This window comes from Amborella trichopoda, chromosome 3 (assembly GCF_054954075.1).
Source record: "Amborella trichopoda isolate Santa Cruz 75 chromosome 3, AtrichopodaSantaCruz75HAP2 v2.0, whole genome shotgun sequence".
Taxonomy (NCBI): domain Eukaryota; kingdom Viridiplantae; phylum Streptophyta; class Magnoliopsida; order Amborellales; family Amborellaceae; genus Amborella; species Amborella trichopoda.
In genome coordinates this window covers 61381316-61507314 of record NC_142338.1, presented here as the reverse complement: position 1 = coordinate 61507314, position 125999 = coordinate 61381316, and the positions used below count along the sequence as shown (strand labels likewise).

The 125999-nt window shown below is 34.8% G+C and overlaps 8 protein-coding genes and 1 non-coding gene across 32 annotated transcripts; 3 read left to right on the top strand and 6 right to left on the bottom strand.

Annotated features, from left to right (window-relative positions):
- Positions 1-23203: 23203 nt before the first annotated feature.
- TRNAE-CUC (transfer RNA glutamic acid (anticodon CUC)) lies at positions 23204-23276 on the bottom strand. Its single transcript has one exon. It is a non-coding gene; the product is annotated as a tRNA-Glu (tRNA).
- Positions 23277-42539: 19263 nt separating this feature from the next.
- GB1 (GTP-binding protein 1) lies at positions 42540-54964 on the top strand. 7 transcript variants are annotated; one of them, XM_088862063.1, is made up of 9 exons: positions 42540-42709; positions 42822-42943; positions 50808-50911; positions 52058-52224; positions 53010-53150; positions 53718-53826; positions 53954-54015; positions 54243-54346; positions 54575-54964. In XM_088862063.1, the coding sequence occupies exons 4-9, from the start codon at positions 52201-52203 to the stop codon at positions 54681-54683; spliced, it is 549 nt and encodes a 182-aa protein (XP_088718189.1). In that variant the 5' UTR covers positions 42540-42709; positions 42822-42943; positions 50808-50911; positions 52058-52200; the 3' UTR covers positions 54684-54964. The 7 variants fall into 7 exon arrangements, with proteins under 7 accessions (XP_088718189.1, XP_020529413.1, XP_088718190.1 ...); XM_020673754.2 differs by having other exon boundaries at positions 52058-52277; XM_088862064.1 differs by having other exon boundaries at positions 50808-50992.
- Positions 54965-56497: 1533 nt separating this feature from the next.
- On the bottom strand, positions 56498-72865 carry NRPB7 (DNA-directed RNA polymerase II). 6 transcript variants are annotated; one of them, XM_088862066.1, is made up of 8 exons: positions 72705-72865; positions 72180-72305; positions 71779-71944; positions 71278-71328; positions 68706-68771; positions 67981-68049; positions 57193-57288; positions 56498-57009 (listed from the first exon to the last, which is right to left on the bottom strand). In XM_088862066.1, the coding sequence occupies exons 2-7, from the start codon at positions 72293-72295 to the stop codon at positions 57223-57225; spliced, it is 534 nt and encodes a 177-aa protein (XP_088718192.1). In that variant the 5' UTR covers positions 72296-72305; positions 72705-72865; the 3' UTR covers positions 56498-57009; positions 57193-57222. The 6 variants fall into 6 exon arrangements, with proteins under 6 accessions (XP_088718192.1, XP_088718194.1, XP_088718193.1 ...); XM_088862068.1 differs by having other exon boundaries at positions 56498-56977; XM_088862067.1 differs by having other exon boundaries at positions 56498-56960.
- Positions 72866-75847: 2982 nt separating this feature from the next.
- LOC18421595 (Ribosomal protein S5/Elongation factor G/III/V family protein) lies at positions 75848-79953 on the top strand. The gene has a single exon (XM_006826338.4). It carries the CDS (start codon positions 76674-76676, stop codon positions 79797-79799), a length of 3126 nt encoding a protein of 1041 aa, XP_006826401.3. The 5' UTR covers positions 75848-76673; the 3' UTR covers positions 79800-79953.
- Positions 79954-84431: 4478 nt separating this feature from the next.
- Positions 84432-90478, bottom strand: LOC18421594 (transferring glycosyl group transferase). Of its 2 annotated transcripts, XR_002279355.2 has the most exons (3): positions 89141-90478; positions 85453-86373; positions 84432-84807 (listed from the first exon to the last, which is right to left on the bottom strand). XR_002279355.2 is itself a non-coding variant. In XM_006826337.4 (2 exons), exons 1-2 carry the CDS (start codon positions 90418-90420, stop codon positions 84573-84575), a joined length of 1515 nt encoding a protein of 504 aa, XP_006826400.2. In that variant the 5' UTR covers positions 90421-90478; the 3' UTR covers positions 84432-84572. The 2 variants fall into 2 exon arrangements, 1 of the variants encoding a protein (XP_006826400.2); XM_006826337.4 differs by lacking the exon at positions 85453-86373.
- A 4077-nt stretch (positions 90479-94555) lies between these two features.
- Positions 94556-106964, top strand: LOC105421348 (uncharacterized). Of its 12 annotated transcripts, none has more exons than XM_088862061.1 (5): positions 94556-97247; positions 100283-100370; positions 100500-100609; positions 106422-106520; positions 106646-106964. In XM_088862061.1, the coding sequence occupies exons 1-2, from the start codon at positions 95184-95186 to the stop codon at positions 100286-100288; spliced, it is 2070 nt and encodes a 689-aa protein (XP_088718187.1). In that variant the 5' UTR covers positions 94556-95183; the 3' UTR covers positions 100289-100370; positions 100500-100609; positions 106422-106520; positions 106646-106964. The 12 variants fall into 12 exon arrangements, 9 of the variants coding, with proteins under 9 accessions (XP_088718187.1, XP_088718184.1, XP_020524087.2 ...); XM_088862058.1 differs by having other exon boundaries at positions 106422-106535; XM_020668428.2 differs by having other exon boundaries at positions 100500-100649.
- Positions 98252-100500, bottom strand: LOC18421591 (uncharacterized). Its single transcript, XM_011628376.3, has 2 exons — positions 100264-100500; positions 98252-98930 (listed from the first exon to the last, which is right to left on the bottom strand). Exons 1-2 carry the CDS (start codon positions 100465-100467, stop codon positions 98466-98468), a joined length of 669 nt encoding a protein of 222 aa, XP_011626678.1. The 5' UTR covers positions 100468-100500; the 3' UTR covers positions 98252-98465.
- LOC18421589 (uncharacterized) lies at positions 103887-106791 on the bottom strand. Its single transcript, XM_006826332.4, has 2 exons — positions 106403-106791; positions 103887-104634 (listed from the first exon to the last, which is right to left on the bottom strand). The coding sequence occupies exons 1-2, from the start codon at positions 106724-106726 to the stop codon at positions 104164-104166; spliced, it is 795 nt and encodes a 264-aa protein (XP_006826395.3). The 5' UTR covers positions 106727-106791; the 3' UTR covers positions 103887-104163.
- Positions 106965-117487: 10523 nt separating the features above from the next.
- On the bottom strand, positions 117488-124060 carry LOC18421588 (myosin-binding protein (Protein of unknown function, DUF593)). The gene is made up of 4 exons (XM_088862057.1): positions 123894-124060; positions 120623-122700; positions 118130-118176; positions 117488-118034 (listed from the first exon to the last, which is right to left on the bottom strand). Exons 2-4 carry the CDS (start codon positions 122159-122161, stop codon positions 117935-117937), a joined length of 1686 nt encoding a protein of 561 aa, XP_088718183.1. The 5' UTR covers positions 122162-122700; positions 123894-124060; the 3' UTR covers positions 117488-117934.
- Positions 124061-125999: the final 1939 nt, after the last annotated feature.

The window sequence follows — 125999 nt, the reverse complement described above, 5'->3', positions numbered from 1 at the left end:
ACTGTAGTTTATTTAAACTTTACATGCATTTTTAAATGGGATCATTAACTATAAGACTATCTACATTTGATATGAAGAAATTATTGTTACCCATAGCCCTCAGACATGAAATTGGGCAGCTAAAAGCATGTCATAAAGTTTGAGAAAAAATTAGTCTACGAAGTTTTCCCTCGAAAAATTTCTCTGAAAAATACGATCAGTGGCACATTCCAAACCATTTAGATTTCGCATATAACAGTTATTTCATTTCATGAAGTTACAGTAATATGTGTATAAACTCAAACTTGTAAAGAGTTTTTTTGACAATAATCACACAAATAGACAATTGTGCAAAATCTTAGGTAAATTTTAGTGGTCACCAAATGACTATAAGAAGTGTGTGATGATTCCATTTTGAGCCCATATTCCTTAAATTTTATAATAATTTTTTTAAAATTTCGTCTTCTTTTACATTTATCGTCAAATCCTTTTCTCAATCAATTGGGGTCGGTTAGATGAACACCAGTCCATTATTTTACTCTATTAAGGGTCATATCGTCAGTGAGACCATAAGTCCTCGTATATTTTTTCAGGATTTCCAATTATATCATTTTGAGCTTGTCTTTTGTCAGTTTTTAGCCTTCCACTTGAACTGACTCGTACCTTCTAACATATATTATATATAGATTATGATACGAGCCCATCTACCGCATCCAAATTTATTTGAATATATTAATTTTAAATTATATCCCTTCTTATCTTACCATTCTTCCATAATTCAGCTTTTGCTTTAATTTCCAACCATTTTCGTCAACAGTGTCAATCAAGTGAATGGCCCCAAAAGTTTAGCAACCAAACAAAACCTTATTCCCCGTTTTCTCCTTTTAGTTGAGTTAATACCGTTCTCATTAAGCCATTAATTTTCCCAACTGTGGTCATATTTCGAGGGCGCCATAGTGAATAGCAATATAACAAAGGGGTATTTTCGTAATTGAATGTGAAAAGGATTAGAGATCTAGTACCAAAAAGAGGTTTTTTGGTGGTTTCTTTCTTCAAATCAAAACGCAGCTGTATTGTACACGTGTATGGATCCTTTCTAAGAGGGCCCCACCAGTTCTTGGAAGGTCACCATGTGTTCACCACGTGTGACTGTAATATCCGCCTATTTTTTTCCGATAATTGGGTTACTTTCTTAAAAGATCTCCTTGAGGTCCAAAGGAATCGGGACAATACGGCATTTGAATTTCATCTAATCTATTCGGAAGTAAACCATCAAAACTGGAAAACTAAAAAATACTATCAATATAAAATACCGTCGTTGTTTCATGCGGGCTGAACCGCATTCATCCACCTTGATGCAAATAGATGTTTAAATATGTTTTTAATATAATTATTATTTTTTATTTTAATTTTTTTTTTTGTTTTTCATATTCATGTTATCCATATTAAAGATTATATATTATCTAAAAATGATGATCAAATTATATTTAAAAATATATTTGTTGTAAAGCTAATATTTTTACAATATCCAGGCTGGCCACATAGAAACCTTGTCCATAAAAAAATGCTAAACATGTGAAAACATAAAAAAGACACATGAGATGTCGTGTTAAAACATTTATTGGCTAACAAAATGCCAAAAATATTTGTTGTATGAGAAAGAACTTCTCCTAGTCTAAAGGTATTTTGGGTAATTTCGAATGTTAATGTGATGAGAACGTATGCTTAAAATTGGGAAGAAAAAATTAACCGATTAGAGCATATTGATTGATAAGTTCTAATTTGGATCATCGTTTAGGATGGGTATCGCTCGGGACCGAATCCGTTGCAAAATGGTATGGGTTCTGGAATGATTCCCCCCCCCCCACCCCCCCCGTAAAACACCCTTTTATATATTATTTCCTTATTTAAAAGTCTAATTGCCCACCCATAAACTCTTATTTTAATTTTAATTTTAATTTTATTTCATTTATTTTTGCTTTTTTTCCTAGATCACACATTCAGACTGATCTAGACCTAATTTGCATCAATGATCTAATAATCAGACACAAAAAGTGGTTGAACAATCTGTCGCACCGATGTGCGTTTTAAAACACTGATTACAATTTATTTATTTATTTTTATTTTTTCACATTCATCATCTTTGTGTTTAGGTAATGTGCTTTGTTTTAAACCTCTACCAATTATTTTAATTTTAAGCCTTATACCTTACCGGTAGACATATAAAAGAATCAAAAGTCACATGTACTCTTAGCTGTCAAATGTGAAATTGGATGGCTAAGGTGTATCCCAAACAACTCTTTGAAGTCTGATAAAAATATTTTCAAGAAAAATGGCACATTTCAACCATCTGATTTTGAATCGAACAGTTTGGGTTGTTGTGACCTATGTTTAAAAAGTAATAGTATACTCTCTTTTCACTCATGGTCCAAGGAAAACCATGGCTCACCTACCTCGTATTTTTTAAGCTAAATCAATAGAAGAATAGATGTATTGCATGCTATATGTGTCATGTGTGTTAAGCTATGGGCATGGTTTTTATGAGTCCATGTAGGAGTGACTCACCTCTTAAAAATTCAATTGTTTAGATAGAATTTTTTATTTAATTTTTAAGGACATGTAATCTCTAATAATGTGATCATAATTACGAATAAAATAAATAAATTTTAAAAATTAAAATAATAATTATATTAAGCAAACATTTAGACTGCCAGTTTCAATTGTTTTAAATGGATCGCTTATTTATATCTATCTTTAAGATAGATACTTTATACAAATGTAAAAATGCACTCCCTACGGCATAAAACAATTTAGGAGCAATTATATACATATCTGTTATACTTTGTATTATTACGGATGTACCAAATAGTTTTCGTTATTACATGTATATCTGTTTTTTGCCATTTATAACGTAATTTTTTTTAAAAGACGACTTTACCATTTTTCGAATGTTGAACATTCGAAAATAGGTCGAAAGTGTAACGTTCACATTCCCATTTTCGGGTGTTGAACATCCGAATTGAAGGGTTTCTCGGATGTTCAACATCCGAAAATAACTCGAAAATTAAACGTTCACATTCCCATTTTTCACATTTCGCAGTCACATTTTCGGATGTTTAACCTCCGAAAATGTGATATTTTTTGATGTCCGAAAATGTCATATTTTCGGATTTTCAACACCCGAAAATGGGAATATGAACTTTTGGCTTATTTTCGGATGTTCAATATTCGAAAAAGTAAAAAAAAAAAAAAGTATGTATGTAATTTTCGGATGTTCAACATCCAAAAAAGGGTATTGTATATAATTTTCGGACGTTCAACCTCCAAAAAAAGATAAAATTATTTTTTAAAAAAAATTACGTTATAAAAGATAAAAAACGAACCATATGTAATTATAAAAACTGTTTGATACATCCATAATAATGTAAAATATAACATATATATATATATATATATATATATATATATATATATATATATATATATATATATATATATATATATATATATATATATATATATATAATTTTCCTAACAATTTAACATAGTTCCGTACTAACTAATAATTAAAGCACTAGGCGCAACCTCTACGGTTAAGGACAGAGAGGTCAAGGTTCGGTACTTCTTTGTACTCGCCCGAGCTGCAACTTATTATAGCATATCCAAAAATTACATGATAAAATGAAAAGTTTAGAAAAGTTCTACTTGAAGTTTTCATTCAACAATAAAAAAAAGACGTTTTTATAAAGTTGCAACCTTAAAATATAGCATTAAAGTGCAACTTAAAAATCCATCATAGAAAGTCGTTTTGTTGGTGAAAAACTTTCTAACCGATTATCTCGACGTAGTATGGATATATAAAAAAAAACAGATTTTGAGTCTTAAAAATAATGTATCTTGCAATCTATTATATAAACCATTCACTTTTAAGATTTTCTAAGTATTTATAGATCTAATTGATTTGAACCATTTTACACTTTAAGATTTTTATAATTAAAGATGAAAATAGATTATTAAGTTATCTTATTAAATTTTTACACAAAATTTATATTTATGATAAAATTTTGATATGTGTTTTATTTTATTATTTAAAATTACAACCTTATACAAATCACACCCACAAAAAAACAAAGAGGACAATTAAATATCAACCAAAGGGATCATCAAAAGTGGTAGAAGCCTATTGTCAAATCAAGGCCGTCCATATTGATCACAAAAAGCTAAAAAGGAAAAGTGTAAACGTCGTAGTTTTATTTCTTCTCTTTGACAAGTGAGCAAAAAGAATTTCTCTCCCTGCCATTGATATCTACAAACGCCAGCAAACTTTATCTCTTCTCTTTACAAACTTCGATATTTTACATGGATAAGCCCCCAATGCACCATTTGTACAGTAGCCAAAGGGCCATCACCATCCATTTACAAATGGACAATGGTGGCGGTGATTCCCAACCAACCAATATCAGGCGCAGCATACATCAATGCTTATGTTTTCCTATTCTCCCCATTCCATAACTGGATTTTTTTTATGGTTAAAAATTTGTTGGACGGCCTATCCTGTGAAACAATATAGACCCAACGGCCAAGATTACTTGATAGAGGTGATCTAGACAGCTAGTGCTCACCGTACATTGTGGACACATATTGACCAATCTTTATTGGTGCATAGGTCAGATATGTCTATCCAATTTTAGAGTCCATTGGATATTAAAAAAAGAAAAAGGAAAATTTATAAATATACATCTAGACTATATAACATTTTACTAAACTCTTTTAATTTAATTTAAAAAATCCCGTCGGAAGTATTATTCATGAGCTATAATAGTTGAATAATAAGGGAAAATTGTTTTATGTGGCAAGGATTGCTTTTATCTTAAAGATAGATGCATATAGGTGGTCCATCTAAAAACAATTGAGACTAACAGTCCAAATATTTTTATAATAGAATTATCATTTTTAATTTTTGAATTTTATTTATTTATTCATATTCATGATATCCATGTTAGAGATTATATGTCATTAACAATTAAGTAAAAAAATCCATCGCAAAAATAGAGTTTAACAGGTTTAGTTAGGCTTCTCCTACATATGGAGTATATATTTAATGTATTCAACATGTTTTGACACAATTTTTCAAGCAAGTGTATTTTTTGTCATTAGGAGGGATAGAATGCATATTTTTATAAAAAACTAGTGGTATTTATAATTATTCAAAAATAATTAATGCTTTATATAATTTATATCTCCAAAAATTGATGTCCTAAAACTAATCCTAGGTGGGGTGTTATCCTTGGGAGTAAATAGACAGTATACTCCCAAAGGCGTAGAATATCTTTTAGCCCTTCAACATTGTGGGCTATCCGTTATTCCATAATACCAGTAACTTTCACCCTTTTTTCCATATTTGTTTGGTTCCAAAGAGTATAAGTATTGGGCGTAGATTGTATAAGGTTGCAACCTTAAACGATCAATTTAAGGCACACCTCTAAATTCTATAATAAATATTATTTTTGTGTAAAAATTATTTAGGATGGCTTGAGAATCTATTTCTATCTCTAATTATAAAATCTATATATAAGGAAAAAGTTTATATGAAATTGCAATCTTAGAATATATCTTACAAAACATTATCCGGACTATCCATTTTCAAGATTTCTAAGTATTTATAGATCTAATTGATTCGAGCTTAAAAAATGGTTCTAATCAATTGGATCTATATACACTTATAAATCTTGAAAATGGGTAGTCCGAATAATATTTTGTAAAGTATATTCTAAGATTGCAACTTCATATAAACTTTTTCCCTATATATTATACATAAATCTATTTTTTTTTCCTTTTGCAATAAGGGTGCGGTTTGTACAGAGTAGTCGTGGCTCTAAACAATCAAAATAAAGCGCACCTTTAAATAGTATCGAGAAATACGGTTTCAATACTGAAAATTGATTATATGAAAATACGTTATAAGATGCTCTGTTTTTAAAACTTAAAATTTATTTTTTTCTCATATCCATACGTCTTGATGTCGAGATGATCAATTTGAGGATCAAAACAACTTCTTCCTGTTGGAGTGAAAGTTTTGAGGTAGGCTCTAATGTGATTGTTTAGAGCTTGGGCTGTATATAAAATTGATCCTTGCAATGATTAGACAAAAGCGGTATCAATCAACGGCAGCCCTAAACTTTTTGGGCGGCGCCCTTCCTTAGAGGGCATCCCGATGAGAAGGACAAGAGTGGATAAAAGGTTCTCCAAATTCTGAGCCTTTAATCTTCCAACTTGTTCGGTGCTTCTTTGACACGTAGACATTAGCCGCTAGACCTTTTTGGACATTTCCTCATGTTCCCCATCTCCTTTCACACGTGGAAGACGGCAAGCCTTGTTTGTCTCCAAGTGTACTTGCCACGTGTCAATCATGTAAAGACAACCTTATCTCAAAACTTTCACATTCCCTCTCTCTAATTTCATAACCGTAAACCGGTGACTTTTTCAATTATTACATTTTCCACCTCTTTGGAAGCAGTAAAAATAAATGGAAGAAAGTCGAATCACAAGTTCTCTATTTTAAAAAAAGGTTTTGTTTTGGGTACCCAATACGCCTATTTTCAACTAAACATATGTCATTAGGGAACGTTAGAATTGGGACAGTAATATCATATTATATTATAATTTATTAAATATATTATATTAAATGGTGTGGTTTTTATAAGGTTCCAATCTTAAACAATCCAAATAAGGCGTACTTTCAAATTTAAACGTAATTTTTTTAAAGATTATTTGAAAATCTATTTTTATATTTAATTATAAAATTTTAAATTTAAAAAAAAGTTTAAAATCAATCAGATTTATAAGCATATGAAAATCTTGTAAACGAACGGTCTAAATAATGTGTTGCAAAATGCACTGTTTTTTAGGCTTATTTTTTTTTTTTTTTTTTTCATATTCATACATCTCGATGTCGAGATGATCAATTAGAAAGCTTTTAACATTAAAACAACCTTTTCTAGTAGATGTTTTAGGTGCATCTTTAACGTCGCAACCTTATACAAACTTTTTTCAATATTAAAATATAATAATAATATATTATTTAATACTATAATATTATATATACTTTGTACATATAATATAATAATAATAATATATAATATAATAAAAAACATGCTATATATAATGGAAAAAAATTTATATAGAGCTAAGGCTCTTGGCTCTATACAATCAAATTAGAGCCCATCTCAAAAATTTCAGTTTTGATGTCCAAATATCCTTAAATTGACCATCTCAACATCAAGATGCATGGACATGAGAAAGCATCAAGATGTCAAGTTTTGAAAATAGTGCATCTTATAACCTATTTTTTGACCGTCAATTTTCAAGATTTTCAAGTTTTCATAGAACTGCTCAATCCACACTATTTTTTAAAGTTTAAATTTATTATTGAATATAGAAATATATTTTAAGGCTATCACAAAGATTTCCAATATTGAAACCGCATTTCTCGACAATATTTGAAAGTGTGCTTTATTTTGATTATTTAGAGCCTTGACTCTATAAAAACCACACCCTATAGGGGCTTTACCAATGTCAAACATGTGAACAGGGTCCTAACTTTGAGGCTACCAATTTACATTTGCTTCTCAAAATCTAGAAAAGTAATTTCATTTGCTTATCAAAATCAAGTAAGGTTAGCAACAACGATTTTTCTAGAGAAATTGCAATGAAAATTATAAAACGCAACCTGAGTTTCACCCTTCCCCCGGTCTCTCTCTCTCACTCTCTCTCTCCTCCTGTTATGGCTCTTTTCTCATTGTTCCACCTTGTATCAAAGGTCGACATCTCTCTCTCCCCCCTTATTGTGTCTCTTCCCCCAGTTCTACATCTTTCTCACTCTCTTCAATCTCATAAAATGTCTCTTTTCTCATCTCTCTCCTGATTAATGAGAGTTTTTACGAGATTGGGATCGTTGTTTCGATTGGGATCGCTAAAAAGTTGCGAAATTATTTCCCAAAGAGAGAAAAGGGCGCCCCGCTCACTCTCTTCGGTTCAAAAGTCAAGAAACAACAACTAGTGCAAAACCTGTTGCTCTAACGTGCATCTGTTTTCTTGTTTGTCTTCGTGTCCACTTGTGCGTTAGTGCATTATGTTTTTTTCACAACTGGCGCGCACTATTTTTTTTCTTTTTTTTTAGCTAGTGCGCCCAACAAACTACAGCTCCAAGAAGCAATGCAATCACAATTCTTACTTGGAGCTCGCTAAAATTGCTATTTTTATATTTTCCAAAGTGACAGAGGGAGACTCTCTCTCTCTCTATACTTTTGTCTTCTTTGACTTAATACTTGAGGGAGTGTGGTCATATTTATTACGCAGTTGGCGTTACGTCTTTTAATTGGAATTTGATGGCTCTCCAAAGAACGTCGGGAAAAGAGAGGAGGAAAAAGAGGGCAAAAGAACATGGTGGTGGTTGGATAAAAAAGATGGTTTTTGTCCAGGCATCTTGTGGTGTCCCCCTTTCAATCAATTAACTAAAACTTTTCTCTCTGTTTGGTGCCACACTTTTGGAATTTGCCTCATTGCCAAAAACTTGAGGAAAACTCATGCATGTCTCAATCTTGGAGGTGGAGGATGTACGCTTGGGAAAGTCATGTGCTTCGCAAAGTGGGCCAAACAACCAAGTTTAATTGTTTTTTTTTTCTTTTTTATCAATAATTATCACAAACGGATCGGAACATTTGGATTGCTGACTGATGCCTTGGTCAGCATAGTCTGAGATAAAAACCTAATATGATAAAAAATTGGCAAAAATCAATTTTAGAGACCATTTACCATTCCAAAACTGTTGTATATGTCCGCGACGCATTCTTATATTTGCATCCCCGAGGCATAAAACATTCATCTTAAAGATAGATCACATATGTGGTCCCTCTAAAAAAGTTAAAACTAATGATGTATATATTTTCTTCATAAAATTTTCATGTTTATTTTAAAAATTTATTTATTTTTATATGTTTATGATATCCATGTCGGAGATTATATTTCTTAAAATTTAGGTCCAAAATCCACCTCAAAAATATATTTTTAAGAGAGGTCTCATTTCTACATATAAGTACTAGAACTCATCGAAACCTTATCCTTTACCATTTGTATCCACGAGTTTTAAAACCCAGTGATTTCTAATCTAGATTGATTCTAATCCAGACCACCAATTTGGATGGGAATTAGTAAGTTTTGAATTGGTTTTAGGATTGTATGGTCCCAGATCGATTCCCCACTAAAAAACCCCATATATATATATATATATATATATATATATATATATGGAAGATACTACAAAACGCCTATAGGTGAAAATGAACAGGAATTTCGCCTACCTATATTACCAGCCAAAGTTTATCGCACGGTCACGATTGTTCGGTAGTATTTTATTTTTCATTTTTTTTTTCAACAAATTCGAATGACCTAAAATTTGGAGAGTATGTATATCTAATAAAAATATATAAAAAATAATTCGTAAAAAATATATTGACCATAATACCCTCAAAACTTTTCAGGGGTATTTTGATCATTTTTTTCATGTAAATTATTTTTTTGTTTTTTTTGGAAGATTTTGATGAACACACATTCCAAATTTCAGGTCATTACAATTTATAGAAAAAAACTTAAAAATGAAACACTATCGGACAATCATGACCGTGCGATGAACTTTGGACGGTGATGAGGATAGGTGAAATCACTGTTCATTTTTCGCCTATAGACGTTTTGTAGTATCTTATATATATATATATATATATATATATATATATATATATATATATATATATATATATATATATATGTTTTTTTTTTTTTAAGGATGCAATTTCTATAGGGTGCAGTTTTTATAGAGCCTAGGCTCTAAACAATCAAAGCCCTCAAATAGTGTCAAGAAATGTGGTTTCCATACTAAAAATCTTTTTGAAAGCCTTAGAATATATTTTTATATTTATTTATAAATTTTAACGCTTCAAAAATAATGTAGATAGACAGATCTATGAAAACTTGAAAATCTTGAAAATTGACAGTCCAAAAATGCTTTACAAAATACACTTTTTCAAAACTTGAAATCCATTTTTTTCTCATGTCCATGCATCTTGATGACGAGATGATCAATTTGAAGATATTTAGGCATCAAAACAACTTGAAATTTTTGAGGGAGGCTCAAATTTAATTGTTTAGAACCTCGGCTCTATATAAACTTTTTCCATTTCTACGAGGCCTATGCTTTATGAAAACAGAGTAAAGCCTCACCTAGTCTCCTCGTTCAGAAAGCACTTTAAGCATAAAAAATCTCCATGACAGCTCTAAAATCAATTTCCAACACTATTCTAAATTTTGAAGCTAAAAAAATAATACAGATATTGTAGAGCCATGAATATTTATTTTTAAGGCAAAATAAATGGTCTAGATAGGATGTTATAATATACAATGTTTTAGGGCTTGAAATCCTAACCATTTTTCACAACCATAATGGCCAAAGACAAGATAATCAATATTATATTTTTTGACCCCAAAATTGCAGTTGTCATTGAGTTTTGAGGTGAGGATTTACTGATTTTGATAAGGTTGTTGTTATATCTAAATAATTTTTTTTTTTTTTTGAGTTTAGCTAATATTTTCTTAAGTCCCATATAAATTCCTATCCCATAACTCCTTATTTTTATATTTATTTTATTTAATTTTATTTATTTTGTTAATACTCTTTGAATACCAATTAAAAGTGATTCGGATTGTCGAATCTCTAGGTAAATGACCAGCCCCAACAATTTGGGCTTTGAACACTTGTACCCCACCGTTACCCTCAATACAATGGTAAATGGTGACCGTGCTCAATGTTTGATATGGGTGATATGATCGTAATATCTTTATACCGGATAAATCACTCCTACCCAAAATATAACCCTATTTGACGTTAGGACCATGCTGTCCAACCTTAAATGTAACTAAAAACTTAATGGTTGTGAGGAAGAGCTCCCTGCGATTGGGCAAAGACCATGAATCCAACCAAGAGAGAGAGAGAGAGAGAGAGAGCGCACAGAAAAAATATCATTTAAGGCATGTTGTGAAGATTGTGAGTTGTCCACCTTAATTGTGAGGAATGAAATGGTCTTAAATGGCATGTGATGAAACCACTTCTTTTGCTCCAAGACTTTACCAAGTCGAAAAATTATAATGTTGCGTAGAATTAAAACTTTTTTTTTTGGGTATATAAAACAATTAAAAGTTCGAGCAATTTACATACGGACCCTATAGCTGAAAATTACAAATAAGGTCAGTCAACCCGCAATATTTATTTTTTCAAAAATTTCTCTCAGTTCGAGGATGCCATCTACTGATTGAATTTGATTTTTTTATTTTTTTAGTAGGGCAGTGCCTGAAGTTTTTGGGGTAGTGCTCAGGTGGTCCAATGTTAGAATCTTCAGATCGATCTTTGTCTTTTTTAAAGAAAAACAACAGTCCAAAGACGAGGATCTCTAACCCACCTGCCCAACACTGATTTTTTTTGAAAAAATAGCGGTTCGAGAATAAGAACCTCATACCGTTCCTTTTCTCCCAAATAATGGTTATGTTGGTGTCTCTATTCAGCCCCCCAACCCCATTTTCACCTGGATTTCCCGTCAATTTATTTTATGTGGTGGTTTTCAGTGGTTAATATTTTTCTTTTTTGGCCTCTTAGACCAGCCATCTCTCCCAACTTCTTGATAAAAATTTGCCTTAGCTATTCCCTAACGCACTTCCATGATTAATAGTTGCTAAGCTGCAGTTCAAAAAATAATGAGTGGTCCGAGGTTTTCATTCTCGGATTGCTATTTTTTTCATAAAATAAGGAGAGGTTTGAGGATGGGGACCTCGGACCGCCTCCTGGACTGAGCTGAGCTCAATTTTAGGGCAGTCGGAGGTCCCCATCCTCGGACCGTTGTTTTTTCTAAAAAAAAAGAAAAGGATCGGTCCGAGGATTCTAACCTCAGACTGCCTGGGCACTGCCCCTAAAACTTGGGCCACTGCGAAACTAAAAACAATTTCAATTTTTTTTTTTCGGGGGTGGGGGGCGGGGGGGGAGGGGAGAGAAAAGAAAAGAAAAAATCGCACATTGACCAACCTTTTTTACAATTTCCAACCTTAAGATGAGCATTTCAAATTTTTCCTATTTCTTTAGGGTCCGTACGTAAATTGCTCTAAAAGTTAACTTGGAAATACACACATGCAATTTTGCAAATGCCTGGACATTGGACATGCATGAAAGAAAGACTAATATGATGTTGCCACTTAATATATATATGATCTTGCCGCTGAATATATATATATAAATTTTTTTTTTTCACCCCTTTTTATTTTGACAAAGATTACTTACAAGTAATCTTATTACAATAACTCTTTGCTACAAAGAAAATAAAACCAACAAATCTAAGATGTTAAAACCTTGTTGCTATTAAACCAAATTTTTTTAAACAAATAAAATAACTACTGCCTCTTATGCTTGGGAATCTAAAGACAATATAATTAAATAAGTAAGAAACAAAAAAACGAATATTGGAGATTATCTCAACTAGGCTTATTACGCCCAACACCGAGTCACCACTATCCGATGGCGTGGGATCAACGATTAACCTTCAATCCCAACCGAGAAAGCAAATGTAGGCCAAGCCCTCCAATGGAACTATGAACTCCTTTTTTATCACAAAAACAAGGTTAGGTCCAAACCTTCAAGACCTAATCTAAGTAAGATAACATCTTTTTACTACTACCCAACCCTTAGGTTCATCCAGACAAGATGAGAGAGATAGAGCATCATCTAGGTAGGGTGTGCCCTTTAGGTCAAACTAGAAAGCGAGAGATAACTAAAAAGGTGGGCCGTGCCCCTTAGTATGATATAGAGAGAGAGAGACTTCTAGGGTTGGGGTATGTCCCCTATTGCTATCAAGAGAGAGAGAGAGAAATATTTAGAGAGAGAAGAGATATTTTGGTGTAGAGATTTTATGAGCAATGGGTCCTATGTATATAATGCAAAAATAATATTAGGGTTTCTTGTGGTTTTCTATGGCTTGTCTCGTAAGATCGAACATGAACCATTGATCTTGGGTGACTTATGGGGTGAGAGATTTGTGAACCAGTGATCATGGGTGACTTATGGGATGAGAGATTTGAGCCCTCCATTCCATAAAAAGGCCGGCTACCAACATTATTGAAAGTGCTAAAACCTTTATCCCATTTTCTAAACTATTTTCCTATCAATAGAAATTAAATAAAATAATTTCAAATATAATATTGTGCATACCAAAATAATGCACAAGCCTTCTCATACTTTTCAAAATTCATACAAAGCTTTCTTAAACCAATACCTTTCCAAAACACATAGCAACTTAGCCTACAAGCCAAAGTCACTTATCACAAAAAATAGAAAGCTTCTAAATAGGTGGGGCATGCCACCTATGAGAGGATCTGATGAGCCCCACCATCTAGGCCATGGTGGGCCCATGTGCACAATAGCTCCCATGTAATTTTAATTATTTTTTAAAACTCAATAAAATAATTTTAGAATATATTTGAATATTTAAATCAATATTTCTGATTTTATAAATCTAAATTTAATAAATAAAATATTCATAGATCTAAAAAACTTCAAATAATAATTCTAAAACTATATCTCATAAAACAAACATAATTAAATTCACTAGATGATAAAATGATCTATATGGTCTAAGAATTAAATCAATAAACACTGAGGCACTCCACTTTCAACTGTGGACAACGGATCACACTTGCTTTATCAAACCGACCTAGTGTTTTCCTTTACCCACAATCTATGCAGGGGCTCATTAGTGAGTCACTAAAGTCTAACCAATGGGCCAAATGGTCGTAATCTCAGTTTGTGGATTTAGGTTCTTCCCTAGAGACGTATCAATGTCACCTAGACCTGACGCGACCACAGTTGCTATGGCGTATAGGGGTATGTTTCACACATGCATACGTTTCACATTGGATGAGGCTTTGGCCCCTGTCTTTAAAGGCCACCATCACACAAAAAGGTCATATGGTCATTCGATTCACTCTTCTGGGCATACTCCGACTCATCAAGGGTGACCTATTAGAACCTTTATGGGATAGTTTTTATGCCCATGTAACATAAGTTTTCCCCAATCGACTGGCCTAATTTGTAAAGCTCATTTCAATTTTAGTAAATGTAATTTGCTTAGTATAATCCACGAGGGACCACATTCCCACTAAATTCATGTTCCATTATATCAAAATGTTTTATTACAAGCACTCATAAGGTCTTTAATGACCACACTCGCCCAACAATACACACTCATACATCTTTTCTAGCCATTAATGAAAAGTAAAAATAAGTTTTATAAATAGATCCAATTTTGTAATAAAAATCCAGCATTTTAAATTATTGTAAAAAAAAAATCAAATATTTTGAATAGATCCTGCTTGTCGAGTCTAATGTAAATGAATCCAGCTCTATAGAGGACCCGTTGTACACACTTATACATCATTTCTGACGATCAATGAAAGTGAAAATTCTCATAGAAAAATATTACGATTTCATATATATTTTTATCTTTAGGTGATTAAGTTTGAATTAGGAAAAATCGAGTGGTTCAAATCTCACCTGCCCGGTAAGTGGTTGGTTCCGGTTTTGATCAATTTTGGTGAAGCAGTCGGGTATTTTAAAAATAATTAAAAAAAAGTATATAAAATCTCAAAAATAATGTATTTTGTTTGTAATGTATTTTTTAACATTTTTAATCATTTTGGCAAAGATTGGAATTTTTTTGGCCATTAATACTTATTTTTATATTTTTTTTAAAAAAATAAAAATACTCTTGGGCAGAAATGTATTTTTTAAAATCCATGTTGTTTTTATTAATTTTCAATTTCATTTGGACGTACTTTGCTTAATCATGCTTTAAATATATTTTTCATATTTTATTATTTTTTTGTATTTTTAATTTTTTTAAAAACATTTTTTGACCTCCTGAGACTTGCCCGGTTAAGCCAATTGAACTAGCCGATTTACCGGTTAGTACTGTGTAACCGCTTCCGGCCCTATGTTTATAAAACCGCTCCGATTCATTTTTTTTTCCTACACTAGTTTGGATTCAAACTCTAATTCTAGAGTCTTCATACCTAACCTCCTTTCTCCTACTCCCTTGCCCTAACCTCAAATCCAAGCCAAATAGGAACGGTTGGTATTGCATTCACATGCTGGAGACTTTTAAATTTGCACTTTTTAATGGTTCAGATTGAACCAACCGCATCCAAGGGCCAATAATGAACTTCATTTTTTTAGTTTTATTTTAAAATAATATTAATATAAAATTTGGGCTTTATCTTAATTTTTATACATAGAACTAAATAAAAATAATAAAATATATTTGAATAAAAATATTGATCAAAATAAATTTAAGGGTATTTTAATTAAAATATTTTTTAATCATTTTTTAATTATCTTTACAACAATAAACCTAAACCCCAAAATTCATATAAATATCTTATTTAAATAAAAATAAAAATAAAAAATAAAATATGATATTAAATTTTGGTTGGATGTAGCCTTGTAAAAGTGCTTGTGCACCCATCAGCCAGTCCAAAGGATACTTTTTCATACAGGAATGGTGAGTTAGTGGCTATGGCTTTGGCTGTGGCTGTCCAAGCATGATAATTGATTGATGCACTACTTAAGTCGGCTCAATTTTCTTTGTGAAATGTCATGATTTAAATTTTCAAAGGGCGTGGAAAACTTAGTACAATATCTTTGACCAGGAGGCCTCGTATTGTCTCTACCGAGTTTATAATGAAAGGGATATATATATTTTTTAATTTATACCAAAAAAAGAATTTCTTTTCGGTGAATTATTTGGTGCATCCAAGTCCGTACTTGTTACTATGCGCGTTGGGAGATCCACACCTTCCATCAAAAAAAGTGTAGATCCACACCTATAAAAGAAAAAGTAAAATCAACCTTTCAAATATTTTCTCCTAAAAGTATCATTTTTAGTTTTTGAATTTTATTTATTTTTACAGATTAATAAAATTATATATTTCTTAAAAATTAGGATTAAATTCTATTAAAAACTAAATTATTAAGAGGCCCGCATTTCTACATATAAGTCCGTAGACTCATAGAAACCATGTCCTCCTTTCTTTTTAAATTTTGGTAGGTGACTATGGTGCTTCCAATCATATTTGTTAGAATGATCCATACTTCAAGCGACTAGGTTACCATATGTCTGAATCAAGAGAAATATCAAACCTCAAATAAATAAATATTTAAATTTGTATGAAATTATAAACCAAGTACAAGGTCAAGAAGCGACACCTGTCCGTGTCAATGAAAGAGAAATATCTAACCCTAATATATATATATATATTTTGTAGGAAATCAGAAACAAATATAAATCTAAGATTTACTTGTGAAAACCCTTCGAAAAAAGAAAAAACCACGAGGCACCAATGAAGAAATCCACTATGTCACAAAAGAATTACACCGATCTTCATAAGTCGGTTAATTAGAGATGAAATTTTTTTTTCAGGCTATCACAAAAATTTCAAGTATTGAAATAATATCTCTTGACACTATTTGAAGGGGACGCCATCACAAAGATTTCAAGTACTGAAATAATATCTATCAACACTATTTGAAGATGCGCCTTATTTTGATTGTTTAGAGCCTCTACCTTATACAAACCCCATCCTTTAACACAAATGAAGATCCAAAGCTTTTGAGAATTATCTAATACAAGTCATATGCACTTTTTCTCAACCTAAAAAACCCTAAAGAGAAAAATAAACACCCCTCAACCTCTCTCTGGGTTCGACCCAATCCCACAAAAAAGAATAAAAAATAAAAACATTATTATTAATATTTTCTCTTTTCAAAATTATCGTTTTCCATTTTCCTTTAAAATAAGGTGTCCTACTCCTCATGGGACTAGAACTCACTTAACAATATTACATGATCCAACCATCCAAACTTTTGTATACAAACGTGATAAGAAAGCCCCATGCCTATAGATGAAAATGAATAGTATTTTTTCCTATACGCTCACCAGCATTTGAATTTTTTGGATAGTGAGAAAAAATTGTTTGCCACAGATATATTATATCCGTTACGATACCGCCACAAATATAATAAATCTGTTGCGGTCGATTTTTCACACATTTTTTGCTACTCTTTATTTTAACAAATAAACCTATGTTTTAATTTTTATTTTATTTTATTTATTTAGATATTAATTCACCTCAATATGGATCCAAACCCAATCATAGGTCAACAACTGAGCACAAATATGTGAGTGAATGATCAACACCATACCTCAGGTTTTAAAATAGTGATACAAAACCATTGAAATTTTATAAAGGGTACAGAGGGCCATCAAGGAGTAGTGGGACTACGCTGTCTTTTAATCATGAGCTCCAGAGGAACATGCCCGTGACTTGGCTGCAGAATCCTGGCCGTTGAAGTGGTCCACGTGTAAGAATGTGCTGGCTTGTAGGACCCACTTACCCAAATGATTAATGTGGTCCTTGTGCACGTCCACCGAACCTAGTCATAGTGACCAATAGACACCCAACCACTTAATGATGTAGATTGCCTTGTCTATCCAAGCCTAACTTGATAAGGATAGTGAAAAATTTTCCATGTTGGTGGATTGCATTTCCTTCTTGTTATTTTATTCTATTTTTATCTAAAATAAATTTTTTTTTTTGTTTTTCTAACTCATGTCTAGATTAATATATAATATTTAGAAAAATATAACTATATATTTTAATTATAATATTTAAATAATACATTATATATTTGACATAACATATAAATAAATTTAAATATATAGTTTTTTTGTGTTTGGGTCGGATCCTATCAGGTCAATTTGGGTTGTCCGGATTTGATAACTTCAGGTTCGGCCAAATCTAGGTCCCATACAATGTTTTTGGGGTCTGGCTGGACGTGACCCCTTGCAATCCCTACTCATCTCAATCTTAGTACTTAACTTTTTTCTTTTAAAGAAATGTCCAATTAAAACCGTTTTTCAAGGTAAATCCGTCCTATTTGTACTTAGTTCAAAGATGGGGTTGAGCGGACACACCTACTTAAGTGCGGTCTGCTTCAAAAAATGTATCTTAACCATGGATTTTGGACCTATAGTTTTACTGGTTGATGATGTTGAGCAACCCTATCGTTTTTTTTTGTTTTAACCTTATGTTGAGTGCCACTATCATGAATTAAATAAAGGAATATATCCAATAAAAATAATGACCAAAACATATTTAGGCGTATTTGTATATTTTTTATTTAAGATAAATTTATTAGAAAAATTGTCTCATGCGGGCTGGACCGTATGACTACATAAGAAGCGTCCATCTTAAAGATGGATGCAAGTAGGTGTTCCATCTAAGAACAATAGAAACTAACTGTCCAAATGTTTTTTTACTAGAATTATTATTTTTCGCTTTTAAAATTTATTTATTTTTTCATATTCATGATCTCTATGCTAGAGATTATTTGTCCTTAAAAATTAAGTCCAAAAATCCATCTAAAAAATAAACTTATTAATAGGCCCGCATTTCTACACATGCAGGCTTGGCCACATAGAAACCGGGTCCTATTATTATTATTATTATTTATTCCCCTTGCAAAAATTTATTAAAAAAAGCAAAATTTTAGATACATATCATAAAAATTAAATTAAATCTTAGCTATTGGATATCTCCTTATTTATTCTAAACCTTTGGAAGGGTGCTTATGTGCCCTTCCAACCATCTACACCATGTTGACAGGAGACATTCTAGCCATGCAGATCACCCCCATCACGCAATCTGGGCTGTCGGGTTCCAGATCGGTTACAAAATTTTACCCATAAAAAAAAAAAACCACATATGGAATAAGGAGACTAGGAAATAATAAGCATTGTTGTATGAAATATTAAGCATTGATGCATGGTGCTTTACATAGTATGTTCATGATGAGTCATAAATGGAATCCAAAGTTATGGGTAAACTATTAAATAGTTGATATCATGTGGGGAATTTGATAAATTTCCGAACTCCATAATTATTCGTGATATTGCTTATATTGAATTATACATCCATGTTATTTTACCATCTCTCTCTCTTTTTTTCTTTTTTTTTGAATTGGAACTTGAAGCACCACTTTTTAACTTTTCATTTTATCATATAATTTTTGGGCTTGGTCTAACAAGCACAGTTGCAGCTCAGGCGGGTTGAGCCTACTGCTTTAATTATTGGCTAGTACCAAACATAGCAAAATACACATGGCCCATATAGCATGCAATACATCAATTATTCTATTAAGGGTGCAGTTGGTATACAGATGCATCCGTAGTGTAGAGGTATGGTGCACCTTCAAATTTTATCATGCTATATAATTTTGTTGTAAAATATTTTTAAGGCTATCTTAAAATTTATTTTATATCTAATTATAAAATTTTAAAATTTAAAAATAGTTAAAATCAAGTATACCTATAAACATATGAAAATCTTGAAAATGAACGGTATAGACATCATGTTGTGAAATGCACTATTTCTGAGATTTAAAACCTTTTTATTTTTTGTGGTCATACATCTCGATGTCGAGATGATCAATCAAAAGGTTTTTCAACATTAAAACTACCTTTTCGATGGATTTTTTAGGTGCATCTTTAGTTCTACATTATAAGGTTTATATAAATTTTTTCCTTCTATTTAATTTAGCTCATAACATACAAGGTAGATGAGCCATGGTTATACTTGGACAGTACAAAGAGACTATTACCTTTTGTACATAGGTCACAACAACCCAAACTATTAGAAGAAAAATCGGACGGTTAAGATGTGTCGTTTTCCTGTTGTGCGAGCCTTGTCGTTGAATGAAAGGAGTCCGACAGCTCAATGTATGTGGAAGTTGCCTTGAGTGGTACAGTTGGGCTCCAGGTAGTTGGTGATGTAAGGACCTTTTGAGGTGAGGAATAAAACAATCATCTTTGGAAGTAGAGAATTGTATTTCTTTATTTTGTCGTCATGTAATTATAGAGCCTTGCTCTTCTATATTTAATAAAATTATTGTTAATTTTGTCCAAAAAAAATATCTCCTGATGAAACTTTTTCTCATACTCCCAAGGGTGATTTCAGATACACCTGACCCGTCCAATTTCACAACCGAGGCCTAGGAGGACATGTGACCTCTATTTTTTCATGTGTAGTCAGTAATGTATAAGGCTTAAACTTGAAAAAATGGGAAGTAAAGGTTCAAAACAAAGTACATTACCTGAACACAAAGATGATGAATATAGATAAATTAAATATTGTCAGTGTTTTAAAACTTAGATCAGTAGAGCATATCGGTCAATTGCATAGTTGTGTCAGATGCTTGGATTGCTGATCCAATCGAGTCTAGATCAGTTAGAATTGGTGATCCATAAAATATTTAAAAATAAAATAAAATTTTAAAATATAAGTTTATGGGGTGGGGATTTAGAAGGGACCTAACAAAACATTATATAAGCTTAAAAAAAAAAAAAAAAAAAATGTACAATGGAGGATTTTAAGAAGAAATCATTCTTGGAACATGCCATCTTGCAATCGATTCAGTCCCGATCAATTTCCATCTAGATCTACTATGAAGATCGAAAAACATTAGGCTTCAAATATTACTTCTGATTATCGATTAATATGCTTCTATGAGTTGATTGTTTCTTCACAATTTTAAGCATATGTTCCCATCAAATGAACATCCGAAATTACCTATATACCCCTAGGCAACAACAAGTTCATTGTCATACAATAGATGGTTTTGGTATTTTGTTTGCCCGTAAATTTTTTACACATACATGCTTCCCATGCATGTCTTATTTGATGTTTTCACATTTTTAATAGGGGTTTTTATCTTTTTAATTTTTATGCGACGTCGAAATCGGGGAGTGAAAGCGATCTACGGTGGATCCAACTTAGCCTATTTTCTCATAAAATAAAAGATAAAAAAATATAAAAGAAAATGAGTAGAAGAAACTGCATTTAAGTTGGTATATATCAATAAACTAATACATTTTGCGATGGTTTTATCATTTAATGTCTTGGAGCTTAAAGAATAAAGAAGAAGTGATAATGCAATAAAGGCAAGTATTAAAGAGAATAATAGCTAAGCAACATTTTCTTTCATTTAATTTATACTTTTTTTTTTTTTTTTTGACAAAAGTACTTAATTTCCTTAATTCAAGAAGCCCCTTGCAATCGTACCAAAACTAAAACAACAAATGAGAAACAATTAAAGAATCTAATGTAGCCCCCCTCCTGGCCAGATCATCAGCAATAGAATTAGCCTCTATAAACATAATTGAAGTTAAAAATGTATTCAGCTGTTATCAATTTATAAAGGAAAAATATATAATGAGACTATTTATCTTTGGTATAATGTGGTCACAATTGATCTTGATTATTGGATGTGAAATTAGATGGCTGCATGTATTTATTTTGATCAAATTCAATTTTTAAAAGAAATTTTTTTAAACTTTGAGATACACCCAAGCTATCAAATTTCACATCCAATACTTGTAAGTAATTATGACTTCTTTGTACCAAAGATAAATTGATCTTATCATATACCATCCCATTTATAAATTATTTCTTAGCAAAACAAAAATGGGCAGAGTTACTCTCTTCCATCTTTGATATGATGCCCCCACTTTTCTTGGACAAGGCTTCTCTTTCTTTTCCTTTATTTTTCATTTGTTCTTTTCCTTTTCTCCACTCTCCTTTTACTTCTCTCTCTCATCATTTTTTGCCTTCTCCCTGCAACCTTTTTCTTCTTTGTGGCATCATCTCTCTCTCTCTCTTTCTCTTGGGTTGGGGCTACGTGCCCAACTTCTCTTTCTCCTACGTTGGGGCAAGGTGCCCCAACCTCTCTTTCATGGGTTGGAGCAACCTCTCTCTCTTCCTACCACTCTTTCTCCCTCTCTCTTGGTCTCTTTCTCGCTTTTTCGATTTCTCTCTCCCCCTCTTTCTCTCGGATTTTTTCTCTCTATTTTCCTCTCAAATTAAAGGTATTAGACAAAAATAAATAAATGTCTTTTTATTCTCAAATCACTAAAGTGTGATGGGAATTTAATAATTTATAAAATTGTTTTTATTCTCAAATTACTAAAGTGTGATGGGAATTTAATAATTTATAAAACTGCTTTTATTCTCAAATTAGCTTTTAGTATAAAAAATTTCTAGTTCATTGAAAAAATATTGTTTCAGGGGTCTAAATTTTTTTTTCCAAAACCCGATATTTTGTTTTGTTTATTTTATGTGACAATATAACATGCAATACATGGAAACTTTAAACATTTTTAGCACCCTTTTTTCTAAATAAAAAACTCAATGCTATTCGGCTGACTAAGTCGGTGTCGGTCTGACTAATCGACTAGGGCCATGACTGACTAGTCGGCCCGACTAGTTATTTCGGACAATGATGCATACCTACTCTTTTAATGGGGTTACGGCCTCATATAAACTCTTTCTACCCAAAAACCAAGAAAATAGGGGCAAGCTTTCTATGCTTCTCTTATAGCATAAAACTTATATGCTTCTCCCTATCTAACCGTCCATTTTGAATGGACGGCTTGGATAGCTCCAATCACAATGTCACGCTTTTATATTATTTTATTTTTCATGTTTTTTTCTTCAAAAACATTTTGACACCAAATTTTAGACGTCCACTCCTCTTTTAAACTCATACTTATAAGAATATAAATTTTTAGGGGTATTTTGGTCATTGAATTTTATTGAGAATATTTTTTAATATTTTATTTAGATGCACTGCATTGTGGTGATGATACATACCAAATTGTATATTTATATAATTATTAAAAATAAAATACTCTAAAACGTCGGATCTAGATTAAACGATTAATGACTCCCATTGATCTTAAATTGGACGACTGTATGTAAGAGAAGCATAGAAACCTTTTCAAAAAAACGGACAGCAAAATGTAACTTAAATACCTTATTGTATTTAACAAACCGCTAGGTGAGAGAGCAAAAACAAACTCAAAAGATGATTTATTAGCTTTAGAGGCCAATATTTCAAAAAGTTAAATTTCGTTGTGAGAGGGCAAAAACAAACTCAAAAGATGATTTATTCGCTTGAGGGGCGAATATTTCAAAAAGTTAAATTTCGTTAAGGAGGCGAATATTACAAAAAAGTAGAAATATATTCCGTTGCCGGGACTTGAACCCGGGTCTCTCGGGTGAGAGCCGAGTATCCTAACCAACTAGACTACAACGGATGATGTCTATATCTTGTCAAATATTTTATGTTATCTACGTTTTTTTTTGATTAAAGTTATTCAGGTTCTAAACGTTAATATTTTCGGGAAATTTTTTTTTTTTTTTTTAATGGAGAAGTATTTGAGAAACCACATTAAAATATTTAAGAAAATGATAATGACAACTATTGTAAGTTGAAGGATGCAGTTTGTATAGAGCTGAGGCTCTAAACAATCAAAGTAAAGCCCACCTTCAAATAATGTTGAGAAAAATGGTTTTAAAACTGTAAATCTTTGTGATAGCCCTAAAATATATTGTCATATTTAATTATAAAATTTAAAGCTTCAAAAATAATGTAGATCAAAGAGATCTATGAAAATTTGAAAAACTTGAAAATTGACGGTAAAAAAATGTATTATAAATGCACTATTGCCTCGTCTCTATATAGACTTTTTCCTAAGTGTAATCATGCGGCACATTGTGTTGGGTGGAAATCAATTGCTTTTGGGAATATATTAAATAAGTTTGATTAATATTAATGTATGAATTAAAAATAAAAAGAAGATAATCTTGATAAATTATTGGTTTTAGAATTGTAGTAGACATCAACTCAATGAGGGATATGGACTAATCAAAATTGCTAGCTGAACCAACTGAGCTTGTTTTTTACAAATAAATAAACTATATGAACAATACTTTAAAATATCAATTGTATTAAAAATTAACCGGTATTGTTTAGTTTGTTTTAGTCAAAACCAACTAGTTCAACTAGTTAAAATAGTCATACGTTAATTTTAACTGATTTTCCATCAAATCAAACTTTTGTTTTTTACCAACTAGCCACGGTGGTGGTCTCTCTTAATAACTATGTTAACAAAGGTTACTCATTAATTTCCAAAATTCAGGAAAATATAATCCATTTTTGTAGGTGAAATTTCCATCTATGATTTCCACTTCCTAGGTGTCGACCTTAAGGACACGTTTTTGTGAAGAAACTTATTTATCCAGTTAAATAAATCCCTAACATTGTAGCAAACCCGTGTTTAACACATGAAGAACTGCTATAGTATTCGAAACTTATTGAAAAGTTTTTATTTTTCAACTTTCTCACTTCTCATTTTAAAATGAGAACTTTTTTGTTCCATGGCTAAGCTAAGAATTTATATTTTGGAACGTATTTGTGCTCAAGTACCAATATTTATTTTATTAATGTTATTTATATTAAATATAATATATTTAATATAATATATTTATATAAATATATTAATATAGAAAAAATTAGTATATATTAATTATTAGTATTAATATAATATATTCAAACACATAAACTCAAAACTTTTTTACCATTCCAGCAGGTTATCAAACACATTACCCAGAATTTATATAAACCTTCCAAAACAAGTAAATCTACTTCTCAGCAAAAACAGAAGGCACCTTACATGACCCACGCATCTAAATCTCCTCTAACACCGGTTGGGTGTCCCTTGTCTCCATTTAAAGGCAGAGCTTTTCTAAGGTATTAAAGTTAAATGATCCACGAATCTAAGTGTCCACTAACACCGAGTCAGTGTCCACTACTTGTCTCCATCCAAAATTTATTGAAAAAAGTTAATATAAGGTGTCAACTTTATATTGTGCAAGTAATGTGCACCTAAAAAACCTACTAGAGAAGGTTTTTTTTATGCAGGAAAGCCCTCAAATCAATCATCTTGACCTCAAGATTTATAGACGTGAAACAAAAGGGATTTGTAGTTCTAAAAATAGTTAATCTTCTATCACATTATCTGGACAATCTATTTTCAAGATTTTTAAGTGTTTAGATATGCTTGATCTTAACCATTTATGAAATTTAAAATTCATAATTGAGAGTAACAATAGATTTTCATATCATCGTAGGGTTTACGACATTAAAACGGCATCTTCAGCATAGTTTTCAGGTACACCTTACTTTTATAGTATAAGGTTGACACCTTATACAAGCCTCACCCTTTCATCAATGTCTCTAATGCTTACCGCTAAAAAAAATGTTTACCATTTCCCTTTTGAAGGGTTATTTGTTTTATGTTCGGGAAAAGATATGGGGAGGATAATTAATTATATTCGCTTCCAAAAAAAAAATTCACACTATAAGTTATCAACTAATAAATGAAAAAAAAGTATATTATAATATTAGTGACAATTGTCTTTAACAATTAGACGTGAAATTTAACAATAGAGTTGTATCATTTATCATGCTTAAAGTCCAAAACGAATTTTCTTGAATTTTGTAACTCACCCATGATTTTCACATTTGATGGCTTTAAACTTAACTTTATTGTTTTTTAAGAGCCCAGCCCGGCCTAGCACAAGCCCAACCCATTGTCATCCGTATCGTTGTATTTCCTATTATATATATATATATATATATATATATATATATAATTTTTTTATCTTTATGAGTTTTAAATTATGTAAAATACTTTTTTTTTTTGGTCTTTTGGTTTTTGTAAATCATGTTAATCTTAGTGGCCACTAGAAAATCTAGAGTAAAATAGGGTATCGTACTTGAATTTAAAAGCATGGGAAATAAAGTATTTATTCTTTTTTATTTGGTTTTTCTTTTAATTGTAAAATTTGGGCAAAGCACCTACCTTTTCTTTTTAGTTTTTAAAAATCTCCGATAGCCATTTTTATAGCAACTCTTTCTCTTTCAAATTTTTAATCACAGTGACCTAGATGATGGACCCACAAAATTTATGGTGGATTTTTGGAGGTCGACTCACTGTAACAGGTGTGTCTCAGACCACACCGAAACCCTATCCCTCTTTAATATATATGCAAAATAGATAAGAGAGAGTTAAGATGAGTTGTGAGTTTGATATTATATGTTAAGTCTCTTGTCCCATTCTCTATATAAATTCTTTTAGATATGTTTATTTGGATAGTTTATTTGGACAAGTATCGTATCCCTAAAAACCTCACATTCATTATCTAAAGGAAAAAGCTTATATAAGGTTGCAACATTATGCTATTTAAGTAAGGTGTACCTTAAAATCCTTCAAAAGAGAGTGTCCAGCATTGGAGAACCCTCCAATTGCTCATCTCAACCTCAAGATGTGAGATATCGAAAAAATAAAATAAAAAAATCAAGTATTAAAAATTAGTTAATATTGTAACAAGCTATCTGTAACTTTTAATTTGTATAATTTTTTAAATTTAAACTTTCAAAACTAGGCATGAAAATAAATTTTCAAGCCATCATAATATTTCGGACACTAGAATGGCATCTCCAAGCAAATTTTAGAGGTGAGCCTTACTTGTATAATATGAGGAGGGCGATGAACCTCACCCTTATCTAAATCTAATACCATAAGTTAAAAAAGAAGGTCCAATTAAAATAACTAGAAGCCTTTTTTTCTAGAAAAAATAAATATCTATCTTATAATAAGAAATAGAATCAAACATGAACAAAGAAAATAGATATTTTAAAAAATAGTTATAAAGATAATTAAAAATATTTTAAAAGTAAAATGTAAAAATTAGTTTAGATTGCTAAAGCATCTTGCAATGCACATGCCATCCATTAAGTCGTAGTTTATATAGAAATAAAAAAAACGCCTAATAAAATGATGGAGAAAACAAACTCATTCTATAAATGCCATGTTTGGAGAGAGATGATCCCAAAAAGGTTGATTTTTTATCAAACGTGCAAAGATATTTGCACTTGTTCTATCCGAACCGAGTGATGTGTTTTATGAAAGGGCAAGCTTCTATATAGGGCAGTGATTACTTCTCCCGTCCAACTGTCCATTCTGAATGGATGGTTGAGATCGCTCCAGTCACAACGTCACGTTTCTATACTATTTTATTTTTAATTTTATTTTAAAAATATTTTTGACACCAAATTTTGGGTGTCGACTCCTCTCTTCAACTTGCACGAGTAAAAATTATAAAGCCGATGTTCTTAGTAGAATAAAATAAACAAAATGCCCCTAAAAAATTTAGGGGTATTTTGATCATTTTATTTTATCAAAAATATTTTTTAATATTGCTTTTAGGTGCATCCCATTGAGAAGATAACACATACCAAATTTCATATTCATATAATATAGAAAAAAATTAAAAACAAAATACTCTAAAGCGTAGGATTTATATCAAACGGTCACTGGCTTACTTGATCAAAATTGAACGGCTGGATGAGGGGAAGTATATATCTTCCATACAGTAGGGGAAGTAAACCAGCCTTCCCCTTTATCAAAACATAAGTAAATATTATGTATTCTTCATTTTAGTCATGTGCCTTTTAGGAACTTTACTACTTGGGGACACATGAGCGGCCCATTAAAGCGTATTTAAGCATTAAATGATTTATTTTTTATTTAAGAATGCAAAAAAAGAAAAGGAAATTTATTAATGGGCCACAATAATTCTTTATAGAAGGTGGGAGTCCATTTATATCTCTTGAAACCATATTCATTCGTGAAATTTTAGAAATGTCCTCTCGTATAATATGTCCAAACATAGTTATTAAAACTGGACTGGATTGGCCAGTCTTGATAAAGTTCTCTACGGGTTAGATCTGGGCCGGGCCAACCTTGGTTCCTAATGGGCCGACCTGGTGCAGCCATGGCCAGGCCAGACCAAATACAAAAGAAATAAGACAAAACAAAGGGTTGGGCCTGGCTGAAGTGGGATGGCCCTGTCCTGAGGCCATGGTGGCCAAGCCCCTACCCGGCCCTAAGGCCACATTTTGTGGTGAGGTCAGGCCAACTGGACCATCTACTAGTCATCTTTGGCTTCTTTTATATATAAGTCATTTCTTAGAGCCTACCCTTAAATGGCTTAATGCTAGTTACTATGCTTTTATACCATGAGACCATTGCCTCTCATGCAGGAGGTCACAAGCACTCCAAACCGTCAAAACAAGAAAAGTTAAATATTATATACTTTTACCATCTGTATCTGTGCAATTTCACATCTAACTGTTAAAGGTCATTATGACTGTCTACTATAAAGAGTGAACACTATAAATTCATAAACAAAATATGGCATGAGCAGTGGCCCAAGTGTTGTTCACGAAACAATGCACATACAACATATCAAATTATAGGGAAAATCGTCAAATTATTCGTAAGAGATCAACCATTTAACACATTGCTTATACATTGAGTTAACTTCAAATAGCTATAAAAAAACGTGATCTTGAGTTGGAATAGTGGCAAATTGGTAAAATGTTGAATAGTCAATTTTTTACAGATATTTTGATAAATTTCCCCAAATTATAGGACTTCATGTGACGAAGGAACACTATATGATTCAGATTGGAGATCGATAATACGTGATGAGATGTCTCCAACATGGGATGGACGGTTGAGATTGGTCGAAAGGAGGACAATATCAAGGACCAAGATTTTAAAGTACTCTCAACGTTGATATATCAGCTGAGAGGAGACGCAATATGAGTATTAAGATTTCAAAGCAGGACACAAAGTTGATACATCACTTTCTCTAGGTGTATTCATGCTTGACGCTTTTATACATATCATAAAGACTTGTCACATTTATGGGGTTCAGTTTGTTCTTTTCTAAGATTGGCACGTGAGTGTTGTGCACAATTGATGGTCAAGATTGCACCGACTAAGACAAATGGATGGACAACATTTACTGGGGCAGTAATGCAAAGATTTGTATTTGGCTATTTATAAAGATTATTTTAGGAATGAGATTGTATGCCATAAGAACATTCACTTTTGGTACAAGAAGTTCAAAGTCACTCTTAGCCATTGAATGAAGTATGTTATAATATTCAAGAAATTTTATTTCGGTTTTGAGCCTAGTTAACATATCCCTAACTGCCTGATTTCACATTTAACGGTCAATAATGATTGTGACTCCCTAATATCAAAACTAAATAATCGTATTGTATACATTCTCTTTAAGAATTACAAAGAGGGGAATTATCAGGATTGGGGCTTTATGAAACTAGATCTCATTAGAGATGAAGACTTTGCTAGTATTTTTACTTTAAAAAATGCTTTACGTTATTTTAAAATAATATTCTTTCAAACTATAATATCAAAAAGGCATATCATTATATAGAGAAGTCATCGGTTTTTGGTTCCACTATGGAGAATGAAGAAAAGAAAGTCATGCATAAAATAAATTTGGGTATCCATTGTTCAATTGTATTCTTAGAACAAATGAGAGAGAAAGTTCCTCTTGCATAACATGTGAAGCATGTGATGTGGGTTGAACGCGTGCTTTACTGTCTTTTGTGATCCGTTAGTACTTGAAAATTTTGAAAATAATAACTTGTTACAAGATGCATTATTTTCAAGACTTGAAATTTTTTATTTTTATTTTCTCATATCTATACATCTTAATATCAAGATTATCTATTAAAATATTTTATGACATTGGAACACTATCATTTAAAGGATTTTCGAGTGGCACCTTTCTTCAATAGTATAAGATTGTCACCTTATATAAACTTGTTCCTATATTACATCATATTGGGCTCCCTAAATTAATTCCCTTTTATTTTATTTTATTGTCTTGCGCTTGGCTCCTTTATGACTTGAAATGGCTCGATGATGAGTATGATTTAAGGCTAAATTTTTAGCAATGATGATGAGCATTATTTAAGGCTAGATTTTTAACAATGACATTGCTTTTTTGTTTGACCCATTTAACAATGATAGACATCTTAAGTTCCTAGCTTGATACACTACTATTCATAGATAACTCTATTTTTAAGATTTATTTGTCCAAAAATATCACTGAAAATACTATTCAAACTACAAAAATAGAAGAAGCATGTTTGTCCTGTATCCCAAGGAAAAGGATTTAGTTTTACTGGATTGCCCATAAAAATAAACCGTGTTACCTTTCTTCCATGAGTAACAACATGCCCAAACAAGGCCTAATAAATATGTCATGCTAGGCCAAGCTCTAGCTTACCTTCCCTTAGTCTAGCAATGCCACTTATTTTGTGTTTTACACATTTAACACTAATAGACATCTCGAGCTCCTAGTTTGGTGTACTACTATTCATAGATAACTCTAGTTTTAAGATTTATTTGTCAAAATATCCCTAAAAGTGCTCTTAAAACTACAAAAATGGAAGAAGTGTGTTTATCCTCTATCCCAAGGAAAATAATCTAGTTTTTCTGGATTGCCCATAAATAAACTGTGTTACTTTTCTTCCATGACTAATAACATATCCAAACAGGGCCTAATAAATATGTCATGCTAGGCCAAGCTCAAGCTTGATTCGTGCATGAGCCAAGTTTAACTTAGTTCCCCGCCCATGCGTGCTTGAGCTTAAACTTGTCCTGGCTTGAGTTACCGACAACCCTGGGAAATATGAACCCCCTTTTCTTTTTTTTCCTTATTATTATATTTTTAAACTACTAAATATAACTTTTATTTAGGGCACGTTTGATTCGTGTGAAAGTGAAAAAATTTTCTTATATAGTTAGATGTGGAAATACTTGCACATGAATTGGTCCCAGTGCACATTTTCATACCAATTGACAGCAGTGTGAAAATATTTCCATACCTAATGACATAAAGAAAAATTTTCATGTAAATTGTTTCCTAATAAATATTTTTATGTGAACCAAACGTGCATTAAATGAAAGAGCAAAGGTCCAATTAGACATATAGAGGGAGCCGAGGAGTACAAATATGAAGAGAATGGGGGATAGAAGAAGCAGAGAAGTCGCCTTTGTCACATAGCAAACCCAGCAAAAAGCTGATTTGCCTTCTAGCACACCTTTTCAAAGGCCACAGACAAATGTGTACTCCCTACTTCTGAGGAAAGATGAACCAACTATACATATTTTGTATCCAAAAAAACTCAAACAGCATGACCTACTACTTTTTAACTCCTGCTGAAACATCCCAAAAGAAAAGAAAAAAATAAACAGAGTTAATAACTCCTCATTCTTGAGAATGCACAATTGAGGTGGATAAAAAGTCCATGGACAACATTAGACCACTTGAAACCAAAGAAATCGAGGAGTATGATGTCTGCGATATCAAACATCTTAACTACAGTGTAAGGTTTGAGTTATAGGGCAGTCCGATGTTCATACTGATAAATAGATTATAATTAAAAATAAATAAAAAAATTTGAGCCAACATCAAACTAAGGGACAGCACTGAATAAAAAAAAGAAAAGAAAAAAGATAGGCACTATAAGGTTGACTTTGGCATAATATTTGAAAAAAGAAGCCATTAGGCAAAGTTTATGGGTGAAAATGAACAGCGTTTTCGTCTATAAGCTCAGTGCTATCTGATTTTTTCAAATGGCATGGATAGATCGACCACACCACAACAGACATAGCATATCCGGTATGATCGATTTTTTACAAGAAAAACTATTGTTTAAAAAGTCACAATAATTATCGTGGAACTTCTATTCATTTTTGCCTTAATAGCGTTTTTAAGATTTTTGGACAGATATGCACGAGGCCGTAATATTGGGCCACCACAGCGTAATAAGAAAGCTATGAAAGCCACCATTAATACATGAAAGACCGTGTTGGCCGGGTCCATAAAGCCAGACATACCAGTCCATCCGAGTCTTTAGGAAAAAAATTGAATAAATAAAGTAATAAAAATATGGCAAACCACACTTGTTTGTCTATTACACACTTGCTCCCGTAGACCACGTGTAAAGCCAACTATCAGTCTAGCCGGCAAAATTTATACTACCACATGAGTATATTGTTGATTTACTCCCCCAGTTAAAGAGTAATTTTAGGATTCTAAATTTTGGGAACGTAACCTTTTTTAACTAATGGGTATAGCCTTAATAAGGCAAAATGAAGGATTAAAATTTATGTAGCCGATTTCAATTAATTAAAAAAAAGTTATAATGATGATGATGAACCTTTTTAATTCATAGACCTAAGTAAAAAAAAAAAAATCTAAATTGAACAATGAGTTCTAGTGAAATATGTGTATTTGGATACTCTTACTTTGTGGGTGCCTTGCATTCACATGAGCATCCAATAAACACATAGTTATCAAGCTTGGACCGAACTAGCAGTCTAAGAAGTCGAACCAAACCGTTGGCCGGTGCTTTGTTTGGTTTGGTCTAGAGTTAAACTCGGCTTCATAAAAATTCATGAAAACTAGTATTTGATTGGTTTTGGCCACTTTGACCAACTAGTTTTGATCGTTCAAATGGGCAAATTAAGTGGGCAACTTTTTTTGATATATTATGTATTTTTAAACTATTATTCAAATTTTTTTAGTATTTTTAAAACCTGACCAAACCGATTTTGTCTAGATCAGAACCCTCATCAATTAGTGGCCCGTCTAATCTTGATAAAACTAATTACTAATATCTTTATAATTTCAATTCACACTGGTTCTACTTAAAAAATTATATAAAAAATATCCAAATTACCCCTATTTAGGGTAAAAAGCCTGAACAAGTAAAAGTATTTTTCTAAATGTATTTCAATAATCCTGGCATTTTCTAACTGTATTTCGATAATCCTATCCTTGCGTTGAGCTTCTTATGCATTCCAAATTATTGAAATATCATAATTTGTTCATGTCTGGCCTGACGCAATTTGAGAATTTTTTTTAAAAATGATTTTATAATAGAAAATCAAAATACAAATAAAAATCTGAACTTTTAATACTAATTGAAATATTTTAGCGCGATGATTATTTTGTAAGGCGTGTTTACCCCATGTGGGGTGCAAGCACTAGATTCCAGGGACCACTAACCTATTAAATGAAGGAAAATTAGGACAGTAAGTCAATGGCATGAGCACGTGTTGAACCGGTCCGTACCAACTGCCAGACCCTATTGGGGTCTTTGGGGTAAAATTGAGTAAATAAGCATGGTCTTGTATACGTCATGTTGCAAGTTGCTAGGTATATTGTTTGCACAATTTGTAAATTCTTTAAAAATTATAAGATAAAACCATAATAAGGTCATGGTTATTGCATGGACTCAAAAAATAATTTGAGAATAAATGATAGGTGGACTTCAATTATACAATAAAGGAAAATTGTTCCATGAGTCGGGGGGATGCATTTCTACATTTGCATCCCCCGACGCTCATTTTTTAAGATAGATGCAAATTGGCTATCCATCTAAAAACAGTTGAAACTAACTGTCATAGTGTGTTCTTTATAAAAACTATTATATTTAATTTTAAAAATTTATTTATTTATCCGTATTCATTATCTCCATGTTAGAGACTATTTGTGCTTAAAAACTGGGTCCAAAAATCCATCTCAAAAAATAGATTTTTAAAAGGGGATTCATTTCTAAGTGGACTCATAAAAACGGTGAAAGCCTGTTAGGGGGGCAGATGCCTCAATATAACGTCCCACCCTATGTTCCGACTGTTAAATGCGAGAGAGAGATTCCCACCGTTAACATATAAAAAAAATATATGAGAGAGAAGGGGCCGTATACTGGGTTGAAGGAAAAGATGCAAGGAACACAACAGAAAAAGATCATGGAGTGAAAATGAAGGAGATAGGAACAATCATCTATGCAATTTCTAAACATTTACTATGGAAAAAATCCTTAATAATTTCTAGCAGATTTTGGTGGTCTGGCAGTTTAAAATCCTCGATAATTTCAAGCAGTTTTTTGTGGTCTGGCAGTTTTTTGTGTGTCCGCCATGCTCATGTGTCTGCTTTTGGTTTTCAAGCACCTAAAACGCTTCCTAAAGTATTGTAAATTAAGTTTTTACTCAAATCCTTATTTGGAGCTCCAAAACAGTACAAATATAATGATCTTGAAGGAGTTCAAATGAAAGGTCCAAACGAGTACAAAATCGACTGCTTTTGAAGATCAAAGTTTCTCTTCATCCTCTTTTCCTTTTTTTTTTTTTTTTGATATTCATATCATTTGGTCGAGAGATTGGAAAAGTATACAATGAGACCATTTATCTTTGGTACAAGGTAATCATTGGATGTGAAATTGGGTGGTTGCATTTATTCTATTGACCAAGCTCAAAGTTTAAAAGATTTTTTAAAAATTTTTATGATACACACAAGCTATCAAATTTCACATCGGATGATTATAAATAATTATGACCTTATTGTATAAAAAATAAATAGCCTCATTGCATATAATTCCGTAAAACTTTAGATCCAAAATTCTTCTTCAAAGTCTATCTCTAGTATGGATTTTAAATTCTTTAAAATATTAAACTAAACTCTAATGGCAATGTCGTACAACATATGAGAGTTTAGATAAGATTGGTGAGAATTTGAAGTTGCACGCATAGACATTGGACATCATTTTTAGATAACAAGGAAGTGTTAAATTAATTATTGTTGTGAAGAAAAGGTCCATGGTGCATTTTTCCATATTATTTGCTATTTTTTCAATGCTAAGTTTCTAACACGTAACATTAGTGTAAAAGGTAAACATTGTGTAACCTTAAAACATTGAAAAATCTTTTTATGTGTTTTCACAAATATATGTATCTGGAGAGCCATGGCAATTTGTCGTTTGATCTTGATTAGACAAACACGACTGAGTTACGAACAATATCACAAATTGGTGCCAACTGTGTTTGTTAAGCCATATTCAATGTATGATATTGTGGTCCGCACGGTCCCTATTGTCCAATCGAGATCGTACTGATGGATCTCTCCAAACGCACAAATTCTATGTGGAGACATTTAGAAGGCCAGCCCTAAGATATAACCAAAAAAATTATTTTTCTCTTGGATGTTCTTCCAACAATGTTATAAATTATATCCACACTTTTCATGCAAATAAATTTTCTACAATTTGGATGGGAGTATCAAACTCAAGGAACAATCAACAGGGTATTCGGAACTCTTGCGAGACTCAAATAGAGTAATCTAGTGATAGTATCAAGGTGGCATGCACTTTTGTGACATAAATGAGGTGGAGCTCTAGGCTTTGAAGGAATGAGTAATTGAGCTTCAATATAGCGATTCTTGCTTAATCCTTGAAAGGGACTCTGCCAATGTTATTACTTGGTGCAAAAACCCAGACCTTGTGCCTTGGGCCTGGACCTGGTGCAAAAACCCAGACCTTGTGCCTTAGGCCTGGACCTCAATCATGGACGTGATTGTTTTAGCTTGACAAGGGAGAAAAGTAGTTTTCACTCACATCCACAGAGAACAAAATGGAGATGCAGATTGCTTAGCCAAAGTAGGAGCTTCATTTTAATTCTTATTTTATTTCTCCCCTCGTCCTATCTCTACTATTATGTCTACTCCCCCCTCCAATTTCCTTTTCTTTTGTTTTTGGTCCTTGTACTTTTAACATTATCTCAAGAACAATTGTTTCATGCGGGCTGGACCACATTTCTACAATATACAGTCCAGAGGTATAAAGCATCCATCTTAAAAATGGATGCAAATAGGTGGTCCATCTAAAAACAATTGTAACTAATGCTCCAAATATTTTGTTAATATAATTATTATTTTTACTTTTTAAACTATTATTTTTTTCATATTCATGAGCTCCATGTTAAAGATTATATATTCTCTAAAAATTAGGAACAAATTATATTTAAAAAATATATTTATTGCCAAGCCCCTGTTTCTATAATATGCGGGTCTGCTGCATGCTAACAGTGTCCTTATCTAAATGAAATACATTTACTGTTCAAAAAAAAAAAAACTTTTGGGATGATTAATACCATATGGAAAACCACTGTGCTTCAAATATTTTACTAAATAAATGTTATTCATAATCCAATAAAAAAATTTTAATTCTATCATAATTATTTGCCAATATCCAAACTGATGAGCAGTGAAAACTTTTATCCAAAATTCTATTGAATAATTAGAGCAGTTGAAAAATAATTTTTACAATGACTTGTGGAGGAAATGGACAGTTTCTATGATTCAAATTACACATTTAGTTTAGGTGCTAAAACCGTGTACCATAGAAACTTCTAATTGATCTTTTCCTCTTTAGGCCCTTTCTATTAATGAGCATTTCTCTTGACTTGGCCCCTCTCATATTTATTATTCATTCTTATATCCAAGGGTGGAAAGACCTGTATTTTTCATGCTGTTTGTTAAATTGATTTTTTGCCAATTATTAAGCTGACTTTTCTTTTCATTTTTCCTTACACAAATCTAACCATTGGGTCTTCATAGTCCAGTCTTCTTCAAAATAACTCTATGACCCACTCAAAGACTTAGTCCAGCTCAAAGATGAGCAGCTCTTTCTATGCCTACATGGTCCTCTTTTGCCCTATATAATCTTGGACTTCATGGTCCCATTGTTGTATTCTTCCTGCAAAGAGTCAGTGCAAGAATATGGAGGGATCAATCATTTCGAAAACCTAAAACCTTTTGAATCCTTCCATGTTTGATTGAAAAACAAGAGATTAGTTTTGGCTGAGTTTAATTTACTGAACCAGTAGGCACCATGGCTTCCTCTCACCAACAATCAAGAAGGCTGGTGAGTGGGAGAGAGCTCCAAGGTCAGAGGCCTTCTCCTCTGATGGTGAACAAAGGCTCGAGAAAGATCAAGAAGGCGCACCATGTTGCACCGCTGCCTCCTTCCGTTCCTTACCGCCCTCCGGTGATAATTTACACACGATCGCCAAAGGTCATCCATGCGAAGGCGCATGACTTCATGACCCTGGTGCAACGCCTGACCGGTTCATCATCGTCGTCATCATCATTATCATCATCGTCATCTTCATCTTCATCTTCTTCTTATTCTTCTTCTTATTCTTCTTCTTCTTCGTCTTCTTTTTCTTCTAATTCTCTGCTGTTCTCTTCTTATAATAACCAGTATGGACCTAATGGCCACACTCCTCTCTCAAACTTTGACCTAGACCAAGTTCAAGACCCAGGAATTGAAGTGAGGGGCAATCCTTTTCCCCCAACTCAAGAAACCATTTGCCCAGTTTCTCCATCTCCCACTCCTATCTCCCCTTGCTTACTTCAACCTTCACCATCTGCAAACCCTAGTTTCCATGATTTCAACTCAACTCTCTACACTCCTTGTTTTGAAGATGGCTTTTTGATCTCTCCTCCTATGTTCAACTCAAATAAACCATTGGATTCAAACTCCATGACTCTTTATTCAGACTCTCCCTCTCCAAGCCTTGATTTCTTTGATCATTTATACCTGCCATAGACCCATTGTCTTTGGTATTAGGTTAGAGAAACCCATGTCTTATTTTTCCTTCAATTTCGCCATCCATGTTTTTGGTAATCCACCCTAGAGAATGGGGTTGGATCAACCCACAACATTGGGTGGATCACTAAATATGTGGGTGGCCAAACTGACGTACAAAATAAATTATAGCCTAGGAGAAGCAAGTGGAAATGGACTATACTTAACAGATGTTTATTTCTTGCGTTGTCATTGTGTAATCATTCTGGATGCATTTGTCCTTTTTATTTTCGTTATATTGGTGGCTTTTCTTAATCCATTCTATAATCCACAAGTCTCTATGTGTGTTTGTCCTTTGTGTGCCTTTCAACTTTGGGTAATGTGATCCTCACTGTAAAATTGTGATGAATGCTTCAAATTCAATGTTGTAAAATATTGGGTAGTTGCAAAAGTTTCCATCAAATGTTAAAATATTGATTGCTTTATTGAAAAGTCTTGGCTCCCAACATTTCAAGTTCTTCCACAATATTTAGTGAGAGTTTTTTTCATTTTCATAGAAACAAGAGAAAAAATTATTTCTCTAGTCATAACAGCTTAAACTTAACAGTGAATTATGTACGGATAAAAACAAAAAATACGAAATGATTTAATTTTGGGTTAAAATTACGTGGAAGGTGGATCAACATAGGATATCATCCTCGTACTGCATTTTAATATATATATTTTTTAAGTGTTTTCGACAGGAGGGTTATGCTCTAATGTTTGGGGTAGTGCCTAATCGGTCTGATATCGCATCATTGGACCGACTTCAGTGGTGCTCTTCAAAGCGATTTGAGGTCGGCATCCTCATACCGCAACGACTAACTTTGTTAAGCATTCAGAGGCAGTCCTGGCTACCCATTCTCAAACCGTCTTCTTTGCTGCTTTTCAAGGCAATCCAAGGTTGGCATCCTTGGACCACATTTGCTCATTTGTTTGCTAAGAAATAACTCATACCGTATTTTGGACTGGGCACTCCCCTCACATTAGGGCATTCCCCTACAAATAAAAAGCTGACCGAGTGGCAATTTTAGAAGAAAAAAAATATGGGTTGATGGACCTTCCGTATAATTTTCAACCAAAATTGGCCCATTTCTTATTTTCCTTCTCTTTTTTCTTTTTTATTTTTTCTTTTTTTTTATGTCCGTTCATGAATTACTCTAAATTTAATGACCATAACGGGTCCAAATGATCAATTTATCAATAGAGTGTCTACTTAAAAGGGTCATTTCGATTAAATACCGCTTCATCTATGTTACCAAGACATACATACCCAAAATGCTCACACTTTGTATTTGAAATTTTAAACAAGGGAATATTTTGCTAATTTTTCCCCACTTAAGTGGCCTAATCCAATTGTAAACATGCTTGCTCGTTTCAAGTCGGAAACAAAGAAAAATCTTTTAATTACAAATATTTGAAGGGATGGTATGTAAAGAGACAATTGATTATTTTTTGTACATTTAGATCACAATCATTTGTCTCTTAAATCTCAAAATGGGTGGCTGTAAGAGTGTCATTGAATTGACATATCTAAAAAAAAAAATTTCGAACTTCGCGACTCACCCAAGCCATCCAATTTGACATCTAATGAGTTAATGAATGAAAAAGATTGTGACCTTTGTGTACAAAAGATAAATAGTATCTTTGTAAACGATCCTATATTTTAATTATAAATCACATATTCCAATTTTAGAACGCAAACAAGGAGGACATTTACATCACATTTGTCTTAAGTCAAGTGGCTCGAGCCAAATGATGAAACTACCACCCCCTTTTTCTATGTTCTAAACTCGAAACATCTATTGTTGTTAAAATACCTGGTTATAGATTTAGAATCTAGAACCAGCAACCACATTTTAATGATTTGACCTAATTTGTATCATAGGTGAAATAATCAAAAGACACTTGTTGCTCAGGGTCCAAACCTAGAACATGGGTATTTGGGCTTTCTTTAAACACAATATTCAAGAGATGCTTGGGTAGAATAATTTCAATGGAGTAACCGATTTGTTGATAAATTGGTTGATTTGGCTCCCTTTAAGTGATTTGACTATTTTGATAAATTTTCTATAAAAATAATGGCAAATAGGTGATAATATCGAAAGTTTACTAATTTATAACACCAAGCACCATTGATTCACATGGCCCATGGAAAGAATTAGCCCATAATATATCTATTTCTATATAGTTATCCCAAATTATGGAACTGTATACATTGAGACCTTTTACTTTTGATACAATGAGGTTGTAATCATCGTTGATCGTTAGATCTAAAATCAGGTGGTTGAGGATGTGCCATTAATTAGGTTCAAAGTTCAAAACAAAATTTTTTGATTGTTGTGACACTCTTTCATCTATCAGATTTCACATCCAATGACCAAAAATAATTGTCACCTCTTTGTACCAAAATAAATGGTCTCATAATATACACCCCCCCAAATTATATAGTGGAATGTAAGCATTGGGCTCTCTAGTTAAAATCTTAATAGCTACAATCCTATGCCCATGGTTGGAACCCCATGATTGATTTAATACAAAAAGAAAAAGAAAAAAAAAAAGAAAAATGAAAAAAACCAAAAAAGAAAGTCAGACATATTTGAGTGAAGAAGCGAGATTTTTTGGGCTAGACTAAATTACCCTAAACCGCGCGCGCACACACACAATCTACATATTTGAAGTGTAGAAGTGAGGCTTTCGGGCTAGACCAAATTTGAAGGCCACTTTAATCGAGTTCGTCTCCTAAATAATCAGACAAATGATCTAGTGGGACGGGGTCCTACAGGTTTTACATAGGTCTCGATCACAAGCATTAGATGAGTATCATGAACACAGGAGATGGTCTGTATCTCTGCTCAAAGATCCACCGTTAGCATATGAACCATCTCTACCGTCCATTATAGGGCTTAAATGGTAGTGATCGCGATTTATCTATATAAAGCAAACTATGCAAGGTCATCTCTCCAAGGAGAAGTATTTTTAATAAGATCGTTTACTTTTGGTAGGAGGAGTTCACAATTACTTTTGACCCTTAGTTGTGAATATGGTGGTTGGAGGTGTACCTTAGGTTCAAGGTCAAAATCTATTTTTTCCTCATTATGCTCGGCATAGTCCAAAGGATCGGATTTTTTATCCGATATCTAAGAGTAATTGTGGCCATCATGTACCAAAAGCTAATAGTTTTACATTTCACATTCCCTTATTGTAAAACGTATGGGTCCTCAACCTACACAAATAAAATACTCTTGATTTTCTTACAAATGATGGTTGAGAAGCAAACTGTATTGGCAAAAGGGTGATTGATAAGCACATATTACTACGATTGTATGCTATTACTATCATTGTGTGATTTATATATTATGGGATTCTAAAAGGTTCATAATTCGGTGTTGGTCCTGCCTAAGCAGAGGTTTGAGAGGGGTGGGCTGGAAACATCCTAACATTTGGCTTATGTACAAAATGATCACTATCAAAACTCAAACCCGCATTCTTGTGCCGGCTACCCGAACTTTTTACTATTACACCAAATAATGGAACTACATGGGATTCTATGTTGCTAAAAGATTATATGCCCAAAAATCACTGAAACAAAAAGAGAAGAACACATGATCCAGGAAAAGGATATCTTGCATTCACTCCATCAGATAAGACGTTGACTTAAAGTTATTTAAAAGACCCAAGAATTGGGACGCATAACCTCAACGACTTAGTGACTTACCTTAAAAATAGAAAATTAGAAAATACACATTCTATGTGAGCCCCAAAAAATTAATATCCATGACCAAAAGTCCTAAGTTATCATCAAGTGTACAGTGTGCTCGAGCGAAAGTACACCGTAAGCATCATGTGTTATTAATCGTACCGTTTATTGCTGGTCTGCTGTACATACTGTCGTGGTAAACTTTCCTTTGTAACGAACGTACTTGAGGCTCCAACCCAAGTACTCTCAGTAAGGTTGCTTACCTTATGGTGCACGCAGGGCAAAGGATAAGATATCATCAATCTGGATAATGATAGCTTAATCCCACCCTATCAGGATAACAATGGCTTAATCCCCACCCTAGGACTGTAGGAACCTTAGAGTTTTAAGTAAGGTAGAGTTTTAAGTAAGGTAGACTTTCATCAATATTGGTGTAGATCAATTGGACTAGCTCAGTGTTGTGAAATTCGCTTTGTTTAACTGAAAAGGCCGAAGCTTTCGGAATTTAGGCTTAGACTGAAGTGAAGTGAAGCTTGGTGCTATCGTTTTGGTTAGATTCGACCAATTTGGGTCTACTGCTGGCCGATTTGGTCAAAAAGAATTTGCCCACTTTGGGCAAATCTGTCTGAAATCTCATCCAATTACTTTGATTTGACATTTTCATTCACCTTCTGAAACCTGACCTTAATGCATTGCACCTAAATTGTATCTATAGAAAGAATTTGGAGGCGCACCTTATTTTGATCGTTTAAAGTTGACGCTTATTCTGAACGACACCGTTAAAAAAATTTGTATTAACTACCGGAATTTATCAAAGTACTTGTGAGAGACACACTATTGAACATTTTGCATTTTTAACGATATGATATTGAGCCTTTTTATGGGTATTTTGAAATTAGATCAAACAATATAGGTACGATGTCAAATAATTCTCATATGAGTATTTTGATATTTTTTTCAAAATTAGTGGACTAAAAAATAGCTAGTTCGGGATCGACCTATACGGATCCGAACTAAAAGCCACGCAATTCTATATGGAAGATTCCCAACATCACTCAATTTTTCCCATTTCTATGAAGGTGAAAAAAATTTGGAGGTCCAGATCCTTAAATGGTGAACTTAATTTGTTTAGGAATATATAATCTCTAATTGGGGATCATTGATATGTAAAAATATAAAATTTTAAAATTAAAAATGATGATGTTTAAAAAAAATTTCTAAACCCTCAGTATTTGCTTTTTGATATGTGAAATAAATAATAAATAAATAACAAAAAAACTAAATTTTTGGAAAATATTTTTAGTATTAGTTTTTTTTATGGGACCACCAATTTACTTCTATGCTAAAAATGGGTGCGCTTTAGTCGTGAGGGACGCAAAATGTAGGGTTGCATACCCCGACGCACAAAGCAGTTCCCCTTCTACGTGACAATAGCTCAAAGCTCAAAACCCGAAGCTCAAACGAACCCCGCAATGCAGAATCTTTCTCTCTCTCTCTGCATCAAACCCTGACCGGAAACTTTCTCTCCCCTAACCCAAATCACTCTCTCTCTCTAAACCCCATTCGACCTTTTTTTCTCTTTCTCGCTCGTGAAATCAAACTGTTCACAAACCACAATCATCTATCAGGTACTGTTATGGTTGGTTAGAGATCAAATTCTCTCTCATCCTTATCTATATTATGCAGGAGATGGCTTTTCTTTTGCTTTTTTCTCTCTCACTAGAATGTTGATTTGTGCAGAAAGGAAATTCAAAGAATCAAGGCCAGCGATCCCGATATAATTCACAGGAAGCTCTCGAACTGATTTCAAGAATTGAGGCCTCTCTCTCTTCCTCTGTGCGCAGGAATTGGTAGATCATATTGTAAGTCTAGTTAGTTAACCGATTGTTATCGAATCTATTGTGTTTTTTTGCTATTTTTTGGGCTGGATCTCAATCCCTTTTTAGTTCCTGCTTGCCCATTTTGTTTGAGACTTATTTGCTGTAGAAGTGGCATATTTGATAAAATTAGGGTTGCTCCTTTTTTCTGGAAAAATATTGAGATATGATCAGTTTGTGTTGTGATTCTGAGATATGTTGGAAAACATAAAAGATGGCAGATTAGGGATTTAGATGTTTGGCCTTATATTGACTGTGCTTAAAAGTTGATACAGAGTCGTGTACGTTGAAAATTGTAGAATACCAAGTGATTCGTTGCGAGAGTTGAAATTTTGCTGCTCAATTACGAAAATATTCAGGGAAGTCGTAGGTTTGATGTTGAACTAAATTTTTATACATGAAAAATCCAGATTGCAGGATTTACAAGAAAAATATGAATGGGGTATGGTGTTTTGTTTATTATATTGGTTGGTGATACTGAAATTCTTCTCATTTTATGATTGTTATCAGCGTTCTAAGACTCAGCCGAGGTAACTCGGACTCTTGTAAAGAGGTCTATTTATAGCGGGAGCAATAACCAACACGCCAATGTGTTGCTTAATGTTAAAAAAATGGCGCTTGTACTGTTTATAACTTGCTTTTGTCTTCATTTTCTTAAAAAAAAAAAGCGCTGGACTTGGGCGAGTTGTGCGGACTTGCCCGAGTAAATCTCCTTGGCCAGTGTCCGAGTACCTTGACCGGGTCGATTTTCTGAACATTGATTGCTATGTTAATTGAAATCCAGAAAATATCTTTTGAATTGCTTTCAAGACTAGTGCACTGACATGTGTGCATGAAGGCATTGTTTGATGGAAAATAGTTTGATAGGGCTGCAGCCCTCTCAAAATAAGTAAAGCCTGCCTCATAACTCAGCGAAATTTACAATTCAAGCATTAGAAAATCTTTACATCGATCATCTTATCTTGAACATTATGGTTGTGAAAAAAAATAGGATTTCAAGCTCTAAAAATAGTGTATATTGTAGTAATAAATTATCTAGACCATCCATTTCACCCTAAAAATATGTATTTATAGATCCACAAGATCTATACAATTTTTTACATTTCGAATTTCATTGTTGGTCTTGGAAATTGATTTTAGAGCCATCATGGATATTTCCGTTGCCGAAAGTGCTTTCCGGACAAGGATTCGAGGTGAGGCATTATTTTATTTCATAAACCCTGGGCCTTATAGAAACATCATCCTTGTTTGATTGTCTGGACAAACACATGACTTTAAGATACACAGGAACATATCAATCTGGTGTTCCACTCACAAAATATAACATAAATAGTATAGCATTTGAAATAGGCCCTCCCTTTTCTTTTATGTATTTTCATGCCATACATTTTATTTGCATGTTTATTTGGTATTTTCTTTGAGATAAGAACATGTTTAATTTTTCTTAGTTTGTTCTTTTGGTTGCTTCATAGTATATGCAAGTGTTATACTTTATATGCAGAATTTTAGTAAAAACTTCAAGAAACCAAGTTAGGAAAAGCATTGTAATATCATAACCACAATATCATTTGAAAATAAAAGAAATGCATATATTGTACTTCTAACGTTTTGGAAGGATTTTACTAAGCTTGATTGATCAGATGGGGAAAATCCTAAAATGTATCATTGTAAGAGAAATATTGATAGGGTCAAGATGGAACTTGTCATTTGATTGTGACATTTGAAGAGTTGTGTGAAAATTGAATGTATGTGAAAAAATTTATGTAGACATAAGACGAACCATTGTGTGCAAAACCTTAATGAAGTTTCATCAAGTCTAAAAATTTTTAAGTTAAAACCCAGAATTTAGCCAGGATGAACTCGTGATAATGATAGCAATGTATGAATATCTGTTTAGCATGGTTCGTTGTATATTTTTTTAGAAACATTTCTAGGTACTCTGAACCCTCAATTTAAATTACTCACAATAAATATTCTGAAAGATGTTACATCATCAGTTTAAAGAGAAGAGAGCAAAAGCTATCTGAGACTGGCCAATTTCCCTTAGCAAAATTTGTTTATCATTTGATTTTTGGAGTTTGGGCGTATGAGCTTAACTACTCATTTTATTGATTTTAATCATGTCATTCAAAAGAGAATTCTGAAATTAACATATATGTTAGACTCCTCACTATGGCATGCTTATATTTTTTTTTTCCTTGAAACTGTTAATGCTTATATTTGATGCAATTTCATTGTTTTCTATTTAATGGTCATAGACAAATATGCCAATAATTTTGTAGCAAAATCCCTTAGGAGCCAAATTATTAACGAGAGAAATATCACCAATTGTTTCATGTTAGGTCTTGTGCTCATGTAATGAACCTCATTGTTGAAAATGTTTTGAAGGAGATTGATGGAAGTTTAATTAAGGTAGAAAAGGCCATAAAATATTTTAAGGGCTCATAATCTCATAAATAGTTTTTTTGAAACTGGTCAATAAATACAGATGTATCTCTTGATCATAGTTGTTGGAGCGTTTAAGATTTTGAATTGATTTAGGAACTGGAATTGCAGAATCACAAGTGGCTGTAAGGTTCATGTTGTCGAAATTGCTGTCCATGCAGAGTGAATTGCAGGAAACGAGATTCCTACTTTGTCGGAATCAAGTTCAACCCAATTGGAATCGAGATTCATACCTCTTTGGAATCAAGTTTAAAACCAATTGAAATCGATATTCATAGTTTGGATTTGAGTTTCAACTCAACTGGAATCGAGATTTATACCATTTTCGAATCGAGATTTCTACATCCATGTGATCGCGCTTCCAACAACTTAGAACCATAACAGAAGTCACGTGCATATGTGTTTCATAGGGCAAAATGTTCCAGGTTCTAGAGTAAAGATATTAACAAACCAAGTATTTCTTCTTTCTTTATTCAATAAAGAACCCCAAAAACCTCAAATTTAGTATTATAACCAATCGACTGTGATTCCAATTCTGTAATTAAGGTTCAATAAATTGATTTCAATGCAAGGATACCTCTTGTTTAAGTCCTAAAGCCTTTGAGGATCTCGATTCTAATAGCAGGGAACCATGGCTAAGCATACTTACATCGATTACAATACTGAGGTATTCTTATGATTTGACGGATGAAAAGATGAATGCACGTTCTACCTCGAGATCAAGGTGTCTAGCTCGAGTTGTTTGATGCTTTGATGCTTAAAATCCTGTCAACATTGAGGGGTATGGGCCTTATGATTTCTAATTATACAAGGAGGTTGAAGACGTGAAGTACCTAACTTTTAATGCTCCGGGGCCAAGTTTTACCAGGTCGGGCATCTATCTAGTCTCTCAGCCAAGGCCCCGGTTCGGGTTTCGGCCTGAGATCGCTCTCTTGGAAAACCGTGCACCCGCCTACGCACGTGTATTGTTCGGCACGTACACGTGTGTGCAGATAGGTATTAACAAGGAGAGAGATTTTGGTGGCGAGGGAGTTTGGTGCCTACCTCACGCGGTTGGGTTCGTGGACACACCTGGGCTTTGCTAGCCCTCTTAGATCAATTTGAAAGCCCCCCAGCCTTTTCGGCACGGTCTGAAACTCACTCCCTTTCTGCAACCACGCCACACTTGCTTCTTTGCGCTAAATAAAGATGCATAAATAGGCAAAAAGATGCATAAATGTGCAAAGAGCTGCATAAATGTGCCAAAAGATGCAAAAATGTGCATAGAGATGCTAAAATATGCACAAGATGGAAACAAATATATGTATGGGAAACATGGAACATGGAAACCATATAAGCATCAAAAAGGCATTTAACAATGCTAGCAAAGGAAAAGGAAGGAGGTGGACTTTTTACCTCGTGCACCAGGTTGAGACAAGCTCACCATGGGCACCACAAGCTTGAGAGGCCCCTTAAGCTTCTAATATACCACTTTCTCACTCTAAGAGGAGCTCTCTTCACTCTCACTCTCTAAAAGCGAAAAAATGATGAGGAATGGTTAAAATGAAGGAGCTCTCCCTTTTTTATACATTGTAAAAAAGTAAAAATATGGAGTTTCTCCCATAACTCCTCACAAAGCCCTTATCCCCATTTGGTTCATCTATGGAAATGGTCCTTTCAAGAAAGATGGAGGCATTGAAGTAAAACGATGCAGCCCAAATGATCATCCATGCCCTTAAAGATAGCCCGAAACCAAGATTTATCCCATGGGCAAAAGGTTAAAAACACCCAAACGGTGTCGGAATGCTATGGGACCGAGGTTGTTGCGGAGGGCATACCCGGACTTGTCCAAAATGGCCCACCCGGGATCCGAGTGGGTCCGCCAAGGTGGGGAGCAATCAATGTTTTAAAAAACGTCCGCCTGGAGCCTAGGCGCCCGCCTAGGCGGCCTGGACCAAAAATCCGCCCGCCTAGACTCAGGTGACCCTACACGGGCGGATGTACCTGGGAGGGAGCCCAGGCGGCCGCCTGGCTAGGCGGGTGCCCAGGCGGGCTAGGCGTTTTTAATTTTTTTAAAATAATGGGGTGCCCGCCTAGGCGCTGGGCACCAGGCAAGCCGCCTAGCGTTTTTTGAAACCTTGGGAGCCATGCCCACAAGGGGTGGGACGGACCCACCTCTCTTTCTTCTCTCTTGTTTCTCACACGCCGCCTGGCTCTCTAGCCTCCTTATTCTCCCACCTCTCATTCTCGCATATCTCACAAAGCCAGGCGGCATAACCGCCTAGCCCTCCCCCCCTTACCCTCACACATTGAACCGAGCGCCCTATCCGCCTGGTTCGCCTCTTCTCTTTACCTTTATCTCTCACCTCTCTCAAGCCCTCACGAGCCAGGCGGCTTGACCGCCTGGACCTCACATTTTCTCATGCTCTCTCATTCTCTTGCCCCTTTAAACTCTCAAACTCCTCTAAAACCTTTTAACTCTCAAACTCACCCTTCAAACTCTCACATGAGTCCACCAACTCACTAGTTGAGTCTCGCCCCTCATGACCACAATAACCATCACATCAGACTCACTACCCATGAGGATGCTGATCACCCCATCTTGCCATCACTCCTCAGATGAGTCGCAATTCTTACAAGTTGCCACTCCCTAGTGAGTTCCCATATCATCCAGCTCATCAAACAAACCTCCATTCCCCAATTGAGTCACACCTTCACCTCACCTCGGGCATCGTTCAAACTCTTGAATGGTCACCTCCACCTGACCAACCCATCCTAAATAACTTGAAACCTTTTGTCGCTTACTGAGCATCGCTGAAAACCATGAATGAGTGCTCACCTCAAACCAGGTCCATCCCCGGTGAGTACCTCGGCATGCATACCATTCAAACCCTTGAAGTGGCTATTACACCATGGGTTGACTCCACACCTTCACCTTGTTTCGAGTATCATTTAAGATTGTATATGAGCGCTCTCACCCAATCATGTCATACCCTCAAGGTCCCCATAAGCCCTGAATGCGCCTCGAACCTAACCTACATCCACTCTTCCATCCCTACCACCAATAAGGGGACCTTCCCATCATCCACCATGCATTGCATCATTTTTATGCCAGACATGGCCATGAAGCCATAGGTAAAAGAGCCAAAAAGAAGAAAACCGGGCATAGTGAAAACCCGAAAGGGCACCATGAGTAAAAATGGTCAGGCAGACGTGGCCACGAAGTCACGGGTAAAAGAGCCTAATAATAAGGGAATTGGTGAAAACTGTTATGCGGCGCCACTTCCACCCAGTTCAAGTGAAAACCCGAAAGCGCACTTGGACAAATAAGCATGTTGATGCAGCGCTCACCCTCACAGGCGGCTACGACTAGCCCTCATGCAAAAGCTTGGCAGTTCGGGAGACTGTGCCCCCTCAAAAGGGTACCTTACTGCCAAAACAAACAAAAAGGTGCAGGCAAAAACTCAGTAGCTTGGGAACCAATACCCCTCAAAGGGTACCCTACTACTGAGGCCAAAAAGAACTCAAGAAAAGCTTCAACAACACAGGTTAGCCTTCAAAAAGCTCCTGTCTATTAGAAATATCACAAAGATGGCAAATCGGATCGGCCATATGCCCAAAGGATTTCCTCTTCAAGAAGTCAAAGTACAATCACTTAGACAAATCGGGATCAGTGCTCCCAAAAGGCTGTTGACTGTCAAGCCAGACCAATACCCCCCCACCCCCCGACACTACGGGTAACCGTCTTATTAAGGTTCCCAAATTGCTTATGGTTTAGAATTTCAGGATGGCCAACAAAAAGCCCCTGACTAAGCCCAGTAGATTGGGGTTTCAAGGCCCAAAGAGACCGTCTTATTAAGGTTCCCAGTTGCCGATGGTTTAGAATTTCGGGATAGCCTTCCTAGTTAGTCTGCTCAAGCCTGGGTGATGCACGTGGCCTGCTTAGGCGCTAGGAGTGCTAGGCAGACCGCTTTTTGAATCAATGTTCTCTATTGAAATTCGTAAAATTGATTTAGTTTTTAATAGATCAACTACAATTGATTTGTAATTTGTCATTCATTTTGTATATATTTTTTATGAATTTATTTTTTTTTTCCAGATTTTGTATTTTTTAAGCCAATAACATCATTTTATTTTCTTAGTCCACGTTTTATATACATTTTTTGATTTAGTATGATCTTTTTTTTTTTTTTTTTTGTGTTATTGTGTTTTTTTTTTCACAATTTTTTTTTTTTTTCCAACTTTTTGGCCCCCTTTGGCTCGGTCAGGACTTAGGCTAGTGGACTCACTCGGACTCTCCCAAGTTAGTTCAAGTGAAAGGACTGAAAAAGGCAAGGGGTAGGCCCAAAATGACATGGTTGGAAGTTGTCCGAAAATATTCGAGGACTTATGGCCTTACTGAGGGTATGGCCTTTAATAGAGCAGAATGACGGATCAGGATTCGTGTAGCCACTTAATTGGAAAAAGGCTACGATAATGATGATGACTCACTCGGACTCTCCCAAGTTACTCGCCTCAGCAAGGGGCGGAGTCCCAGCCTGAATGTGAAATGAAACATTGATTCAGATAGTGCCTTTTGTGCTCTATGAATTTCCATGGATTGATGTGTTTTAAGTTGGATCTAGGCCAAAGTTGTTAATTAGATACATGCATTTTGATTTGGAGAAACATTTAAATCATTTTTCTCTAATGATGATGATACAAAATTTTTGTAGTACAAATTTATACTCGATGTAGTGAATTGTGTTTAATTTGATTTAGCAATGTGTTTTTTCCTTCACAACACGATTACTAAGCATTTAGATTACTCTGAATTCATCTTGTTAGAGTTTTATTTGACTACTTTTTCATGATACATGCCTGATCTGATATGAAGCTTTTCATGTGAGGTGCTGGAAAATGTTCATCCATTATCTTCTTCTTCTATCCCTTCCTCTGCTTTTTATTATTTTTCTTCTTATTCTTATTTTGTGTTGTTATACACTTGTTTGATTTGGTATAGAGATGAAACTCTTATGTTTTATCAATTATCATGTATATAAAATTTTTGAAGCTGATGAGTTTGCAGAATATGACTGCTTATTGCTCATTTTGGTTGTTAGTTTATGTATAGGTACTAATTTCCTGTGTATATAATATATGGTGTATTTGTCTTCTTTTCACAAATCAATGATGTGATCATATTGGATCCAAACTTTCACCTTCACATTTCTCTATGCTGTTTTTGGGGTAAATACTTAGTCATTTGCTCATTCATGGCTCAAGTCACTTTCCTAACCTGCACTCTCTTTCTTCATAGATATAGATAGAAAATTTACTTATAACCTAATTTGATTGAATATTCAGAATTTCCTTTAAAATTTGTGACATGCTTTCTGTTTCTCAAATAAAAAAATTTGGAGGTTTTATAGTGTTTCCTTGGCAGGTATAAATATCTCTTATGAAAAGATGCATTTGGTATGACCTGAAGATTTTTCTGTAAAGCAAGATGGTGCCTGAAATTCAAATGGACCAATATTATCTCTGGGGGTAAAACTGCATAAATTGAATAATTGCAGATAAAATTTTATGCAAACAGATGAATTTCAAACACAATCATTTGAGCTGGAGGTATATGTAAGGATGAACAAAGTTTACAGAGAATAATGTTATTTTTAGATAGATAATAATGATGAGAGATAAAAATATATCGAGAGGAGTATCCAATTTCATTGGAAATTTCACTTGGAGGTGGTTTTGACTTGTAGCCAACCCCAAATAGTTGGGATAAGGCTCGGATTATGATGATGTGATTTTGACTTGTCAATTTGAGGGTGAGGGATTCAAATAGTATTTGTATTCACATGGATCCAAAGTTATTCATGCAGGTTATGTTAGACTAATCAGTTCTTTCTTCAAGGGTTGAGCTAGTTTTTGAGTCTGCATGTTATTCCTTCCACAAAATGGAACACTATTTATTTAACGAATTTATGTAATTAAAATTCCAGAGTTACTTTCAAGAGATTGATGCCATCTTTTATAAACGAACAAAATATTCGTATTTTTAAAATGACGTGGATTGTGCATTCACATCATCCTCATTATCATTGTTAAAGCCTTTTCCCAACAAATTGGGGTCAGCTATGGATTGCACGTTCACGAGAGCATGAATTTAATAGAGAATTTAAACTGCCATTAAAAAAAGTTTAATCAAGGGCTTTGGTGTCCTAATTGAAACATCCATGAAAGATTTTGGAGTCCTGATTTTACCTACATTTACAAGTTGCAGTTCTAACCCTAAAGTACTAATCTATTACCACTTAGCATATTCTATTTAAAAGAAAAGGAATCGCCAATCTTAGATATGCTGGAGAGTAAATTAGGCAATGGTTGTGAATATTTTGCTATGATAGAAGGCGGTTTCCTCATATTCATTGTCTTGAAATATGAAAGGACTTTACTCTTGAAATATGAAGTCTTGAAATATGAAGGACTTCACAATCGATGTACATAGACATTGCCATAGTGTGTCTCTAGTTTCCTATGAATACCCTTCCAACTAGACCTGAGGTTCAGAAAACAGGGTCGGTCACCTTATCAAGCTTGTGAAGTCCTTTTCTATCGAATAACTTTCACTTATCATTTAGTTTCCTGCTGTTCTTCTCTAAGTAACATGAGTTGTTTCTCTTTGTCCAGGAAACATGATGGCAATGCAAGAGGTAATATTTTGGTGACAGTTATGACTGGCTCCTTTTGAGTCTTGAATATAGGAGGGGATTGGCTACAATCTAAGAAACCATACTGAAGCTTGGTTGACAAAGGGATGTTCTCGTTGCTATATGGACTTTGGAAGTACCTCTTCAGTAAGACAGAGTTCCATGTTCTTATTCTTGGAATCGACAAAGCTGGCAAAACTGTAATCAACTATTTATTTCCTGTTTCTTTTCCTTCCTCATTTACTAATGTCAGTTCTGCAAATTTTCCCCTTCAATTCCTGTGTGATTTTTTTAAAGTTCATGTCCAGATTGTTGTTTTGACTTCTTTTCTTATTTTTCCCTTAATGCTCATTTTGTTTTTTGTCTTTTTTTTTTTTGGGTTCGGTGGGCGCAGACTGTGCAGTCCCAGGCAAGGGGACCATGCAAGGTCCCCGCTGTTGTTAATTCTCATTTTAGGCTTCAAGTACTGCAAGATTTTATTTTACCTTTTAATTCTTTTGCTAATTGTATTTTTCTTTTTAATCTTTTAATGTATAATTTTCCCTTCACAATCTTTAACAATCAAAGATTGCATTTTTCTGCTCTCTGTGAGCCTTTCATGAATTGCGATATGTTCATGGTTTCTCAACTGTAGATAAACTTATTTTCCATGATTATTTTCTCGTATCAAGCTGTCTGAACTGTGTAATTTTCTCGTATCAAGCTGTCTCAACTGTGTAAGGTTGCTTTTGTTACCCTTTCATCGTCCTCTAAATTTCATGGTTTCTTAATTATAAACAAAGTATTTTCTCTTTCCTGATTAAAATGTTGGTTTAGCACCTTGTTTGTTTGGTATGATAAATCTGAAAGTGTTTGTATGTGTATCCTTTATCATTAGGAACAAAGGATTGTAATAGTTACATATTTTGGTTCGGTTGTGTTAAAATGTTCAGACTTTACTCGAAAAGTTGAAATCAATGTATTCAAACCTGGAAGGACTACCTCCTGATCGAATTGTACCCACAGTTGGGCTTAACATTGGACGTATCGAAGCAGAGAAAACAAAACTTGTCTTTTGGGACCTAGGAGGTCAGGTAAGTGAATTATTGTTATTTGTTAACCTTCTTTCTGCAAGAAACCTATGAAAGCATTTTTATTAGAAGCCATGAAAAAATGGCTCTCTATATTGCAATTAGTAAGGTATCTCATCAGTTGATAACTTGGGATCATTACATGGAAGTGCAATTTAAAGGGATCATGCTTAACTCAAGAATGCATGTGCATGTCTATGTGCATGCACATGTGCGGGAAGGCGCAAACATCCATCCACACATGTGTATGCATACATATCCATGACGGAATTAAAGTAAGAAAATGGTGCTCTTGTTTGGCTTCCTAGAATCTAGACTACACAAGCTGCTTGGTAAGTTTGAAGTTCGTGCAAAACTGAAACCATGAGGGAAATTATTGATAAAAAGAATTATTTGGAAATTAAGTTGCAAATGATTAGCTTTGAATTGCTAGCAGGAGTTATTCATATAAAATTTAAATCAGTATGAAAATTCGATTCTAAAATATGGTGGTGTTATTTTACGTTGTAATCTTTTATTTACATCATTTTTCCTTGTAATTTGCTCATCATCTGATTCTTCCTCAAACAGGCAGGTCTTCGTACAATTTGGGAGAAGTATTACGAGGAGGCGCATGCTGTCATATTTGTGATTGATGCTGCCTGTCCACATCGATTTGAAGATTCAAAATCTGCTTTAGGTTAGTAATGTTCCTATTCACTCCAGACGATTCTTCCATTTGTTGAGAACTTGAGAAGAAGCAACACCGGTATCACTTTTGATTAAAGAAATGAAGCTTTAACTTGTCATTTAACTGATTTGAACAGAGAAAATACTCAGACATACAGATCTACAGGGAGCCCCACTTCTTATCCTAGCGAATAAGCAGGTGTGTTCATCAATTACCCTAAAGGATCTTCTTAGTTGGACTTTTGTGGATTTTTATAATTCACATGAAAAATATTAGTTCATCTGGTGAAAGATTGTATCTTATTAATTTGATCTTCCAATTGTGTTTAATTTTTGGAAGTATTTGAAGCTTCTTACTTGTCATTTGTCATTGTCAAAAAGCTCAATGTTTATTTGGTTTAGCTCTAACCCTGAAAATGACTACAGGACCTCTCTGGAGCTGTATCTGCAGAAGAAGTGGCAAGGTATTTAGATTTGAAAGAGCTCGACGAAAGATCTCATGTGTTTCTGGCTGTTTCTGCATATGATGGGTAAGAACCACTTTGGATGTCTTACTTTTCCACTTGTACAAACACATGTGCTCATGCACTCAAAGTAAACCGTAAAAATTTCTCGGAAATTGCAGTTTGAGATCATGTGTTGTGGATTACCATGAGGGTGGGAGGGAAACATAAATCATCAATTAAATTTAGGAGAACGAAAAATAAATTGCTTGACTTCATGATTGATACCTAAATTTCCCTTGTGCTGGTTTGCAGTTTGGGTATCAGAGATGCCATAGAATGGTCAGTGAATGAAATGGAGAGAAGCAAGCGCACAGAGTTACTGAGACTACGTGCTGGCATCACAGGCCCAGTTCCTGCCTGATTGCGGATAAAACTCTCTCTCCCTCTCTCTCTCACATTTAGAATGCTTTGGCGATTATTTTGAGTTTTCAGGATGCCTTTTCCTACTCCATCCTCATAACGCAATGGGGCGACCAGACTTGTAGATTTTTGTCGTCTCAAGTATCCCCCCCCCCATTTTTTTTGTTTCTATAACTACCAAATGTTTTTAGAGTTCGTTCTGCTTATGGCCAGCCTTTGTAATTTGTGCTTTCTCTCCATATTAAAAGTGAATTAAAGAAAGAAATGACATTACACTGCAAAGCATGGATTTTGCGTTTGCTTTCTTCTTTTTTACCTCGGGTCTTCTGAGTGCATAAACAAAAAATGCCTGGTTGAGAGAGACTCTTCGAGCCATAGAGTCAGATTGTCAGTCGTAACCAAGATGCAATAATATCTTCTTCTTTTTTGGCGTATGCCTGAAAGAATATTTAACATTCTCTTCAATGCATGCCTGAATAGTGTTTTTCTTTTTTGAGGGTTAATTTATTAAAAATACCTACAAGAGATGAACTGTTCTATATTTTACACATTTGTTACCCTTTCAACTCGTGCTCGTGTCTATTGATTGTTATTTTGAAATTAAATAAGCAATATGGAAAAAATGTTAAAGTAGTTATTCCCCTAGCTATTTTGATAATTTTTCCTTTTTTTAGTGTGCATGAGAGAGAGAGAGAGAAGAAGGGGGGGCCTTAGATCAACCCACCTTTGCTATTTGATAATTTCCCCCTGTTTTCTAGTTTAATATGCACATGAGAGAGTGATAGACTTAGATCAGCCCACCTTTGTACGGAAAGACTGCATTGCTTCATGAACAACAGAGAGAGAGAGAATTATATCAGCCCACATTTGTACAGAAAAGACTTAATTGCCTCATGAACAATTTCCTCCAGGGATGAAAAAAAAATTTGGAAAAGCTTGGGTGCAATGTTGACTTCCTTGCACATGTGAACGTTAAAATGGTTTTTAGCCCTTAAAGCTGGATTTGATCATCTTCAAAATGGATAATGCAAAGATATCTGACAAATTTTTGAGCTTCAAACTAATCTCTCATTTGTTTTTAATTAATTGGTAATGAGTAAGAATCTGGAATTGAGAAAATCTTTTGTTATGGTTAAAAGATCTGTGTTTGATGGTGCTTGGCCGAATCCAAATCTTTTCATGAGATGAATCTTTAATTTTGCACATTTCCTCATTTGAGTACTTTCCAATTTAAAATGCTTCTTAAAGTACTCATCAATGTTTGAAGAATGTTAACCACATCCTAAAGAGATGGTGAAAAAGCAAGATATCATCTAAATTTGATCAATCAAAACAAGTGTCCCCTTTAACATTTACTAAAAATCGTGTTTAGTCACAAACTGGTCAAAACCAGTCTATAATAAACCAAAACAAATTTGATTTTAAGTTGCTGGGCGACCTTTTGATTGATTCTTCAAGTTGAGCAACTCCTTAATATATTTTTGTTTTTTATTTTTTAAATCAGATTTCACATGTTAGACCAACCAGTTTTCAAACCAATTTTGATTAGACTAAACCCATTACAAGTTTGCCAGTTTGTCCGATCCTAATAACATAATTTTAAGACTTCGTTGTCCATATTACTACCCACGTGCAACACAAAACAAAACTTTTTCACAAAAGCTCGAGACCAATATCTCCTGGAGGGTGACTAGACAAAATCCAAAACATACTTTTTTATACTTTACATCCAATGGCTAAAAGTATATGTGACTTCATTGTACCAATAATGAAGGACCTAATAGTATACAATCATTGAAAATAATGCAAGAGGCATTAAAAAGAACCCAAAATATGATCATAAGAATAGCACGATTGTCCGAATCTGATAAGTTACAATGGCATTCACAAGCTGTAGCTAAGATAGTGCATTTTGCCTCAAGATCCTCCCAATACTTTGATAATTATAAACAAAACACTGTTTATGACCTTGATATGTCAAATTTGCTTTGAAACACATTAGAAAATTAGACTCTTGTCCAAAAGGATGAACTATTATAAAACCCAAAGCCCAAGAATTTCAATTGGTGAGTAGTTTCTCAAATTGGTTGTCCATAAACTGAGGAAAGCCATGCTCAGATTCTATAACCTGGCATCATAAAACCTGTGATCAGATTTGAAAACCCATATCATGACTTGCACTTGCTTCATAAGTGAGAACCCAAGAACACTTGCATTTCAGCATCATCAACCCTCATGCAAAAGTTGCAGAACATGCCAACCAAAGTTGACAGAAATCCTACCAATATGACATTTCTGTGTCATTCATTTGATCAAATATCAAATTCCTGTTCAAATAACAGAGCATATTTCTAGATTCAAATAAGAGTACATAAAGCATAATCTCACACTAGTGTTTATACAAATTTTCAGATTACACTAGTATTGTAATGCAGTCAAACTTGAGGAAATGGAAATGGAAAATGGTCAAACTTAACAAAATTGGACGAGCATAGGAAAAGGAAAAATACCATATAGAGTTGGATACTTGAAAAGGGCTTCTATGCGGTTGCGCCTGGATCATTTATAACTCCCAAGAAATCATCCTTTATGGTACCGATGCAGAACTGCAAAAATACGATAATGAGGTACTTGTAGTATTTCAGTAATATTGATTGAAGATCAAAATCAGCATGTTAATGACAGGTGCTTTCACAACAAAAAAAATTAGGTACATTGTCAAATAAATGTATTCCCTACCAAAATTTGATTGTAAAATATCCAAGCTAACATGTAAGAAATCAAAGACACTGGACACGAACATATATTACATTTTCACGGTATACATATGTAAACATTTACAAGGGATGACCTATAATGCATTGGTAAACTATCCATGGAACCATGAATATGCTGGACCCGTTACCTATGTGTTTGCATAAGGTTCCTCCCTCAGTCTACATTGCGATTCTCTTCAATAAACATGTTCCTATTGTTGGGTTCATGTGGTCTTTAATGGCGTTATGAGTGCTTGTAAAATGAAATGATATACTGGAACATGAACTTAGTGAGAGTGTGGTTCCTCGTGGGCCATACTAAGAAAACGATGTTTGCAGATACCGTCATGTGCTTGACGATCTAGGCCAGTCGGTTGGAAAAAACCCATGTTACCTGGGCATAAAGAACAAACCGAGAAGGGTTCTAATGGGTTAGCCCTTGATGAGGTCGAAGAATATGCCCGAATGAGTGAGCCAAGAGACTGTGTGACCCTTGTGTGTGATGGTGGCCTATAGAGACGAGGGCTAAAGCCTCATCCATGTGCCATCATACGGCATGTATATCGATAAATCGTTCGGGAAAGCCAGAAATCCACCTTTTAAGGTGAAGCGTATGCATGTGCGAGAGATACCCTTATGCACTATAGGAGCTGTGGTCGCATCAGGTCTAGGTGACCTTGACTCGTCTCTAGGGGACGATCTGAAATCCACATACTGGGATTGCGATTCCTTGGCTCATCAGCCGGACTTTGGTGACCCGCTAATAAGCCCCTGCTTGGACTGTGGGTCATGGAAAACACTGGGTCGGTCTGATAAAGCAAGTGTGGTCTGTAGTCCACAGTTGAAGGTGGAGTGCCCCATGATTGTTGATTCCTAAACCATATGGATCATTTTCCCATCAAATTAATTTAATTATGTTTGTTTTATGATGAAAATTATTTTAAGATTATTATTTGAATTTTTATGAACCCCTGGATATTTTATTTATAATTTTTGGATTTATAAAATTAAAGATATTGATTTTACAATTGTTTAAATATTCAAATAATATTCTAAAATATTTTTATTAATTTTAAATATATAAAAATATCATGGGGGCCCATTGTATACATGGGCCCGCCATAGTTTTTGAAAGTGGGGCCCATGAGTGCCTCCCTTGGGTCGCACGCCTCACCCTTATTATCTTTCCTATTTTTTGGTGATATGGCATGTGGCCATATGGTTGGAAGATATTGACTAAATATTGACTTGATATATCTTTGAAAGATTTTGTGAAAAGATTGAGTAGACTTATGCTATTTTATGGTATGCACAATATTTTTATTAAATTTAATTTATTTAATTTCTATTGATGGGAAAATAGTTTAGGAAAGGGGGATAATGGTTCACGCACCTTCCATAATGTTGATGGCCCATCTATGGAACGGATGGCTCAAATCTCTCACCCCACAAGTCACCCTTGATCAACGGTCTATGTTCAATCTCACAAGAAGAGGCACGCCAAAGAAAACCCTAAGAAACCCTAATCTTATTCAAAGCCTATAAAAAGAGATTGTCTCTACCAAAAAGTCCCAACACCTTATCTTTCTATCTCTCTCTCTTAAGAAAGTTTATCTCTCTCATATTTGATCTCACTCTCCCACATGGTGACAGAACCTAAGGGTTTAAGTTATGGAGTTTTTCTCTCCTATATCTCAAATATGGATTTATGGCCAAGGGTTTTAGGGTTTAGCAAAAAGAGAATCCATCTCTTTCAAACTAGGTTGCTAAGAGAATTCACCTAGGGTTTGAGTTTGTGATCAAAGGGGTTCATGTTCCATTGGTGTGGCTTGGCCGAAATTTGCTTTCCCGGTTCGCGATTGAAGCTAGACCGTTGATCCCACGCCATCAGATGGTGGTGACTCGGTGTGGGGTGTAATAAGCCTGGTTAAGGTAATCTCCGGCACTCTTCTTTTTGTTTCTTGCAATCTTAGCTATTATTCTCAAGCATAGTGCATAGTTGTTTCAATGGCATCAAGTTAAGATCTTGGTTTTATTGTTATGTTGATTTTATTTTGAAATTTATCTTATTATAATAAAGACCACATGTAAGTGATCTTTTGCCAAAAGAAAAGGGTGAAGAAAAAAAAAAAAAATGTATTCCTCGGTAAAAGATCACATAGGTTTTTCTTTCACCTATCCCATAGTCCCAAATTATTTTCATGTTAAAACATTTCAGTTCACTTTAAGTCAAATGAAAATGTCATTCATCGAAACCCTCTCTCCTTCCATTGCAACAATTGCTGTAGTCCATATAGAGTTCTCAATGTCGAACAAACTGCTATATACAATGATGCACACGTACAGCAATGGATGCAGTACAATGTCTTTGGTATTTACATGTCTCAAAGAATCGACAACGATCCAACATCCATTTTCAATTATTTGTGCATCATTGCCCCCAGATTTCATTTGATGGCCCCATCAAAACTAGCTTCATAGCCCCATCAAGATGGCAGGGTTTACATAGACATGTACTTCAGATTGTATATGTTGTACTAAAATGTCATTACGTGACCGATGAGTACACATATTTTCCTCCGTGATACTTGGGTATTTGTGTCATTATAACCCCGAACTTTTGTCCTACTCATCTCTTCATTCACAGGGTTCATTGAATATATAATTTCATCCTCCAAATTTTTCTTCATGATATTAAACATAAGGTTCATATGCTTGACTTGATTTTCATGCAAGCGGCTCAAATCTTTGCATAGATTCAACATCAAATTTTCTTTTATTTTACTCTTTTACCAGACGTACTAAAAGTGCAGTTCAAATATTAAACAAAACCCCACCAAGTGCACCATTTCTTAACACGTCATTGACTCACAAGGGAATGCCAAACCTGAAGAGGAGGCCTGCACTTGCTTGTTACCTTGGAAATGGTACTCAATGCATGAGCTTCTAGTATCACTTATTTACACACTACGCAAGCATGTCTGAGTCAATGCCAAATACATAAATTTGCTTCTTATATCATCTATTCCACTCATATAAATTTGCTTGTCAAATAGACTACTTGTACACACGGATACTGATTATATGGGGAGAGTCTATACAACACCACAGAGAATGATCAACTTTAATGAAGAGAACCGATTACAATGACTATGTCTCCACCTTCAGATTGCATGGCAAATGAAGAGAACCAATTATAATGACTGTGTGTCAAACTTCAGAATGCATGGCAAAAACAATGTCTTGCAGAGGCTACTGCAATTAATAGAACACATTGAAAGATGACTTGAGGCAACTCTAACTTTGGGGGATCCAAAACATGAATTGCCAAGAAAGTAAAGGATCCAACAGACATCAATATTTCCATATTGTTCTAATTTGGTAAAAAAAAAAATTCAACTATCTTCTGTTTTTTATATAAGGAAAGAGAACTGAAAAGGTGCCCTCTCGTCCAAACAGGATGAAACACAAGATCACAATGCCTATGCTTACACTTTTACATTTTTCCAGAAATAGGAAAATGTGTGTGCGTGTGCAAAACCATACGCAATTGAGAAATCATCATCATCATAACCTTTTCCCAATTAATTGGGGTTGGCTAAACGAATCTTGATCGACCATTCTGCTCTGTTAAAAGCCATACCCTCAGTGAGGCCATAAGTCCCCATATCTTTTCGAACTACTTCCAACCACATCCTTTTGGGCCTACCACTTGCTCTTTTCAATCCTTCCACAGGTATTGTACTTGGTCGGCGCCACACATGGCTAGCCCACCTAAGTCTACCCACTCTCATCTTATCGCCTATTGGTGCCACACCTAAATTCTTCCTATGGATTCATTTCGAATTCTATCCCTTCTTGTCTTGCCGCTCATCCATCTCAACATCCTCAACTCCGCTACGCTCATTCTATAAGTATATTGTTTTTTGTCCGTCCAATATTCCCACCCATAGAGCAAAGCTGGTCTCACTGTTATCCTATAGAACTTGCCCTTCAGCTTCTTTGGTATCCCGCGATCACATAAAATTCCAGTTGCACATCTCCACTTTGCCCACCTAGCTCTATTTCTGTGTGCGACATCTTCCTCACTCTCTCTATTTTCCTGGATTATCAACCCAAGATATCGAAAGTGCGGTCTTTATTATACTTCCTAACTGTCAATCTTAACTACTTCCTCGTCTCTACTCCTACTATTACTAAACTTGCATTCCATATATTTTGTCTTAGTCTGGCTAATTTTAAAACCTTTAGATTCTAGGGCATCCTTCCAAAGTTCTAACTTTGTGTTGACACCGTTTTGGGTCTCATTGATCAACTACGTCATCTGTCATGACACTCGTTAGTGTTATATTATTTGTAGTACATATAAGTCACAGTTAAGAGGTGGACACATGTCGCAAGAATAAAATGGGTCCTTAGAGTGACAGAGAAGATATGGTTAGGAGTCCTGAAGTTAGAGTATGATACCTAAAATTGGGGTATAAAAATCTAAAAGATGTCCCAAATTTTAAGAAGGAATCAAAGAGATATACCAAATTTTAAGTATTTTGACAAACTTTGTTTATAATTAAATTATCTTTGAGTTAGATCCCTCGTAAAATCTCTCTCTCTCTTTGATTTCCTAAATTTTCTAAAAAGGGACCAGAGAGGTTAAAGAGAGTTCAATGCACAAAAATACTTAAATATTGAATTATGGCAAGTGATAAACTCTAAATCTCAACTTTATCAACTTATATTATATCTTTTCATGATTTTCTAACTTTTTTTGAGTGAGGGGCAGGGAGAGACGTGATTGAGAGAGTTCTACGCAGGAGAATGAATCCTACATCTTGGCAACTTGATAAATATAAAGAGAATGAATTATAAGAATTGATCATGGTTTTAAAATGCGGCCACATCGCCGCATATGCAGCAGCATCGTGCGGGATGCGGTTGCCTCCGCATCGAAAATTAGCGCAAATGTGTTTTTTACTTATGCGGCCGCATATGCGCTACATCAGGCCGCATCGTAGCCGCATCCCGCATCACGGCACATCTTCCGCCAATTCTATTTTCGATTTTGCCCTTTGGGGTGGGGCAAAATGGTCTTTTGGACCATCCAAAACTTAGGGAAACTGTTTTGGGGCGTATTAAACCCCCTAAACGAAGATTTTCAGCCACTTTTGTGGCTTTTTTTGCATCAAATCGAGGGAAAAAAAAAATTTGGCGGAAATTTTTTTTTTATTCAAATCTTTGATTTGGCGGTTGTTTGATACTTGGATGTTCATTTGATGCCTTTGATTGTTGATTTGGGGATATTACGGTGAGTTTGTGATAAGAAATCGGGGGTTTCAGAGGCCGTGAAGAAATCAAGCACTGCTTCACAGAGTCGGTAAATTTTTATTCCTTCTTGTACAATAATATTGTTATACTTATTTTTGGGGCAATGTCTTCTTCCCAGGTTCTAGTAATAAGGATCCGGCTTGGAAATATGCTAAACTAAAAAATCCGAAAGATAGAAATTGTGTGATATGCTTACTCTGTGGAAATACTTATATGGGTGGTATTTCTTGTACAATAATATTGTTATACTTATTTTTGGGGCAATGTCTTCTTCCCAAGGTTCTAGTAATAAGGATCCGGCTTGGAAATATGCTAAACTAAAAAATCCGAAAGATAGAAATTGTGTGATATGCTTGCTCTGTGGAAATATTTATATGGGTGGTATTTTTTGACAAAAAGAGCATTTAGCCGGAATTTCTGGGAATGTAAGAGCATGCCCACAAGCTACAGATGATATAAAAAAGGAGATTAGAGAATATTTGGATGGATTGAAAAAAGATAAAGAGAAGAAAAAATGAAAAGAAAATAATTACTTGATAATATGCAATTATTTGATGAAGATATGTCTGAAGTTGCTATGAGGCAAAGGGGTACTCATACTCCAACCTCAAGAGAGAGGGTTATAAATATTGGTGGTAGTGTTGAGAGAATAACACCTCTCTTTAAGGGGCCAATGGATACTTTTTTCACCCCTAGCCCCGAAATTGTGGTTCAGGAGAGAAAGAAAAAAACAAAACAAACCACAATTGAAAATAGATATAAGAAAGAACAGAGAAAGTTGGTATGTAAGTGGATTGCAAAGTGGATTTACATGGCCGGCATTCCTTTTAATACTATAACTTTGGATAGGTTTGCATGTATGGTCCAGGCAATTGGGCAATATGGCCCAGGACTTGTTCCTCCTTCACTAAATGAGGTTAGGGAGCCCTTGTTGAAGGATGTTGATTTGATGTGAATAAAATTTTGATTTCTTAGAGAGAGAGGGGTGGGAGAAATATGGGGCCACTATTATGTGTGATGGTTGGTCCGATGGGAAGTCAAGGGCATTCATTAATTTTTTGGTTAACTGCCCAATAGGTACTTTTTTTTTTAAGTCTATTGATGCATCAGACAAGTCACATGATGCTACATACTTATGTGCTTTTATGGATGAGATTGTCAAGTTTATTGGAGAGCAAAATGTGGTACAAATTGTCACTGACAATGGTGCCAATTACACTGCAGCTGGGCATTTATTGACTTTGAAAAGGACGCATATATTTTGGACTCCTTGTGCAGCTCACTATGTTAATCTTATGCTTAAGAAAATGGGTACAACATCTTTATTTAGTAGGGTGATTTCAAGAGCTATGTTTGTTGGATTTATTTACAATCACACCATAGTCTTAAGCATGATGAGGTCTTTTACAAAGAAGAAAGAATTAGTGAGACCACGTATCACTAGATTTACCACGTCATTTCTCACTCTTCGAAGCCTAGCTAAGCAAAAAAGTGCCTTGAGGACCATGTTTATTTCAGAGCAATGGAGTCAAGGCAAATGGTCAAAGCATAAGGATGGAAGAAAGGCTGTAAAAATTATTTTGAATACATCTTTTTGGAGTCAAATAATTATAGCATTGGAGGTGTCTCGCCCTTTAGTGAGAGTGCTTCGACTGGTTGATAGTGATGCGAAGCCCGCCATGGGCTACATACATAAGGCAATGACTAGGGAAAGAGCTGAAATAAAAGATGTTTTAAAGGACAGTGAAACTATGCGCAAGGCTATACTTAAAATTATTGATAGGAGATGGGATACCCAGCTTCACAGGCACCTCCATTCAGCCGGTTACTTTCTAAACGCATCCCTTCACTACAAGCACCCATCCATTGAGTCAGATCGTGTAATAAATGGTGGGTTCTTAGATGTGCTTGAGAGGTTGGTGCCTAACAGAGATATCCAGAATGAGATCCAAAGCCATGAATTGATCAAGTTCAAGTTAGCCTTGGGAAACTTTGAGAGAGATATTGCTACTCGAAATAGGAACACTATAGATCTAGGTAAAGGCCAAAAGTAACCTTGCTTGTCTCTGACTTTATGTATAGTTCCATTGTTTATTTGTTTATCTATAATCTAAATTATAAAATATTATACAACTGCATGGTGGGCATTATATGGAAGCGAGACACCAATTCTACAACTTTTCGCTATTCGAGTGTTGAATCTCACAAGTAGCTCATCTGGTTGTGAACGCAATTGGAATACATTTGAGCATGTAAGTCTTTTACTCCTTATTCCTGAATCCTTATTTCTTGAATTTCAATTTTCTAATCTAAACTTCTAAAATCTAATTTATCTAATGTCAATTTTCTACCACAACTCCATACAAAAAAAAGAAATAGGTTGGAGCAGAAAAAATGGAATGATTTGGTTTATGTGCGGTATAATGAGCAGCTTAGGGAGATGTATGAAAATCGCATGAACCTCAACCCTATTCAATTGTATGAAGCTGATGGTGATTCTACAAGTGAGTAGACCATGGATCAAAGACAAGTGTGTGTGTTTGAGGGTGAGGATCTTACATGGCTTGATGTCGAGCTAGCAACAGGGGCTAATGAAGAAGATCAACCTAACACTAGAGCACAAAGAAGTAGAGGAGCTGCTAGGTCTAGTCGCACTCGCACATTAGCTTCAGAGGTCGAGGAAGAGGAAGCTGACTCAGAGGAGATCGAGGAAGAAGAATACATGGAGGCCGTCGAGGATGATATTGATGATTCACATGACGACTTTCAAGATGATTTCTTTGATTGATATTTGAAAAATTGACTTCAAATTTCAAAATTGACTCTCAAAATGGATGATTGTATTAAGTTATTAACTAATAACTCTTCTTGAGCTTGACTTTTGGTTTGTAATATCACTATTTTGTGCTTATGGTTGTGCTTATGGTTGTTGATGGTTGTGCTTTTGTGCTTATGGTTGAATCTTCGACAGCTAATAATTTTGAAGTTAATCATTAACCTAAGATACCTACTATCACATATATCACCTCCAATTTTTTTTTTATGCATTAACCTATTTTTTTAGATTTTTTTTTTTAAATTTATATTTATTGACCGTATCGTCGCTATGCACCCACATCCGGGCCGCATCAGGCCCCCACCGCTTTTGGCCGCATCCCGTATTGTAAAACACTGGAATTGATAAACTCTACATGGAATTGATAAACTCGACATGTCAATTTCCTAAACCTCATTTACCAAAAAAAGAAAAACTTCCTAAACCTCTTTAAAGAAAACAACAATATGAAAAAAATTTGAAAAAAAACCCACGTAAACTATAAAAACAAATAAATCCTAAAAACTTGCTATTATGTATATGGGAGTGATTTTATGCAATGGATCTTCAAAACCATTCTAGGGTCATTTGTTTGGTCTTATTTTTAAACATAACCTTTATCGATTTCCTAAAACCACCTTAAAGAAAATAATACTTTGCCCAAGAAAATGAAAAAAGACCCATGTAAACTCTAAAAAACCTGCCATATGGTAATATAATAGGACAATCTTCAAAAACCATGCTAGGGCCATTTGGTCGGTCTTAATTTTTAAACAGATACTCTTTTCATTTTGATGTACAATAAAAAAAAAACAAAATTAGAAAACACACTCTAAAATGTATTCTTAATTAACGTAACATAAGCTTTTTGGTGAGATGCTTAGATCTAGGCCTTAGAAGGATTTCTTTTTCTTTTCCAAAAATTTTAGATGGCTTTGTTATCATTAGATAAACAATGTTAAAAAAGAAAAAAAACTCATTTTGAATTCCTAAAAGCATAGATCTTAAAATTCACCAAATTGACGATCTAGATTCATTGTTGGAGGGGACTTATTTTAACCACATCTAATGTATAAACTGATTTTTCTTGATTGATTTTTGGGATAAAGAGAGTACCTATGCAAAATTTGGGGTCATATATAAATTTCTAGAAGTGTGATTGCATTATATTATAATGACACGGTGACATGAAATCATTATCCTTATACATATTGCATTATTTTGACCCCCCTTATATTTTTTTAACAATTCATTATGAGTTCTTTCGAGTATATGTCCTCTTTAAAAAGCCATGCCTCATTGTGAAGAGCTCTCGAGTCAAAACCACGGCTTCACTAAGCTACATGGAAAAGCCCTGAGTGAACTCTTAAGACTAAAATTTTCTTTAAGTTTCCATTAGAGATGGGGTTTATATAGTAATAGGTGTTTGTAAGAGAATTGTTTATGGTAGGGAAAGATTTGGTGGCATTTGGTCGATAGGCAATACCACACAGGGTTAACATATGAACAATGGAGTCGATCAACTTATGAGCATTTGTTAATCAACTATGGAAAAATGATTTAAATAAAAAAAAATATGCCTATTCAATTTTTCATTACCACATGCTTACCTCTTTATACAATATTAGATTATAAAATCGGGTTTAAAGCCTTTAATATATTTGTTATTGATTTTTTTATGCTTTTAGATGTCATGCTTGAGTCATTTTGCTATTTATAAATATATTTCAAAATATAAAGATTATGTATTTAATATAAAATTTTAAAGAAATTAAGACCATTTTTTAAATTGCAACAAATAAAAAAAATTTCCTAATTTTTCTTTTTTATTATGATTTATCTTCCCTTTTATCACAATTAAAATTTTCTTATTCTCTAATGGGTGCTTCATTGTTCATTGAATATTTGGTATCTTCTACCTAGCCTAGCATATTTATGATTTCACTAGTACACAACTATACAAAGCCAAACTAAACAGCTAAACACCTAAAATATAACCTGATGAAACGGTAATGTGATAGTCTCCTTTTTTCTTTTCTTTTTTCCTTTTCATTTTTTTGGAGAAATGGGAATATGATAGTCTACTTCAACAGAATTTGATCCATTATCATATAACATATAGTTACACACCAGAAATTTAGCTAAATAATATTGGAAACAGTTGATAAGACCTACCATACGAATTAATACAAATGGCACTACCAGCTGAAGAAGGGATGTAAGGAAAACGTACGGTTTCAATAAAGCTACAATTTCTAGCATGATACAGCAGCCAAAAATGTTGCTGTTAGTGCAATATCTAAATAAATTGTCTACTGACTATTTTAAGTTTCCCAACAGTTCCAAAGGTCCCAATGCTCAGTATACCACTCAAAAATAAAGGAATAACTAAAATGGACACATACTATTTCTGTAGCATCAACACGTGTCCCGATAATCTTCAGCCGCACTTCACTATCCTTTTGAATCTTGACCTGTAGAGGGCCCAAAGGTTAAGTTCAAAGTCAACCTACTTATTAATTCATAATCACAAAAAGAAACACAATAGTGTGCATAATATTCAGTTTCATATGGATCTTTTAAAAACAGTTTCTAAAATGACATTGTTCATAATTTATAGTGAAGTTCTTTGATGGGAATTTGATGCAGGAAAGGTGCCATTCCTGGCATTTTACAACCTTTCTAGATTTCCCCAGAATTTTTACTCTTTCTATGACTCTTCTACCTTTTATTTTTGTACCTAAAGAAAGCATAACCTTGAGTCTTAGCATCAGTGCTTGAGGCATAGAACTATGGACCCACATGACGCATATGCCAGCCAAGCTCTCCTTGCATGTTTCAAAGTGATCCTATCAGTTGACATCCATATTTCCACCTATGTAAGTTGTTCTCGATTTACTTGTCAGAATAGAAAAATGAATCTGTTCTCTGGATTTTATATTGCTATTCAAGGACTTTTCTGAGAAAAATTGCTATTCATAAACTTGCTCAACGATACTTGTCAAACTTCCAGTTCTCACATTATGTCAAGTTATCCATATCATAACATGTACAACACCAAATGAAAGTTCCAGTTCAAAAATAGCCATATGAAACACAAGGAAACAAAGATTAAGAAAGCAATTCATACCGATCCATCTGACGTCATATAGTTGGGCACGTCTCCAGATTGAAATTCCATATCATCAGGAATAAGCTACACGACAGAGAAGGAAGTGGATATGAGCATTATGTAGTTATTTATGTTTTTTTGAGAAAGATTATGTAGTTATTTATGTTAGCATTGGGCAATAACAGATTCTAATTAGTATATAAAAAACCATGGGTTCATCCCCTTAAATATGACTTAGAAATGATTGATAACCCATACAAACATAAAGACAAATGGTTATAACAGAGGATCTCAACAATCTGAACTGCAACATCAAAACATCATTGGGCTTCCCAGAAACAGATTTGAATATTCATAAGCCAAATCACATAACAAGTCTAGAAGAATGACAAACTTATTACAGAAACGCATAAAAGCATATATCTTACTCAATGCATGAGGACAGAGAGGGGTTATAAAAGGCAACTTGCTAAGGACCAGGAACGAAGACAACAATTTAAAACTTGAATTGTGCATGTTGTTGGCATGACACAGCATTGAAATATGAGAATAATTTGATCTACAGAACTTGTTAAAACTTGCTATCATAGATGATAACACCGTGAAGCTAGGCAAGCAACAAAAGAAAAAACACACTATCAAACAAAGAAGAAATGCATCCATCAAACAACATTAACCTCTAAGCAATCAAGTATCAACAAGTCAAGCAGCTCCATAAGGCTGTGCTTTTCTCTAACCCCTAGGAACTCCCATGGACCAACTCGATCCCATCTTCCACTTTGTGTCTCCACAAGATGTAAAAAGCCCACGGTCCCACATCTTACAACCCATATCTTGTCCATGCATCAGACAGAAAACTTAATCATACCCCATTTGAACTCTCAACATTCTTGTTTTTTTGCTAAGTAATGATAAGTAACTAAAACCCTTTACACTTGCTAAGTGATGACTCCTCTAAAATCCCCAATAGCCATACAAAACTCCCTAAACTCAGCAAAGTAGAACAGAACTACAACAATTAAGCCCCCTCTTCTTCCAAGTTAAAATGGAAGTCATAGCAATGTTGGCTTCTTAATAGAATCTCTAAAATATTTATAAGCTCGTCTCCTCAGAGCCAGTACCATGCCCGGCAAATTATATCTGAGCTAAGAAACTTTAAAAACACACTAGGAGGGTCAAACTACCAAAATTCCTGAGGTTAAATTAATTATTAAAAGTTAAATTAAATTTTAAAAAAATCTTCGGACTGATGAACTACAAAAATGAGCCTAGATTCCAGTCTGCCAATTGATACTAAGTATCACATGTCATCTCTTGCTTCCGAGAAAATAAGCACTCAAAATAGTCAAATCTACAATTCCGTAGAGTAAAGGCATACGCGTCGAAAGCTCCTTCTTGACTCTATGTCTACAAATTTTTAGAATCCGGATGTGAAATAGACGACAAAATCCTCCCATCGGTTCTTCTCTCAATCGGTAACAAACGAAAAAGATGAAACAAGAAGTTCCGTCTCACTAAGTAGACCTAATCTGAAAGACAAGGCAATGGAGAATAAAGGTTCCCATAGGATAGGGGATCATACTCCTCAATCCATTCTGTATAAATTCTGTTCGAACCAGAAAAATCTCTTATCCTCTAAACTCAAAAGTTATCATGTCAATGGACAGGTATTCATAAAATTAGAAAAATAAACCAAAACCTAGTAGAGCCATACCTGCACCAGTAATGCACTGAAATACAACTAGTGTTATGATGAGCACAAAGAATTACCAGACCATGAGTTCTCTAAGAAATCCTCCCAACAATTGTCATACTTGATCCCTCAGACATAGCTGAAGTAATCATAAATCCCATGTTATCTTCTGCCCATGGTGGAATAAAAAAGTAATCCAGAATGCAATTACTCATATGTCAGAAAAGGACAATGAAAAAGTACAATTCAATTCTATCACACACCCAAGACTCACTCCAGTTTCTTCCCTCCCACCAAAAGCAAATGGCTAGTTATCTGATCCTTTGCTCCCAACCTTCAATTGTGGAGCTCGAATCCTCTGCCCTAACTTTTCTTCTTCCTATTTTCTTTCTCTACATCTTTTTTTCCTTCTCGCTTAATTTTTATTTTCAAAAATTTCAGAAAACCTGTTGTAACTCTTTCACTGAACCAAATCATTACAAAACAAATAATATTGTAAGGGTGAAACAGAGTCATATCCCATAATCAAAGAAGCAGCAAACAACTACTATTGTTCCATGAAAAAATGCGTGATTAAATATTCCACACTTACCGAGACTCAATAAATGAAACTATGTAAAATAGTATTATTCAAATAAAAAAAGTTGGAAAAGTTCCTCAACAATCTCACAAATATGTATTCTTGTCTCATTACCCATTTTCAGTTAATGTTTTCAATAAAAGCATTTACAAGTGAAATTTCTCCTTTGGCATGGCTGCATAGAATGTGAAAATTTCACAATACAAGATTCCTTGCCAAAAACGAAAAGAGAAAAGATTGCAGGATAGTATTTTACTTATTTCTTAAAAAGTAACCAAAAGAGAAAATGACAATAACAGAGCGAAACATCTACTTACATGATTTGAAACAAAAATCTGCACAGGCCCTGCTTCAGCAAAAAAACCCATCTGCACATATCACAAAATTTTCCAAGTTACCATGCGAACTTACCATCCCATGGCATTGAAGGAAAACCATATGGACTCATTAAACCCCCAAAAAGAAACTCATACAGAAATGGAAAGACAAAGAGCACCAAAATTCCTCATAATTAAGAAAATACTAGATTTCGAATCATAATCACTAAAGTCATTTGTATATAGTGCTACAAACTTGTATTGAAACTAAAATTTCTCAAGCCAACCCTGCTAAATTAAGAATCCATCTAATTGATGTATAAGACACTAACAAGCTAATGGGTCTAGATATTCAAAAGCAGCACGAGAGAATTATATATATATATATATATATATATATATATATATATATATATATATATATATATATATATATATATATATATATATATATATATATAGATAGATAGAGATAGAGAGAGAGAGAGAGAGAGAGTCCACCTTATTAACCATTGTTACAACTGCTTCAAGGATCTCCCCCTTGAATGGTCTAAAAACCACACATTGATATTTAACTGGGAATGTGACGAACCCAGTCCCATCTCGAATCAGCCCTTTACCAATGTTATCAACTCCAGTTATCGCCACAACAAAGCCATGCCGACCACTATAAAAGCACCCATGGAAAATCAAAATCCATAAGAATAAACAAGATAAATGGTCACCTAAAAGCACCATTCAATCCCAACAAAAATACACACAAGCCCTGTAAATTTCAGTGACACACAAAGAATGGAATGCCGCAACAAAATTTATAGAGAGAGAGAGAGAAAAATAGATGCAGGAAAAGGAAGAAAAACATTTGATATCCAAGTATAAAGCTTGAAGGTTTGGGAATTTACCTGCAAGTACCTTCGACATCTTTCATGAGCTTGGCAATAAGCTTGTCTCTTAGGTGGGGACCAAAGTGTCGAGGATGCAACTGCATGTTACGCTCCAAATTTATGTGGAAGAACATCTTGCCCTGACTGCAATACAAAGCTTTCTAATTCAATTGATAGAATCCAAACACGAACTTTCATTCTTAAAATACCACATGTAATACTCCACCATTAAAATAGCATATTCCCACCATTATTCACATAAATCACCATTAAAAAACCAGTGATTCTCAATAGTATTTGTTATGGGTTTCCTTTTCAGGTTTGGGTTAACTGAACTCGAACCCACTCTCTGCAAATGGGGTAGAATCATCGAATGGGAGAAAAAAAAAAACAAATACGGAGCAGTTGAAGATGAAAGATAGAAAAAAAAACAAATAATTCATTCAAAAGAAGTGATAGAAATCTTCATGTAAGAGAGAGAGAGAAGGCTAGAGAGTTATAAGGTGACTTCCCTTGTGTGTGTGTGACAGAGAGAGAGAGTACCTCAAGAAGTAAGTAGGAGATGAGCAGAGGAAAATTTCCAGAGGGGCTTAGAGGGGGGAGGGGGCTTACAGGAAGAGAGAGAGAGTACCTCTGGTTAGGGAGATAAACAGAGGAGATTTCCCCCACGGACTTATAGAGAGAGAGAGAGAGAGAGAGAGCGGTAGGGGGTGCTGAGAGAGAACGAGGACAGGGGGTTAGAGAGAGAGGAAAGGCTTAAAGAGAGAGAGACAGAGACGGGGGATTCAGAGAAAGAGAGAGGGGCTTTAAGGGGAGTTGAAGAGATAACGGGGGTAGGTTGGAGTTGCTAAGAGGGAGACAAAAGGGGGCTTAAACAACGACCCTCAAAAATTTCACTCAAAGAAGTTGTTTTGATGCCCAAAGTATCTTCGAATTGATCGTCTCAAAAACAAGTATGGACATTAGAAAAAAAATGGATACCAACAAGTATGGACATGAGAAAAAAAATGGATATCAAATTTTGAAAATAATATATTTTATAATGCTAATGTTTTAGATTTTTAAATTTTTATATATATCTTGCATGCATTATTTTTTAAATTTGAAACTTTATAAATATCTCTTGCCTGCATTATTTTTAAAATTTGAAACTTTATAAATATAAATAAAAATATATTCTAAGGTTAAAAACAAGATTTTAAGTATTAAAACCACATTTCTTCGTACTAGTTGACTGTAGGTTCTAATTTGATTGTTGAGAGAGCCTAGGCTTGGTACAAAACCATACCTATTATATAGAAAGAGAGAGTCAAAGAGGGGGACTTTAGAAAGAGAGTGAGAGTCTTTAAGCGGTTTATGATAGGCGAGGATAAAAACTATGGTTTAGAAATAAAAAATAAGGGATTTATTTGTTATGAATTTTTAAATATTTTTTATCATTTTGATAAAGATTGAAAAGTGTTTTCAGGATGAATATTTACTTTTTATATTTTTATAAATATTTAAAATACTTCTAAGCATAAATTAATTTTTGAAAAAAATATGTTTTTTTTTTTTTTTTTGAATAATTCAGTAGGGATACTAGCCTCGACCTATTTTTCAAATCGTTAGTGGTTTTTATAATGCGTTAGATGATAATGGAAGCTTAGACTTTAAACTTTAGTTGGGGCACAAATGTTGCAACCACTACAACCCCGACCCCATTCTTAAATTAATTATTTTTTAATTTCATTCGGATGTGCTTTGTTTAATCATGTTTTACAAATAATTTTTAGATTTTTTTTATTTTTATTTTTTAGCTTTTTTTGACAAGTCAAAACTGACCAATTAGCCCTAGGCCAGTTTTTAAAGTCTATTCAATTTTTCGAATACTAGAAGAGAAACATAAAGATTTATAATATTTGGAACAAAAAAAGACAAAAAGATTTGTGTGATTAATATCATACAAGTACGAAAAATGTAAGGGATTACAAGTTCACTCTCAAACCTTAAATTATAGTCTTTCTCCACAAACAATTATATAACATCTAAAAATAACTAATTTTCTCTCTATTTTTGTAGATCTAATTTTCTATTATGTATAAACTATAAAGAGATACACCAAAGAGACACATGATGCCTTCTTACTCCCATCTCAATAGGAGTGGGAAAGCCAATCTATATCCCTAATAAAGGAAAAGGCATGTATCTATACTTCTCCTACAACGTAGAAGATCTATACTTCTCCTACCATCCAGCCAACCAATTTTGATCAAGAGAGTCACTTACCGTTTGATTTTAGATTCAACGTCTCAAAGTACTTTTTTTTTAGTTTTTTTTTTATACAAATTGTATGAATATGAAATTTGGTACGTGCCATCTTTTTATTGGGGCGCATCTATAAAAAATATTAAAAATAATTTTTCATTAAAATATAATGACCAAAATATCCCTTGAAACTTTTAGGTATATTTTGGTTATTTTATTTTATTGAAAATATTTTTTTATATTTTTCACTAGTGCGAGTTTAATAGCGGATTGGACCTCCAAAATTTGGTATCAAAATAGTTTATAGAAAAAAAATTAAAAATAAAATAGTGTAGAGACGTTATGTTATGATTGAGGCAATCTTAGTCTTCCATTTAGAATGGACAGTGGGATAAGGAAAAATATATAAGTTTTAGGAAAATGGCTTAAAATCTCAAATATGAACTTTTTAGGCACTTTACTCTGACCTAACTTTTTCTAGCAACTCCCCCCCCCCCCCCCCCCCCCCCGCCCCCCCTCCAAAAAATTATGTTTCTTAGCAAATACCTCCAATACAAAAAGTTTTTTTTTTTAATGAAAATACTCTTCCTTTACCTAACAAATCATTTTCGCTGGAGATGGACGTTTTTTTTAATGAAAATACTCTTCTTTTACCTAACAAATCATTTTCGTTGGAGATGGCGGTCCAACGTTTTGAAGAGACGGTCGGGCGATTATTCTCCAATACAAAAAGTTCTTATTTTATATACAAAAGTGCCCTTCCTTTGCATAACAAATCATTTTGGCTAGAGATGGCAGTCCAGTGTTTGGAAGAGGCGGTTCGACGATTATTTCACTGGAATAACTGTCGGAAGTTTCATTGTGGTGGTCTCGAGATTGTGCTATTGGAGAAATGAGCAATCCGTTTTGAAATAGCAATCCAAAATTTTGAAGGAGTAGTCCGGCGTATTGAAGTGGCGATACGGTATTGGAGAAATGAGTAATCCGTTTTGAAATAACAGTCCGAAATTTTGAAGGAGTAGTCCGGCATACTGAAATGGCCATACGACATTTTAAAGGGGACAAAGTAGCTCCGGCGTTTTGAAGTGAGCAGTTCAGCTGTTGGGTGTTTCTTTTTAGTGGGAAACAAAAATGGTATTTTCTTAAAAAAGATAAAAATAAACTTTTTGTATTGAGGGATATTAGCTAAGTTAATTTTAGAAAAAAATATGTTAGAAAAAATTAGAGTGGGATAAAATACATAAAAAAAAATTCATATTTAAGCGATTTTGTCTGCCGTAGGGGAAGCATACAAACCTTGTCGTAGGGGAAGCAGAAACCTTGCGCATGACCCTTATCCGCGAACTTCCTTAATCACGAGGACCAATTAGTCATTGTAAGTTAAACAAAATTAGCCTCTGTTGCCCGCAATAAAAACAGGAGAGAGGGAAAAGAGCTCCATTGTCGAGCGCGTCTCAAACCCTAGATCAACTTTGCTCTCGCAGAACTCCAGTAAGTGGGAATTTTATATGTTTTTTGTAATTTTATATTTAGAGAGAGAAAGAAAAAAGGGAGAGAAAAATTTGTATTTTTTCTTCTGAATTTGGAGAGAGGGAAAGGGTGAGAATAGAGAGGGGGGAGAGAGATTCGTATGCTTTTTTTTCTTTTATACCGTTTCCTGTATAGGCATGTTCTCATTCTCCATGAACAATAAACAAAACAATCGTAGAGTGCCTTTAATTCTACACAGAAAAGAACCCAAAAGGCAACCTTTGAAGTCTCAATTACCAGGGTTTTTCTCTTCTAATCTGACTCTTATTATCGGATACATTCCTTTAGAGTCTTATTTCTCATAACTTCTTTGCCAAATTCGTGGTTTTTTCAGAGTTCTTCTTTCCTCTTTAAATCAAAATTTTCGAGTTTGATTGGAGTTGATTGAATTATTAAAGGGGAATGTTGGCCTCACTACTGAGTCTGAATTTGCTGGTTCGACAAACTTTATATTGATTTGGGTTGGGTTTTTTAGCTGATTCTGTATCCCCCTTAACTTGTTTCAATTGGGTTGATAATACTAAGGAGGAGAAAAGGAAGTTGGGTTGGTCAATTCCAGATAGATAGAGAGATTGGCCATATTTTATACCAATTTGATTTGGGATTTTGCAGTGAGAGTTTTTCTCCCCTCTTCCTGCTTGAATTCAGCTGACGATTAGGGCAGAAGCAACTAGAAAAGAGGGAAAGAACAGAAAAAAAAAAAAAAATACATTAATCAAAGACTAGAGAGTACTTATGTTTTCCCAAAACATGAGGGATTTTGATACCAAAAGAATTCGAAATATATGCATTCTTGCTCATGTAGACCATGGAAAAACGACCCTTGCCGACCATTTAATCGCTGGTTCAGTAAATGGATTGGTGCACCCAAAACAAGCTGGAAAGCTAAGGTTCATGGACTATCTTGACGAAGAACAAAAGAGAGCCATCACAATGAAAAGCTCTTCAATAGCTTTGGAGTACAAAGACCACCTCATCAACCTCATCGACTCACCTGGTCACATCGACTTTTGCAGTGAAGTCTCTACAGCTGCTCGTATAAGTGATGGTGCTTTGGTTCTCGTTGATTCAGTAGAAGGCATACACATTCAAACCCATGCGGTTTTGAGACAAGCGTTTGTCGAGAAGTTAACCCCATGTTTGGTTCTTAACAAGATTGATAGGCTTATCTCTGAGCTCAAATTAAGCCCCATGGAAGCGTATAACAAGTTGCAGAGGATAGTTCATGAGGTTAATAGCATCATGAGCACCTATAAATCAGAGAAATACCTTTCAGATGTGGATTCCATTCTTAACCAAGAGAACCAGGATGGAACCGAAGAATTCATGGAGGAAGATGAAGAGGATACATTTCAACCCCACAAGGGTAACGTGGCTTTTGTGTGTGCCTTAGATGGGTGGGGCTTTTCTATCAAGGAATTTGCAGAGATTTATGCTAATAAGCTTGGGGCCAGCTCGGGAGCATTGCAGAAGGCTTTATGGGGTAGCTATTTTTTCAATCCTAAGACCAAGATGATAGCCAGCAAAAAAGGAGCTGGCTCAACTAAGACTAGTAGTAATAAACCCATGTTTGTTCAGTTTGTGCTTGAACCTCTATGGCAAGTTTATCAGGCGGCTATTGCAGGGGATCAGGGAATGTTAGAAAAGGTGATCAAATCATTTAATTTGTCTATACCAGCTCGTGAGCTTCAAAACAAGGATCCCAAGGTTGTTCTCCAAGCTGTTATGAGTAGGTGGCTTCCTTTATCTGACACTATTTTGTCAATGGTTGTTCGATGCATGCCTGATCCTATTTTGGCACAGTCGATTAGGGTATCTCGGTTGCTACCCAAGAAAGAGGTTGAGAATGGTCACAATGGATTTGAAGAAGTACTAGCCGAAATGGAGCACGTGAGAGAATCAGTTGAGCAGTGTGATTCTAGAGATGAAGCTCCATGTGTAGCGTTTGTTTCTAAAATGTTTGCTCTCCCAATAAAAATGCTCCCAAAAAAGGGTCCAAATGGTGAAATTCTGAATAGTATGGAGGAGGAAAATGGAGTTGGGGACTCAGATTCAGGGAGCCAAGAGTGTTTTCTTGCATTTGCTAGGGTTTTCAGCGGGGTCTTATCAATGGGTCAGAAGATTTATGTGCTCTCTTCGCTATATGATCCGTTAAAAAGTGAATCTATGCATAAGCATGTGCAAGAAGGGGAAATCCAGTCCTTGTATATGATGATGGGTCAAGGTTTGAAGCCTGTTTCCTGTGTGAGAGCTGGTAATGTGGCAGCTATTCGAGGCCTTGGCCAGAATATATTGAAAAGTGCAACCCTTTCTTCAACGAAGAGTTGTTGGCCTTTTTCAAGCTTGATATTTCAGGTGGCTCCCTCTTTGAGGGTGGCTATCGAGCCCTCAGACCCGGCAGACATGGGTGCCCTTATGAAGGGACTTAGGCTCTTGAATAGGGCAGACCCATTTGTCGAAATTACTGTTTCTTCAAGGGGTGAACAGGTACTTGCAGCAGCTGGAGAGGTTCATTTAGAGAGATGCATAAAGGATTTGAAGGAACGGTTTGCTCGAGTGAGCTTGGAAGTCTCGCCTCCTCTTGTTTCTTATAAGGAGACCATAGAAGGGGATGATTCTAATGCTATAGATACATTGAAGAAGGTCTTGTCAGGTGGCTTTGATTATGTTGAGAGAACCACTCCAAATGGTAGATGCGTAGTGAGGGTCCAAGTTATCAAACTCCCTTCAGCTCTTACCAAGGTTCTTGATGAGAATGCTGGTTTTTTTGTACATATATTTGAAGGGAAATTGGGGCTAAGAACTCCAAGTATGGCTAAACACAGAAAAGATGAATCTGCTAAGGATGGAGACCAAACTCAAGACTCGGTCGCGATGCTTAGAAAACAGTTGCTCACCGCCATTGAGAGTGAGATATGCCAAGAAACTGACAAGGAGAAGTTTGAAAAGCATAGAGCTCTTTGGGTTGAGTTTCTTCAAAGGATTTGGGCACTTGGGCCTCGACAAGTTGGCCCTAACATCCTCCTTGTCCCTTATTTAAGGGAAGGGGAGGAAAGACCCGAGCAAGCCTGTGTCTTGATTAAAGGGTCACCCCACGTATCTGAAAAGCTAGGATTCATTGATTCCTCCAAAGCTGTATCATCAGTTGAAGAAGCATCTGAAAGAGAACTCAGGTCTCTTTCCATGGAAGCTGAGAGCTTAGCAAGCAGTGTGGTTTCTGGTTTCCAATTGGCCACACAAATTGGACCTCTCTGCGATGAACCAATGTGGGGTTTGGCCTTTCTGGTTGAAGGTTCTGTCGTCCCTCACAGGAATCAGTCTGATAATTCTGATCAAATCCAACTTCCCGATCAATATGGGATCTTCACTGGTCAGGTTATGACTGCTGTTAAGGAAGCATGCAGGGCTGCTGTTCTCTCTAGAAAGCCAAGGATTGTTGAAGCCATGTATTTTTGTGAGCTTACTACACCAACAGAGTGTTTGGGAGCTATGTATGCTGTTCTTGCTAGGAGGAGGGCCAGGGTCTTAAAAGAAGAAATGCAAGAGGGTTCAGCATTGTTTACTGTTCATGCTTATGTTCCCGTTAGTGAGAGTTTCGGGTTTGCTGATGAGCTTAGGAGGTGGACTTCCGGGGGTTCGAGCGCTCTTCTTCTTCTTAGCCATTGGGAAGCTTTGCATGAGGACCCTTTCTTTGTACCCAAAACTGAGGAGGAGATTGAAGAGTTTGGGGATGGCTCTAGTGTTTTACCAAACACTGCAAGAAAGCTTATTGATGGAGTGAGAAGGCGCAAAGGGCTTCCAGTTGAGGAGAAGGTGGTTCAGCATGCAACAAAACAAAGAACCCTAGCTCGAAAAGTGTGAGAATTTTGAAGCCATCCCATTTCTTGGGGGCTTCCATTTTGCAATCTTTCTTATAAATTCACATCAATTTTGGTAAAAGTTTCTGTTAGTGTACGGCTTTTACTTCTTGATTTTTAATTGAGCTTATTATATATATCTTCGTTCTTCATCGCAAGGTATTCATTCCATATTGAACTTTCTTGGGTGTGAAATCTTTAATTTGAGTATAGTAGATGGCAAGTAGTTTAACTAAATAGAAGGAATTATATTGCAAGTAGTTTAACTAAATAGCAGAAATTGTATGGCTCTCAAACTTTCAAAACTTACGCTAGATTTTTGGATCTTTTGGACACAAGAAAGTAAGCAGCCATTGATTTGAATTCATATCTAATTTTTGCCGATTCTCTTTCCCTTCTTATTCTCTCTCTTTCCCTTATCTCTTCCCTTCTCTCATTGTGATTGTGCTATCAAATCCTTTCTCTCATTGTGATTGTACTACCATTGGTTTTAATTCGTAGAATGTTATTATAAATAAAACCTTAATTTTCTTTGGATGATGAAATATATTTAGTACGCAGTCTTGTGTACTTGTGCACCATGCCCCTTTCTTGGACAGAGAGAGAGAGGGACAGAGCATCAAGGCAACAAGGTTGGAACTCTTTTGGTTCAAAAGGTGGGAACTCTTTTGGTTCAACTGGATTCTATAGCGCTTTTTAATCATTTTATAAAATGTATGTTTATCTCTTGCGAGAACCACAATCTTTTTTTGTGGAAATTTATTAAAATACACATGCTTTAAAAACTATTTAATATTCGGTGTGGTTTGTATGGAGCTTAGGCTCTAAACAATCAAATTAGAGCCTTCCTTCGAATACTGTCGAGAAATGTAGTGTCAATACTGAAAATATTTGTGATAGCTTTAAAATATATTTTCATCTTTATTTATAAAGTTTGAAGCTTCAAAAATAGTGTAGATCGATAGATCTATAAAAACTTGAAAATTGACGGTCCAAAAATGTATTACAAAATGCGTAAGTTTTAAAATTTGAAATCCATTTTTTTTCTCATGTCCATGCATCTTGATGTCGAGATGATGAATTTGAGCATATTTGGGCATGAAAACAACATCTTCTAGAGAAATTTTTGAAATAGGTTCAAATTTGATTGTTTAGAGCCTCGGCTCTATATAAACTTTTCCCTTTAATATTTTATCCAATTTTAAGTATTCTAACACATGATTATGTATTTTACCAATACACTTCTCAATGACAAAAATCACATTCACTTTTTGCATAGTCAAAAGTATACAGAAAGGGGTACTTTAAGTAATTTTACTATTCACATAAAAAAACCAATATCATTTATATACTACATTATTAAACCAATATCATTTATATACTACATTATTAAACCAAAATTAAGGGATTGATATGTGTCAAAAGAATAAAAAAGGACCCTATGTATAAAAAGATTATGAGATACATGTTAAGACTTCTAAAAATAATGTCTCTAAATTTTAATGTGTAAACTCTAAAGAAGAGAGAGAAAGGAGTTTATTTTTTTAAAAAATCTCATAAAATCTTGAAAAAAAATATTAAAGAGATATCAACACTCAAAAAGAAATATTAAGAGGATATCTATTAAAATTTAAAAAGATGATGTGGAAAAGAAAGATCTTAAAATTTTGAAAGATGCTATATGTAAAAGGGGTCTTATATGGTCTTAAAGACGTACACACGTGGATGCTAAATATTGAGAAAGGGAGAGATGCCATAGAAGGGGAGGAGAGAGAGAGCAAGAGAAACTCTTAAATTGTAAGAGCGAGAGAGTTGGATAGAACAATAAAAAAGATAAAATTAAAATATATACCTTTAAGAAGAGATTGAGAGAGCATTCACATTCCATCTCAAAAAAGATAAAATTAAAATACATATATTTAAGAAGAGATCGAGAGAGCGTTCACATTCCATCTCTAGAGAGATATAGAGAGAGAGGAAAGTTGAGGATATAGAGAGAGACTCCCAAACGACGAAGAGAGAGAGGGGGTTGTGGAAAAAAAAGGAGGGAGGGAGTTTTTTTTTTAATATATTTTTTATGAAAATTGTTCATAGAATCATTACTCTTTTTAAATATTTACAAAAAAATACCATGATTAATAAAAATTACTACTACGCAAACCTAGTGATTTTTTCTATTAGTAATATAAATTAAAATAATCATTGTGCTGATTTTTTTGCTTTACTTTTCCTTTAACATTTTTGTATCTAAAAAAATGTTATGCTTTTATATTTGATGATCGATGCTTTTTATCACATAAAACACACGTGCTTCGTACTGGTATATATTATCATACAAACCTGAGAAGAGAACCACTTTATTAAGGTAACACGTGTACTTTTTGAATTTTAAGTTGGACGAGGTTTCTATCAGCTGATTCATATGCACACATGCAGCCCCCTTCTAAAATCCATTTTAAGGATAGATTTTTCAACTCAGTTTTTTATTTTTATAGATTTATCATCTTGGCTAAGATGATCATAAATGTGAGAAGATAAATAAATATTTAGTTTATTATTTTGTAAACCATTCATACATTATTTATGTTGCACAACGTCCATGTTAGGATGAACGTTCGCTATTGAGCTGGCTCGCTTACTCACGCTACACTTTTCTTTTCTTTTTTTTTAAGTTTGCCCATTCTTATGGTTTTTTAAGTGTCAATGATGCTTCAAACTATATTTGACTTACAATCTGCTATGACTATCATGATTTTCAATAAATTATGATGCCTTTACGGTTCTAAAACTATCGTGAAGGCTATTTTCGTCCATTCACTTAAAATATAGGTATTGATGAGGTTTTAAAAAGTTTGAAGTTTATTTTCAATAATCCAAATATTAAGGTATATTTTTTTATAAGTTTCATAGAAATTTTTGGAATTTTTAGAATTTTTTATTAATAAATGGACAGTTTTAAAGAGTAACCAAACTCACATGTAAAAATGTGGCCCCCTCTAATAATGAACCTAGACCATCCGTTTGGTGAATTTCAAGATCTAAGCCTTTATGAATTCAAAATCAAATTTTTTTCTTAGTACTGTTAATCTAATGATACTAGAGCTATCTCAAAAAATTTGGAAAGGAAAAAATCCTTCTAAGCCTAGATAAGTATCTCACTACAACGTCGACTTATATTAATTGGACTAAAAAAACACTTTCTAGGATGTGTTTTCAATTTTTACCTTTTTGTGATAGTTTATTACAATGAAAAGAGTGTATATTTAAAAATTAGGGTCAAACAAATGGCTATAAAATGGTTTATAAAGATTGTTTTATTATATTACTATATAACCATTGCCCACACACACATATATATATATATTAAGGAAAAGTTTATATAGAGCCGAGGCTCTAAATAATCAAATTTGAGCCTACATCAAAAATTTCACTAGAAGAGGTTGTTTTGATGCCCAAATATCTTCAAATTGATCATCTCAATATCAAGAAGTATGGATATAAGAAAAAAATGGATTTCAAATTTTACAAATAGTGTATTTTGTAATGCATATTTTGACCGTCAATTTTTAAGTTTTCATAGATATGTAGATCTATGCTATTTTTAAAGTTTTAAACTTTATAAATAAATATGAAAATATATTTTAAGGCTATCACAAAGATTTCCAATAATGAAACCACATTGCTCGACACTATTTGAAAGTAGGCTCTAATTTGATTGTTTAGAGCCTAGGCCCTATACAAACCGCACCCATATATATATATATATATATACTACAAAACGCCTATAGGCAAAAATGAACAGTGATTTCGCCTACCCTCATCACCGTCCAAAGTTCATCTCATGGTCACGATTGTCCGGTAGTGTTTCATTTTTCATTTTTTTTTACAAATTGGAATGACCTGAAATTTGGAACGTGTTCATAAAAAATAGGTGAATCTAAAAAAAAATATAAAAAAAAATATTTTACTTGAAAAAAATTGACCAAAATATCCCTCAAAAGTTTTGGAGGTATTTTGATCAATATATTTTTATTAGGTACACCTCACTAAGATGTACACACGCTCCAAATTTCAAGTAATTTGGATTTGTAGAAAAAAAAAAGAAACACTACCGGACAATCGTGACCGTGCGATGTAGTTTGGATGGTGATGAAGGTAGGCGAAATCATTGTTCACCATCCAAACTTCATCGCACGGTCACGATTTTCCGGTAGTATTTTATTTTTTATTTTTTTCTACAAATCTAAATTACTCGAAATTTGGAACGTGTACATCTTAGTAAAGTGCACTTAATAAAAATATAAAAAAATAATTCGCAAAATATAAATTGATCAAAATACCCCTAAAAATTTAAGAGGGTATTTTGGTCAATTTATATTTTACGAATTATTTTTTTTATATTTTTATTAAGTGCACTTCACTAAGATGTACAAACACTCCAAATTTAAGATCATTCTGATTAGTAAAAAAAAAATTGAAAATTGAAACACTACCAAACAACTATGACCGTGCGATAAAATTTAGATGGTGAAGAGGGTAGACGAAATCACCGTTCATTTTCGCCTATAGACGTTTTGTAGTATCTTTCATCTATATATATATGTGTATGTATGCGCGTGTGTGTATAAAATAGGGATAGAGAAAGTACAAAATTCCATCCATTCAAGCACGTCTGCGAGCAAGTACACCAAAATTTTCTCAGTTGTGTGAGGAATAGAAAGTTCATAAAACAATTTAGCTTAATTCAAAAAATGGCACTGGTTGCTTGGCTTTAATATCAAAAACCAAATTTAAAACCTCCAACCTTAGCATCAGTAACTGAGTCCCAAAATGATATCGATTTTTTCTCTTTGGATTGCTTCTCTTGAATAAGTCGTTGAATGGAACCTGGAAAAGCAGCTTCATATGCACTCCTAAACTTCTCATGCAAATTGACTCTATCTCTAGTCCCTGAGACCAGTTCTTTCGCATTGGGCTTCTTTAGGAAGTCCAAAACGTTCAACAAATTTCTCCTGAAAATCCCAAATCAAACACCAAACATGATAAATGAACCCTGATTTTACTTTTAATAAGAAAATGCTTTCTTTCTCTCTCTCCCCACACACAATAAAAATTCCAGTTATGGCCTTTGTGTAAATGCATGCAGCCATACATGCGTCCACATGCAGGATGCTGTCCTGACGAAGAGGATGCTGTCCTGAGAAATATGATCGCATGCATAGAGAGAGAGCGGTGCCACATGTATAACTATGATTGTGTGTTTGTGGGGGCAGAGAGAGATATCACAATAACCAGGAAAATCATGAAGAAACCAACATAGTACTTGAGAAAATAATAATAACATAATAAAGGAGAAAAAAAGGAAAGACTTGAACAAAAAACCTAGAGCTTACCACATGGCCTAGACTAAAGCTACTTAAATTGTGAAAGAATTTTCAGAAATTGTGAAAGAATTTTCAGAATGAAATTAATGTTGAGATAAAATGAATAGGTGGTTTCACAGAAGGAAGACCGAGCTAAATCAATTTAACAGTTTTGAATCGAGCCAATATATCGAATCCAATCTGTGATAGGAGCCCAAGCTAAGGTTCCCTAGAGATGTCTCAAGTTGGCATTAGACAAGGTAGCGGCAGCCTTTGCCAGAGAATCAGTCTCACCATTTGCTTCTCTCAAAACGTGATTCCACTAGATGTGTAGATTCCTTGAGAGATGACAGATTTCTTCGAAAATACTGTCCTGCCTCCAAAGCCAAAGGGCAGTGCCTGAGGCCCAGGTTATAACACTGTAAGAGACGCCTTCAATGGTAACATACTGCCTCCAGCTAGTATCTAACATCCTGAGGCCTTCCCGGAGGGCAAAGGCCTCTGCAATAGTTGAATCAGAGACACCAATGGGAATAGAAAAGGAGCAAAAGGTATTGCTGTTGTGGTCGCGGAACAAGCCACCTATGCCTACAAGGCCTGGATTTCCGAGAAAGCACCTGCCAAAGTTGAGTTTGATGTGGCCTACTTCAGGTGGTCTCCAAAAGGAAGAGCGTGGGGGCCTTTGAGGTTTGAAGGAAAGAATGGGAGTCCAGCTGTGTAGGAAATCAGAGTGGCAAAGATTTCTGAAGTGTTTGTGGTGGGTGGCCTAGAAGATGACAGCTTCTTTGATCTTTTCTACTAGTGCATTCAAAGAAGATGACTGGCTTCGAAAAATTCTTGCATTTCTCTCAGGTCCAGATAGTTCAAAGAGTGGCAGCCACAGAAGCTTGCCACAGCATTGTGCCAGCCTTAGGCCATGTGGTTGAGAAAGTAGAGCTGATGAGATGAGGCACATCAGGTAGCGTGACCCACTGCCGTTGGAATAGCTGAAGGATGTTAGCCCAAATAGCTGAGGCGAACTTGCAACGGATGAAAAGGTGGGCATTGGTCTCCTCATCTTCAGTGCATAGGATGCATCTGTTCACATCTTCAAGGTAGGATCCCAACACAGATGGTGGACATAAGCCGCATACATCATGCCATGATCAAGAGAGCCACGGATAATCTCACTGTCCATGCTACGGATCCAATAGTTGATAACGAGACACACAAATCCTGTATGACACCCATCCTTCATGGCAATTTCTCGTTTTTTTGATAAAAACAAGAAAAAAGAAAAATCAATTTAACATTTTGAATGGTATAAAAATGATTTTTCCTTTCTTTTTCAGGTATGTTTTTTTTAGAAATATGGAACCCAAAATTTCCCCCTCAAACTTCCTTGGAAAGAAGCGAAAAAAAAAAAAAAAAAAAAGCCAAAACGCCCACATGAAAGTAAAAGGGAAAGTAATTATCTTTATTTTTTGAAAATAAAAACAAGTAAATTGATTATAAAGAGGACATGTAATTTAAGGAAGGAAAAATATGTTTTCCTTGCATTCTTAAAAACATCAACTGTGTATTGAGATATCATTAAAAAGAAAGGGCATTGCCCTTGACACCTAGTCCCTGATAGGGAAGACGTTGAAAGGTCGGCATTTTATTAGAGCATGACATCCCTACAATTATGATCATACTGCTTAGTATTGCAGATTTGTAAGCCTTCTGGGTTAGTGCAGGTTTGGCCCCTCCCGCTGCCCATGGCAAAAGCAAAATTAAAACAGGACAGTTACAACAATAGAGAAGGCCTTAATAAATTATACAGGCGCACTACTAAGTTGAAAAACTTTCCAATTACCTTCACTCCATGTTCCTACAGTATAATTTTGATCCTTTGAGCATTTTTTGGCATGATCAGTTAACCATATGAATAATTTTCTCTCAGAGTAGGTGCATAATACATTTCTTAATTACAGCCTTCTCAAGATTCTCTAATGCCTCCGACTTCCCTGATAAGTGCCCTAGGGGTAATGGTCATAATGGACTCTACTTAAGCCCCTCATTGTGGGATATAACATATCCAAATAATGTACCTTTCCTCTCCACCCACAGGCGCTTGAAGAGTTGAAGGTAGCTAAAGATGAATGTTCCATTCACCAAGTCAACCAAACTATGACAACCTTCATCTGTCCGTGATATGAAATTACGACCTTCATGTGTACATGATATTAAATAGAGCATTTCATTAGTCAGGAGTGAAATCATGTGTGTTGTATGGCTGCACCAAACTATGTGACCACTCTTCTACAATAAGGCCCAGTTAGGATAGCCAACTAAACGTGACTGCTACTATTATTTCATACAGTTATGAGAACTTTTCTGCAACACCATTTTTCCTTTCCATTTCTGAACCCTGTTTGAGTGAAAGACACCACAAACTACTGCACAAACTGACTAGCGTAAAAAACAAAAAAGGGAAAATATCAAAATAAAAATAAAAATAAAAGATGGACAACTCAACATTTTACCCATGTTTCTTTATTTAATTTCAAAATGCCCATAAAAACACATGATCTTAAGTTGAAATAGTTCCAAATGGGTAAAATGTTGAAGTTCATCTCTCATAGGTATTTTGATTAATTTCCCCAAAAAAAAAAAAAAAGCTGATTTCTTTGGTTTATGGTCTGTGGTGCACAAGAACACACCTACTCTGTCAGTCCACACTCGGATTAAGAGTTTGGTCCAAATGCATACAAATACAAATCCTCTCAACAAGTATGGTTTGAACTGAAAGGACAATTCAAAAGACATACATTTTTAATTCTTTTTCACAATGCTAGTATATCAAACTTGAATTTAGTTGGTCTCCCTAGTTTATTGGTGGAGGATGTTTCACAAAGGAGCATAGGAACAAGCTATTTTGTGTTCAATTCTCCTGCTTTGAATTCTAGACCACCATAAAACTACCACAAAACGATCATAATAGATGTAATAGGTGGCATTGACTGGAGAAATATGCTTATCATTTTTTATTTTATGTTTTTGACAGAAACTATGCTTATCAGTTTGATAGAACACTTTTCACTCAAGAAAAAGACCTATGGGTGATCTTGATAACTTCAGGAAACTATCAAAACTTGTACAGTTCTACCACGCCATAGCCGGAAAACAACCATTACCCTACAAAGAATTTTTGTGCCTCATATGCCTTATACTGACACGATATGGCCATGTCTCAGTGGAGGATCCCCCTGATATCCACAAAGAAAAGAACTTTCAGTTCAGAGTGCAAAGTGCAGACTCATCAACTACACCTAAGCACACATGTTTAAGGCTCTACAACTTTGAGTTGTCAATTGTCGGTTGTGTCACGGGTCACTTAGATGATACCGACTATTATTACCATGGAGGATCAAAAGAAACCATAAGGAAATTATTAAAGGTTTTGCTTTTTGATGGGATACTAATGGCAGGATTTAGTTCAAGTTGTTTAAAGTATAATGATGCACTAGCAGACAAGAATGCATATAACTAGACAATGTAGTGAAAAAACTTGAAATTGAATCTCATCCATTAGATTCCAATCCTCCAATCCCCTCATCAGCTAATTCAATCCATCATCTCAAATTTTAATTGAATCAAATGTAAATGGTATGAATCTTTCTAGTTTTGGCTAGATGACAAATGCATACACTTCTTTTTTAAGTGATAACATGCGCATCCGTTAGAAACAAAATTACACAAGAGATCAGTGTTTTACAACTAGCAGATAATCAAGCATTAAAACATCCATCTTGGCATCAACAGTTAGGCATGATCAAAATTAGTGAAAATAAGTGAAGGCATATCATAGGCAGTTGGGTTTCAATCAAAACAAGCAAAACCAAAACCCCCAACCCAAAAATAAATTAATAAATATAGATAGATAGATAGATAGATAGAGAGAGAAATAGAGAGTTAAAAATATAAGCTAAGTTACATGTTGAGATTGAGATCTAATCACCTGCTCACATAATTCTGAGTAATGGCAATGGACTCCTCTAGATTGATCACAAGATGCCACCACCCATTAGGCACAAAGATCACTTCTCCAGCCTTACAAACACATTCCACAGGCCTCCTCTTCCATTTCTTTGTTGCCCCATAAAAATTCATGAACCACTCCATTATAGAAACAGGGCAAGCCACTTCAGCTCCATCAGGGCTAGGATGTACACCAGGCGGAACCACATCAGGAGGAAATAAAACCCACTTCTTAGATCCTCTAATTACTGCATTCCAAGCTGAAGTAGAATTTGGGTCTATATGAAATGAAGAACCAGAACCAGTAGAGCCAATTATAAGCCACCTGTAATCTGGCCTTTCGGGCCCAAGAAGTGAGAACAAATCTTCGCTAAAATAATCAGGGACCTTATAATCGGCTGAAAGCTTGGGAATTTTCTCTCCAAATTTAGGATCAAATAAATATAGTGGTCTTTCTTCCTTGACATTATCAGCATACCTAAAGTAATCACTTAGTTTCATTTCTACAGGCCCTGCTGAAAAAGCGACATCACCTGAAACCTCTAAGAGATAATCTCTGATCCACTTCTCCATGGCTGGCCAATTCTCCAATGCATTGGCCAAAATTACTGGTTTATTAGGCTCTTCATAGAGAGTAATAAACTCTTCAACTGAGATTTTACTTTTTCTATCTACATTATCAATAGCTAGCCATTCTGGTTTCATTGCAAGGTTTGCACAAAGCCAGCTTTGGAAGAGATAATCAGAGTAGAAATCTCTTATTTTTGGAGCAAAAGATGAAATGGGTATTGGAAAACAAGGACACAATGATAAAATATAAGTGTTTTTCCAAGACCCAACAAAAGAAAACTCACCTTTGAGGTGTTCAAGGACCAGTTCTCTCCAAAGGGGTTCATGGTTGGAGAATACATAGAAAGCTTTGCTCACTACAGACAGAAAGCTCAAATCTTTGGCACCCAAAAGGCCCAAGATATCAACAATCAATTCATCAGTGAGAACATAGAGAGCTCCTAAGCCTGTGTGTCTTGAGTTGGCGGAAGAAGCATTTAAGAGAAGGTTGCCTAATGGTTGGACTCCATGGCTAAGTGAATGATTAGCTTGCAAGCTGAAACCATGGGCTGGGTCTCCTAGGTCGTCTTGTTCAAGAGTGTAATGGCCATTCTGGCTTTCTCGAGGCTCTGATTTATTCTTCTTCTTCTTCTTTTTGTGCTGGGGTTTATGGGTGCAGAGCTTGATTTCAGTGTGGGTTTTGCTTTTCATCGTTCTTCAGAGGCTGAGATAAAATCTTCAAGACTTCAATGAAGGGATATCTAAAGTCGCCTCAAGATCTCTCTCCTTCGCCCTCTCTAGGGACATACGCAGGGAGTCACGAATTCTCTCACTTTCTACAGTTGTCTCATTAGATCTCTCTCTCTCTCTCTAGGGGCCCGCCTGTTCTCAATCGCACGCGCTCTCTGACTTGGGGAGGCAACCGGTCCCGGCCGGCCGAACAGACACAGAACCGGAAAAAATAATATGGGACCTTGACCCATACCCAATTGGACCCAACTGGACCTTGATCCAGATCCGATTGAACCCGACAGAAAACTAAAATATATATATATTTATTGAGATTTTAATTATTATTTTAAATAACGATCCCTAATCTAACAAAGCAATGACTCAGTCGAGTCCAGATCCATTACCTCTAAAAGTTATGAAACACCCCAAAAAAAGATTTTTTTTATTTTGCAAAAATTACAAAAAAAAAAAAAAACCAAAACTATACTTTCTATGTAACTTACCCTAACCTAACATTTTTTCTTTCACTTTTTTCTCATAAAAAACTTTCTATGTAAATACCTCAAGGGAAAAAGTTCATTTTTTAAATGGAAATACTTTTTTTTAACACAAAAATCATTTTTGCCAGATTTGACATTGACTTTTTGATCTAGTAGCACATTAATGGAGCGCCCAAGTGCTGGGACTGCCTAAGACAACTACCAAATCAAAACCGGACCGTCTTTTAGATAGTGTCGGGACCCTAGAATCTAATAACATCTATTGGATCATCCATTGCAACTGCTAGACTGCACTTAATACAGTGCCGGAGCCCTACTTCTAGACTATACTTTATATAGTGTCGGAGCCCTACTACAGATCCCATATCCCTACTCCAAACTTCACTTACACAATACCGGAGCCCCTATGTTAGTGGGATAGAGGAAAGAGGTGGGTGAGTAAAATAAAAGTAACGGAGGGTAGTGTGGCCATTTATTTTTATTTGGTTGGGGGTGTTTGCATAGAAAGTGTACTTTTGGAAAAAAGTAAGAGAAAAAGTTAGGTTAGGGTAAGTTACATAGAAAGGGTAGCCTTGGGGTTTTTTTTGTATTTTGTATTTCTTTTTCATGAAAACACCCCAAAGAAATCTTATTTGAGAGAAAAATATACGGAAAATATCTTATTATTCTTTATTTTTAACTTTTATATCTCATAAGATCCAAAAATTAAAAATATTACTTATAAGCAAAATGACTCTATCTTTTATATCTTCCAACTTTCAAAACCCTTTTCATCATGTATTATTGACCTCAACAACTTATGAAATGACTCTATATCTCTCTCTAAAACCCATCTCTATCTCACATCATCGTCTCTCTCTATCAAAACTCCATCTCTCTTCCTAAAACTCAAACTCTATCTCTCTCCAAAACCTAAACTCCATCTCTCTCTTTCTCTTTAAAACTTCATCTCTCTCACACACATAAGGAGGTACGCTCGTGTTCGAGCTCAAACTCAAGCTAAACCCCTTGGCTGGTAAACTCACCTAGACGCAAAGAGAGAGAGATGGAATTTTAGTGTTTGTTCGGGTAAAAAATTTATGGTTAAAAGGGTCCAAGGGGTTGTAAGATATAAAAGATGAAGACTTTTTGTTTACAAGTAATATTTTCAATTTTTTGGTCTCATGATATATGGAAGTTAAAAATAAATGATAAAGAAATGTTTTCCAAAAAATATACTTGTACCCACACCCATTACTTTTTAAACCATGCTACTAATCTAAGTTTTTATATCGGAAAATTACAAAAAAGTCCCACTAGTATATTTTCTATGCAACTTACCCCAACTTAGCTTTTTCTCTCATTTTTTTTTCCCAAAAACAAAATTTCTATACAAATAACCCCAAGAGAAAATGTTCATTTTTTTAAAATGGAAATGCCATTCCCGTACACAAAAATCAATTTGGCCAGATTTGATGTTGACTTTCGGACCCCATAACACATTGCTGGAGCACTATGATTTTAGAGTGTTCCACTGCCAAACCGCACTTATACAGTGCCGGAGCACTCGATCCACTACCGCACCGCACTTACACCGTGCCGAAGCCCTATTTTGCTGGAATAACGGAGAGAGGAGTGGGTAAGGTAAAAGTAAGGGAGGGTAGTTTAGGCAATTTTTTATTTATTTTTGGTTGGGGGTATTTGCATAGAGAGTGTATTTTAGAGAAAAAAGTGAGAAAAGAAATTATATTAGCGATAAGTTGCACATAAATTGTAGGCTTGAGGTTTTTTATAATTTTTCCTATTTATTTTTACATCCAAATAGCAAACAAGTCATTTTTAATGATAAAAATACTTGTAATGCGTAATCCGCATTCATTTCCATTCCTTTACTCTCTAGTAGGGCTTTTAAATTTTTAGAGTCTCTCTCTAGATACTTGAAAATTTATATAACTTGAAATTTGATATACTTTATCTCTTTAAAAATTTTAAGATAGTTTCTCACTCTAAAATTTAAAACTCGAGATAGTTTATCTGTAAAATTTGAATTTTGAGATAGTTTTTCTTTCTAAAAACTTGAGATAGTTTATCAATTTAAAATTTTAAATTTCAAGCTTCTAGAGAGAGAAATTGTCTTACATATAAGGGGGGTATATTTTTGTATTAAAATATTACTTTTTTACTTTGCGAGTGGATGCAAAAATAATATAAGATTGCACATTTAAAACAATCCATACTGTCCATTTATTTGGACGTTGTAGATTTAACACTATCTTAAAAGATACGTCATTTTTACACTATCTTAAAAAATATGTTAAATCTATACCTTCCAATTAAAATAGATGGTATAGAGCATTACAACCTTATTTGACTTTATACAAACCAGCACCCCATAAATACATAAACAGGTGTTTGTTTATAAGTCCTTGTACTCATATGTAGAATGCGGCCCCCTTAATAACTATGTTTTGAAAAAAAATGGAATTTTTTTTATATAAGGGCGTACTTCAAATATTCACTAGAAGACTTCGTTTTGATGCTGAAAAACCCTCATTTTGACTGTCTCACCCTCAAGATATATAAATGTAAAAAAAAAAAAATTTCAACTATTGGAAACAATACATCTTGTAATGTATTATCTAGATCATCATTTTGCAAGATTTTAAAGTGTTCATAGATATGTTCAATCTACTTTGTTTTTTAATTTCTAGACTTTATAACTACAGATAATTTTTAGGCCATCACAAAGAATTTTGATACAAACCACACCCAATAAATTTTGCCAGATTTTATAGAAATATACAAATCCTTAACATGGAGATAAGCAAATATAGAAATGCATCCCCGGTAGCATAAACTAATTTTCTAAGTTAAATAGTATTAAGGTTAGTTGTGTGATATCAAAAGTATTAAGAGATTGCATGTCTTAAAAGTGCTTTCACCGGGGTAACTATAATTTTCCCAAAGAATACCTAAAATCCCTCTCTCTCTAAAAAAAAAAAATAGTAGGAAGAAAAACCCCCCAAAAGAAATTTTTTTTTGGGAGAAAAATATTCAAAATCTCACTTTATCTCTCTCATGCTTAACAATATTTTAAAAAATAGATTGGTGGGGCACATCGTACCCCCTCAATCCCGAATAGGATTGGTTGGATTGACAATTCAAACCGTGCTTGAATCCTCTGGACAAGTGTTCCAAAGAAAAATTAAAATAAAATCTTATGGATTGAGAATTTAGGAGGACAAAAAAAATATTAGACAAGCATAAAAAAAATGAAAAATAAAATAAAAAAGAGTGTTTTAGGGGGAATCAAAGTAAGATTTGTATAATTTAAAGGCAAATCCGATCCCCTACCAATTCTGTATCCTAACATGCGACTCGGATTGAAAATCTGACCAGTGTCCTTCTTAGGATAGCACGATATGGAATTTTACATTAGAATAGTCCGAAAAAACGTAAAACTTAACTGAAGGGGATACATACCATCATACCATTTACCTTTCAAATAAGGTGGTTACAAAATTGGCAGCCCTAGATGTTTAGAGATCATCTAAATTGGTGCCAGAGCAACTGGCTCTACTGGTTGAGGCAGGCGGTTGCTTATTATATTTTTCTGACCCGCTGCCTTAGAGCCCGTTTCTCTAGCACCGATCTGGATGATCTCTAAAGATCTAGGGCTGCCAAATTTGTGCCCACCTTTCAAAATAGTCTCATGCCATACATTCCCTATCGGGATAAAATGATACGTTGATTCTCTCATCCCCTAAAATCTCTCTTTCAAAAACTCTCTCATTTTTAGAAGAAACCCTCTATTTCTCATAAAACTTGCCTCTGATTCGATACGTTGATTCTCTCACCCCCTAAAATCTCAAAAACTCTCTCATTTTTAGAAGAGACCCTCTATTTCTCATAAAACTTCCCTCTGATTCCCACAAGAAATAGAGTTCCCCCATGTAATTTCAATATGAGTAAGGAGGTGTTAATGGGTGGAAGCATAGAGTGAACTGGCGACAGATGAGAGAGAGGACGTTTTTAGATGATGAGTGAGAGAGAAAACCAATTTCATTCCCTCCATTGTACAAGAACTAATTTTCAGTGAGAATTCCATGAAAGGTATTCTCTTCTATTTGTTTATCTCTTTGTTTTTCTCCATGGTTTTATCCGGTGATGAATCCATAGATTTCCCTAGGTTTCCTCAATCTGGTTAATTTTTTCAAATAAACCCTAGAAAACTTTATTGGATGACCAGTGTAATCAAAGGCGATGTCTCTACTGAAAAACCTGAGCAATTTTGCTCTCACGAGCTTGGGAAACGCTATCAAATTTTCTGTCTCTAGCATTGGACACCGTAGAAATTTTTCTCTGGATAGAATTGCTTCTACTAACCGTGACTCTGGAATGGGAAACCCTAGGTTTATCTCAACTGGAAACCCTAGGTTTATCTCAACGTCCACCACGACCGGAACAAAAAAGTCTAGACCAGTCTCTGTAAATCTTCTAGTGAGAAGCATGGCGTCTATAATTCAAAACACTGATCAATGGAATACCTCTCTTAACATTCTCTGTGATGCTTCCTCCTCGAATCTCACTCCCTCCATTGCTGTTCAAGTCTTGAAACGCATAAGGAAACCCAACATTGCGTATGGTTTCTTTGAATACTTGGATCGAAAGAACGATTTTAACCACGATTCGTTAACTTATTCTGCAATGATCAAAGTCTTAACCAAAAAACCCAACCTCTCAAACACTCTTCTAGCTCAAAATTTGCTACATAAGAAGATTGAATTAAGGTTTGAGATGTTTGCTGCTGATTTTGACTTTGTGTTGAGCTCATGGGTTCAAGTGAAAAAGGTCAATGAGGCTTCCAAGCTACTGGCTCAAATGGTTGATCATGGCTTTATTCCCGGTATTTCTACCTGCAATGAGGTTCTGAATCTTCTGTTCAGTTATAAGCGTTCCGATTCAGGTCGTGAGCTTTTCTATCAAATGCTCGAAGGCAAAATTGGAGAATTGGATACTCAAAGCTTCAATATAATTATGAGAGAGTATTGCAAAGATGGAAAATTTGCAGAGGCAATCGAGCTTTTCCATCTGATGAGAGAAAAAGATTATACACCAGATCTCAACACTTATAATACTCTGATTCATGGTTACTGCAAAGTGGGTGAGGGCGAAAGGGTCTGTGAGCTCGTGAAGCAAATGCTTGATATGAGAATTCGACCTGATAGTTACACCATGAGTATTCTCATCAAGGAGCTTTGCAGGCAAGGGAGGCCAGAGAGTGGAAACCACTTATTCAATCACATGAGAAGGGTGGGTTGGATTGATAAGAAATTTGTGTACACCCAACTGGTTCAGTCTCTATGTGACTATGGCTGGTGGTTAAAAGCTTTGAAAATATTCAAGAAAATGGTTAGAAGAGGCCACCACCCTGATCAATTTCTTTATACGAATTTAATCGGAAGGCTCTGTGTAGGTGGTAGAACCAGAGAGGCCCTGCAACTTAGGAATTTAATGGCTGAGAAAGGGTGTATAGAAGAGATTGATAACTATAAAACATTGATTAGCGGAGCATGTAGGGCTGGTAAAATGGAAATGGCTGAGAAGGTCTTTAGAGAAATGGTGAATATTGGTTGCAAGCCTGATCTATGCATCTTGAACATAATCCTCAGAGGGCATTGTCTAAAGAGAAACATATCAGAAGCTTTAGGCTGGTTAGAGAAGATTCAAAAACTGGGCTGGAAGCCTGATAAAGAGTCATTCAAGGTCTTGATCCAAGTTCTTTCCATTGAGGGAATGGTTGATAAGGCATTACAGTTGAAGAATCAAATGATGGGGGTTTCAGATATTGATTCTGAAGTGTATTGTGTCTTGATTGAGCACCTCTGCAAATTGGGTTCTATGGATCAAGCCACTGGTCTGTTGGATGAAATGGAAATGAGGGGAATTAGTCCCATTAAACCTGCTTATTATCCAGTGATTAAGGGGTTTTGTCAGATGAATTTTTTTGCAAAAGCTCTGAGTAGAATTAGAGAGATGATGGACAGAGGGGTTGGCCCTGATATCCACACTTATAATTGTTTGATAGGGTCCCTTTGTAGCAGGAATAGATTACAAGAGGCATTAAAACTATGGGAAGATATGGTGAGAGATAGATGTTCTCCTGATGCCACTACTTACTCTTTGGTAATTAGCAAGTTTTGTGAAGATGGAGACATGAAGGAGGCAGATCGAATGATAGATGAGATGGTGGAATGTCGTCTGAACCCTGATAAAGCTATATTTAGCTCTTACCTCATCAAATTATTTAGTGAAGAAAAGTTTCAGGTCGTACCTCTCTTTTGATTTTTTTAATCCATAGTCGATTATCAACAAATAAGGAAAAAAAATATTGAAGTGTATCTGCTGTTATGCGCTTCATGGTAGATAATGAACGAGATACAGTTTGTTTTGATAAAAGTTAAGCAGTGCTGTAGCTTTTTATAGAATTAATAGCCAAATTGACATGTGGTGTTTTTTATAGCCCCACTAATGGTATCACTTTCAATAGAGCAAAATGTCGGACTTAAATTCGTGTAGCCAACCCCAGTTAGTTGGGAAAAGGCTTTGACGATGATGATTGACATGTGGTGCTTTTGATTATTTGCTTATTTTGTTTAGCAGTTGTGTTTAAGGGAGATGTGCTATGTTCAAGTAGTCGGTCGTTCCTTTCCTATCTTGCATTAAAAAAAGAAGAAAGAATCAAGGATTTTGCCTTGATGCCCTCAGAGCTGATCTGTGCTTGTATTGTATATTGAATCCTTGATTTCAGTTTTACTTTGTGTATTCTTTGTGCACATAGTTGCCTTAAATATTAGGTTATATTATTTCAATTGTTTGCTCTTTAAATTATTCTCCACGGGAACTGAATCCAATTTTTCTCAATAAAGGCCTTCTGCCCCTACTGTTATTATTTTCAAGTTCCCATCTACCTTGCCATTGCATTTACCAGAATTTGTCAATAATTTAACCAGTTTTGTATCTCCCTCCCTCCCTCCCTCCCTCTTGATACTCTATCTTAATATCTTCTATGTTTAAATAAGTTCTGAAAGTCCAGACCTTTTCTCCTCCAAGAATGAGTGGCCAACTATCCTCTAGCCACATTGTGGAATATCTGAAACATTTATATCAGAAGCTAAAACTGATTTTCTTTCACGCGATGAGTGGATGTTCTTTTAATGCCTTGCTCTTTGTATTCAGTTTTGTCTGGGTTTGTGAGAATACAAACATTCATATGTGCATGATTGGTTCAGTTTATTGTCTGGGTTTGGGAGAATACAAACATCCATATATGCATGAATGGGATGAATGAAATCATTCTAGTCATATACATACACATGTACAGCCAATCACTACACAGTCACACTCGTATACAAGTATTCCATGAACTTTTAAACATCGAGCAGTTTAATGTTTGCTGTCTGAAGTATGAAAAGTCATGATTGCACAATACAGTTTGGGATGCCCAAAACCTGGAAGTGGATCTCTCTCTGTGGTGCCCTAAAACTAGAAAATATAGGGTATAAGAGCCTTTCTCTCTCTAGGGAAGTCCTTGAATTGAGAGAGGTACCATTTCCTTGTAGCATAGCTTCTTCCCATCAAATAACTAATGGTGCCCAATGTGGTGGCCAATGAATAGGGTGTTTGAGCAATGAAGGTAACGCCCACAAAGCCTAGTATTTCAAAGAGATAGTGTGGGCAAACTACAAGGCCAAACAGTCCACCACTAGGGATCTTGTAGCCATCACTTTGGTTCTTTCTAAGCTTTGACAGGAGACAGTGGTGGTAAGAGTTACCAGTGATTCCCAACAAAAAGAGAGGAACACCAATGTACTTCAAATCAAGGGCAAATTGGGGGAGGGTGAGGTATAGAGAGTAGATCATGGTGATTGAGGAGAGGAAGTAGCTGAGAAAAACAATGAAGCATGTGTCCGGGGTCATGCCTCCACTGTACCGATGTACAAACAGTACCTAGAATGAGACAACAACATCATGTTAGGTAGGAGATGATTTCATGCAACGATTGTATAGGAATATGATGCAATAACGTTCAAAAACCATATTATAGCCATTTGTTCGATCCAAAATTTGAAATATACACTCTTTTCATTCTAATGAACAATCACAAAAAAGAAAAATTTGAAAATACAACTTAGAAAGTATTTTTTTAGCCCAATCAACATAGGCCGTTCATTTTGGTGAGATGCTTAGATCTAGGCCTTAGAAAGAATTTTTTCATTTCCAATTTTTTTGGATGGCTTTATTGTTATTAAATGAACAATTCGAGAAAAGGAAAAAATGATTTTGAGATTATAAAGGTTAAGATCTTGAAATTCACTAAATGAATGGTCTAGATTGGGACTTGAAGAGAGAGAAAAAGAGGGGGGGATAGAGAGTACTGTCTGATGATGTATATGAACTTCACTAGCCGGCATTGCATGCTATAAATTTTTTCTAAAAAAATAAGTTTGAAATCAAATCGATTGAAATTTTACACACATGTTGGAACTATCTAGGGGCTCAACAAAAAAAAGAAAAAAAAAGGAAAAAAAAAGAAATAATTAGCCCCCAAATGTGTCTGCCCTTCTCAGCCATCTAAATCGTCTCATCTCCTTCTATCTAGGCCGCCTGGCCTATATTGCTCTATATGCCCGGCGACCTGTAGAATATATTTATCTTATGTGTATGACACCGAGAGACAGAGATGGACAATAGGACAGAGAAAGAGAGGGGCCATGAATATTGTTCACGGATTAACCGGTGAGTGTGTGAGATAGAGATGAATTCCAAGAGAGAGAGAAAGTCTGAAGATTGACCATGGATTAGCATGTCCTCGTTGGATCCCAAATAGCTTAAACTAGTTACTGCATCAAAAGTTCTAAACTACTATGAATCTCAAACACGCACATCAACAGTGAAAATAAAAAGAATAAAGCAGCCATACAAAATTCTATTGAAATGCACAAATCAAGAAATCTTTTAGACAAGAGTCTGGCCCAACCCTAATGCATAGTTATCAAAACGACGCTGGACCACCTCATTCCGCTCAAATCTGGTTTTGTTAAAAGTATGTGATTAATTTTGGCTGATCAGCGACTTTTGACAAGTTTGCCAAACAAATATGAGAAATTTCTTTTTAATATATTTTATAGTATTAAACTATTATTTTTATTATTTTTATATTTTTTTTAAATATGCTTGTGAAACCCAATTTTAATTGAACGAGGCCCTTGGCTAAAAAAAGATAAACTAATAATAATGATAAACTAAAAAGAAAAATAAAACTATAAAAATCGGTACTTACCTCGACAACTCTCTTGCAGAAATGAAGAGCCAGGGCCGAGCTCAATAACAACGGCCTCAGTTGCCACTCGCTGAACCCAAAGGAAACTATGGAAGCAACAATAGCAGGTGTGTACAACATAAGCATCCCATTTCGACTGCTTATTGAATTCTCTCTCTTCGGATTCTTTTCTGGATTCGATCTCCAGAATTTGGAGTAATTCATGTGCTTGCCTCTCCAATTCCACTGCTACACAGAGAGATGAAGCCAACAAAAGACAGTGTTGACAAACAACGACGGCGGGGGTGGAAAGAGAAACTTTAGGGAGAGTCATTTCAAGTTCAAGCAAAAAAAACTGTGATCTCAGGTGGGGTTTCTGAATTTTCCGGTGGTTTCTGAATTTTCTGGTGAGTCTTCTGAACTTTCTGGTGAGTTTCTTTTTCTATGGAGTGGTTATCGGTTAGATTTCATTATGCTTTTGTAGCCATGTATCCGGAATGACGTGAACTTATCCGTGACTCATTTCAAACCTCTCCGTTTTTGGAGCCTCGAATTCATGATATAAAGTTCCGCCTCTCTCTCTCTTTTAGTTTCTCACCCGTGGTTTAAAACTCGGGTAGGCCGGTTTGGAAATCCAGTTTGGATGGACAAATGGTCGGTCCGGATCAGCAAAACAGACCGTTTCTTGGTTCAATAATTGGTCCATCAACATAAAAAAAATATGCCAACAAAAATATAATGCGTGAGAATTGGGTGATTTAGTCGGTACAAATTGATTGTGGACGATTTGCCCAGTTTCTTGATAGAACAAGATAATTTCAAGGAAATATCAGACTAATTCTTAGTTTCAACAGATTGAATCGGCAATTATTTATCTGAATCGGTGGTTTCTTAAACATTGTTTCTCACTTGTTGGCTCGGCTCAAATTTAATAACTCTTGAATACAAAGAAAAAAGTTCATGCACAGCCGCAATCTTACTTGGATGAAGGATCTTGGGGTTCTAATTTACAAACTGTTTATTACGGAAGTACGAGTCATTGTACTCAAAAGGACAAATTTTTTGTGCATCAGTCAACTCATGGTTTCTTTAAATACTCTGATTGAAAGAACGACTTTAATCACGGTTCTTTAACCTATTATGCTATGATCCTGGTCTTAACCAAAAAACCCAATCTCTCGAACACTCTTTTAGCTCAAAATTTGCCACATAAGAAGATCGAATTAAGGTTTGAGATGTTTGCTGCTAATTTTGTCTTGTGTTGAGCTCATGGGTTCAAGTAAAAAGGGTCAATGAGGCTTCGAAGCTACTGGTTCAAATGGTTGTTCATGGTTTTATTCCCTGTATTTGTACCGAGGTTCTGAATCTCCTATTCAGTTGTAACTTATAAGCATTTCGATTCAGGTCATGAGCTTTTCTATCAAATGCTCAAACGCAAAATTGGAGAATTGGATACTCAGAGCTTCAATATAGTGATGAGAGAGGATTGCAAAGATGGAAAATTTGCAGACGTGATCGAGCTTTTCCATCTGATGAGAGAGAAAGATAATACACAAGATCTCAACACTTATAATACTCTTGATTAATGGTTACTGCACAGTGGGTGACGGCGAGAGGGTTTGTGAGCTGGTGAAGCAAATGCTTGATATGAGAATTAAACCCGATAGTTACACCATTAATGTTCTCATCAAGGAGGTCAGATAGTGGAAATTGCTAAGAAATTTGTGTACACCCAACTGGTTCAGTCTCTATGTGAATATGGCTGCTGGTTAAAAACTTTGAAAATATTCAAGAAAATGGTTAGAAGAGGCCACCACCCTGATCAATTTCTATATACGAATTTATTTCAAAGGCCCTGTATAGGTGGTAGAACCAGAGTGGCCCTGCAACTTAGGTATTTAATGGCTGAGAAAGGGTATATAGAAGATATCAATAACTATAATACATTGATTAACAGAGCATGTACGGCTGGTAAAATGGAAATGGCTGAGAAGGTCTTTAGAGAAGTGGTGGATATTGGTGGCAAGCCTGATCTATGCACCCTGAACATAATCCTCAGAGGGCATTGTCTAAAGAGAAACATATCAGAAGCTAGGCTGGTTAGAGAAGATTCGAAAACTGGGCTGGAAGCCTGATAAAGAGTCATTCAGGGTTTTAATCAAAGTTCTTTCCATGAGAGAATGGTTGATAAGGCATTACAGTTGATGAATCAAATGATGGGGGTTTCAAATATTGATTCAGAAGTGTATTGTGTCTTGGTTGAGCACGTCTGCAAATTGGGTTCTATGGATCAAGCCACTGGCCTCTTGGATGAAATGAAAATGAGGGGAATTAGTCCCATTAAATCTGCTTATTATCCAGTGATTGTGGGGTTTTGTTAGATGAAAATTTGTGCAGAAGCTCTGAGTAGAATTAGAGAGATGGTGGCCACAGGGGTTGGCCCAGATATCCACACTTATAATTGTTTGATAGGTTCTCTTTGTGGCAGGAATAGATTAGAAGGGGCATTAATCTATGGGAAGATATGGCGAGAGATAGATGTTCTCCTGATGTTACTACTTGCTCTTTGGTAATTAGCAAGCATTGTGAAGATGGAGACATGAAGGAGGCAGATCGAATGACAGATGAGATGGTGGAATGTGGTCTGACAAAGCTATATTTAGCTCTTAGCCTCTTACCTCAATAATTATTTAGTGAAGAAAAGTTTCAGGTTGTACCTCTCTTTGATTTTTTTAATACATAATTGATCATCAACAAATAAGGAAAAAAATATCGAAGTTTGTCTGCTGTTATGCCCTTCATTGTAGATAGTGAACGAGATTTAGTTGTCTTGAGAACAGTTAAGCAAGCAGTGTTGTAGCTTTTTATAGAATTAGTAGCTGAATTGACATGTCGTGCATTTTATAACTTCACTGAGGGTATGGGCTTTAATAGAAAAAAATGACGGACCATGATTCGTTTAGCCGACCCCAATTAGTTGAGAAAAGACCTTGACGATGATGATTGACATGTGATGCTTTTGATTGTTTGATTCTTGGTTTAGCAGTTACGTTTAAGGGAGAAGTGCTACATTCAAGTAATTGGTCGTTCCTTTTCTATCTCGCATAAAAAAAAAAAATGAATCCTGGCTTTTGCCTTGATTCCCTCAGGATTCCCTTAGAGCTGATATGTGCTTGTATTGTATATCGAATCCTTGATTTCAGTTTTACTTTGTGTATTCTTTGTGCATACAGTTGCCTTAAACATTAGGTTAGGTTGCTTCAATTGTTTTCCATTTAAATTATTCTCGATGAACTGAATCCACTTTTCCTCAATAAAGACCTCCTTCCCCTAGTGTTTTTATTTTCACTTTTCCATCATTATACCTTGCCATTTACATTTACCAGATTTAATCAGTTGTGCATCTCCCTCCCTCTTGATACTCTTTATCTTAATATCTTCTATGTTTAAATACGTTCTGAAAGTCCAGAACTTTTCAGGTCCAAGACTGAGTGGCCAACTACCCTCTAGCTGCATTATGGGATTATCTCAAGCATTTATATCAGAAGTTACACTCATTTTGTAGCATAAGATGAGTGGATGTTCCTCTTTTTATCCAGTTTCGTTTGGGTTTGTGAGAATGGTTTGTGACAAACATTCATATATGCATGAATGGTTCAGTTTATTGTCTGGCATTGGAAGAATACAAACATCCATATATGGATGAATGGGATGAATGAAATCCTTCTTGTCATATACTCACACATGTAGAGCCAATCACTACACAGTCGCACTCATATACAAGTGATTCCATGAACTTTTAAACATTGAGCAGTTTAATGTTTCTTGTCTGAAGCATGAAAAGTCATGATTGCACACAATACATTGTGGGATGCCCAAAACCTGGAAGAGGATCTCTCTCCCTTCTGGGGTGCCCTAAAACTAGAAAATATAGGGTATAAGAGCCTTTCTCTCTCTAGGGAAGTCCTTGAAGTGAGCGAGGTACCATTTCCTTGTAGCATAGCTTCTTCCCATCAAATAACTAATGGTGCCCAATGTGAAGGCCAATGCATAGAGTGTTTGAGCAATGAAGGTAACCCCCACAAAGCCTAGTATTTCAAAGAGATAGTGTGGGCAAACTGCAAGGCCAAACAGTCCACCACTAGGGATCTTGTAGCCATCACTTTGGTTCTTTCTGAGCTTTGACAGGAGATAGTGGTGGTAAAAGTTACCAGTGATTCCCAACAAAAAGAGAGGAACACCGATGTACTTCAAATCGAGGGCGGGTTCGGGGTGGCCGGGGGTGAGGGATTGAGAGTAGATCATGGTGACTGAGGAGAGGAAGTAGCTGAGAGAGATGAGGAAGCTTGTGTCCAGCATCATGCCTCCACTGTACCGATGAACAAACAGTACCTAGAAAGAGACAATGGCCTCATGTTAGTTAAAGAGTGACACAATGTGTTGATCTGTCTGTGTGTGTGTGTGAGAGAGAGAGATGAATTGTATGAATGAGAGAGAGGATGTCCCATTAACTTAAGGATTTATATACTATGACCGTTTACTTTTGGTACAAAAAAGTTACAATTGTTCTTAGACATAAGATGTGATATTTAGTGGATTGAAATATGTCACAACATTCGAAATTTTTTATTTTGAACATTGTGCCTAGTAAATGACACATTTCCAACCACCTGATTTTACATTTAATGGTCAATCGTAATTGTGAACTCTTTATACCAAAAGTAAATATCTTATAGTACATATTTCCTTAATTGTGCGCACGTGTGGTTGATAGATAGATAATGCACGTTTGATAAATAGCTAGATTGATGTTGTGTTGTGGTGGGGGTGTGAGGGAGGAGAGAGCAGGCCCTAAGCTCGATTCCTAACATTAACACTAGAAGAAAGAGAGAGAGAGTAAGTGCGCATGATAATGTATACATACTTCACGAGCCAGCATTACATGTTAAAATTTTTTTTTTTGAAAAAGTGGTTTGGAGTCGGACTGAAATTTTGCACACATGGACCCATCTAGGGGCTAAAAAAAATAATTATAAAAAATCATTTGCTCAGAAGTCATGGTCAATCTTGGCCCTCAAATGTGTCCGACCTTCTCAGCCATCTAAATCATGTCATCTCCTTCAATCTAGGCTGCCTAGCCTACATTGCTCTATAGGCCGGGCGACCTGTAAATATATTTATCTTATGTATCTAAGTGGGAGAGATGAACTACAGGACAGAACGAGAGGGGCCATGAATATTGTTCACGGATAAACCAGTGAGTGTGTGAGATAGAGATGAACTCTCCAAGAGAGGGAGAGGTAGCATGAAGATTGACCATGGATTAGCATGTGCACATTAGATCCCAAATAGCTTAAACTAGTTACAAATCTAAAGTTATAAATCACTATGACTCTCAAACACGCATATCAACATTGAAAATAATAAGAATGCAGCAGCCATACAAAACTCTATTGAAATTAAGAAATCCTTTAGACAAGAGTTTTGGCCAAACCCTACCATGTAAAATGCATAGCTCTCATGACCATGCCGGACTACCTGGTTCAACCGGTCAAGTCAGACCGGGTGCCTTGGTCAATCTATCTAGAGAAAAGACTTGATGTGGTCAAAAGGATTTGGCTAGTGTGACCATCTGGTTTTGATTTTTGACAGGTTTGGTTTTGATTTTTGACAAGTTTGTTAAACAAATTTGTGAAATTTTTTTGTTACATATTTTTAAATTTTTATTTTATAAAAAAATTATTTAAAAGAAAGAATAGAAGGAGACCATTTGCTATGATACAAGGTGAGTCGGATCTGAAATTGGGTGACTGCAATTATTTCATTGACCAAGCATAATCTTCAAAATAAAGTTTCTCAAACTCTATGAAACTTCAAAGTAGATTGTTGTAAGTAATTGTGACAATCTCGTATCAAAGGTAAAGAATTTCATTGTATATAATCTTTTTTTCAATATATTTCATATTGATAAATTATTATTCCTATTTTCTTATGAAACCCATTTTTAATTAAACCAAGCCCAGTTAGTCTGATCTTGATGGTTAATTATGCCCACCTCTATAAAATTCACAAACTCAAATGTTGGCCAAATAATAACTAAAAACAAAAATAAAAAGAGAAAACCAAAAAGAAAAATGAAATCATAAAAACCGATACTTACCTCGACGATTCTCTTGCAGAAATGAAGAGCCAGGGTGGAGCTCAATAACAACGGCCGCAGTTGCCACTCGATGAAGCCAAAGGAAACCATGGAAGCAACAAATGCGGGCGTGTACACCGTGAGCATCCCTTTGGTACTGCTTATTGAATTCTCTTTCTTCAGATTCTTTTCCGGATTCGATCTCCAGAATTTGGAGTAATTCAGATGCTTGCCTCTGATCTCTCCAAATCCGATCGCACACAGAGAGATGACGCCAATAAAAGACATTGCGTTGACGAACAATGAAGATGGGGGTGGAAAGAGAAATTTACGGAAGAGAGACATTGCACGTTCAGGCAAAAAAAAACTGTGACTTCCGGTAGGGTTTCTGAATTTTCCGTCGGTTCTATGAATTTTTTTCTGCATATGAAGTAGTTATAAGTTAGATTTCACGGTGATTGTATAGCCACGTATATAGATTGAAGTCAACTTATCCCAGGGCTCACAAGTAGAGGTGGGTGCGTTTTCAATCCCCTTTTTGGGGGCCCGAATTCATGATATAAAGTTCAGTGTCTCTCTCTCTTATTAGTTTATCATCCTAGGTCTAAAACTCGTATAGGCAGGTGCCAACCATTTGGAAATCCAGTTTGGATCGACAAATGGCCAGTCCAAATCAGCGAAACAGTCTGATTCTTGGTTCAATAATTGGTCCGATAAAATTTAAAAAAAAAAACCCAATAGAAATATAATGCATGAGAATTGGGTTATTCAGTCGGGTAAAGATTGCTTGGTTCTTGATAGGTTTGCCCATTTTTGTGTAAGGAACAAGATAATTCCCTGGAAGTATTAGACTGATTCCTAGTTCCAACCAATTGGGTCGGCATTTCCTCATCCGAATCACTGGTTTCTTAGACATTGATTCTCATAGCCTGCTCTGTTTTCCTTTTCTATTATTGGGGCAATTGTTTTCCTTTTTTATTATTGTGTATGCTTGTACTTATAATTTCAAAATTTTAATTAAACCTTGTTAATATTAAGAAAAAAGAAAAAGAAATTGCAATTCAAGAAGGATCTTGGGGTTCTACTTTAGCAGAACCAGTGATTCAAAAGTCGCTAAGTCGAATCGGACTCGTCCGATTTGATTGTGGAACCGGTATTTGTCTGATTCGGTTCGGAAATCGGCACACAAACTCACCAGACTCATCCGATTGGGGAACCGGTATTTGTTTGATTTGACTAAGGAACCGGCACACAAATACCGAAAATCGCATCCGAACCGGCACACAAATACCAAAAATCGCATTGGAACCGGTACACAAATATCGAAAATCGCCTGGTTCTAAAAAAAATCCGACGATTCCATGCCGTAAATCGCCATGTGACGTCATGAATCTCCTGATGTCATGGTACGCCCGATTCTTCAACAATGGGTATTTTTATAAATTTTAAAAATTACAATGGGTATTTTCCTATGGTCCGTGCACCTTGCCACGTGGCTCTCCTTACTGCGCATGCGTTATCCTCATTAGGTACAAAGATGTATTTATTCACTACAACTTTCTTTTACCTCTTCGATGTGGGATAATGTGAAAATGTATTAACTTAAAACATTAATAAATTATATATTTTGTTTGCACGTTTAATACCATTAAGTTGCATGTGGCATAGTGGTTATCAAATGCTTTTTGCGTGTGGAGAGCGTTAGTTCGAATCCTCTCTCGGGAAGAAATGTTGTTTTTTTATTTTTTTTTTGTCAATTTATTTTCTTATAAAAAAAGATGAAAGGTTTTTTTTTTATCAATTTCTCTTTTTGTAAAAAAAATTTATTATCAACAAAATGAAAATTTTTTTTATCAATTTCTCTTTTTGTCAAATTTTTTTCTTATCAATAAAATAAAAAGTTTCTTATAAAAAAAAATGAAAGGTTCTTATCAATTATTTTTCTTGTCAAATTTTTTTTTTGACGTCAAATTTTTTTCTTATAAAAAAAATAAAAGGTTTTTTTATCAATTTCGCTTTTTGTCAAGTTTTTTTCTTATAAAAAAAATGAAAGGTTTTTTTATCAATTTCGTTGTTTGTCAAATTTTTTTCTTATCAATTAAATAAAATTTTTCTTATAAATTAGTTTTCTTATAAAAGGTTCTTATCAATTATTTTCTTGTCAAATTTCTTTTTTTTGTTAAAAAAATAAAAGGTTTTTGTCAAAAAAATAAAAAAGTTATTGTAAAAGAAAAAAGTGCTTATTAAAAAAATAATAATACAACAAGTATTTTTTGTAAAAAAAAAGGTTCTTGCTAAAAGCAAAAAAAAATGTAATACGAGAAACATTTCTTGTAAAAAAATAAAAGGTTTTTGTCAAAAAAACTAAAAGGTTCTTATCAAAAAACCATTTTTTATTATAGTCCATGTATGATTATATACTTCATCCATGATAGTTCTATTATTTTTATTTTGTGTGATGTAATTTACTGGTTAAAATAAGTTCATACAGAAAAAAAATATCTCAATATTCACATATTGATGAAAAAAATGAAATTTAATAATTTAGTACCTCGATTTCTTATTGGATTCCTAAAAAAAAACATTTATAAATGAATTTTAATAATTTTTTTAGATTTTTTTTAAAGCTTAATCCGACCGATTTGGCCGATTCTCTATCCGGATCGTCGATCCACCAATTCGGATGGGTCTTTGGGGTGTCCGATCTGGGCCACCGATCCGTTTTTTAAACCACTGTTACGAACTGTTTATTACAGAAGTACAACATGAGCCTTCAGACAAATTTTGGTGCGTCAGTCAATGATGTTGTGTCAGCCTTCTTTTTCGAGAGTTTTGATCAATGGTTTAAAAAGCGAATTGGTGAGCCGGATCGGGCACCTCAAAAATCGATCCGGATCGGCGAATGGGACATCCGGATCAGGAATCGGCTAAATCGGTCGGATTAATGCTTCAAGAAAATCCGAAAAAATTATTAAAATTCATTATAAATGTTGTTTTTTAGGAATCCAATAAAAAATGAGGGTACTGCATTATTAACTTTCATTTTTTTTTATCAATTTGTGAATATTGAGATGCTCTTTCCTTGTATAAACTTATTTTAACTATTAAATTTGCATCACATAAAAGAAAAATCATAGAATTATCATGGATAAAATATATAATTATATATGGACTATTATAAAGAGTAGACTAATCAATGAAAGAATGACCATTAAAATCTCATTTTGGCGAAAAACCTTAATCCGCTAAAAAAACCCAAACTATTACAGCCTAACTAACTATAATCCAAAATTATTACAACCTCACTAATTATAATATTATATACTGAAATTATAATTATTAGTTTATATTTTATAATTATTTTATTAGACAAATAATAACAAATTAAAAATATTTTATAATATTATCTAATTTAAAATGTATTATTGAGAACTGTAAGAAAAATAGTACATTACATGATTTGTAATGTAAAAATTCATAAATAAAATAAAATATTTGGTTATCAATGTAAAAATTAATAAAATGCGTACAAATTTTAGAAATAACACTTCAATTTTTCAAAATTTATTTTTTTAGGTTTCTATAATTAATTTAGTAAAAGTGATTGTTAGTAGAAAGATGGAGATTTCAAATAGAATAAACTTTTTATTTTTATTTTTTTTATACCTTTCATATTATTTACAAAAATAATTATACCACTATATACAACAAAAATTAACTGTTATGTAAAAAATTAATTTTTTTATTTTTCATTTTTTTATATCTTTGATATTATTTACAAAAATATTTATATTTATACCAACCACTATATGCACAAAAAAAAAAATTATATTTATACGAATGCAACACATGCCCAAGGCGATTCGACCTCGAGATATCAAGTAAAAAACAAAAGTCATAACCCCCAAGCCATCTAACTACATGTAATTATAAATTGTGGATTAATATATTATATTTACATTTCGTTTTCATTTAATGATGTTTGGAAATTATCCCACATCGAAAGATGGGTATTCAACTTTGGTATATAAATACCTATGTAATATGAACTATAATATGTGTGCAAAAATATTAAGGTAACTTCACACGTGCGCTTGGATACACGTGTGCACGCGTGAGTATGCGTGGGGCACGCTTGCACATGCGCTTGGACACACGTGTACACGCCTGAGTGTGTGTGGGGGCATGCTTGCATGTGTGCTTGGACACATATGTGCACGTGTGAGTGTGCGTAGGGCACGCTCGCACGTACATTCAGACACACGTGTGAGTGTGCGTGGGGCACGCTCGCACGTACGCTCGGACACACATGTGAGTGTGCGTGGGGCACGCTCGCACGTGCGTGTCATGCGTTACGCGTGTAAATCGGGCTGAACCGGATAGAATCAGATGGGAACCGGCGGTTCTACTCTAGAACCGGGCGGTTCCCCGGTTTTGTGCTGGAACCGACATGGGCTGTGCCGGTTCCCGAGTCGAACCGGGCGAGTCCGGTTCAACTCGCCGTTTTTTAAAATACTGGTTTTGATACATGAAACCAATGTTTTAAAAAAGGGATATATATATATATATATATATATATATATATATATATATATATATGTATTATAATTTGCATTATTATGGATGTATCAAATAGTTTTCGTTATACATGTCTGTCCATTTTTACCTTTTATAATGTAATTGTTTTTAAAATATGACTTTACCCTTTTTCAGGTATTGAACAACCGAATTGAAGGGTTTTTCGAATGTTCAACATCCGAAAATAACTCGAAGTTTAACGTTCACATTCCCATTTTCGGAGGTTGAACATCCGAAAATGTGACATTTTCAGATGTCCAACATCCGAAACCATTTTCGGATGTCCCACATCCGAACATGTCGAATGTCCAGCATCCGAAAATATGACTGCGAAATTCCAAAAGGTTTCAGGCTAGGGCTCTTTTCGGATGTTGAACATCCGAAAAACCTTTCAATTCGGTTGTTCAACACCCGAAAAAGAGTTCAACACCTTAAAAAGAGTAAAGTTGTCTTTTTTAAAACTTTGCATTATGAGAAGTAAAAAACGGACAAACATGAAATAACGGAAACTATTCGGTACATCCGTAATAACACAAAATACAATGGATATATGTGTTATTTTCCTTTTAAAAAAAGGCAAGTTGTCGATTTGTGTGTAAAATGTTGAATCGCCTGGTTCTAGAGAAGAATCGACGAATTATGTACAATAAATCGTTTTACACACGAATCGCTTGGTTCTTCGAATTTCCCGATTCTAGAGAAGAACCGGTGGATTATGTACAGTAAATCATTGAATTGCCCGGTTCTAGAGAAGAACAGTTGCCCGGTTCTAGAGAAGAATCGGTGATTCTGTACAGTAAAATCGTGTGTATGACATCATGGATTGCCTTGATGACATCATGGATTGTCAGTAAATTGTTAAATATTATGTACAGTAAATCGTTGAATCGCCGATTCTATCATCAGGGCTCGTCAGTAAATCATGGATTGTCAGTAAATCGTTGAATATTATGTACAGTAATCGTTGAATCGACGGTTCTATCATCAGGGCTCTTCAGTAAATCGTTGAATATTATGTATAGTAAATAGTTGAATCCGGTTATTCAAATTGTCCGATTCTAGAGAAGAACCGGTGGATTATGTATAATAAATCGTTGAATTGCCCGGTTCTAAAGAAGAACCGTTGCCTGGTTCTAGAGAAGAACCAGTGATTTTGTACAATAAAATCGTGTGTATGACATTATGGATCGCCTTGATGGCATCATGGATTGTCAATAAATTGTTAAATATTATGTACAGTAAATCGTTGAATCGTCGATTCTATCATCAGGGCTCGTCAATAAATCATGGATTGTCAGTAAATCGTTGAATCGCCGGTTCTATCATCAGAGCTCTTCAGTAAATTGTTGAATATTATGTACAGTAAATCGTTGAATCCGGTTCTTCGAATTGCTCGATTCTAGAGAAAAACCGGTGGATTATGTAAAATAAATCGTTGAATTGCCCGGTTCTAGAGAAGAACCGTTGCCTGGTTCTAGAGAAGAATCAGTGATTCTGTATAATAAAATTGTGTGTATGACATCATGGATCACCTTGATGACATCATGGATTGTCAGTAAATCGTTGAATATTATGTACAATAAATCGTTGAATCATCGATTCTATCATCAGGGCTCGTCAGTAAATCATGGATTGTCAGTAAATCCTTGAATATTATGTACAGTAAATCGTTGAATCGTCGATTCTATCATCAAGGCTCGTTAGTAAATCATTGAATATTATGTATAGTAAATCGTTGAATTGCCCTGTTCAAAAGAAGAACCGACGATTCTGTACAGTAAATTCTGTACAGTAAAATTGTGTATCGCCCTAATGACATCATGGATCATTAGTAAATCGTTGAATATTATGTACAGTAAATCGTTGAATCGTCGGTTCTGTCATCAAGGCTCGTCAGTAAATCGTTGAAATCGCTGGTTCTATCATCAAGGCTCCTTAGTAAATCGTTGAATCGCCCGGTTTTAAAGAATAACCGAAATCGTTGAATCATTCGGTTCTAAAGAAGAATCGGTGATTCTGTATAGTAATGACATTATGGATTGCCCTAATGATATCATATATCATCCGTACAAGTTAAAATGATGTCATGGATAGCGCTGATGACATCAGGTTCAACCAACACATTATGGATTGCCCTGATGACATCATGGATCATCCGTACACGTTAAAATGATGTCATGGATAGCGCTGATGACATCAGGTTCGACCAACACATTTACACGTGGCCACACATCAATACTTCGTGGCCACGCATCAATACTTCATGACGTAGGGGTTGGTTTTCTATTTTTATAGGGCCTCTTCTTCCCACATCTCTTCGATGCGGGACAATTCCTTAATATACGTTTGCTTTCTAATATAATCTTTTATTGACATAATTAATGCAATAATTGGCATTTGGTATATTTGGTTACCATGTACTTCTTACCCATTTAAGGTCGTCGGTTTGAACCTCTTACGCGGCAACATGTTATTTTCTTACTTTTCTCGTCAATTTTTTTTATTTCTTGTCAAGAAAAAATAAAAGGTATTTCTTTCTGAGTAATGATCCTTTGGGGTCCTCCTCCACATCGTCAAATTTTTTTTCATTTCTGGTCAAGAAAAAATAAAAGGCATTTCTTTTTTAGTAATGATCCTATAGGACCCTCCTCCACCCATGTGTATAGGACCCCAAAGGATCACCATTAAAGTTGGCATGGATCTCTAAAAAAGTTATCATATGAGTGTGAGACTTGACTTTTCTATAGATCCGTACCAAATTTAATAGTGATCCTTTGGGGTTCTGCACACATGGCTGGGGGAGGGTCCTATAAGATCATTTATCTTTCTTAATACAACAAGTATTTTTTGTCAAAAATAAAATAAAAGGTAATACAACAAGTATCATATTTTTCTTATAAAAAAGAAATAAAAGATAATACAATGAGTATTTCTTGTCAAGAAAAACATCAAAGGTATTTCTTAATACAACAAGTATTTTTTGTTATTTTCTTATTTTTCTCGTAAAAAAAGTAATGCAACAAGTATCATGCTTTTCAAGCATGCATTTAAGCTGCAATTATTATAAACTTAAATTAGATATGTAAAGATAGTACAATATATAGGCTTGGAGCATGTTAGCTCTTTTCTCTCTCTTATTTATGAATGCCTATTGTTAGGTTTATTTTACTTATATTTTTTGTTTTTATAACATGGCAATCTTTAACATAAATTTAAGAATATTAATTTAAAGATAGGGTTCATACAATGAGGCCATTTGAAATCTGTCTCTCTCTACTAATAATCCCTTTTATTAAATTTATTCTAGAAACCTAAAAAATTATATTTTTGAAAAATTAAAGTGTTATTTCGAAAATTGGTATGCATTCTAATAATTTCTACATAATAACCAAATCTTTTATTTTATTTATTAATTTATTTGCATTATAAATTATGTAATGTACTAGTTTTTCTTACAATTGTTAATGATATATTTTAAATTAGATAATATTATAAGATATTTTGGATTTTTTATTATTTGTATAATAAAATAATTATAAAATGTAAACTAACAATTTTAATTTTAGTATATAATATTATAGTTAGTTAGGTTATAATAATTTTAGATTATAGTTAGTCAGGTTATAATAATTTGAGTTTTTTTTCAGCGGATTAGGGTTTTCTGCCAATTCGAGATTTTGGTGACCATTTTTTCATCGATTTAATCCATTCTTTATGGTAGTCATGTATGATTATATACTTCATCTATGATAATTCTATGATTTTTCTTTTGTGATATGTAAATTTAATGGTAAACATAAGTTCATACAGGGAAAAAACATCTTAATATTCGCATATTGATAAAAAGATTTAAAGTTAACAATGTAGTACCCCAATTTCTTATTGGATTCCTAAAAAGCAACATTTATAATAAATTTTTATACTTTTTTTGGATTTTATTTAATGTTTAATCCGATCGATTCGGCTGATTTTCAATCCGGATCGTCGATTCTCCGATCCGGATGAGTTTTTAGGGTGCCCGATCCAGAACACCGATCCTTTTTTTAAACCACTGCATGAAACACATGTAAAATCACTACAAATTCCTTCTCTCATTAAATCATACATTTGGAGTTTTTTATGGCACGTTTGGTTCATATGAAAATATTTTCATATGAAAAGTTATCTTTCAAGTGCACTACATAAATTAGTTGCCAATCGGTATGAAAAGATACACTAATACCAATTGGTATTTCCCACACTTAACCGCATGAAAAAAATTTTCATGTGAAAATCTTTTCTAGAAAACATTTTCAGATAAACCACACATACAAATATGATCATTTGAGTAAAATATGCTCTTATACATTATCTGTGGCATGGAGATTATGAATATGTCTAGAAGAAAGGATATTTTTGTAAAAACAATTAGACCGTAAATTTTTATTTGTTTTAAAGGGACCACCGCTTTACATCCATCTTTAAGATGGATGTGTGATGACTTTGGGGGCAGTTTTCCTTAAAAGATGGTGCAGACCTAATAATCTTCAAATAATTGAAATGAACAATAGATCGGAATCGCCTTATCCAAATCGATTTTTAAAGGAACCGGCCTTATTTTCTTAATATGTCAAGATCTGGGCAGTTTTTGTTAAAAACTGATTGGTTCTCTAACCGAACCAGTCAATTCGCCCAATTTTTTATTAATATTTATATTTGTTATTTTTTTTTATTTTTTAATATCTATTCATTGATTTATTTCGGCAAGATTACCTATCCGTTCGCTTTACCCACACCAGTTTCTCAGGTGGCCACTTCACCTTGCCGATCCCGATTTTTAAATAATGGCGTTGACTGTCAACAAATATTTCACCGTGCTACTGTGAACAAACTACGGCGTCTTCCAAAGCACAAGTCTAGTGTGAACAACCGACGCAAATTATTTCGGGAAATTGCACAATGAAACCCTTACTTGCATATATAAAATTAGGGCAGCTCGGGCCAAGCTATAGACCAAAGTTTATATAAAATTAGGGCAACTCGGGCCAGGCCATTGACCGAAGTTAAAGCATTTGATAGCCCAGCTAACATGAAAGCCCAACCAACGTGTGCTTATCCAACAAACATATGATAGGCCATCCGTTCAACCTAAGGGTGGCAATGGACCCCGACCCAATTTAAGACATGAGGGGTAGACCTGATCCAAAAATTGGACCCAACGGGTCGGGTATCTAAAACCCAAACACTATTTGGATCCGATAAGGTTCGGGTCTGGTAATTTTTTTTGAGTCCCTATATATTAAATATAATTAAAGAAAATTGTTTCACGAGGCCACATTTTTACATTTGCAGTCCCCAAAATATAAAGAATCCATCTTAAACAGTCCCCAAGGTATAAAACATCCATCTTAAAGATGGATTCAAATAGAAGATCCATCTAAAAACAGTTGAAACTAAATGTCCAATTATTTTCTTAATAGAATTATTATTTTTAATTATTAAAATTTAGTTATTTATTCATATTCATGATCTTCATGTTAGAGATTACATATCCTTAAAATTAAGTCCAAATATCCATCTCAAAAATAGATTTTTAAGGTGACTCATTTCTACATGGACTCATAGAAACCATGTGCTATAGTTCAGTGTATAAATATTTTAATTTTTGGGTCGGGTCCAGATCCCACACTATATTTTTTGGCGTGGGTTCCCATATCATTTTTCGGGTCCGGGTCCGGACAGACCCAACCCGACCCGGTGCCACCCCTACATCCGAATGGACCGAGGCAAAGCCCAAGCCCTTTGGGAAAGTCCAGGCTCTAGAAATAACACAACCTTCATCAAACAGGGATCATAAATCACTCACCCTTGCTATGAAATACAAACTGGAAACACATCAGAAAAGGCATAGAAAACTGTAAACTAAAAAAAGTTGCCCAAGCAGTCCATCAATGAGTATATTCAAGTTACACAAGCAAGAGACCGAAACAGTGTTTGAAAACTCGCTGAGCTAACTCGGTACCTGCCCGAGTCGGCTTAGCTGAGGAAAGCGAGTCCCAAGCTAGTCACTCAGGACTTCGAGCCTCACCTATTTCAGGCTCACCTTTGTTAAGTTTTTAGACTAAGCCGAGTCATGTTCAGAATGGGCCAAGCCAAACTGGTAAACTTGGGGTCAGGATCCTAGCAGGATCCTAGTAAACTGGTAAACCTGGGGTCCCAAACACTGGTAAACTTGGGGTCCCAAACACTGGATTGGAAAAATAATAACACTGATCCATGACGAGAAAATAAAATTCCATCATAGAAAATAATGATACCTTGTTTGATGGCACAAAAGCTCAGAACTGAGCTCTTGAATACAGGAACATGGAATAATGAAAAGGAGAAAAAGGAACAGGGAAATGCTGTCCACCAATAACGGAATGAATGAATGACTACGAATCCCTTGATGAACCAAAAAGTGCCAAGCTTAACAAGACAGAAATTATTCCAGAAATCACGATCTATCGACCAAACCCATTACTGGATGATCAACATCAAAACAAAATAGAGGCAAATGCAATCAGGTGACTTTAATGAACAAATATCCTCTCTTGGAGTAATTGTGTATGAAAACTACAATTTCCTTTCATTGATGAGGCCACATCTTTGATAAAGAATGTGGAAAAGAAACCACGTTATAAACAAGAAAATGACATGAATGCATATACATTTCTACAAATCGAATGAGCACCCAAGTCATACATATATCCATGCTATTAACCGTGGCAATCCTATTTTTCCACCAATGTCATGAGAAATTCCCCAAACCTATTTTTCCACCAAAAATGCATCACCCAGTTACGATCAACTGCCATCTATGAAGCGCTGCAAACCCCAAAGAAATAATCTCAAGCTGCCAACATTCCAGTCAAGCTGTTAATTCCAAACGTCACAAACTGAACTCAATCTACAAGGGACATTGCTCAAGCACAAGAAGCAAGACATAAGCTTCATCTATCTGCCTCCTGTAATGCATCTCCAGTATCTCGTCTGAGGGGACTTCTCTAAAAGTAATAGCAAGCCAACATTGTGGGGGGATAAGCCAAACATGTACCTGACATAAGCATTGAAAGAAGATTAGTTACATTCAGGAACATAATAAACACTGGCCTCACAAAATGAACAAAAACACAAACCACTATGTCTTACTTGCTTCGATGAGCTTTCTTTCTGCAGAAAACAAATGACACGATCCACTGAAATAAAAGGAAGAAATAAACAAGAGTGAACTTCCTAATAAACAAGAGAAGTTAATAGAAAATCCAATTTGAGATGAAGTTCAAAGTTTTGTTTGCAATTAACTTGTGTTGCTATCAAAATATAAAGTTATAGACATGAACAAATTTGATCATGCACAAATACTACAGCAAGACCAACCCCAAATAATTGGGATAAGGCCTGGATGATGACGATGACAAGTACTACAGCAAGAGGGAGTCTGTAATGTTGTTCCAATTAGTACCCATCCATCACGTATGAAATTTACCAGGCCTTCTGATCATCAACATATTGTTCGTTGACATACAAATACGAAGCATCAAATTTCAGACTCTACCGACAGAATCGTGGATCCCTTACTCATACTCATCCAATTGGAAGGACGAATCCAGCTAAAACTAAAAACAATTATGCTTCGCAATTCCAGAATCCAAACAAATTTTTTATTCTTATATATATATATATATATATATATATATATATATATATAGAGAGAGAGAGAGAGAGAGAGAGATTTCCCTTTGGATACAAATCACGAGAATGTATAGTCTGTCCTCAATAGTGACATTTACAGGAAAGGATTCAATTCTTTTAAGAAATAAAGTTTTTGATCGGAATTGGAATCAAACCGAGGGACCCTTAACTTTTTTGTTTGGTAACAGAACAAATCACACTTTTACCACTAAACTATACCCGCTACAGTATGATTATTGTATAGGAATGGATTGTTGGTCGAACTAAGATGTGCGGAATAAGAATAATGAAAATTTAAGTTCTGATGTGTTCTCAAGGGTATTTGATGAAAGAGGAGAAGAAAGAAACCTAAGATCCCAAACATTAAACATAGCAGGAACATAAAATAATTAATGCAAATGCATAATAGTAATTCTAGATTAAAACAACCATGTAATGAAATTTGAATATGGAAAAATCACATGACGAATATGGAAAAGATGCACTTACCACTTAAGGACTAAATTAATAGAATCACTGAATTTGAAAGCTTATGTTCCTGTAAAGCTAAAGCTACTAAGGGTTCTAAAAGTCGTACAGAAGCAGCCATGGATTCTGGAAGTTGTTCCACTTCTTAGAAAGTTTATAGTAATTATGTTGCCAATTTTCTATATCATCATTCATGAAACTCGCCTCAGGCTCGAGACTCAACCCCTGCTCAAGCTAAGTGGACTCGCCTGAGTTGTGCACGAGCCCAACAAAGGGCTGAAAGATGCAAAATAAATAAATAATTTTTTTTAAAAAAAGGAAAGCAAAAAAGACATCCCCCTTCTGTTTATAATCTCAAATAAACCCTCAGGTCCATGGAAGCCCATGGATCCCCTCCAAGTGAAAAGAAAATGACGTTGAACCCACTCCTTACCTTTTTCACTGTCTAAATCACAATAGTTGCCCATTTTCTTTTTTTAGTCACCCCATCATCCAACCCCAAGAATAGCTACCCTAGTTCTCTCTCTGTCTCTCGCTTCATCACCTGTGGACCCCTTCCTTCCCCCCCTCTCTCTCGCTCTCTCTCTCTCTCTCTCTCACACACACACACACACACCCACGAACCTCACAAGTAGTGTAAACATAGCATCCCAAATTACATTTAGATGATGGGTCATTAGAAGAAAGAAAAAGGATAAATATTGTAATTTGGATAATGAAGAAGGTACGGAAGGGGTTAAACATCTTTTTTTTCTTTTCACTTGGAAGGATCCGTGGGCTTCTATTTTCCCCTTTCTTTGGATTTTTCAGAATTGTTTCAAGCTATAAATCACTTTAAACTTTTTGTATAAATTAAATGTTGTTTATTACTTCTTTCGCTTGTTGCTATTTTCTTTAGGGAAAAAGATGAATACCCCACTCTCTATAATTGTAATCTCAAATGCCATATCATAAAAAAAAATCACAATTCATCATAAAAAACATAAACATTATATAGAAATATGTTTTTGCATCATTTATTTTAGTTAAAAAAAGTTAACTTTTTAAGAAATTTTTAATAATCCTGAATTTGACAAGTGAGTTCTCCTCGACAAGGTGCGAAGCCGAGGTTTTTAACATTATTAATGATTAATTTACCATAACAAGAAGATTGGTTATTCTAAAAGTTAAGAGGATTACAAGCCTTATGGTAAGGAGCATAAAAATTTAAAAAGTTGGCAGTGTACATAATCTACAGATGAATAATATGATTTGTGATGGTGATGACTCATAGTTCATATTTTTCAGCTCAGAAGTTATGGTACACATGTGAACCCATACGGCAAGAGACAACACAAGCATCAAGGAGAGACATACATATAGATCAGGCAGTTACTAAGAACACATAGGCATATCAAAGGGATAGAGACATGCAATGTAGTACGATTAGACAGCACGGGATATCTGAAACTGAAATTACCGAATGTTGAAAACAGAAATTACCTTCAACACAGACATAAACGAGAAGCTTCCCATAAGAGAAGGCTTCTTCGCACACACCATGTTCTCAGGAGTGATTTCTTTACACAGCTGCTGCGCTATCTCTCTCAGCAATATCAATTGAGCTTTGTCAGTTCTCATTGACATAAGGGCCTGCCGCATTGATTCTCTATCTGCCTCAAGAGCCTGAAGCCTTGTGTAGAGCTTCTTTATATCTGTTTCCCCAGTATCCATCCTGGTCAAATGCCCTCTAGGAGTGGCTGCATAGTCATCACAAATACCCAATGATGATTTGGGTTCAGGATCACCATCATCAGGTATCCCAATTTGATCGGTCTCTAGAGTCGGAAAACCCTTTCCATTTCCTTCAGCACTCCTCTGAGTACCCGAATCAATAGTATATATTCGAGGACTTGAATCATCAACGAAATCTGAAGAATTACCGACCTTTCTGAAGCTCGAATGACCCTCCTCCGAATTCAAAAGATCCTCCCTTCTAAAACCACCATTTTGTCTTAAAATGCCAGCATTTTCAGGCATGTAATCAGGACCAGACTCCTTAATCAATCCATTGAATGAGCTCGAGCTATCAGTAGAAACCCTTCTAAGATGTCCCAAACGCCTAGGTGAATTTCCAATCACCACTTTCTCATGCACATTCCTCGTGCTCGCACTCTCCCCATCCACATAATAGGTGTTAGGAATCCTCTCCAATTGATATATTTTGGTACGAGGTGTTTCATCCGAAGCATATTTATCGAGATCAAAGTTCACATCATTATAATCAAGGTCCTGAGGACCTTGGGTCTCATTTGGGTTGCATCTCAAGGGAGGGTAATCATAGAAACTTGGAATTCCTGATAAGCATCCAAACCGATTGGATTCTTCCGGCGCATACGTTTCATATGTTTCCCACTTTTCAGCCATGCTACGATTGCGCCCATAGGGCCTCGAAGGAGAAAACTCATCTCGCTGGCCAGGAAAGCAACTTCCATCCACTTTTGCAGCCTCAATCTCAGATGGTTCAAATCCATAACTTAGCATCCTGTGCTTGTAAGCTTGGATCTCACAGTTTAGGGATTGGACCACCTGGTCTTTTTTGTACAACAAATCCTCCAAGGCTTGCAACTCCTGCTGATCATGGGCGATCCTCTCCTCGGCGAACCTCTTATACTGATCAAATTCCAACCTAACCTTAGCCTTTTCACCTTGCAACCTCAGAATCATAGACATAGTTTCCGCCGCTGCAACAGAGCAGGCATTCCTCTCTTGCTCCAACTCCTCGTAGAGCTCTTGGATAGTTTGTTGCTGACTGCTAACTGTCTCTCGCAAAGCAATAAGTTCATTTTCAATTTCAATCCGAGCAACTGATGAATTTTCGGGACTGAAGTTTGAGCTTGCATAATTAGCAACTCTAGACCCATCTTCAGTCTCTTCGAGCTTTCTTTTCACCGAGCGGCACCAGTGTGTATTGGAACTGTTTGGTGAAGAACTACAACTACACGATTTTGTAGAATCCCTGAAAGGTGAGTTTGAATCCATCCTCCAAATATCTGTTCTTTATATTTTCTCCACATCAAAGAGTATGAAACCAGTTTTAATATTACCAAATTACCCAAATTACAGAATCAATATTTTCTGGTATATAATATCCCCAAATCCTTACAAACCTCATCAGACGGAACCCAAGTCAGGGAATTTTGTAGTAAAGAAATAACTTAAATCCCGTCCAACGAGGACCCGAGACAACGATATTTATATATCAGCAAAATCAGAATCAGGTATGCATCCTAAAAGGCGACTTTATTTATAACAACCTGGAACCTGGGCACAGATGCCCAAGATGATATAAAGGGATGGTATCAAATCCTCACATCCTTCTACAGCTGAACCAATGGGAAAGCATCAATGAGAAGTGGATAAGTACGCAGACATACAAAGCTTTAGCAGTCTGGCTAAAAAATAGAAGAATCACTCCAACCTTTAAGGGCTTCTTTGCATATAAAGCCCCATAAAAAAGGAATTCACTTATGGAGTCATAACTTTTATCTTTAACAATCTGCAGCCTCACGAAAATGCACCTGGACCAAAATGAAGAGAAAATATTAAAAGTCTGGATAGTTTATACCAACACCATCGAAAGAAACATAAAGAACATGGAAATTTTTATTTTCCTCGCAAAGCTCACCAAAATAAATAACTACATGATCTAAGTTCTTTTAGTTGTGTTTACCTTAAAGAGCAGCATATAAGGTACAGAATCAATAATGCCTCAGGAGCACAAAAGTGTTGTGGGTAGTAGAAAAGAAAAGTAGACCTCTAAAATATTTCTTAACAAATTACATAAAAAAACATTTGTAGAAAACAATTTTAACCTCGAAGTAAAGCCTTTTAATGACCAGGAACACCACAAAGCATGCTCAACTATTAAATCTCCTATACATTTTACATTTAAACAATTAAAGTTTAAAATAAAGCACTTGAAAATTCTAGTTATGCACATAAATTCATAAGATCAGTAACCTAAACACAGAATTTCACTTTTATAACAATTATGTTTCTTAACATAGTAGTTGGGAATGATTTTTTGAACAACAATAACAGTAGTTGTTCTTAGAAAGACAAAACGTAAAGAAGGGCAGAATTCATCATAAATTCCAATGTTCAGAAAGCAGTGGCTCAGTAAATCAAAGATATCACAAAAAGGGATCGAAGGTCCGTAAATTTATTACAGTAAAGCAATCCAGAGGAAAAGAAACAAATGACTAAATCACAACATAAACTCTGCTCTGGTGAATGGAGTATTTTTGTGAAAGAACATCAAATGACTACAATTTCTGGTATGATATCAGATTACATCCTGCAAAATTACATTTATGAATAAACGAAGCTCCAGAAAAGGATTTTATGTTTATTGTACCCACTTCCAACTGGGAGACACAGGAAAACACACCAATATTAAGTTGAAGACAAATCAAAATAAATCATGAAATACCATAAAAATAACTAAACACAATCGTTATGTGCACCAAAAATTCAAAAAATGAAAATTTTTAAATCTCACTAATTCCTTTGCAATCAGAAGGAAAGCACTGAAACAACACGATAAAATCGAACACAATTCAAACAAAAATGTGACTTGTGCAACGTATAACCCCTCAAAACAACCCAAAAAAACACAGAGATTCCATAATCCATCAAGATAAACAGAAAAATACAGGAACTGATCAAGAGCCAAAAATTTTGAGCAAAAATGAACCGTACAAGGCCATACCAGGCTCATAATGAAGGGCATGGAGCGAGCTTCTGGGATCAGGAAGGGAAATCGTTTGATAATTGGTGAATCTCCTGGTGTTCTTCGAATTGGAGAGAGGAAAAATCAGGAAGCTAGGGCGCTGGAAAGAGCAGGGCGCAGTTGTTCAAACCCTAGCTTTTCCGATTGCCATAACCTCCGGCGTTTCGCTCTCTTTTTGGAACCAACGGCGGGCTCTGAGTTTTGACTGGTGGGTCCGGTCCCAATGTGTTAGGTCAGAGTATTATTTTGTGACTACTTTACCCCTATTCTTTTCCAAAAAGGACAAAATGGTGCAAAATAATGGCGAGATTTGCCCTTGTTCTATCTAGAATTGACGAGAAGGTGGTCGGTCCTATACTAATTTGATTTGAAATTACGAAAGCTAACCCTGCATTAACACAAAATGACATCGTTGTTGAGCATGAGAGGGGCGCGAGAGGATGGTCATGAACCAGTGTTTTAACAATCGGATCGGCCACGGGCTGTATGGGTTCAGATTGGGTGGATAGATGATCCTAATTAGCCAGGATGAGATAAAATGATCATCTGAGCAATACCTTAATTATTTGGGATCGGTTAATATTATAAATATATAAAAAGTAATTAAAATGCAAAATAAACATATAATTATTCCAGATTACGCAAAATAAAAGGGTGTAAATAGAACATTGACATGTTCATGGATCTAGATGTAGCCAACCCATGGAACCCAGTTTGGATCGGGCCATTATGATTCATATCGATGGATTTTAAAACTCGATTTCTAAATAAAAAAAAAGGATTTTTAAATCTCTAGTACGAACAAAAATCATGATTTTAGAGAATGCATGGTTTTCATTTAGGATTTTAGAGAAGGCATGGTTTTCAAATACAATATTAAATTTTTTATTTTAAAAAAATGAATTATTATTGTGGTTTATACATAAAAAGTGGAAATAGCTTTTTAAAATTGCTCACCACATCATTGCAAGGGGAGCTTGCTCGTTTCGGAGATAGGTCCGACTCGTAATTCACCATAAGCTCATCATGCTTTGTTGTTTTTCTCAAATTAGACATGACTCATTGCAAAGATTTGACTTTTTTTGTTTTTCTTTAACTATTTAGGTAATAATTTATTGTATCTCTGTCTATATATTTATGTTTTATTAGTCTCATCAATTGTTTAAAAAAAAAAAAAGCCAGTTGGATTAAGAATTGTCTAATTGGATTTGGATTGGAATTGGCAGCTAGGCGATTTAAGTCCCCACTCCTCGATACCAATTATCTCATTTTATTAACATATTTTCAATTTTTGACTGATTCTCCCAATTAAGATTATTAATTCAAATTAGAATCAGTAGGTCACCTCATGGATCTGTATTTTGAGAGATATATAGAGAGATGAAGAGAGAGATGATGGCTTTTTACTTAGGTCACCATAACCATAAATAAGAAAATGACAGGTAGGCATTTTTGTAAAAGTTGAGGGTAACACATTGATTCAAACACAAAATAATTAGATATTTGTGCCCTTTCTTAAGAGAACCAAAATATATTTAGTTTTGAGAAAACATGGTACAGATGTTTAAAGTTTCGAAGACGACACAGAGATTTCGAACATATTACTCAATTCCCTCTCTCTCTCTCTCTCTCTCTCTCTCTCTCTCTCTAAGTTTTCGAATATATTACTCAAATCCCTCCCTCTCTCTCCCTTCCCTTTGCATCAGGAACAAGCCTATTAAAATCACTCCCCCTCTCTCTCTCTCTCTCTCTCTCTAAAAGCTACATCGTTAATAGTTAAATTATAAATTCTTTCCCTCTCGTAAACACAAGGAACAGTTTGGAAGACCACCACCAATGATATTGTTAAAATTTAAAATGATCCCGGTAAAATTTTAAAGATATTGTTAATCTTATAGGTATGTTTTGTAAAATTTCCTATTACTTATCTCTCCCTTTTGTCTTCGACATGTTTTTTAACAAGAAATGAAATCTCTTTCATATTTCTACACATGGACATGCATGTCTAGAGTTTATTTGACAAGTTTTGACATTTAAAGGATGCGATATCTATATCTAACGCTCTAGAAACCAACATGCATTTTC

Excerpts from the sequence above, each read along its gene's own strand:
- GB1 (XM_006826342.4), top strand. The coding sequence starts at position 52,185 with ATGTTCTCGTTGCTATATGGACTTTGGAAGTACCTCTTCAGTAAGACA. Across the intron at positions 52,278-53,009 it reads TCGACAAAGCTGGCAAAACT|ACTTTACTCGAAAAGTTGAA; the intron begins GTAATCAACTAT and ends TAAAATGTTCAG. Across the intron at positions 54,016-54,242 it reads TTATCCTAGCGAATAAGCAG|GACCTCTCTGGAGCTGTATC; the intron begins GTGTGTTCATCA and ends AAATGACTACAG.
- NRPB7 (XM_088862066.1), bottom strand. The coding sequence starts at position 72,295 with ATGTTCTTCCACATAAATTTGGAGCGTAACATGCAGTTGCATCCTCGA. Across the intron at positions 71,329-71,778 it reads TTGTAACAATGGTTAATAAG|ATGGGTTTTTTTGCTGAAGC; the intron begins GTGGACTCTCTC and ends TGATATGTGCAG. Across the intron at positions 68,772-71,277 it reads AGATTTTTGTTTCAAATCAT|CTTATTCCTGATGATATGGA; the intron begins GTAAGTAGATGT and ends TCTGTCGTGTAG.
- LOC18421595 (XM_006826338.4), top strand. The coding sequence starts at position 76,674 with ATGTTTTCCCAAAACATGAGGGATTTTGATACCAAAAGAATTCGAAAT.
- LOC18421594 (XM_006826337.4), bottom strand. The coding sequence starts at position 90,420 with ATGAAAAGCAAAACCCACACTGAAATCAAGCTCTGCACCCATAAACCC. Across the intron at positions 84,808-89,140 it reads ACTCAGAATTATGTGAGCAG|GAGAAATTTGTTGAACGTTT; the intron begins GTGATTAGATCT and ends TGGGATTTTCAG.
- LOC105421348 (XM_088862061.1), top strand. The coding sequence starts at position 95,184 with ATGTCTCTACTGAAAAACCTGAGCAATTTTGCTCTCACGAGCTTGGGA.
- LOC18421591 (XM_011628376.3), bottom strand. The coding sequence starts at position 100,467 with ATGAATTACTCCAAATTCTGGAGATCGAATCCAGAAAAGAATCCGAAG. Across the intron at positions 98,931-100,263 it reads TCTGCAAGAGAGTTGTCGAG|GTACTGTTTGTACATCGGTA; the intron begins GTAAGTACCGAT and ends GTCTCATTCTAG.
- LOC18421589 (XM_006826332.4), bottom strand. The coding sequence starts at position 106,726 with ATGTCTCTCTTCCGTAAATTTCTCTTTCCACCCCCATCTTCATTGTTC. Across the intron at positions 104,635-106,402 it reads TCTGCAAGAGAATCGTCGAG|GTACTGTTTGTTCATCGGTA; the intron begins GTAAGTATCGGT and ends GTCTCTTTCTAG.
- LOC18421588 (XM_088862057.1), bottom strand. The coding sequence starts at position 122,161 with ATGGATTCAAACTCACCTTTCAGGGATTCTACAAAATCGTGTAGTTGT. Across the intron at positions 118,177-120,622 it reads CGTTTATGTCTGTGTTGAAG|TGGATCGTGTCATTTGTTTT; the intron begins GTAATTTCTGTT and ends CTTTTATTTCAG. Across the intron at positions 118,035-118,129 it reads AAGAAAGCTCATCGAAGCAA|GTACATGTTTGGCTTATCCC; the intron begins GTAAGACATAGT and ends TGCTTATGTCAG.